The sequence below is a fragment of the Netta rufina genome, assembly GCF_964035555.1.
Source record: "Netta rufina genome assembly, chromosome: 5".
Lineage (NCBI taxonomy): Eukaryota > Metazoa > Chordata > Aves > Anseriformes > Anatidae > Netta > Netta rufina.
This window is the reverse complement of record NC_140128.1, coordinates 10,271,705-10,415,883: the sequence shown is the minus strand read 5'-3', so window position 1 is coordinate 10,415,883 and position 144,179 is coordinate 10,271,705. Positions and strand designations below refer to the sequence as shown.

Below are 144,179 nucleotides of genomic sequence, written 5' to 3'. Positions count from 1 at the left end.
CAGTTACTCTTTGGGTTTTCTGTGGTCAGTGTCACTGGTGTTTGAGTCTCTCCTCTAAAACAGGTGAAAATCCTGTAAAGAATCACACTATCTGTCCCGGCTTCACACTTCCACTGGCCACCCAATGTTGGCTACTGTTAGAGATACTGCACTAGATGGATCTGGCAATGGCTGCTGTTACGGTTTTTATGTCTTTCTGAAGTTTTAGCAGATCATAACTACCTCACATTGTCACAGGCCCCCTTAAGTTGCACCTTCAGTTGAGCTCAGTGGAAAGGCCAAAGGCTTCTTCCCACCATAAGCAATGCAATTGTTCTTGTTGCTTTAAATGAAAGTTGCATTAGATTTTAACACAGAATCTTGCAGAACAAAGAACCTGAAGTGTTTTGTCCTTTTCCAAGGTTATCTTTTGGATCAGACTGAGTTTTTTCAGAGGACAATGATCTCCTTCTAACTACCCAAAGGGGATGGAAGAAAAGTGGTGCTAGTCATGTGAGCAGGGACTCCTCATGTAACAACAGCCTTCCTGAGAAACCAGCGGAGATGAGCACAAAGCTTTTGTGTCAGCTGAACCATATGACATCATCAGGCAAAAAACTTGCAGGAATATATATATATATACACCCTGTGTAAGAAGAAAGCATACTTAACCAAACCTTATCCCTAGGTCTACACACAGAAATGATACTGCTATCCAAGACAGTTAGGCATATAGATCCAAAGGCAGAACAAAGATGCTAGCTAGCATTTCACTGTAGAACTCTAATTATTCCCTTTTTTTTTTTTTTTGCAAAGTACTTGCAGGTTAACTGTAAAAGTTTGTAGTGAGTAGGGTAAATTCTACCTTCTGTCTGGAAGGATTCCAGCCTCAGATGCTTCCTGATGAGTACATAAAGAAGTTTGTCAATCAGTGAAACTATGACGTGATATTGAAATACCATTTCAGAGTCTTGTGGACAGCACACAGAAAAAATGCTGTTGGTTATTTTATTTAGTGTTTGGTTTTCTTTTGTTATGGAGTAGTTATTTTGTATTTCCTCCCAGTTAGAGGGAAAGGTTCACACAAAGTCGAATCTTTGTCTAAATTACATTATCTACATGTTCTCAGGCTTTTTTTGCTGTTTATGATGTTAATTGCAGATGTCAAGGATTCAAGGCTCTGGCATTCTTCTGTCAGCACACAAGAGACTGGTTTCTGAACTCAGATGAACAGCACAAATCCAAAGGCACACTACTACCTGTCTCCAGAGCAAAACTTTCCCATATAAGAAATCATCAGCCTTTGTTCAGCAGTCTTTGCCAAAATCTCTTAATCTGGCACTCAAAATGATCAGTTGGTGGAAACTACTATAACTCCAGTGGCGTACACAAAATATCAGCTGGGGCTTAGAGTAAATCTTGGCCCTAATGAAGTTAATGGCAGAATTCCCACTGATCACAATGGGACCTGAGACAGAATGCGACAGCTGCATATAAACCAGGGCAGACTGGTAACAGCCTTTCAGCTCATTGTACTTCCTTGGAAACACACAGAGGCTTTCATAAGTCCTTTTGTCCACTCCAGCACCTCAAAGGAGATTTAAAATTACCTCGAGGCTAACGCTGAGCAGTACAGATGCAACTGGTTTTTAGTTCTCTGCTGTGTAAGAAAAATAAAAATGAAATGTTGTCTCAAGACTATCTCAGATGAATATTTCATGAACTTTCCAGACAATTAAAATTCTACAAATTACTAATTGGTCAAACATCTGTACGATTTAAAATGTTTTGCAATGCTGTTTAAAAATAAAGAAAAGCATTCTGTTTATTCAGTTAAACATAAAAGTAATTTTGATTTTAAAACCTAGTAAAGGATTTCTTATAAAAGATTTCACTTCAATTTTGATGTGAGCTAACTGTAACAATGCTTACAAAAGTTGAAGAAACTTCCTTTCCCCAGTAACAGTTCTAGCCAAAAAATCCTAGCTCATTTGTTGAAAATTTGACCTTCAGATGGCATGAGGTTGGCAGGATGGGTCACAAGCTGCTTCTGAATTCCTTCCTAAAGCAAGTGCCTTGTGGTGATCTAAAAACATGTCAAGACAGAAGAGAATTGGGTTTAGTAACCCCAGCTGACAGACTAGTCCTCGTGTCGTGTGGCTACTGTACTGAGGGAGGAGCAGCTCAGGACTCCTGGGACAAAACAGACTGAAAATGGACTTTGCTTCAACTGGGTTTGTTAAATGCTTACTCCTCCATCACGCTTGCATAGCCAGTGTTCAGAATGTCTTCCTTGTCCTTTGACTTCTCTGCTAGCAAACTACTTTAGTACCTCTTTACTGAGCTACACCACTTTGTAGTGTTACCTATTTATACCTACAAAATGCATTTTATCTTCCCCTTTTACTACTGTATCTTTGTCTTTATAGCCTGTATCACAGGTGTTTATCCAGCAAGAAGAACAAGGTCAGGGTCGTCTAGTTCTCTTTAAAGTGGGTAACAAAAAGCTATTCTGTTTTTTCTTGATTTAATTATCTATTTTGTGAGGAAAGCTCTCACACAGGTTCTATTACTGTTATTTCGTGTCAGTTGATTCTTGGGGCCATTGTATTGTCTGCTTCGGATATGCCTCCAGGCTGTTTTGGCCTGCTGAGATCTTTTTTTGACACCCTGAGAACTACTGATGGGTTTTCATACCCCTGCGGCAATGCAACCTGTCTCCTTGGCAGCTAAAAATGATGCTGCACTGGTTGGACTGCTCTCCGGCATGGTTCATGTATTCTTTTCTTGGCACGTAATTTTCAACAGGTGTAATCATGCTCTAAGAGGCCCATGGTAGCAGGCTGTACTACTGTAATTGCTTAAAGGAGCTGCTCTTTTAGAAGAAACGATGCTTGCATTGTCATGCTGGCTGCTGATCATTGCCTGGCACCTCTGCCCTCAAGGCAAGAGTCCAAACAACTTGTGAGAAGGCACTTTGCCATCTCAGCAGATGGACATGAGCATAAGCAGCTTAGGGACTATGTCTGCACATCAAGCATAGGCATTGAAGGCATGATTCCTAGCCAAGAATACTGCAACTGCTGTTTATCTTCTGCTTACCAACCAAGAGTTGTTTATCTTCTGCTTACCAACCAAGAGTTCAGGGAATATGTCATTGCTAATTAAGACCTGGGCTGGCCTCAGTTTCAAAGTATAAAACATGACTGTGCAAAACTCGTGTCTGTCTGGCTTGAGTCAGGCAGCAAGTCCTAACAGGGGACGTGGGAGTTACGGGGGTGAAATCTGCACTGGAACTGACCAAAATGGTCCGTGAAGGAAATGATGCCCCAAAATATTGCCATTTCATCAGATCTGGGAAGAGTAAGGGAAGGGTGAACAGGGATACCACTGTTAATATGGGGGTGAATTTATTTTTGCTCAAAAGTAAAACTTGGCCTACAAAGGCATGTAGTTGAAATGGGTTAAAATTTAGACTCAGTATAAGAAAAAATCCTGATTGTAAATTGCATGAATTTATAGAATAACCTGTGAAAGGAAGATTAGAAGCACTTGTGTTTGGCAGTTATAATATCTGAAAGGAAACGCTTCTTCTAAATAGGAAGACAATGTTGCATTCACTAGGAGAAAACCCAGATGACCTAATGGATATTTTTGTCTCTCAGTTCCGTGAGTCAGATAAGATGCTACCTGAGGTGCAGTGGGACTACAAGTCCTAGAACACTTTTGAAAGACTGAGCTAGAATGAAGTGGTTCAGAGGCCTTGTCCTTGTATGCAGAAGGTAAAAAGCAGTCAGGCAACACATTATCTCGACCACGAAGTGACACGCTTCTGCCAGTTACAGGCAACCACAATATCAGACGACAAGATCAATGACATGCTGAAAATATAATGGAAATGCGTTAAAAGAGGTTTTTGATCTTCCAATGTTATCTGAGTTTCAAGCCAAATATCCAGGAAGTACCGCAAAATCTTGCACCCCCTTTACCATTTTACTATTAAAAGTGGTTAGTTTTCCTAATTACTAAGAAAAAGGAAAGAGGTCAAGTACTTGTTTTTCTGATAAAATGGAAGTTATAAATAGATATAAGGAAAGTAAGTGATTAAAAAACACAAAACTAAAACAAAGTGTTTCGCTGCATGATACTTTAATGAATGCTTGAAACACAGCACCCTAACAGAAAAAGCTGGCCACAGAACTGAAAACTCAAAGATCAAGAAGTCAGGACCTAGACACAGCAGACTCCTGAGATGATAATCTCAGGAAACTGATCCCACACCATGACTAATAGGAATAAGTGTTTTACATTATTTTGTGTATTTTTATTTATGCCAATGAAGCTATTTTCATCAAGACTTTATGCTTTTGTGGCAACTGGGGTGCAAGAAACTCAAATATTCTCCAAATCTACACAAATACGAGTATTCAGACAGCCAAGTTTCTACATATTTTATGCTTCCTATACTGTATGCCAATACTAAGTTGGAAATATGTAGCTTGCTTTCCCAGTGCCCTTCATTTACTGCTGTCCATTAGAGAAAGAAACCTACAAGGGAGCAAAGCTAAAGGAAAAGCACAGCACGCACAAGCAGGCGCAGCATGTTCAAACAACCTTCTCTAATGACATGACATAAATTTCATCACTTCAGACTGTTCTCCAGCTCTATGCAAAAAGACAGACAGTATTCAAATGTCTTCACCAAAATGTCTTTCCACAGTTCTACCATTTCTCAAAAGCAATATATTCCTGACTGCTACTTGCATTATCACTGTATTTGTATCTATATCAATATTGGAATTTGTATTTTTTATTTCTGTGAGAGGGCCTTCATAAATAGGAAGAAAATTTATCAGAAATTCTTTTGGTAGTATCATTAAATGTTGCAAGGCCATCACATCGCCTTGCATCATTTCATGTGATAATGCAGATATGTTGGAATACAAAATAAATTAGAAGAAATATGCAGTTCTACCCTTCGCTGTTTGTTACTGTTCACTTTTTCCTACCATGAATATTTAAAGTCTAACTCAAAATATAGTAAAGTTAGAATTTGCTCAATGAAATAACTTCTTATCACTTGTAAGTCACTTGGTTTTCATTTGAATATCCTGTATGCCAGTTGGATTAGTGCAACGCATCTTCTCATACCACATTGCAGTGCAGCCAGAACCCCTTAAAATACCAACAGAGTCAATTAAATGGATATTCTCTGCTTACATACAAAATGTAGGTCAGCTATCAAGTTGAAGATGATACATTAGCCTTATCCTCTCCACTAGTTGGCAGAATATCCAGTCTGGGGAGAGTTGATTTGGAAGAAACGTAGAGAAAGATTGCTTTCTGTCACATAACACAAGTACAAGGTAGAATTACGGGGTTTTGTAAGGAATTTTCTCGAAGATGAGCACTGAGCAGCATTTGAAAAGTATCAGGGAAAACAAAACCTTGAACAAAGTAACCTGTAGTTGAACAGCAACCAGCTCTAGATGGCACAGACAATGAAAATGTCTATTACCAAAGTAGTACTTCTCTTTTTTTCCTGTTTTGTCTTTATTTATTTATTTATTTATTTATTTATTTTCCCCCTCTTCCATGGCATCAAACACAAGGCTAACAAGGAGAGGAAGCACCTGCAAGTCAGGCATTCTGCAGTCAAACTTGCCCTCACAAGCTTCTGGCTCTCTGAAAAGTCTCCAGATACTTGCCTAAGGTGCCACGGCTGCACAAGCAGTGCACAATGATGGTGAGGTACCTTAAAGAAGCTTAAAATGCATGCATGGTACTAAGGCTAGACACTACTGTTCTGGTTGTTCTCAAGGTAATTCAGTCCTTCTTCTTCTCTCCCGCTTCTTGTTTTCTTGCGAAATGTTCAGTTTTCAAATGTTCTTGAAAATTGTCTACCCTCTCACATATTCACTTACTTCCTCTCTGAGGCTTGCTGCAACTATTCACCTTGTCTTCCATTTCACCAGCCCTTTTCTAGCGTAACCATCCAGACCACCTATTTCTATCCTGCATAAAAATCCTTGTATTTCCAAGCTCCAGCAAAGCAGCTTTTGCATAGCAGCTCTCATCTGAGACTCTCACTGCCTACCTGGAAATCAAGAGAGCTAAACTCCTGCCAAACTTGCACTATGGAGGATTCATATGGCCTCCCATCACTAACCTCAGGCCTCATGTCCCCATTCACAGAGATTCCTTGGAAAATTGCCTTTTTCTTGTGTAAACTGTTTTCTCACTGTCCACCTCCATCACTGTGATGCTCACTTTTTTTTTGTGAGCAGAGATCTGCCAGCAGCACTGGTGCAGCCAGTGCAAGGCCAGGCAGGCTGGAGAGGAGCAGCAGAGGCTGCCTGTCCTCACCCAGCTACTGCCACAAGGAGGGAGCACGCTGGAGCCTTGGGTCCTCTGTGTGCCCTCTTCCTCCAGAATGATTAGCCCCCCGTGGCTACTGTCTGCTTTTCACATGGCTGCCATGAAGAGGAAAGAGGGAAGAAAAATTGAAAGGTAGAGTAAATAATCAGATGGTCTTTCCTTGGGCCTACTTACTGAGGATATATTTCAAAAATTTATTCTGTACTATGGAGGAAGGCAGGGAAGGAGCTGCTTTTTGAAAGCAGCTGTTAGAGGAAACACTAAGCAGAAGGATGTATTTGAAATGCGACCCTGACCTACTCTGCGCTTCACATTTTGCAGGAAAGTGCTTTTATCTACTGCAGATCCACAGATTTTAGCCTTTTCCTGAAAGAAAGGGTCTGTGACCTGTCTTTGAAATAGCTAAGCAGGGACTATTCTTTTTCCCTTTAAAACATAGTTGAAAGGGGAGATGATGAAACAGCACTGAATAAAATATGAGTCCTTGGAGCAGAACTCAAGCTATCCATCTATCACGTAGTGCCCCTGCCCATGGAGCTATGTTCATATTCCTATTATCTTACTGGCCCAGTCAATCTTGAGTCCTTTTCAATAGAGCAATCCAGAGTCACCAGAGTGGCCGGAGAGCACTGCCCATGCATATACCCCATTAACCACAGGCTACAAAACCAGGCAAGAAAATGGGACACATGGGTCTGAACTCCGTAAGACAGGAAAGGAAGGTGAAACTAATTCTTTTGCAATGACAGACTACTACAAATAAGGGAAAGAGTAGGGTGAGATGATCTTTTTAAAGGAAAATGACACCTCCTACTGCATTTTGTCCGATCTTTCCAGTTCACAAGGCATGTAACTAGGTCGGATGCCTTTTGAGACTTAATCACAGGTTGATCTAATTACTGATTCTTGAACGTGAAGCCCATCAAGCCCAAGTTATGAATTCATTGTTACTGCAGGTTGGTATCTGGACAAGGCTGAGTAAGTGTGAACTCTGGCAGAAGAGGGAACAGAAACGTACTGAAGTATAATCAGTTGTAGCTACACTCTGAAAGTCAACGGCAGTCAAAGGGCCAGCATTCAGATCCTGGACATACAGAAGGAAAACCAAAGGAGTTCCTGGCATGTTTAATCTCATTAGAAAAAAAAAAAAAAAAAAAAAAAGGAAGAACTGAAAAAGGGAAAACATATAATAAAAATGACATCAGTAAACCCTTTTAAGTTTATTATCAAGTGTGGTCAAGCAAAGCAAGTACAACGTGAAGTGCCGGTTCACTAGATAATGTTAAGTAAATTCTTGGTTCAAAATTCTACTGGGAACAATAGTCATGAGGCACTGCCACCTACTGCAGATGGTTACGAAGAACCTTAATAGAGGAACAGGCTATGAAACCTTTCATCTTAATAACACCTACCTGCTGTCTTATGGTCTACAAAAAGAGACATAAGAGTTCTCCACAATAAATTTATTTAGTAGAAAAGAAAGAACTGCTACTTGCTACAGACTTCTGGCTGATTTTTCTTTCCACTTGTCTTTGTTGCCATTTCACTCCATTTGTTCTGGAAGTATTTGCTACTGGAGAGCAAAAATATTGTCTTTACTGAAGCAAACCAACAGCTCATGTAGTTTTATGCCCTGTCCTTGGTAGTGGTTGGTATAAGTTACCTCACATAGAACAAGATGGAAGAATTACAAGGAATACAAGAAATTCTAATTGAAAATTCTGATTAGCAGGCTCAATAAAAAGAATTCTGGATTAAGCTCAAGATGAATATGCTCTGAAACATCATGATTTATGATTTAAATTTATAATTTAAATATTGTATCACATTAATACATCAGTTCTTTCTAATTTTAGTTCTAGTAGCTTGGTAATACTGGGACCATTTCATCTCACATATTCCTAAGCAATATTTCACTCCTGTATTGCTTTCTCCTAGTTCAGCAGGCATGAGTTAAACTGGTTGAGAAACAGGCTGCTTCCCACCTGCTACCAACTAGTGTGATCTAATATGTTAATTATCTTAAAAATCTAGCATTGAAGAGTTTTTTAATAATGAGATAGAGAACCATTACCACTAGTTTTTCAAGTTAAACTTTTTTTTTTTTTGGCTCATGGTCTGGTCTAATACTCTGAAGCACGCTGACTTCAGTCTTGGAACAGCAAGCCATTAGCTTTTTGTTTAACAGCTATCTGTCTTTTTTGGTTTAGATTCCCAAAGTCAGATGCAAATCCCTCACACTGCTTCCCTTCCTCTTGACTGCTCTGCTCAGATAAATTTCCCCTCACACCACCTCCACCTCCGTTATGCTCTCTAAAGCAGAAATGAAGCACGGATTTGTAACATAAGCAGTAGGTCTTCGTTCTGGTTAGCCCAACACAGGCAGTAAGGCAAATGGCTTTTGCATTCTGTTCAACATCAATGTTTTTGAGAACTGATTTGTCCCCACACTTACTTCCGTTCTTCTGGAATTGTGAAAAATCAGTAGCCTTGATTAGGTATTTTGTCAAATAGGTTTTGATGAGATGAGTAGCTGTAAGGATATTCGACTAGTTCTGCATCTGTGCTCTCCAGCAGAAACAGCTCATCAGCTTAGCTCATATATTTCAGCAGAAAGAGCAGGATGAAATGTCAGGAGGCTGTGCTGGATTATATGCAAGTGTTCCTGACCTGATTCACTTTAATTTTTATTTTATTTATTTATTTATTTATTTTATCCTTTAAGGCAGTATGCTTCAGTAAACATAATATCTTTCATAACTATTTTGGAAATTGCAAATATCTCTTCTATGAAGCACTGTGAAAATTCACTACATCACAAGCCTTACAAAGAGATGCTGAAATAAAACATCTTTCATTAAAAGTGCATTAGGTGCTAAATGAATCTACAAAACTATACTCACAGACCCATACATTGCCCATATGGGGAAAGAGATATATAAAGTTTGTGGCTGGCAATCTGTTATTGAAATGGAACATTAATGTAATAGAAAGTATCTGCTTGTATCAGCAAGACTACCATCATAAACTTTACAGAGTAATCTCTTGCTGTTAATAGCATTTCACAGGAATCACCGCAGACAGAACAGAAAACATATCCTCTAGAGAAATACACAGCAATATCCAATGGATAGTCCTTTCTCTTAAATGAATTTAATGCAACCTTAGAGAGAAGATTATTTTTAAAAGTTCAACACTCAAATTTGATTCCACATCTCAGATCCTCAAAATATGATGGTAGGGTACCAATCTGATCCAGATTTAAAAACAAAACAAAACACTGAAAGCACAACACTGATATCTAGTATATAAGGAGGAAAAGTTCTCAGGCATGGAGCTTGGTTTCTCCCCCTTGTCTCACTATTATGGAACTTAATTTATACTGGATGTGCAAATTCAACTGAAATCTCCAAGCCAAATCCTTAAACTGGTACAACACAATTACTGTTCAGACGTAAATGACATCAAACTAACAATATGAGCAAACAGGGAGTAAAAATAATCACAGTGTGAAGGGACAATTTGCTTAACTATGTCATTTCACTAGGCAAATAAAGTTCCAGGTTCCATTAATATCGGTGAGAGCAAAGCTCCAAGTGGCATTTAGTAATATGCTTCTTAAAAACATATCATTTTTATTCTCTTGGTTTCTGAAATAATTGAAGATTCTTTGTCTAGATGTTTTGTTTCATCCTCTATCACTGCAACACGTAGCTGGAAAAATATGTGATGTCTAAAGGTCGGGCTTCATTTACACTTCATAAATGAAAGGTGGATAATGGGCTATTCTGCCCACTTCAAGATGGGAATTCTTTTCTATTTTACTGTCTCCAGGTCTGTGGTTCTTCATGCTTAAAAACCACTGTCATTCCTAACAAACATTTTTTTTCCTTTCTCACTAAACATTCTGTTCTGAGCATGTTCTACTCAATGAAAGAGAGGAGATAAACCCTCCGTAAAGCCATTACAATATTTATTTGGGTACTGGAAAATCGGTTTTAAAAAGTTTAATTGCAGTATAAAACGTGAATCTATCAAGCCTACCAGTAGGACAGTATCCCCCTGGAAACTGCAAGAAAATTGGTTGAAGCTCTTTTATTTTTATTTTTATTTTTTTTTGGCACAGAAAATTATTTGTCATTAGTTTGAGATAGATTCTTAGGATTCATATGGGATAAAGGCAAAATTAATTAAAGTCCTTGATAAAATTAGTATTAAAAGTAAAAGTAAAAAAAATTAAAAGTAAAGCAGTTTCACTGGGGAAGCTGAGGAGGGCCATGTGAGACATGGAGCACCCCAAAGGCACTGACAAAGAACTTGCATCTGGGTCTTCCATTCTGCTAGCCTTTCCCCACTCTTTAACTGTTTTGCCATTTCTGCATGCTTATTTATATAAATCTAATTTTTAGGTGTATATTAGATCCAAATGCTGATGACAGAATTTATATACTTTTTTCAGGATTATGAGTTCCCCCAGCTTTCTGGGTATGAAAAATAAGGAACTGCATAGGTGAGTACTGCAACAACAGAAATCTCCTCAAGAATCTACCCCCCGTGACTCAGTTCTGTGCTGCCTGAGAAAGGGCACAGGTCAGGTTATTCTACAGAACAAAACCTCATAATAAAAATGAATTTTTTTTTTTGGCCATATAAATCACTATTGCCTGAGAAAGAAAGCAAATTGTAATCTCTAATTGCAGGTTGTCAGAACCAAGTGTTTTTCACAGTTCAGTATAATTGGAAGCAGTACTGCCAAACTGTACCCTCTTCTAAAAATATGTCTTTACTGTCTCCTTTTTTTGACTTTGAAAACACCGAAAAGCCTTTGTCTTATTAATAGAGCATACTTTTTCAGAAGTACAAAGTACATATTTGTCCAGAGTATTTCTAGATTAAATTTCAGGACACTCATAAATCTGTATTAGAAAATACCCAGGCAAACAGCTAAAGTATGATTGTATGGAATGCTTCAGAGTAATTAGCAGATTAAGCAACACTTTTTTAAAAGGCTAAAATCAAATTTAATCTAATCAAACTCAATTCAACTGAACTTCCAAGAGGAAAGGATAGGTGCGTGGTCCAGCTAACTGTCTTCTTCATTTTTTTAAAGGATTTTCAGAAATACGGATATAACTTAGAGACTCACACTCCAAAGCCACTGAGCTCTTGGAAAAGCCATTTACAGTCAAATTTTAATACGCAGTTTAATGACTTAGGAATGTAAATTGTCTTTTTGAAAGTGAGGTAGGCACTTACATGTTTAACTCTTCTAAAAATATAAGTGACTCAACATAATAATTCCCCTATTCGCATGCATATAAGCAAAGTAAAATAAGCTGTTTATTTTTAAAGAACAGAATTCTTGCAAATGACAACTATTCTTCGATTTTCAAGCAAAATAGAGAGACTATGCATACTTTCAGCAAACTATTTTTATACTGGAGTCTGACATTATTTTAGCTTGTAGTGTGTTAAAGGTATTTTTTTTCTCTCATGTAATTTGGGCAAGATCACTTCCACAGCTGTGGGCAGTTTGTAGCAGACTTTTCAAAGAGCATCAGAAACAATCCAGAAAATCTAAATCCTTGTTATGAAAATGTTTATATTTAGAATCAGGGTGAATAGTTTAAATAGCTATTTCCACAGAAAGGAACTGCCAGAAAATTAACAAGAACACGGGCAATACTTGTGTGTGCACTGCTTGCTAGCTGGGAGATAGAACAGCTAGCAAGATAGAACAGATATGTTAATTTCTTTCTACTGTCCCATTCCTTGATAGTCAGCCAAAATCTTAGCAGCAAAACCCTACTGCCCTTCTGCCAAGTAAAAGGGCTGCAAAGGAAACAGTGCATCCAAACCTGTATTTTCTTCCCTTGCTAAGCTGTATGATAAAAGGCCTGACTCACTGCTTTCTCAGCCTCAATGTAGAACTGCCTCCTGAGGACGTGCCTTTCAGTTTTGCTTTTTCCTTGCATCCAGAAATATTGTCAGTGCCTTAGTTTCTCAAAAAGGTCTTCCATCAGCTAAATATCTCAGAAAACATTCAGCAATCTGCATCAAAAATTTTTGGGCACAATTACTTATTTGAGCAAAGACTTTCCTTTTTCTTCATTTTGGACACAGCTGTGCAGTAGGGGCCAAACTATATTAATTGTCCTTCACCTCTTAATACTGTAACTTTAAAGAGTCATTTCAGAGATCTGGGTGTTTCCATCTCTGTCAAGCCTATAACAAGCTATTATTCTGAATTAATAATAATAATAATAATATTCTGAATTAAATAATAACAATAACAATAATGATAATAATAAAATCCTGCAAAGCACAACAGCGTGGGAGGATCTAGCAGATCATTAAAGATGTAGTTGAGACAATAATACAAATATACCAACTAGTCTGGTTCAGTGAAATCACACTTTATTTTTAGACAGTATTATGTTTCTTCTCTAAAAGAACTGCACTTACCTAATCTGCTGATAACCTTTTCCCATTTCATAGAACGCATACATTGTGATAAACTAATAGCAGTAAACATAGGGGAGTTTGGAGGAGAAAAACATAGGACATACTGTTTTCAAACTCAACAGGAATGCTCAAAGCACTACGTAATTTACCCATGCATAAAAATACACACTACGGGATCCTAAACTTGTAAATAAATGTTATTGAAGAATATTCCTGAGAGAAAATGTGAAAACAACTGGTTGCCAATAGTGTATTTAAATCAATGAGCTGCTGCAGTATTGGAACTTAATGATGCTTGTGCCCTTTCTGACATTACAGTGCTTGTCCTCCTTGCTTTGCCTGATCAGAGCCCGCAAGCTTTGCTGTTGCTGTATTTCAAGCTGCTGATGAAACAGCCTGAAGAAGACTGGAAACACCTCTTTGAAATGCACAGCGGGATCTCTCAAAAAAGAACAAACAAAATTTTGACAAAACTGCAATACCAAAAGCAAGAGAAAAAAATATGAGCATTATGAGCAGAAACATATTTTGATATCTGGGAAATACTAAAACATGATTAAAATGGAGGACAAACTATCATCAAACAAACAATATGGACAAATACGGACAAAAGTCCACGCATAGGTATAATACTCCCCTAACTAAAAGCCGATAGTTTTACTGATGCCCTCGTGTATCTAGCTTCTAAAATGACGGGAGAGCAACTAACCCTGATTCTTTGCCACAGTCTACATTTAGAGATGTAGGAGTCACTTTAAAGTATTTCAGTTACAGAAAATTATTTAGTGAAAGTGCCCAGCAAAATTCTTCTGTCTCAGAAGAAAGGCTGGAGGTTGAGGGAACAGAAACTGATGATTTCAAGCTGATCCTCTCAAACGGTGAGGGTGACGGAGCACTGGGACAGGCTGCCCAGGGAGGTTGCGGAGTCTCCTTCTCTGGAGATATTCCAGGCCCGTCTGGACACCTGCCTGGGCAACCTGCTCTAGGGAACCTGCCTTGGCAGAGGGATTGGGAATGATGATCTCTTGAGGTCCCTTCCAACCCCTACAATTCCGTGGTTCCATGTGGTGATTTTATGGTAAGGAAAAAAATAAATAAATAGGAGGTCTTCCACAGCACTGTGCTACCTGAAAATTAGGACACTTTCTCAGAAGGTTTTGTTGCTATTTTATTACTGGTGACTTTTTGTTGAATACACTGTGCAAAAGATGGAGCAGTGTTCTATAAAGTCTGTCACAAAAAGCATTCCCAGCCAACGCTGGTTCCGTTTCAGGCAAAAAGATTAAGCAGCACCCCACCACTCTCCCTTGCTGCATTCAGAGCTCTCACTACGGAGCTTTCTCGCCAAAAACAGCGCTCTAGACACAAACGTTTTCCCTCTTTCAGCTTCTTTCTGCTGCGGTACACCTGCAGGAGGCTTTGCAGAAGAGACGATACCACACAGCGCTCCCCACACGAGCCGCTGCCCCTCAGCGGCCGCGGCGCCCTCAGAGCCCGGCCAGGCGCGGGCCGGCCCCGCTGAGGCGGCGGCGCCGGGGCCCGGCGCGTGGTGACAGCGGCCCCTGGCGGCTCCCCGGGCTGCGTGGCCCCGGCCGGGCCCCGCTTCGGGAGCCCCGGAGCACCGGAGCCGGTCCCGGTTTGCCCCGTGCCGGCAGCCAGCGGGGCCCAGAAGCCGGGTCCCGGCAGCCGGGCACCTCGCCAAGCGCGCTGCCGGGGCGCACGGCCAAAGGAGCGGTGTGGGAGGCCCGCGCGGTGCCGCCATTTTGTTCCGCTGGGGGCGTGAAGGGATAATAAAGATTAAAAATCCTAAACTTGATCTGACAGAGTAAGCGTGAGGTTTGGGCGCTGGAAATAGTCCCTCATGGGTTTCCTTATGAGGATGGCTGCTACCTAAAACACAGCTCAATGAAATAGAGATTTAAATCGTCGCAAGGCTTGACTTCTGGCAGGACTGCTTTCACTTATAAAAAGAACAGAACAAATTTCCCAAAATGTTTAATGTCAGTACTTGCAGTTCTCCTATAACAGCAGGAGGAAAAAAAAAAATTGTCTAATGCCCAAAAATGACATCTGTGAAAAAAAAATTTGTGCTAAAAAGGATGAAAAGAACATCTAGTACAGTTTATTCTCAGAAATGCCCTTAATAGACTAAATTTACACCATAAAACTGCTTTTCTACCCAGTTTGTATAATAAAGAAATTTATGTTATTGACACTAGCGCTAAACTAGCTGTGTGCAGTATAGTAAATCACAGTCATGCTGTGCTAAACAGATGGACACATTTCTGTACGCGCTGGGGACTGTATCAGTTAGCCATCTGAGAAAGTCTTATCAGCACATTTATCCCTGTCATCTAACCTTCGTTTAAAGGCATCGCTAAAATCAGTAGCCGAGATTTAAAAGGTTCAGAAAGAAAACAGGTCATCAGAACACCGATCTGTTACGCAGCCCATGCCAGGTATCTCTTTCCACAGATTAGAAACTGTTGCTGCAGGCAGCCAGCCACAGCCTGCATTCAAGTAGCAGCCATCTTCCCAGAGCAGCATCTGAAATTTCACTCGAGGAGGCACACAGTAGAGTCAACCAAATTAACATTTTCACCATTATTGACACGACGAGATTTATTACTCCCTGTTCAATTTAAAAAGATTCCCCGGGGAAATTTTTAAGGGGTGCTTGCTTTATTAGTTGTTATTGAGTTGGACCATTTGATGGCTTGTGTGGAATGTCTGAATAACAAAATCCATGCCAGAAAGGGATCAAGAGACCCCTGGTGACTGATATGGAGGACATTGATTTGATTTTAGCATGATGCATTTAGTTTCCATTGTTAAAAGAATATAGCAGATTAATTTATAGAGTGAAGAGTAACCATATGAGCCATATACACAAAGGAGTCTGTCTAGGGCTGCTGCTAGGGCTGCTGCTAAAGCCTCTAGTCTTAGAGTGCACACAGCTCTTGCTCCCCCGGTAAGCAATAAATTTTGGTAAGATTGCTATAGAGATGGATTACTATGGAGAAGAAGCACTAGGGATGAACCCTAAAACTTCTACATTTGATATTCACGGAATCATTCCATTAATATATTATAGTGGATGTGAGGTAGGAAGAAAAATAAAGACAGAAGAGGAAGATTTCTATCTTCTTAGAGCTCATGAATAATTTTCTTCTAGCAAAAATATAAAGAAATCATGAAACATTCTTGTATAATAAGGATACTGAAACAATAGAAGTGCTGAAAATACAGATATGGGATGAATTAGAGTCATACAGTCGTGCAATCTAAGAGGTATTCTTGGCATTAGAATACAAACCACAAGGCTAGCTAACAAAGTAACATTACACCGATAAGACTGGAACTATTTTCTTTTTCTGAGCGATTAGGAGAAAAACAGAGTCTAAGACAGTGGAGAGAGGAAAGACCGTGAGCATAATGAATTCATCCAGACACTAAAGCTCTTATAGGACCAGGTACAAAGACACCACTTTCCTTTAATATGCTGATAAAATGAAATTTTAGAAAAGCGGCAGTGCATCAAGTTTACCTCCTTCAACAACATCATTTGCTAATTGCCATAACCCTAAAGTCCTTCATTTCAGATTTAGCCATTACAGTCATAAGTCATATATATCACTGCTACCAAAATGCCTCTCAATCTCCCAAGAAAGGACTGGTGAATATTCCTGTGACACCAAGAAACAATAGGAAGTAGAGGGACATAATATATGCAAAGATTGTTGATATCAACTCCACTAAAGCTTAAAATAAATGATGAAATTTTTTTAAAAGGACTTAAGACACATCCCTAAAAATGCCTTAGAAAGTATGAGCTGTTTCAATTACAGGTGAAGTTGCTGCTGGATGGTCAGCAGCTATACAGGTTCTCGATGAAGAACTGGATTGAGACCCCTCTACCATGGTTCCAAGCTAACCAGAAATTCCCTAGCCCCATATACTTACTTTCCTCCCTGACTCTGCCTCTGGTGAAGTGATGGTGACCTGGCTGATCATCCCTGCAGCTTAAATTCTGATCGCTGAGGTTGAAAAATTTACTTGTGAACACTTTATTCACTCTGTGATTATTCTGGGGCACATCAGATCTGCATTATCTGATCTTAGGAGTTCATCTGAGGCTTAATATGAATTGATCATTAACCCAACATCTGTGCTGCATACTGGGCTTTGGCAAAAAAGCATGCCAGGCAAACATTCAGATCCTACAAACCAAAGGAAGCCAGAAATCTGTTTCCCTAAGCACACCAAGGTTACTCAGCAGGAATAGTTTTTGTCCCACTGTTTTTCTACCAGACTATACTTTGCTGTGTACAGCTACTGTAATTATACTTAATCCTCTCTGTGTTACATATGCTAATGTAATTTTCTGTACTATGTTTGAATCATCCATAATTCACTCCTGTTTTCTAACAAAGCATAACAAAGCTTTATGCCCGTGGGGCTGGAACATGGAGTGGGTTTTCCAATGTAACAGATGAACACCTGAACAGGTAGATTAGAGTCAGTTTCCTTATCTATGACTGTGTCGCTGACAAGTCTACAAAACAAAACCATTTTAAGAGCAAGAGATTCCACGGGGTAGGATATATTTACAAGCAATAACTCTGACTCACCATTTCTGGCGATCTGGCATTTCTCCATTGTCAGGTTAATAACCTGATCATTGGCCTACACCACTACCTTGTAGTCATTTTCTGTTATTTTGATTAGAACAAGATAAACACTTTAGTTCTATAACAGAAAGAGTCTCAAGAAAAACTTCTTGCTAAAAGCATCACCTTTACATGATTAACTTTCCTGATGAAAATCAATGTTGGACTGTCCCTGCTGAATTTGAATAGATATGTCTGTTGTTTCAGGTCTGAGACCAAAAAAGTCAGTAAGTCATCAAATCTCTAAAGCAGTCAGCAAATATCTAAATGGTCACTGAAACAGACGGAAAATTATCGCAATGTGCTCCCCAAATGAGAGCTCTGCATATCTTCATAACAGAAGTCTGGTGAGTCTGCCTGCAGAAGTACTCTATGAGGTGCTGCAGTGCAATTCCATTCATTACACACTCTCAGATAACTGTGACAGAGAGACAAAGCATGAATACTTCTCAAAGAGCACTTAACAATGAAGCAAAGGAAGAACACACTTCTTCACATTAAACCAAATCAAAATACCATGTTCAAAAACCTAGCCTCAGATGACTAAACACAGCAAATTCAATGATCGTATTATGGCAAATTACAGCCATGGGTACCATGCAGCAAGAAGTATCCTGAAACCAAGGAGCAGCACATAAGATCAGCCTCACTGAAAGAATGATTGATTGCAAGCAAAGGAGAAAGAAATTACACAGAGTAGCTTTTCTGGGGACAGTATTCTTCTCTGCGCTTTTTAAATCCAAGACAAAGCCTCTAGGAATTCAAGATACTAATTTAAAAGAAATGAAAATGATTTCTACCTTGCCATAACAAACCCTTATATAAAAACATTTCCATTCACTCTGTAATGCCTAAAGACCTTCACAATGATATTTGTTTTCTGGTTGATTCTCCTCGTCTAAGAAAGAAAGAGATACATTGCTATCTAAAAATGAATGCTTCTGACAGGCTTGGTTCTCTTTCTCGATTACATTACAACAGTAACAAAAACCCTGAACCATTAACTCTAAAGCAAAATTTATCTAAAAGTGAACCAACTAAGTATTTCAGGATTAGGTCCATAGAATTACACCATCATTAGATTCAAACAGATTAATATTTATTCACTGTGAAAAAGTGTTAACGCTTCCGAAGTGACTATGCTGGGAACAAACTATCGGTATTAGTAACAGTCGATAGTAGTTTGATGCTGAAGCAGTTTATATTTTCAGATGTAAAATACCAAGTACTTGCAGACAAAGAGACAAGGGTGCGTCCTGAGAGCCATAAACCAGTTGCTGCTCCCCAAGGGTAACTGCCGAAAGCCAAGAGATCATTGTGAGGGCACCTAACCCTGAAACGAAAAACCTCTGTTTCAGACAGAAGGGAACCTAGTTTTGCTAGGCAGGAAAAGGGAGAATATGTGGCTGTGCGGGAAAAGAAGACCTCCCGTGGAAGCAGCAGAAATGCTGTACTGTTGCCAGTACCTTCACTTCCTTCTAAGGGAAAACACTGAAAGACTGAGAAGAGGTAAGGATGTTCAGAGCTGGCTGGGAAGAGAATGATAAACAAACCTGAGTGCTGGAGGGAAGACTGATTAAAGCAGGAATTAAAGAAAGAGGGATATCAGAATCAAGTGGAAGGGGAAGAGATCTGGAGGTGGGAAAGAAGAGCTAGGTAGTACCAGAGGGACAAGATGAGAGAAGAGAGGTAGAGAATGAAACGGCACTGTGAAGCTTAGTTACTTGCCAGAGGAATCTTTGTTAAAAGAAAAAAAGAAAAAAAAAAAAAGGAAAAAAAAAAAGCTATGGCTTCACTGATATAAAACACTGTACACATGATACAGCAGTAAATCTGCATGAATTACTATTCAAATTACACATAATTTTCACTCTGTGTAGAAGTGTGAGATGTAACAGGAAAAGAACAAAATAAGAGCTGTGAAGTGTGAAACAAAGTAGAGAGGGGAGGACTTGTTTTCTCAGGTTATATTTTGTATATACAGAGCAAAACATTTTCACTCTGAAAAAATAAGAAAAGCAATTAAAAACAAAACAAAACAACAACAACATAAAGTACTCATTAAAAAGAGTACCTCAGTATTACCCTTGTCCATGTAGGAGCTGTAGAGTTTAATGGAGACTGAATACAGACTATAAACTACATTATACATGTGTGTCTCTCTCTACTTGTTAAATTTCTATTAGGAAGTACTTACACTGTTTGTAAGTGTTCACAAATGAGGTATGAATACTTCTTTTTAAATTGTATTTAGTTTTGATTTTGTAGAAAGAAGAGTATGTACTATACTTCCCACACAATTACAGAAGCCTGAGAAAAATGGGGGTGGGGAAACACATTGTGAAATATATTTTTGTTTATTTATGCTATGGAAAGGGAGTTTTATATTCCTTGAATTTGATGTGGAATTACAAACTGTGTCATAGGTTCGCTAATGTTGTTTTACCTAGGAACTGTTAGACTGAATGTGAAGTAATTCAGGTTTTTGGATAACCTAGATAGGTATGTGCTGGGAGAGATCAATACACGAACTTCAGTAGGAGTAAAGAACTAAGCTATAGTTAGGTTACTCTGGCAGGAGTTAAATACAACACCAGTATGGACCATAATGCCAAGGTAATTGTGAATCCCCTACCTCTTCACAATTCCTGCTGGTTACTTTGCATTTTGAAACAGCAAAATGGGGCTCCAGCCAAGCCATTTGTTTGGATTTGGCTCAGATATGTTTACGCCCCGCTGAACCAACTGATTTCACTGGCAAATTGATAGTAGCTTGAAACATATCACTGGGAATTATTTGTTGCACAAAGCTGAGCGCAGTTGGCCGAGTTCACAATAGGTGTAATAAAGCTAAAGAAAATCTATCACGTTTTTCATACAGCTCACACAGGACCCTATTTCCTGACATACCCCTTAACAGCTAGCTAAGCAACTTCTGAGATGTATAGTATAAAAACAAGAAACAGTGCTCCTGTTGTTAATAATTTTATCAATCAAACTGCAGTTGATAATCAACGGACTGTTTCTATAAAAGTAATGATCAGTAGTGACAAGGGGAACTGTTCTGGAACAGCAGCTGATGATATTGCTTATCCCATCACCGTCTAAGCCCATTTTTTTGTCCAAATTAAAACCAGCAGTGGAATGGTCAGCAATACCAATCCACACAGGGAAAATTTTAAATCTAGTTTCTCATATAGCATATAGTCACGGCGATCACATTCAATGTACCACGTAATCATGGTGGAGAACATGACTGTGTTTCAGTTTCTCATGAGAGAAAAGCAATAGAAAAAGTCACAGCCCACAGTCACAGTCCATGCCCCAGCTCTAAAAACATCAAATGACACCAACAAGAAAAAAAAAACAGGGAATATTTATGGAAGATGTGCAAAATGGGTTTCTCAAAACAGAAAAGAAGGGCATGGAATGATGACAGTATTGAAGACTGCAATAAATTTTGGGAAAGAACTGTGCAAAAGTTGCTGGTCTTTGGAAAAGGAAGCTCGCTTGTATGAATTAGTAAACGTGCCAGAGTAAAGCAATACGAATAATCACTTCTCTACTATCAGATAACACTGCTAAAGAGATTAGTGTTCGTAAGGCTTAATTAAAGCAAGTGCTGTAGCTGATGTTGACCCTGACAACGTATGCAATTGTGCTGAATTAGAGAATATGATCACCAGTCTAGTGACAAAGCATGATCTTGAAAATGAATTCAAAACAAAGGTTACAAGATGTTTGGATAAAAATATTATAACAGAATAACAAGAGATTTTAAACATGAATCCTGGAGTATGCATACAGAAAAATAATAATAGACTCTTATTCCATTAGCATTTCTTTAGGGCTATGGTATGGAGATACTAAATCATAAGTGGACAGACAGATTTTCTTAAAATTATTTTTAAATAGCACATATGCTCATAAGTGCAAGAAAAAAAATGCTTTGCCTGTTTCAGTTTTCATTTGAGTATGACAAGAAGAATGTGAGGAGGATATCAATTTTACAAACAGAAATGGAGGGATGAAGCTTAATAACATCATTACCTTGTGAAAGTACAAAGGAAATGAAGAAAAAAGCTGCTGCAGACCAAGGAAAAGTTAGCTAATACGCATAGAGCTTCATTGGATAATGATTGATAAGAGCAGTGATTACTGACAGTTTTTAAAATTGTCATTCTATTTTAATTCTTGAGATGTCAGACTCAGAAAAATTAAATCACATCAGAAACCACAGACTTATTACTAAAAGGCTGATTTTTATGAAACACAAGAATTTTAACAGATTAACTGAAGTCCACTCTATTAACTCAAGGCAGACAAGTTTTAGCAGAATGCCATGCAAAAATGGACCGAGAACAGTTGTATTTACAGTTACTGCACAAGGTTTTGATTCTAGTACCCAAGATCACTGAAAATTAAAGAGTAAATGACCTTGGCATTCATATTAGTATTATTATTCAAAACTTTTATCAAAACATGCAGAAGTGCTCTGAACTGAAAAATGAAGTAGCATCATTGACTTACTTAATGTAGGAGTGGATCAGGACAAGCCAGTGCTACCTCTCCTATTTAAAGTCACATTCATTTCTCTAATGCACGTTCTAATGCTCTAATTCTCTAATGAGGCAAGGCATGCGGCTTTCCACTATGGTATTTTCTTGCCTCTTTTCACATTTGAAGTATGAAACACAAGACCTTTTAAAATGAGGAGAAAAAGAAATGATAAATGAAATTCTTCCATATGTACTAAGTACTTGGAACGATTATCCAAGAGGACAGACTTAGAAGTCACAACTAGTTTGTCTTCTGATAAACAATACAATTCACAAGAACTGTGTTACAGACAATAGCAGTAATCTCAAGAAAACAGATTTGACTTTTATTAGAGATGACAGAGCTCTTCTTATGAATTCAACACTTTAATAGGAAAGTAGAATTAACATTCTAAGAGACAGCTATAGAAAAAGTGTTCAAATATCAGATTCGCTGTACCGAAATTACTGAACTCTGCACCGGCCTATTTGTGTTACACTTCAGTATTCCCACTTGAAGCCAGAGCTAAACAGCATTAAAATATTTTATGGTTGGCCCTCATAGGCCTATTAGAAGCCAGAGGAAACACAGTAGCATCTTGCATTTTGAGAGCTTTCCTCCATTCCCCCGAAATTTAAAATACATTGTCTTCCCAGACAATGAAAGTTTCAATTTGATATCTTTCTTATTTATTGCTTTGACTTTTTTTTTTTTTCACTTTTCATCAGTCTCTGCTACCTCCTGCTTAGAATGTGTACATAAATTTTTAATTATATTGATTTCATCTTACTATTTCTACTTCAAAGTAATGATTTTTAGATACATCTTCTCTACTTCACTGTGTCACTTTTCTTTTTGCCTGATCCTTCCTGTTACGTTTGAGGTGGCTGGGAGTACCCGTGTGTTGCGCCACTCCTGCTGCTCCTGGATGCTTATCATGTTCATGGAGTGCGTGTAACTCATCTACATGCTCAGCCTGTGCTGTGACTAGGATGGACAGGACAACTGGGGCAGCTCTGCCAACTTTGCACAAGGGTTCCCCTGGGTGGGGAGATAAGTATTACATTTTTCAGATAGGATCTGGTGTAGAAATCAACTAGGGCTAGAGACTGGGGAAAGGCTGGAAACATTTTACTGTGTATCTCACATAGTTGCACAGAAAAACTGTGAAAATGAGTACAAAAGAAAACTGAAAGGTTACAACAAACAAGAACTAGCAGCTCACTGCACAATTTTATTAGGGTGGAAATCTTCAGCCAAGTGACTAGAACTAAACTGTGGAGCATATCCAAGGAGATGGGCTGAAAAGAGAAGATGTAGTTTGATCCTTTGATGTAAGAGATTGTTCAAGTTGTTTTTAGGGTGTAAATCTACCAAATATGCAGAATTTAAATATAATTTAAAACAGCAAAAGTGAAACATTTTTTTAAAGCTTACACTGGAGCCTCTAATGTTCTTCACAAAGAATTTTGTAAACAGCAGAGAAGAACACATTCATTCAATACTGTCCATAGGATTAGACAATCACTTGTAGCATTATTTCTATTATTCTCAGCAGCCTGACAGCTAATAAGTTGTGCTTGAATATCCTGCCTTATTAATAAGCATATAGAAGGACTTATATTTTCCTAGGTTTTTTTTTTTTTTTTTTTTTTTTATGTAGCTGATAATCTCTTTATACATTTCTGTAAATTTGCAATAAAATAGGTAACTAAGAACAGTTAAAAGTGGGCACATACGAGAGATGTACAAGTCATTAGAAGGTATGTTGAAAATTTTGTGTGAGACTACATTTTATCTCATACAAAACTGCAATGTTTTGCTCTCTTAATTTTATGGTACCTTTATAATTCAGTTCTGCTTTACTGTCTAAGCTGATTAATGCACACTGAATTGAACTAAAGTTTCCAATATTTTTGCTAGAGCTACTTAGCTCCCTGCAACATTTCAATGCTTTGGTTTTCATACATCAGCCTCCTCATTTACTCCATCCACAACCCTCCGTGTTTAAAAAAATATATACATATACATAATTTCACCTAATTTTATCCATTTATCACCAAAGGGTAATCAACTGATGCAGAGAAAACTAAAAGGATAAAGAAACAAAAACAAACCGAGGTGTCAGCATACCTAGTTTCACAGGAGAAAACACTATAACACTATTACCACAAGAGGGCACTAAACCCTGAGAAACTATCTAGAATAGCGAGAGAGAAAATGGATGATTTCTCTAGAAAGCACGTAGGAATTTACTAAAATGTCCTTAAATTAACATTGTCATTTAAGTGCCAGAACTGATCAAGTAGCCTTATCCCAACTCTACTGCATTCAATAATCCTTTCTACAAACGCACCTATCAGTGCACAACCGATCAGAATGAAATACTGATCTCCGCTCATCTATTTAGGAGCAGTTTAGTAAAATCAATGGAAGTATATCCTCAGAGACGCAACAAGAGCGAAGAATCACACCTCACACATACTTAATGAATAGATTTTTTGCATATTAGGGTATCCTTATAAAGTCTCTAGCAGCATGAAAGAGATGGATTCTCTCTACTCCCCGGTACCTAACAATGTAATTTTTTCCTTGTGGTCTTTTTTGTGGTTTCTTTGTGTTATTTCAAGAAGGCTTTGATAGCAGCTGTAAACCGGGGAATCCAGTTATTGGAATGCAACTGCAAAATGACAGAACTACATGTGCTTGTGTGTGAAATGGGATACGGGCTTCTGTTAAAACACCAAAATACAGCTTTCTGTTAAGATTACCTTGGTCTCTTGCAGCTCTTTCAAAACATCTGTTACTCATGCAAAGGACACAGAACTGTTGTTCCTGTTTCATGCTTTCCTCCTCCCGGAGCAGTCAGCACCCTGCAGAGATGTGGCTGGGCTTAGCTGGGACCACACCCATGTAGTTTCCTTGCCCTAGGGTAGAGAACAAACCAGGCAGTTGATTTTAGCTCTGCTATTGTAAGTTTGCAGTAAATCAGCTCAAGGAAAAAGTAGATTGCAGTCTGCAGAGATATCTGTTTGTTTAAGTATTATAGGTGTTATCCTTACCTGCGCCACTTAATACAAACAGCTGACTAACTGAAAAGTGTGAAGTTAGAGAAAATGCAGTGAGTAACTAAGTACATTTGCATACTATGTTAAACTTTCTTTGAGAACTGCTTACGTTCTGCCACCTAATACCGGAACTGTTTATAGCAGCCTCTTATCATTACCATTTCCTGATGATTTTTAGGGTTGCAAGGCAGCATGCAAATAAAATTAGCTGTCTTCGTATACAAATTCAAATGCCTGTTCCATCGGCAAGCGTTGCTGTATTTCCTAGGTGCCTGACCCTGGAGTTTTCAGACAGCTGTGTTTAGCCTGAAGAACTGCATATGGTGCAAGGAGAGTCAGATATCAAACAGCCTCTGAGTAAAATGCAGGAAAAGTTTAGGGAACCCAGACTGAATCTCCAAACAGCAAAAATCTCCCTCAGGCTTTCTCTGAGATCAGGGGCTACTACATTCCTTTCTTTACTGTGGCAACTGTAAAAGAAGGGTGTGAGGTACTTCCCTCATCATCTCTAACACAGCCTACAGGTTGGTGGTGTGGCACTGCATTAGGAGAGGTCAAAATCCCCTTCAGTCACAGTAACTGGTCTGTGAGCTCCAGCATTCCAGGCAAGTGTTGAAGCTTTAACTGATGTTATTGCCTGAGAAAGAGATACCGTGCTTCCTTTCTGGCAGCATTAAAAAAAAAAAAAAAAAAAAAAAAAAAAAAAGCCAAGAAAGTTACAAGACTAAGTGGTAACCGGGTAACCGAATTGTCATGTTGGGTTTGAGTATCTAACTTCCATCTGAGTTCAACTTTATCTTTCTAAACCTCTTTGATATCTAGTTCTACTGGTCTCTAGAGGATTACTTTCTTTCCAAATCACACTATTATTTATATTCTAAAGGGCTAATTTAAAGACAGGGAAAGAAACTGGTTGGCTCTTGTAAAGCCTCAAAGACATTTAATTGCTTGAAGAAGTGGAGGGAGGTGGTAACATCGGTTTCTGGGATGCATTCTGTGTGAACTGAAACCTTACAGCAAAGCAATCCGCCATGGGTTGCAGACTGAAGAGACTGGGAAGGAGATAGGATGTTTTACCTTTTCTTACTGTATCTGTTTCAAACTTGGGTTTTCTTACTCTTATCTGTTTCAGACTTATGCTCACAGTCTGATGTGGGAACTTACTAAAACTGAATATATACAAAACTTTCCTAAACAGAAGGAGTATGCACAATACACATTTTCAGTGGCAGAAAGTTACTGCACCTTCTGAGACTGTGACAGGGATATATATGTGGCAATCACCAACAATATGAAGTTTGACAAGAGCAAGTACTAGATTCTGTACCTGGAATGGGGCAGCCGTGGATATATGTACAGACTGGAGGATGAGAAGCTGGAGAGCAGCCCCGCAGAAAGGGATCCGGGGGTTCTGGTAGATGGCAAGCTGAATCTAAGTCACCAGTGTGCCAAAAGGGCTGACTATATCCTGAGGGACATCAGGCACAGCATGGCCAGCTGGTTGAGGGAAATGACGGTCCTTCTCTGCTCACTGCTGGTGCAGCCTCATCTTGAGTACTGTGTGCACTTTTGGGCACCACAGTATAAAAAGAATATAAAACTATTGGAGAGTGTTCAAAGGAGGGCTACAAAGATGGTGAAGGGTCTAGAAAGTATGATGTATGAGGAGCAGGTTGGTTTGTTCAGCCTAGAAAAGAGGAGACTGAGAGGAAGCCTAGACTAGGCCTACAGGTCTAGGTCTCTGCAAAGGGAAGGCCTGCTTGGTCTTCATAAAGAGAGCAGAGGGGCAGGAGCTGATCTCTTCTTTCTGGTAACCAGTGGTAAGAACTGAGGGAATGGCATGAAGCTGTGAAAGGGGACGTTCAGGTTAGATATTAGGAAAAGTTCTTCACTGGGAGGGTGGTCAGGCACTGGAACAGGCTCCCTGGCGAAGTAGTCACTGCAGAAAGCCTGTTGGGAGTTCAAAAAGTGTTTGGACAACGCTCTCAGACATATGGTTTGATTTTGGGGTTGTCCTGTGAGAAACCAGAAGTTGGACTTGATGATCCTCGTGGGTCCCTTCCAACTCGGGATATACAGTCTTTCTATGATTAACAGATATAGAATCCTGAAAGCACATGGCATCTTAACATTATAGATCCCCAAGTGGTAAAAACAAACAAACAAAATTGTTTATATTATATTCCTTCATGGTGGGTAAATAATAGAGAACATTTTTTTTTTTTCAAAGCATCTAACTGCTATACATAAAAGCTTTATTTTCAACATGATTTAGGACCATATGTTTCAAAGATGCTTCGGTGCCAAAACATTTAGTCCTCTAACATGACTTTTAAAAGCTAGGATCTCAGAATGAAAATTGTGCTTTTGAACAGATTACGGGGTACTTATCTAAGACAATGATGGAAGCAGGGATATCTTTGAAATCTGGCCCTCCAATCCTCCCAATGTTCTGCACTTAAATAAGTTAGAAAATATGATGGCTCCTAAACCAGTTTCATGCTTTTGAAAAAGCCTTTATAAGGGGTAAGAAAAAAAAAAAAAAGGGCTACAGACTATCTGCTCTCCTTTAGTGCACATAGTTAAAGATTACATTTTGCTGCTGAACATCCCAGACGTAATCACTACTAGCAATTTCTGGCAATACACACTAACTACACCTCAAGTCTACTATTTTTATTTTTTGTTTTATATATACACAGTATTAGAAACAGTGTTTGAACCCCAGACCACCAAAAGCAGAAATACGATGGCATTCCTGGTCGTTTTGATATTTAAGGAATAAAATAGTTCTGAAACTGAAAATAAAATAGTTCTGTGTGGTGCCCCATTTCTGTCTCTGTGTTAGCAGTACCTGTTGCTTGCAATGAGTCACAGAACTGAAAACCCACAAGGAAAAAAAAAAAAAAAAGATCAGCTTAACAGGTTAACCTGACTCACTGCCTTACGAACGGCAGTGAAAATGTAAGGTAAGAGTGAAAAAGGCCTGTGCCTTTTGTAGGAAGTTTGGTCCTAGATCACTTTGGCATACTCTGAAGCCCCTGAGTAAAACAATGGCTGCTTAAACTCAGAATATCCAAGAAAGCTAAATGCTTTCATGTATTGCATGTACCTCCTGTATGCCTGCCACGGACACAAGGCCTTTTGTACCTCCTGGGAGAGCAGATTTCTGTCCTGTCTCTGACATAAACCGCTGTGTAATTTACATAAATTCAGTGCTTCAAGAAACCATGTACCCGACCAATTACAGAGATCTGCAAAATCATCTCTGGAGTACTTACATAGCTTTAGATATGGTCAGCTTCACATGCACATGCTGGGTGGAGCTGGGAAGAGAAAGCATACAATTAGAAGGCAAAACCTAGCCATGGCCACTGAAATTGTTGCTGTTTCTGGCTCTTGTTAAATGGTGGAACTCTAATTGCATCTTCTACAGGCATAAAAGCATTTATCCTATATTTAAAGTTCTGATAAAATTAAGGGCTTAGAAAACACAGCTTTTAAACTGAACATTCTGGCCTAGTGAATTGTATGCTGTTACAAGTTGTTTAAATGCTTCTCACTTAGCAGGCCATTTCTGTAGGCTTTGTTCCCAGTACCCTGCATCTTGAGATTAAAAAACCAACTAAACGTTTCAGACTTTGGAAAGCAACCAGATATGTTTTTAGGTCTTGCCCCTGACTAAAAATATACTTCTTGAAGCAGTAGCGCCATACAATAAAATAAAGGCCTAGTACCAGACGTAGACTGGAGTGCAGGCCCAGCACCTTAACTGAGGGACTTGCTTTACTTGATTAACTTCAGGATTGAGAAATTCTCCATGAAACTGATGTTGCACGCTAGTTGCTCAAGTAACAAAACCTGGTATGTTTGTTGCATACAATTGTTACATTGTCAGTACACGCCAAATAAACAAAAAGGTTAATCGGTAAAAAGGCCTCAAGATCTGCCTTGAGGGAGTGCAAATTAATAAAAACTATGCGAAAACAGTGTACTGGACAAACAGTGGAGGACAAACTACTGAAGGAAGGAGAAGACGGGGCTGTTAGGGACATAAAAACGAAAGCAGCCCCAGGGCAGCGCGCAGCAGCCGCCATCGGAGCCTTCTCTGAGGGCGTGGGGAGAGGCCTGGTTCCGAGCCCCTGAGGGAGGCCAAAGCAGGCTGGGACAGACCAAGGGACCCGGACCAAGCTGGCGTTGCTTTTATCTCTTGATCCAACACCCAGAAGGAAAGGCTTGAGTTTCGTCTGCCACTTTCCATGCCCCATTTTCCCTTCCTCAGGCTTTGTTCTTATTTCTGTCAGTTTCTCACCCACGACTTTGAAGACCCAAGGGCAGCTAGCCAAAACAATGCTTTTACTAACATTGCTGTGAATCTGCAGTCAGGACAGCCGACAGGGATAGCCTTTAGAGCCTGATCCCGCAGAGGCAGGACGAGGAGAGCCAGCCCATCTATCCCCAAGGAGGAAAAAAGAGAATCCCCTGAAGTGAACGCTACTCTATCGCACTTCCTTCAACTTCCCTCATAAAAGATCCGTTGTGATAAAAGACCCAGAAACAAAGACAGCCCCATCGCTGTATCTAAACCAGCAGGTCACTGTCTCTTCAACCGTGAGGGGAGGGCGCTGGGCTGGTGACACCCTCAGCTACCACCCCCCCCGTTCCCCGTCAGGGAGCCCCCGCCACGGAGCCCCGGCTTCCCCGGGCGGCGGCCGCCCCCCCCGCCCCGCCCCGCGGGCAGTGCGCATGCATGGCCGCCCGCCCGCCCCCTGACTCACCCCGTTCCCCACCACCCCGCTGCGCTCCGGGAGGCGGCCAAGCGGCCGGGTGCGGGCGAGCAGGGGCCGGGAGGAGCGCGGGGATAGGCGAGGCGCCATGAACCGCCTGGGCAGGAAGGCGAGCGAGACCCTCATCGAGATGGCCCCGTCTGCTGACGGTAGGTGCCCGCCGGGCTGGGCAGGGCTGGGTCGGGCCGGGCGGGACGCAGCCGCCTGCCCCGTTCCGCTGCTGCCGGGCGCTGAGGGGCCCCCCGGCTGGGGCTGGGAGCTGGCGGTGCGGTAATGCAGGAACAGCCCGAAAACCCACACGCCCCGAATAAACCCCGCGACCCTTTGGCCTAGGAGAAGTCGGTGGGAGCCGTGCTGTGGCAGCAGCCGCGGAGGTGCGGCCCCCTGCAGGGGGGAACCACCGCCTTGGGATCCGTGCCGGGCTTGGCAGCTGCCTCCTCTCCTTCTTGTGCGTTTGTTTTAGGAAAAAATAAAACGTAATGCCGTTTTAAACAGCTTAAGCAACAGTGTACGCTCGCAGGTTTCAAAATACTTGACTGATCTGTTTCAGACAGCTGGCAGCAATGGATAAGTGTGAAACTCGCCCAGTTGCGGTGGCAGCAGCGGTGATGCCCCAGCTGTGCCAGCCCAGCCCAGACTTGGCCTTCCTCGAGGAAGGCTCCCGAGCTGGCAGTCTGGCTGCAGAGCTGGAGCAGGCGGGGTATGGCAGCCTCCCGGCCTGCCAGCTGTTATCCCAGCACTGCACCAAGGCCAGAGTCACGGCCCAGGAGTGCTCGACCTGGGCTGCGGTGCTGACCGGGGGCTGCTCGGCTGGCAGAGCTTGGGATGGAAAAAGAGTTACAGGATGTGTGGTAACCGTGTAGGGAGTGATGTTGGAAGTCTGGTATGTAAACTGAATGCTGTAGTGCTCATTTTTCCCATGAGCATCCTTTGGGGCTTTTTTTAGTTTCTGTTTAGTCATAAACACTGAACGTAAGGGGTTTCAGGGAACAAGGATGACTTATTAGCTTATACTGTACAGTAGCACATAACCGTGCATCCAGAATCATGTCCCAGTTTAATTCGCTTTTTAATGAAACATTTTCCTAAAACAGAAAAAAGAATTTCATACGGGCTAAGAGAGTAGACTTCTACAAGTTTGTTAATTGGTTGTGCAAATAAAAATCTGGTTTAGAATAAATGAGGTCTTCTTTCAGTTATGGCCTACAAAAGCTAACAACATGTATATATCACCACTGGGACATCTCAAAGATCTAAACATACGCTTTGTGCTCTGAAGGAGAAAGTGGTCTCTTACAGAGGCTTCAAGCCATAGCTGCCTGATGTCCACTCACACACAGTAGGGTCTGTGTACATAAATAGGAACAAGGCAGAAGAAAAAAAAGTGCTGTGTCTTTTCCTTAAAGACACATTAATATCTGTAATGCACATGTGCATTTAGTTCTGGTTTACTACAGCATTTCATTAAACTTGAATGCTGAAAAACAAGTCAGGGGAATGAAAAGCTACTTACCAACAGCAGTAAGTTGAGCATGCAATCTGTGTCTGGAGTTCACATGCCAAATCCTCTACCTTGAAGGAAGTTTTCTGGCTTCCTGTTGAATTACACCAGTATGAGGTAATAACTTCTACTTTCAAGTGCGTGATTTTGCTTTTTGTTGAAGCTGTGTGGAACCTACCTAAATATATAAAAACAAACAAAAAAAGTAAATAAGCAAATTGAACTTGGAACAATCACATACAAGTATCAAAGACCAGTCTGTTCTTAGGAATATTTCCTTGTCTATGCTGTTGTTCAGCATTGTTTTTTCTGCATGAGATGCTCATGCTCCTGCATTTGTGTTGGGGAATACACCCCAAGACCACAGATGTTCTGGAAGACCGCATTTGGCTCGGTGCTGTGTTTTGAGCTGTACTGCCTTCACTTGTGTGGTTCTACAAGAACATGGAACCTGTGTGGGGAGGCCAAACCAGGCTTGTCCTCTGCGAGGCAGAAGGATCATTCATGTCTCCCTTCAGTAGCAGGGGCATGGACTGAAGCCATTGCTCATATTTCTAAGATTTACCTGACTGTTCTAAATTGTAATGTGCTCTAAATTGTAATGCCCGCTGAGGTGGTTGGTCATCTTGCCTGTGTTCCCTCTGAGAAAGGTACCGAAACACCAGGAGAAGCTGATGGCATGACTTCGAAAAAGTGCTTGTGACAGTGTTGACTTCTAGTAATGCATTGCTATTTGGGATCAAGTGTTACTATTGTTTAAGAGCACGTTGCTTATTTAATTGAAATTATGATTTATACTAGTAATTTAAAATCAAAACATAGGCTTATGTTCAAAACTACATCTGTCTTTAATTACTGAGGAAATGTGTGTAATAATTTCCACTCCATTTGTAGAAACAAAGATGGGTTATCATGCTCCCACGGGACTAAAATGGAAGATGTATTAATACAAAAAACTGTTTGAAAATGTATTTGCAGATAATGAAATAAAAGCTCCAAGAAATTTGGGCATAATTCAGAATGTAACAGGCAGGTGAGGCAATACTCCATTAGCCCCACCAACCAATGTGTAGCTCCTAAATGGAATTTCTTTCCTGCCTGGGATGTGTCCCTGCAGTGGCACAGTTTAAGTATGTATTGGATATCCAAAAGGTAAACTTCGTTTTAGAAGAAAACTACAGTTTGTGGTAGGCAAGTTTGCTTTTTGGAACAGATCCCCATAGTTTGCACAATATTGCCTTATACCTGAGTGCACGCAAAAAGATAGTTTGCTGTGTTGCTTTTAATTAAAAGCTGAAAACTTTAACCACTGTAGAGGAGTTGGGTTGAAAAGGAATTTTACCCAGAGATTGTCAACTGGAAAAACAAAAAAAAAACAAGTTAGAATGATTTTCTCTTGGACTGGTGAATGAGACCTAAACACTTTTCTTTTAGTTCATGACCCTGCGTATGAGAGTGAAATCACTTCTGTCAACTTTTTCTGACTGGCAAAGTGGAGTAGCTCCAAAGGGAGCATTAAGTGCTCTCGCCTGCCTTCCTAACCCACTGGCAATTATGTGGGATGTTCAGGCCGCTTTTCTGAGAGCTGGGGAATACAGCTGAACTCTGTCAGCTAGAGGAGAAAACTGAGCTGGTTCTGCCATCTCAGGCCAATGCTTTTTAGCCTTTATATAAAGCAGGGTCACTGCTTCACCTTTGCAGGACTCATTGAAAAGGAGGTTTCCAATGCATAGGATTTTGCTTTGTGTCTGTCTTTTTTTAATAATAAAAAATAGGCTTTAGATTTGACTAAAATTCAAAATTATGAAAGTACATCTACAGCTGGAGACTTAGTCTCTGCTGCTGGTCCATGAAATTTTATGACCTAAGTATGATCTAAGTATGATATTGCATGCTGGAAAGTTTTTGTAGGTAGTTCTTTTCAAGTTATTAAACAAAATTCAAAGTTAGTTTGCTTTTCCAACTTCTATTGTACAGATAAATGTAATCTGCCTGGCATTACCAGCACCTGTACGAACAGAGAGCTTAGTTGAAATGCAAGGTTTTGTTGTTTGTGCTTGAGAGAAGTCTGTACTCCGGAGAAATGAGATAACTGACCTAAATTGGGCAAACACCTCAACAGCTAAGTACAAGTCATTAATAATTACTGAGACTCAAGGAAGAAACTAAGATAAGATGTAAGAGTTCTGCTGAAAATGGACACTTAAAATTAGGCTCAGAAAGCTGTTGGCAGATATATCATCAAAATAAATTGTTCTGGCTTACTGTCTGTATATTAATTAGTGAGTTGTGCATGTATGCACATGGAGGAGACGTACAGGTCACCTAATACAAACATATTCCAAAAGTATTGGAAACATGATCTGGCACACAACACCTCTTGGCACCTTTTCATGTTACGTGGCAAGGTAGTAATGCAGTGAACTTTCCTGTGTGTTGTTTTATTGTTATCTGGAGGTGGAACTGAAGAGCAATATGATTGCAGGGGTTGTGCTTTGCTATCTAGCAGTACCTCTGTACTAGCAGTAGTTATGTTTGGGGGTAGTTTTTCCACGGGTGCACGTGTATAAATGCACCAAGGGGAAGAATGATCTTTGTGTCATATTGCTAGGGGTGCTTCTTGCCATTACAGTTCTGTAAAGAGTTTTGAGGTGTTAGCAATCTGCAGAAAGATGAATAACATGTCAGGAGTTGTTTTTGAGGACTAATACTTCTTGGAGGGGTGGGGTTGACTCCAGTCTGGGACGTGGCTACTTGGATTATACTGTAGACACAGACATTTTTCAATGATGAACCTCCTGTATGGACCTATGGCTGTTAACACGTGCTCCTTGCTTTAGCCAGATGCGTGCCAAGAAGAGGTGTGCTAGCAGACAAGTTGCTGCTGTAGGCCTGGAATAAGGCAGGTATTTGGAATCAGAGCTGAGAACTGGGTGCCCTGTGCAGCTGTGCTGAGCAGCGTGGTAATCTGTAATTACCTGTGCTAACGTAACCTAATACCATTCTGAATTCACCAATCTGGGCAGGGCGAGGGATGCAACATAAATATCTGCTTAAGGGTATTTCTCCAGAACGGCTGAGAAAATAGCTTAATTCTGTACCTAAGTTAACTCAGCATTGTGGTAATCCAGTAGAGGATTGGGAATCTATTTATATGTAGTTTGAATACATCTGAGGGTGAGCTGGGATTACTCTTTGCATCAGGAGGGAACTGTGGAGGACGGTTCTGACTGTATCAGAAGATCCAGGTGAAACAAACAGGATGATGACCAGGAGAGCTAATGAAGTTCCAAATGCATTTTTTGGGGAAGTGAGAGTATCTTAAGGTGAAGTGCAGTTTTCTAACTGGAAATCCCACGTGACCTTACTTAGCCAGCTCCCAAGGGTAAATATGAAATCTGAGGCCTTTGGCAAGGCAGCAGAATGCCAGCAAGCCATGTGGGTAGGGCTCACGATGCAGACCTTTAATTTTCTGCACTAACCCTGTATTAGAAAAGGCCCTGGGGTTTGTTATTCCAAAGGCTTTTCTTAATTATCAGGTAGGAAATCAGAGAGCCTATATTTGCCCAATTTACAGTGTGCTAGAAATATACCATGTGGAGAAGTAATGTCAAACAGATGTGGTTTTGAGGCCGCTGGCAAGTTAGTTGTCTTGGCTTACTTGGGTCCTGTTCATTAGCTGGTGCTTACATCAGAAAGTGCCAGCTAAGTGCCGGCAGCCCTGGTCTATTGCCCTGCTCATTTTGTTGGTTGGTGGGAAATGGGATGGGGGAGCTGCCCAGTGAAATGAGACACTGAAATGAGGTGTCCAGGTCACAAGCAGCTGAGGAATCCTGCCAGCGGACAGCAAGGCCTGGTTTGCCGTGGAGTGCTTTTTACTTGCTTAGTAAATACTGACTGAGTAAATACAAGTCATACATGTTCCTCACTTCTGCGAATCCAATCCCCACTTTGGTTTCCCACTATTGCCCCATTTTGAGCTCCCTGTTGACGTGTTGCTTTTCTCTTACAGTCTCTACAGAAGATTTCTCGTGCAAAGATGGGAACGTAATGCCCATCCATAGAGCAAGCAGTGTGTTGAGCCCCCTGCTGCTTCTAGTGCATGGCAAATGCTGGAAGAAATCAGAGATCGTGTTGCTTCTCTATTAAATCAATGATTTCAGTGAAAGTCGGAGCAGTGCATTAATGAATAATGCTGTGAGATTTTAAAGGGGCCTCTGGGAACAGTAGGAAAGCAAGTCTGTACATAGCACCTTTTGAAGTGCTTGCCACTCTTGGGCTGTGATGAAAAGCAATAGCGCAGTTCCCCTCTCTTCCTCTTCTCTGGAGCGAGAGGGGCACGCACCTGCCATTTCCATGTATGCGCACAGCAGTTGCTCAAGCTGTTTGTCCGCTTCTGCAGTCAATGAAAAATGGCCCTCGACATATAAATAGTCCAAGTGCAAACAGGCACGGCTGTAGTCCCTCTCACGTTGCCAGGACTTCTGCAGGCTGGCATTTTTCTACCTTGCATTGCTAAGGTTTAATTGCCATCCTATTCACCATCACTTCTATGCACCTAAATGCAACCCAATGTAAAAACACCTCACTTTATCCAACTATCGCTCGTCTGGGCTTTCTCTTTCAATTACATTTGAACCCATTAATCACTTGGCATGTGCTGTTCTGCAAAATGATGGGTCCCAAAAGGTATAAATGCTACCTTGGGTGCTCAGAGCACATTTGATGAACTTACACAGACAGTACTTGCAATACAGTAGTGGTTATTGCCCTAACCACATGAAAGTGTCATTCAAGTTCTGTGTTACAACACTATGCTTGTGGTTTTTTGCTAAAACTGATTTACACAACTTGTAGTTTTTTAACCCAGTCCCTTCTAAGCAAAAGGGAAGGTTTTATGGTCTTTATAAAAGGAAGGCAGCTAGGAGTAAACCTGATGTTCTGATTTAAAATACACATTTACTGTACTAGAGGTTAGAGGTAAGGACTGCATTTTTTCCAAATTGTTATTGTTAGCATAGATTTTTCTTCCATATATTCATCTGCTTAAAATGCTGCTGTTTTTTATTTTACTACCGATGTGTTGATAAATACCCGTTCTGTGCAATCACTCATTAATAATAAAACAAATGTTGTAAATTAATATGGCCATGAAGCAGGTAATAATTGAACACATTTTTTTCTTCAAAGGGGATCATGAAGTTCTTTTAATACGTTCCTAGTAAATGATCGTGTGTTTATGGAAAATCGAACGTGTTCATTGTTAAGGAATAGTTTTAAATTTGAAGGAGCAGCCTTGAGTGGGCATAAAGTACTTGAAGCATAACCTTGAGATTGAATCTTTGGCTCAGGATTGCAGTTGTTAATCTTCGGATGATGCCAGGTGAAGTAACAGTGTTTATTTAACTTGCTCAGGAGCCAGCAGACTAGGTGGGACCTCATTTCCCCCAGGCAACGCAGTCATCGAGCTGGGGAGTCTAGTTGGGTCGTGCCGTGATTCCCCTCCAGCGCATGATCCCAGGCGAGCAGGGTGCAGCGAGTCTTGCTTCACTGCACAGCTGGGCTGTGTCGTGTCAATAGGGTGGATTTGGTCAATATACGCATAAATTTAGTTAATAAGTTATTTTAAAGCCATGCTTTTCTGAGATATAGAATTTCTGAGAGATAGACTTAGAATAATCATTATAAAGCTTATGTGGAATAGATGATGTTATTTCAGAGCAGTATTCTTCAGTATGCATTTTTGTTAGTGATTCATTGCTGAATCAGACTCCCTGAGAGCAGAAATCAGTCAGAGTACGTCCTAGTTGACCATTACAGCACTAATCCCACGGCGATCTTGTGGGAGCACAGGACATGGTGCCATAAATAAGGTATTGATTTAGCAATATGTAATCATGTTTTTAAATTGATTCCTCTTGTCCCATCAGGCAGGCAGACATATTGAATAATGGCAGGGCTTTATTAAGATGGTATCTTCAGGATATCCAGAAATAAAGTTTTCTTTCACTATTTGGGAAGGGTAAATAACTGTTTATTTTCCTTGGGGTCACATTAATTTTTAGTTTTATAAAATCGATATTAGCAGTATAATCAAAGAGAACTTCCCACATCCTATCATACTCTCGCAGAAGGTTAGGTCAGTTGAGCATGCAGTCTTTCATCCATTCGTCTGATCGTAGACTTGCAGTCATACTCGAACAGATTGCTTGCTTCCCTAATTTGTGGATACAGTGGTGCCTTTGAGAAACCGTAAGCATGTCCAGACCATTAAGGCTTTTTTGTCCTTCATCATAGAATGAACAGACATGTTTTGAAGGACAGCTTTTTGATTCCTAAATAATAATCATATTAAACTACTTCGTTTAACCGATAGGTTCAAATGCAGAATTAAATGGCTTTAATTATTTTCCCTAAAGTGCTGGGTTTGCTGTGTAGAGAAAAGGAAGTGATTCAGGCGCTGTGGACAAACTCGGACTATTCCAGAATGACTCACCCGTTCATTACACCCCGAGCCATTTTTTCATGCTTGTGGAAATAATAAGATTGCATTAGTAAAAGTACTTTTCTGTGTGTGTGGAGCAGACTACAGTTATCCTAACAGGCCAAATCAGTCATGGTTGGATTCTGCAGTCTATTCTTCAGTCTCCAGTTCAGAATGTTGATTTCTGTGAACTGTTTTGGATTACTGTTGATTATCCAGGTCTGTAATTGACGTAGACGTGGTCTGTAATTGTTCAGGGTGGCATACTGAAAGTTTATAAGTAGATTCCCTTGTGGTCGGGTATAGTTCAGGATAGCATATGTTAATAATACTGCGAAATTACAGGCATAGGAAGCTCACTCATTTCCAGCCATGTCCAACTCCCAGGATGCATATGTTTAAGGAATTAGAAATAGCTGTGCACGGAATTGTAGGGCTGTTGGAGACCAAAAATAACATAGGGAAGGCAGCATTTCCTTCAGATACGACGTGCACGCCCATGAAAGGCCAGTAGTCTGAGTGAACATTGAAACTATTTTAATAGATCTTGATAATCATCGCGTGGTTCTCTGATAAATTTTGAACAAAAAAAAAAAAATATGTGGGCCCTGACCACAATTCGTACGAATGAATTTTGAAGGGCTGTGTATTTAGCAGATGTCATTCCTCTTGGTGTGCTGATGGCTTTCGATCTTTTTACATAAAGTAGAGCATGGAGTGTCGAAGAACAAGGCAGTTCCCTTAAAGATGCTGGTTTTATTGGGGTTTTATCAGTATGTATCTTTATACTTCACCTTTAGATAGGAGGATGCAATTTTTTGATTGTGTTTTAAAGGCCTTTTCTTGGCTAGGGGAAGCTATTAATGCCCTCCCTGCTGACGATATGGGGAATTGACATCCTTGCTTGTGTTGCCCAATGAAGGGCCTGGACAAAAGGGCAGATGCAGAGGTTTCAAGAGGAGCCTGCTGTGTGCTTTCTGCCTAGGTCACAGGCCTTCTTCACTGCTTGGTTGGTTATTGGGCCCTTACTGTAAAGGGTGGAGGAGATATATTAAATGGATTCATGTTAGAAGTGGATTGTTCTTAAAAAGGCTTTTGGTTCTTACTGAAGTGTTTTTTCCTTTTAAAGATGACATTGCGGTTCTCACCAAGTTCAAGCTGTTGCAGTCAGAAGGTATTGTACTAGCCAGCATCCCGCCTTCCTTCCTTTTGTTTGTGCCCTCTGTTGCTTTTTTTTGTTTTTAAAATTCCAAGAACCTCTTGGAAATCAGACTTCAGTTTGAGTCGCTGATGTCATGCACAGGCCATTTTAATTTTTTTTTTTGCAGTGGGATTTACAAGTTGGTTTTTACTTATCCTCTTGGCTAGGCGCTAGCCTGGCATCTGCGTTCGTAGTGCTTGTTGCAGTTCTGGGTTGCGGCTCCCTTACACCTTCCTACATGACATGGACATGCATTTTCTTGTACTGCTGTCTAGGAACCTGCTTATATGTTGTTCAAGGAGCAAACATTTAAGTATGTTGTATTTCTTGGCTTATATTTTGCATTCTCTTTCTGCCTTCTTGTGTGCTGCACCTGCATTAATTCAGTTTTATTCCCCTGGATTAGAGCTACCAAGAGGATTTCTTCTCACACCTTTATTAGCTATGCTACTAGAAGAGCATTTCCCAGGAAAGCTCATAATCGTGCTTGTTCCCATGGTTCAATTTTCACAGCTACAGAAATCATAATCCAGAAAATACAACTGCCAAAGCTGTTGTAGGCTGCAGAGTCAGTTCAAGCCCTCTCAGCATCCCTGGCAAATTGAACGCCACTGCTCTGGGGATGAGGTGCCAGGCTCCTGCTGCCACGGAAAGTTGGGTGCTAAAACCCTTGGGCTGTCTGCCTCCGGGCCCTGGGCTTGCTACCTTCAGCCAAAGCTGCAGCAGCCAACCTGCTTTCCTGTGTGATGGGCAAAGCAGCCATCAGAGTGCCGTGGTGGTGCTGCTTTTCTCTTGTTTCAGCAGTTCTAGGCAGCTGCCAAGTTTGCATATGCTTACAGCCAGTCCTGTATCAAGGTAGAGCCTCTCTCCAGGGATATCCTTGCAGAAACAGTTTCTCAAGCAGCCTGTTCTGGATATTTTGATACTGGCTGTCTTTTGAGTAAAGACTTTGGTATTCTTATTATGATATTCTCCCATTTTGTGCCTTGTGTTTCTCTTGTGTTGAATGTTTGTGCTGTTCGGGAGGTAACCTGAATTCAGTTCTGTGCTGAAGCTGTTTCTCAATGCCTCTTCTGCGTTTGGTGTTTCATCTTGGAGCATAGTCCCTTTAGCATTTATGATAAATTTGAGTAGGAAAAATGAGCCTAAATTAGTTAGTTCCACATGCTTAATGTTGGTCTCCACACTTCTGTCAGCATATACAAACACCTTTCTCCATTTGTCTAAATAAGATTTATATTTTCAAACTACAAGATACCTACAAACACAGATTGTGCAGGCATGTTTTCTATTAATGAAATAGCATGCAACAGCTGTAGGTTTAGTATAACTGAGATATTTCTGCTGTTATGTATCATTATACGCCATTGCCCAGTTTCTCATTGCATCAGATGTACGTGACCATTATTTCTAAGCAAGCTTCGATACAGCTTGAGAGCATTTTTTTCCCTTTATCTCTGTAGTTTATTAAAAACTTTTGAAGAACTGATTTTTATTCTGCATAGATGTGACTTTTGACAGGAAGTATTTGCAGCCTCTTCTTTTGTTGTTTTTAAATTTAAAAAAAAAAAAAAAAAAATGGGCTCCTGTTATTTGTAGGAGTAAAGTAACTGTAGTTGTCTGAAAGTGCTCTGGTCTAAGCTGTGGCATTCTGTCCAGTCCAAGCTATGCCCATTGATGGTTCCTTGCTCTTTGATGGAGAGAGGAGCATGATAAATCCTTTTCCGGAAGAAAGAGGCACCTTTATTAGATTCCTGCTGTAGGCTGTGATGAGCTGTTTACAAAACCACTTATCCTTTTCCATTGGCGGGGGAGTTATTTAAATGACTGCTCTGTCTGACCAGCAAAAAGATGGTTGTGTACAGAATCTGCTTAGAGCAGGAGCTGAGCTTATGGGCTCGGAATTGCTCTCCAGAGGAGACTGTTGACAGAGGAGGTTCAGAGCCACAAACCCAGCCAACCTCTCAATATGATTTAGGTATTTAAAGATGCTCAGTGTAATTTCCTTTATCATGTTAACATTAAGTAGTAGTCTCCTTGGCAGACTGACTTTTCTGTGGGAAAGGCAGGGCTCAATGCTGCTGTGAAAATTAAGGAACTTTTTTAAGAAGGTTTGGTAACTTAAGTTGATGTTCTTGATTCTATCATCATTATCTCCATTACGTGAACATCTTTAATCATGAGCTTTACCATCATACCATTAATCCCTTAGAAGCAAAAAACAGTTTCTAGCAAACAACCCCAGAGATAACAGAACTTTGAGAAACAAAGCAGCAAAGCTCCAAGTGTTGGATCCTCATTAGACAGTAACTCATAGGACATTTGAGGCGAGAAAGAATTTTATCCTCTCAAATACGCGATTCAGCTGGATTTCGCTTGTCACAGTTAGAACTGTTTGTGTGACTGTGAGGTTACAGCCAGTTGGTACAGGCTGAGTGTCTTGTGTCTCAGGGTGTTCTTTTTCCCTTCAAAAATCATTTGTGAAGGTTTTATGTAGCTGAATATCATTTTCCAACTGTTGCTTTTGCTTGTTCATAGCTCCGTGCCTTCAAGTTTCTCTTCACTTTGAAATACAAGGGTATTTTAACAGGCATGTACTTATGTGGATGTTTCTTTGAATATTTTTTAGGGGAAGAAAGCAATGGACCTTTATGTGAAACACTTTCAACTGCAGGATCAGAGGTCCCAAGCAGCACAGAGGTAAGGTACAGTACAGGTAGCATTAACACTCTGCTGGTAAAAAGAGAGAGGAATAGTACTGTGAAAGATGAAATTAGTTGTGGAAAATAATACTGCTGTTAGATTCTCTCATATGTACATTTTTATCTGTGTACATGTTTTTTTTTTTTTTTTTTTTTTCTTTCTCCAGTGTTTTGAAGGAGCAAAAGCAAACAAGTAATGCTGCTACTCACTGAGTCTTGTAAGAGACTGCAACACAATACGACTAGCAGTAGTGGAACAGTCTGGGGCTTAACAGTGCTCCCAGTGTCAATCTTGAAAGAAGAATCACAAATTGCAGTGTTTTGGTAATTGGAAGAACATAATACCCTTCCACAACACCAACGCTTGGTTTTATACTATGTGCTATGCTTCTAGGAAATCAAGGCACTCTTACACTCCTGTGCTCTAGGTACTTCTTAAATAATGCAGCTGTTTATGAGACAGCCAGTTAGAAAGGTTATAAGAATACCTCTTCCTTGCAAGATATGCAACCCAAAAGTTGGGCAATCCAAAAAGCATCAGCTGCTTGTTTTTCACAGTACCTCATTGCTTAATACATAAAGTATGCAGCATCTTACATACAGGTGTACGGATACTCTTCAGTTAAGAAATGGATCTAAAAAGAATAGTGAAAATACACGATCTTGAAATTAGTGTTTTAATTTCTGTTGTCTGATTTCTTCTTTATTATTGTATGTTTAAGGAACATATGAAGACTTTTAGTTAAGAATAGAAATAGCTGCTCTGTTGAAATGTGGTGTCTTATGTTTGCTAAAAGCATCCCCCAGAAATTATACTGTTGAATCAAGTGTTGACAAAACATAGTTCTGTTGAACAGCGAAAGCATAAAACATTTCCTCATATGCTTTTAAGAGGCAAATTTAGAGACAATCCTGTCAAGACAAAACTCCAAGTTCTTACATTACACAGATGTTTAGGTCTGCTAGCGCATGCAGCCCGATCATCCAGATGCTTTTATAAATCTACCAAGTTCCATCTTAAAGGACTGTTAGAGTGTTCAGCCTGGTACCTCTCCATCTATTGTTTGTGATGGACATCTTTTTCTCCTGGAGAAGTTTTGAGCAGACAATATCAATTACTTTACTGAACCCAGGCTGACACTATCTCAGGTTACAGTGTATGAATCATCTTACTATGATAGGCAGCAGTTTGGGGCTGATTCTGGGTTCGTGTTGAGTGTCACTGTTTAGGTGAAGATGACGTATTTCACCAGGGCCTGAAAGAATTCACTTCATGACTTAGGATGTGGGAAAAGACAGGAAACATGGGAGGAAGGGTGTGAGAAGCATTATGTGTAGGGGCATGGGATTTGAACCTTTATGAAAGGTGGAACATTCATGATTCATAGGAAAGGAGACTCTGGTCTTCAGGGTTTTCTTGTTCAGGAGGTAGTCTCCTTATGAAAAATGGGTCTGGTTATTGACTCAGAATCCCCTGTTGGTAAAATCATGATGCGTTTCTCTCTTTTTTTAGTTCCTTACACAATTACTTTTTCTTAATTTGTTCTTAAGTATCACAGAGAAGTGTCCTAGCATCTCAGCAGTTGACTTGAATTTTCTTCCACACTCCCCTTCTAAGAGGAGACAGCATACTTGGCTTTAGGTAGTTTGTTTCTTCAGGTCAGTTGGCCATCTGAAGCTTGCTTACATTTAAGTTAGCGCTTTCTCTGTGTTTCACATCATCCTACCCCACGTCCCTTAACACGGTCTCATTTACCAAACTTTTGCTTTCTATGCACTGATGTGGCATAAAGTTACACAGTTGCTTTTAATCTTCTTGCCCAGTTTCATGCTCTTATCTGCCATGACAGGCTTAGTTCCTGATGATTTATGTCCTACATATCCAGGTGAAGTCTATCCTTAAAGTGTTTCCATGAATTGATTCCAACAGTAAGATAGCCTTGTTGTTTTTTTTTTGTTTTTTTTTTTTCTTATAATGCTAATCCTTTATCTTGATATGTCATCTCAACTTCACTTTTCTTCTCTACAGACTGGAAGAATTTCCTTTCCATCAGTTTGTTAATAGCCTGTCTTTGTCATCCTTAATGCATTTCAGTAGGAGTTGAGTAGGGTCATCAATCCTGGCCTGTGAGAAAACCCATGCTGTCTCCTCTTTCCACAAGGACCCCTTAAAGCTCAGGTGGATGTGCTCTGTTTTTGTTTCGGCCAATAGTGCATTTCTCTATTTTATAAATTTGCTCTGGTGATAGATGAGTAAATGTCTTGTTACTTAACCATGGACTTCAATTTATATTCCTTTCAACTGGGAAGTATTAACACTTGAAGTCTTAAAATCACTGGAATTAAATCCTTTTAAAACGGAAACGGAATTGATTCATAAAAAGACTAATGGAGAAGATTTACCTGACATTACATTCTGGTCACAGCTAGAGTATGCTTGCATTGTCTTTTCTTTTGGAAGAGCAAAAATGTAACTTGAAATAACAGTATACTTCTGCTCAGCAGTTGGAAGAAAAAGCTAAGACCTTGATGTTGGTTTAGCAGTGGAGAGGGCAAAAAGATACCTAGCTTCAAATATGGGAAAGAGAAAACGTTCATAGTTCAGTGGCATATTTTTGTCTGTTGCAGTTTGTACAGTAAAGTAATCTGTACATAAGGAATTATGCAAGTAAAATTTAAAAAGGGGAAAAACAGTCTGTTGTGAAACCTGCCAACGCATATAGAAAAGTCAGATGAAGTTTAGGACTCAAAAAGCAGTCATATCTCCAGTCAGCAATGCTTTTGGTCCTTCCTCATACATTGGCACTTGTGCTTTAATCTGCTTTCCTAATTTTACTGCATGGTTGTGTTTTTTTTTCTTCATCTGCTTCTCGAGTCTCTTTTTTTCTCCTCTGCTCAATCTCCCACGAGGCCAAAAGAAGCAGGAGCTCTTAAAGTTCAACAGTCTTCCATATTAGAAGCTTCACAGCATGAATCATTTCTAGATGCTTGGTCATGATGGGAGGCAAGGAGATTTCAGCAGACTGCAGAGGGGGGAAAAAGGGACGTGATAGGGATGTTTTCATGTAGGCACTGCAAAGGAGACTGCTTCCAATTATGTCATTGTGAAATCAGTAACTCAGACAACCACTCCTGTTAGGGATAGATGACTGTCCTAATTGAATCTCTAAGTAGAATTTACTGAATTAGTCTTTATAGAGTTCCTGTTCAAGACATAAATGTCTCTTATAGTCCTTTCAGGCAAATTGGAAAATGAATGAAATCAAAACTGAGAATCTGTTTTTCCTCTGTACTTTATGAAGAGAGAGAGTATACTATGGGACAATTCTGTTTAATAGCATGTTTTGTGGGAGATTGAATCACAAGATAGTTTGTAGTTTATTGACATCTGTAAGAGGCGTTCACTGAAGATGATTTGTCTGCTGTTCCAACTCCTTAGTGTAAAGTGACTTTAAATATGTGCAGTGTATGCACGTGGACCTTGAGTTTCTCACCCTCACAGTTGGTTGCACTACTTTGCATGAAGCTGTAGGGCTGTGCCCCAGTCTGGCTGTAAGAAGTTAAAGTCCTTTGTTCACAGCTATATATTAAGTTTTCACCTTTTCTGTTAATTTCACACCAAACAAAATGCTCACTAAAAATTCTGTTACTCAGTATTTTCTATATTGTAAGTTGATCATGAGAAGACCTGAGAACAAGCAGCTGTTATTCAAACCAGATAGTTAGCAGAAGTAAATTGGCATAACTCCATCAAATGTATTAAAGGAATGTATTTTACCAAGATTAGTGGTATGACTCATGGATTATTTTTTTTTTTTTTCTTGAGAGCAGCAGGTGCTACTGTACCTTCTCTAGTCGATTCAAAATGAGTTGATTTTTTTTCTGGAGAAATCCCACCATCTAAGTACATTTCTGTCATTCTTGTTCAGTTTTCAATGCAGACCAGTGGATTTTTGAGTAGAGAGAGAAAAAAGAAGCACTATTATTAATATTGTGGAAACAGATCAAATTGGTTTCCAAGTCTAGTTGGACGTATGAAAAGGCTTCTTTCAAGTGTAACTACAAAACATATTCAGAGGAATATCTGAGAGAGAATATGCTAAAGCCTTCTGAGAGAGGATTGCGAAGTACGAAGGACCAGCTGAACACTGCTACCACTAGTGCCAAAGTGTTTTACTTATTGGCTTTCATCTGAACAAAGTTGGACTATGAGAGTTTCTGAAAGCACTGCTTAGCTCTCGTTCTGAGGGCTATATTTTATCAAGGTAGAAGCCCTGTTGTACAGTACATAAATTTTGGCATTTAACAGAAGAATGGTCTCTCTACACCAACTTGAATGCGTAAGAAAAGGTATGCTGACTGGCAGCAGTTTTGAAACACTTAACCCCCATGACTCCAGTTAATTCATTTCAGACAATTGTACTGACAGCGAGATGAGTTCCCTGGTTTAACAGAAAAGCAGTTGACAAAATGCACAGGAACATAAAGAGGGTTTTTAGCTAGACTCTTCCAGCTCTGTTGGCACTTCAGTTTACCAAGACTTATCCTTGAGTAAAGCAGCATGGGCAGCTTAGGGCCAGTGGGTGGCTAAAGCCTGCGCCTGCATCTGATCACACACAAGCTGGGAAGCTGTGAGCGGAGGGTGTGCAGGAAGGAGAAGTGAAAGAAAAGCAGAGGATGGGTGCTAGCTTGGACAGGGGCAGGTCGGGAGTCTCAGGGAGTCTCTCACTTTCACAACACAGTCCTTCTTTCCCTTTGCACCATTTACACCGGTCTGTTGTGATTTTTTTTTTCAGAAGCAAATCAAAAGACCAGTGTGAGAACTTACTAACAGAATTAGACACTACAAACCATTATTCTTTCCAGTAGTGAAGCCTGATCTCAAAATCCCTTGCTCGAGCATTTATATAGCGGTGGGCCAGGAGCGCAGATAGCTCATGGCCATCTCTTTGTAGGATAATTGCTTTGTCAAGTCCTCTGTGGTGCTGGCAGTCCCATCATCCAACCCACGTGTGGAGCGTGGCCAGGGGACGTGGCAGCACCCTGCAGGCCCCCAGGCAGGGAAAAAAGGAGCACATGGGTCTGGTACAGTGCAAGTTGGGGGGGCCTCGCCTGGCTGTGTATCAAAAGGAAGCTGAAGTCCTCCCAAGGATCACTAGGGATAACCAGAACGGTTACTGATAGATGTTTGCCTTATCTACACTATGAGATTCATTATTTGTCTACTTGAATCCATTTTTGTTCAGTGTGTGCATGGTGTACAGTTTGTGTTGAAAGAATAAGTAGGCATCATATTTGTTCTGAATGCAATTGCAGAAGTCTGTTGTGTACATTTGGTCTGATGTTCAAATAAGTATTGCTAGAAGTTGTTATTTATCAGTTTGTGAACTGCAGTGTGTGCCAAATTGTTTATGGACTTGAATTTTTATGATGGACATGAGGAATACTGTATAGCTTTTATTAAAAGTAATTCTTAATGTTTTAAAATCAATACTGGCCATGTAAAAGTCAATGGCAGTAGGCTAGAGGCCCAGTTGATCTGAGGAAGTAGAGATCTGCTTAAACTTTGAACAACTGGACTGAAAATCCAGCAGTCACACAGAACAGCTTTGCAGCAACCCAAAGCTACACAGTTTTTCCTGAAATAGCCTTTTATTTTAAAGCATCCTTTGCATCATTGCTAACAACGTTATGTTTTTCCCGTGATGCCACTGGCAGCAGGGTCTAAGCAGCACTGAGACTACTTTACTCATCCCTGATCGTCAAGTGGTAAGCAGTAAGAAACATTCATGCTTCCTTGCATGAATTTGTGTGGCGTCCTCTATTACCATATGCCAAGAAGTCCCTCACTAAAAAATTTTCCAGTTTCCAGGAAGCCATCCTTTGAAAAACAATTGCTTTCCTAGCATGTGAAAATGAATGGGGCTTTTGAGCCTATTCCTAGGCAAAGGCTCCATGAGCGCATAATGTGATGGCTTAATTGAGAAATTCAAGGTAATTAAAAGGGTTCAAATGGTGAATAAGAAACAAAATTGAAAAGTTAATTATTGGTGGAGAAAACTGGAAAGTTTGCTTTTTTTACTATTGTTTTGGGTTTATGGGATATAGGGTGTTCTGACTATGGTGTGACTAACAATGGGAGATCCCTTTTTATGATGGTAATCTGCAGGGCTTTCAGTCAGCATGATACTTGAATGTGTTTTAACCAACACTGGCATCATTTGAAATGTTGAATATTTTTCTTATTGTAGTAAAAATAATAAGGAAAGGCCCATAATATCCTTTTATTGAAATTCTCAGAGATGATAATTGTAGAGATTAACAAATATGTTGGAAAACTTGAAATCTCCGCTATTTTATGGAGAAAAAAATTAACTCATTTAACATAATGGAGAAGTACATGCTGAGATGTATTCAGATTGCTTGCTTACATTGGGTTCTGGTGTCTTACATTAACACATGCTCTCTTGGCATACTTTTTATTTTTCTTTGTTCTATTCTTGTTTCATTTGTTCTTTTGTGCAGAAAGGCTTTTACTGCATATTCAGATTTCAGTGTAAACATCTCAAGTGTCTTAAACTGCTTTGAAATGCATGTTTTTGAGCCTTCAGGTTTTATTGTAGCTCAAAATTGAGAGACAAATGTGCCAAAGGTGCAAAAATAGCTCCCCGAAGTAGGCGGGGCTTTTTTGGCTTCTTTTAGTGGCAAAGGTTATGGTTTTGAATGAAGCTGTGTAGCCTGCACCAAGCATAACTGGAAATGGTATTGAGCATGTTGTTAAGGCACTCCTTGGAAGTGGTGAGTGCTGCAGCTACCTGGATTTCTCCAAAGAAGAAGATGGAAGAGAACTTCATGCCGAGTGCCTCTCTGGTCTGACAGCAGCTGAGTTCACTGTGCACAAACTGCAGAGGAATTTGCTTTTTTTTTTTGATTTTCGCTAGAGTGCCTGTGTATTTGCATATGTCATGTAAATGCATTTACAGGAGCTTTTTTGCTCTTCAAAATGGACTTCTATCGAACAGGTATGTTTTGAACAGCAGGACGTTACTCAGGATGTTTCTCCTGGAGCTGTCAGCATGTTTGCTGCCATGAAAAGGGCTGTGGTACATGAATATTCAGCTTGCAGTAGGAATGAGCGTGTTAATTTTGTTTTTAAGCCACAGATTGTTGCTTGCCCTTCCAGGTCTAGAGCTTTTTATTGTATTTTGGTTCACATTTCATTCCCTTATGTTTTTGTGATTTTTTTTTTTCAGTATTCTGAAATTTTTTCCTTCAGTGGGTTGTTAATTTATGAATTGCCTAATTGCTATATAATGTAGTCATACTGGTTTGTTACGATGTCTGCAATAAAAACTGATTGTGTGCATGATTATCTGAGGTTAAATATACATTTACTTTGTAAACTGAAGCTTGTAAGCAAGCAAAATATTGCTTGTTTTGGTTTTCCTTGTAATCTCAGGAAGCTTTCTTCTCTGATAAAGTACAGTTATACAACTGCTAGCTGTGCTGATGGGGATATTATTGACATAATTGCTTAGAATGCCCATTACTCATAGCCAGAGATAGTTCATTGTGCTGCGTGTCTTGGATTAGTGCTGGTTATCACTTTGTTACTGAAATGACTGCTCTAAATGATCTTTCAACTCTGAGATACAAAAAGCAGAAGGTGATGAAAGAAGCTGACCCCTGAACCTCCAGCCCCAATGCTGCAGGGTTGGACCTTTATGAAATAGGAAACAGGAGGTTGTTTGGGAAGTGCATTTCTCAGTGTACATGTAGGCCCCAAAGAAAGCTGCAGTTTTCTGACAGGTTAATCTCAACAGCATCGCTCTAAGCAGAGTTCCTCCATCTTTGAAGTACAGACAACAAGAGGGCTGGGATATTTAGTACTGGGGCGTATTTGGAGGAAACTCCATAAAAGCAGAGAGTAAGCCTAGCAGTGTGTAAGGACATACATTTCTTATGTGGATGACCAGAAATAGAAATCCTTCCGAATCCTGTGTAAATAGTGGGATGAAATCATTCATGCCTGGTATAAAGGCACCTGAAAATACATTTGCTTTTCCAGCTACTATAAAAACATGAGAGTATTGAAGGAAAGATGACTGTATTAACCAAGGTCAGGTACCTGTGTGTTTGGGTAGGTGAGTAAGGCTAAGGAAATACTTACTACAGTCTCTCACTCAGTTTCAATCCCAAGTTGTTTCTCTGAAGCACTTTCTGTTAAGGTTTCAGTGGCTGACGCTGCATCCAGCAGCTTGCTTCCCCCTCTGCTGTTAGTGGTGGCTGCCTTGTTTGCTTTGGACCTGCAGAAGACTATTTGAACCACCTGCGGGAGGGAGGTGGCCAAGGCTTATTCGTGAAGTATTTGGACAGTATTTAATATGTGCAGAAGTTTTAATGGATTTAAGTTCAGAGCATGACCACCTGCTGGCATTTATACACTCTACCCAAATCCATTTGGGCAGAAGTCAGTGTGATATTTTTGTCTTGAGCTGTGCTTTCTTTGTTTCCCTGCTGACGTTTTAATCTTTCCGGCAACCTCTCCTGTCTGAGTCAGGAGTTCCTGCTGCGGGGCTGCAGTTTGCCTAATGCCAGGACCGCAGTCCGGTTACGTGGGTGGTTGGTTGGTTAAACATGGTCCAACGCACCAACCGCGGACAGATGTCTAGATGGAAGTTAACAATTCTGGGAACAACTATTAATATTAATGTAATTCCATGTGTATCCAGTTAATTTGTACTTAGGTAGTTATGTGAAAAGAAAAATAAGCTCTTCGTGCTAGACTGTTACAGTGTTCAATTAGTTGATCTCTCCAGATGCTCTGGAGACACTTAGCTCTTACAGAGGTTATTAGACTATTAAAATTGAAAAGTTCCTACAGGAAAATGAGTAGTTCTTGTAAATCTGCTTTATTAATCTGGTTTTATTCATCTTCTGGAAGTACTGGTAAATGCTGGACACTGTCAGTAATGATTTCTAGAGTCAATGACTTAGGTTGGAAGGGAGCTCTGGAGGTCTCCTTGGCCAACCTCCCACTCAAGGCAAGGACTTGAAATTTGGATCGGGTTGCTCAGCTGGGGCCTTGCTTGGTCATGGTGTGCTATCGCTGAGGATGGAGATGACGCAGTCTCTTTGGGCAACCTGTTGTACTTGTTCCTGCTCAGCCACTCCCTCAAATCCAGTGGGAATTTTCCTTGTTGCAACTTGCGGCTGTTGCCTCTTGTGTTTTTCACCATATGCCTCTGAGAGGAGACTAGCTTCATTTTTTTTTTTCTGCAATTCCTCATTGGGTATTATTCAATTATTCAGAAGCTTCTGCTTGCTATCTGTATTGCGCTGAGAACCATTCATTTTGCTACTGGTATTACAGAAGATGCACATCACAGACTATCAGCTATGATGAGGTATAACTTAATAACTGGAGGTTGTCCAAGATGACTTAGTTTGAACACAGCTCTGAAAAGAGCTGCTCAGAGGTAAGATGTAGTCATTCATAATGTTTTATGATTCACAAATACAACCAATGCATATTATCAGCATTTCAGGTACTTCAGCCCTATAAGTGCACATTTATGCCCAGCATAGCACGAACATATAAGACTGATCTTTTTTTCCTTGTGAAATCCAAATGTAGCAAAATGGAAAGGAATAATTTATGGGCTTAATAGGTAGGCTTGTCATTATCCATGATAAATAATTCTGTGTAAAGAAGGAGAGAACTGCTTAGTTGCTGTTCTCAAAGCAGATCCAAGGCTGACTACTGCACCTTCTGAAATGGCTAATGACCGAGCTGGGCTCTGATACATCTTGGAAAATAAGCAACATTTGAAGGCACTAAAGATAAAATATAACTCCAGTTTTGTGGAATGACCTAATTATAACTATGCTCCCCAAAGAATTTGAGACATTTATTTGGCAGGAGCTTTTTTGAAGCATATTATTTTTATTGATTTTATTTTAGCATATATGGCTTTGTTGTTTGCTAAGACAAAGTCTGTGTGAGCATCCCTCTGCCTTTATACATTGGTGGTTGAGGTAGCCTGATTATTATGATGATTCCCTTATACATCACTAGAATGTAGTTTAGGGTTCAGTAATATTGAATAATGGAAGTACTGGTAATACTGTTTAGGTTTCAGTGTGGCTTTATGCACTAATCAGGTTAATCTAAACAGCTGCAAGTTATAGTCACTTATTTTTTACAGACAAAAGTGTAAGCACACAACAGAAAATGCTGTTCTTTTATTGGATTCCGTGATTTTTGTGAGCATCTTAGTCTTGCATCATTGTGTGCTGCATTTGGAAGCAAAAGCATTTTCAGAGGTAGCTGTCCTGATTTCAGTTCTTAGGAAGTAGCCTGTCTTAATTGGTCTGCTGTAAATATTTCTCAAGGGGAAGAAAAAAAAAAAAGAGAAACAAACAAAAAACAACAGAAGAATTGCTAAAGAGAGAAAGCAGAGGATTGTGGCGTTTTCAAGAAATAATTTATTTTAGCTGTCTGTGTTACTCTGACTTGCAGTGAAGAGCTTTGTAGCTCCCAAAAGACTGGTATAGCGTCAGAAATACGTGAATTCTCCAGCATGCATTTTTGCTCCCAAATGCATCGTTGTAATAGCAACATGTGTGCTCCATTCATTAGCCAGAGCTTTTACCTTTGCATTACATTCAAAGAAACTTTCTTACTGGTCTTTTAAAATATGCTTAAATGTCCAAATAATGGCAATTAGGATTTTCAGAATTACTACTTTGAAGCACTTGAGTTTGTTTTCGAAATGAATGCCAGCACAGTTCTCCCTTTAATAAAAATAAATAAATAAATAAATAAATCCATGGCCATCCTGTTTGTGGGTGGTTGTGCTTTTTCTAGTACCTGGAGGCTTCTTCTGGCTTGCTCAAGGCCACAGCCTTCTAGCTAACTTGAGGCAGGGGGTACCGCTGGAAGCAGCTCCAGTTGGGGTCTTAGAGAGGAGTGATGTGCTTACTAACTACTTGTTGGTTATTCCAGCAGAGTGGAAGGAGATATAATCTGTTCCTGAAGCGACGTCTCAGGGTAAAACAGTGATGAATGATACTGCAAGTGGCTTGGATGGCTGCAGTAATAACATGCTTCACTGTGTGATGTCTTCTGTTAACTGGGAGTTCACAGTCGCAAATATTTTGTGCTTTTTCAGAGAACTTTTTCACATGCATCTTGATATGATTTAAGAAGGAGCAGACAGAGATATATTTCCCTGAATTACTCTTTTTGGCTCCTACTCAAATAAAATGAAAACCCAATTTGGTCCTTTATTACTAAATGTCGATTTGCTGATGGATGTGGTCTAACAACAAAAAAACAAAGCTTCTTTAGCATGAAGTCAAATTTAGTCCAGGATACTAGCTTCTAGAGCTTTGCTATATGAACCTCTAGAGAGAGACAATAGTCTTTATTTGCTTAATATTAATTGTTGTAGCTTACTCATCAGAAAAGATCATCTTATTAAACCAATATTCTGGCATGCTGATAAGAATGAAAACATGAAGTTTAATTGATCTGTTAGAATATTAATTTTCCTGTTGCATTGATGCATTTTATTATCTTATTTTTTCCTCAGTTTTGAAATGTAACCCCTGTATTGTTTGTGTGCTAGTTTTGTATGTGATCCTTGCTGGGACATATTTCTCTGTGGCGGTTGACTTTTTGAATTGTGTTATGTAGAAGAAAATGCATGGAGCTTACTTTTTGCCACCTGCTTCAAGTTGATGAACTGTGCCCTAGGACACCCTGAACTAGGTTGCTTTGGTCTAGAGTGGTGTTCCTACTAACAGCAGAAGCAATTACTTGTCGTGATCATTTGTGACACTTCCTAAAAACTGTGAAAGAATAAACGATAGCAGCTCACTGGCTACACTAACATATACAATATTTATCCTTCAAACCAGTCATATACGTGCGGTATTTGTGGATACAGGCAGTTAATTTGGAAATGATTTTAGCTGCGTATAGGCCTTGTTAAAACTTGACCGAGTGTACCTTGAGCTATGAAGAAACGGAAAAATGGAGGCAATTTGAGAAAACTACTTTGTCCTCTGTTATTTTAGAGCAACAGCAATACTTGATTTTTAATTATATACCTATATCTTCCACAGATTGATAAAAGACATCAAAGCAAAGATTCAATTTTCTTCAGGGATGGAGTCAGGAGAATTGATTTTGTTCTCTCCTATGTGGATGATCTTAATAAAGAATGGGAAAAAAAGCTGGTAAGTTTGCTTTTCTGAGATGTTCCTGATTCTTATCTATCCTAACCTGAGTATCAAATTGCAAAGTTTTTCACATTAGTACACTCAGCTGGAATTGAACTTTGTAAAAACATTTTACAGAGGCCGAAAAAGCTGTTCTGTGTATAGAAATTTGTGCAAGTTACTGTTGAGCATTGAGACTCAACTTTACTAGATTTTTGGAGGCCTTATTTCCTGAATTGATCACTCACCATTGATTAAGGCTGCTCAGTATATCAAACAATCAGCTTAATGCCAAGTAACGCAAATGATTTTGCTTTCTTCATTTAACAGTCTAATAAAAACTGAGGCTTTGGTGGATCTGTAAACAATGTTAAATGAAGGGAAGTTTCTTCTTAATAAAGCATTATCCAAACGAGAAGTAATGATAACATTGTTTATATATTTTATACAAATGGGCTGTGTTTTGATTATTCACCCTTGCCTTCAGTTAACAGAAAACTAGGTCCATGTAAGTATCCGTGTAATTTTCCTTTTAAGAACTGAAAAAATTTTTTTGTTACTCTGCGTAAAACAAGTGCAGGATCTCCTCTTTGAGCTTTTGCCTGTGTTTGGTTTGTCTCTACATATATCCTCATTGTTTTAGTAAAATATTTGAAATGTCTTTGACAAGAGACCTCCTGTGGAACAAAGCACAGCATAACCACCTCCTAAGTAACAAGCAAGTTTGGGCTCCCCTCTGAAGTTCCAATTAGTGATCATCCTTGAACTTGTCAGCAAGACCCAGTTGCCTGAATGGTAACAATTGGGTGGACGGAATCAATAAATGACGTGTTGGTTCCTTGCTCTCACTGACATTTGAGCAATACTTGAATTCAAGCTATTTAAAAATCCAGTACTACAAGATGTGGTCAGGACAAATAATAAACTTACATACAGCATAACATTTTTTTTAAAAAAAAAAAAAAAGGCAGGGTTTTTAATGAGTTTGTTTCCTTGTTATTTGCTGCGGGTTTTCTGAGCCAGAAAGGGTTATGTTTGCACACTACTCTCTAATAGATGTTTCCAAAGTTTGTTCTAGAAAAGAAAGGGGGAGGGAAGCAAACCACAACCAAAAAGCCATTCTCACGTAATCGCATTATTCTGAAAGATAGGGCTTTCTGAAGAAAATAAATTATAGTAAAGCTTAGGACAGAATCAGAAGCAAAACTGAAGGTCTGTGAAGTAAAGAATGTTTTTCATCTATATCTTGTCATATTAAAGTGTTTCATAATTAAAAATGATAATTTCCTTTGAACAAAACGTGCAAGATTGGGCTGGTAATAAATAAATAAATAAATGCTTACTGCTTCCTTTATGGAGGTAATACTGCTTTCGTTCAAGACTTAGGCTGCCTGTACTTGTATGCAAATATGATCTAGTGTAGAACACAGCCCCTGCCTCTTACTCTTGTTACCGTGAAAAATCAAGAATCTCTGTCATCAGCTGTTTGATGCCTTTCCCTGCTTGGGCATCTCTGTCTGCCACCTTCGGTTACTGGTGTTGGGAAACTTGCTTGGGAGAACAGTGTTACATTATAGCTGTGGCATCCTAGGTTTATACAAAGGCGTGCTTTTTTTAAACTCACCCTGCTGCTTTATCAGGCTTTGTCGGGCTGTAATCCTAGCTAATTTATTTTTCTACCATAAAACAAAATGCATTTTAAAAAGAAGGGAGAGGAGGCCAGTCAGTGTAGAGAGGAAAAAGATATCCATGCAAAATATGTGAAAGCAATTCTTAAAATAAACATTTTCCATTAGTCATACTCCAATAAAACGTGGGAAGAAATGGAGGCTATTTAGGTAATATTTCAAGTTGGAAGGAAAATGGAATCATAGCCAGACGAGAGACCATGTACCTGGGTGTCATTATTTACTGAAGGATTGATGTGGAGGGGGGAAAACCAAGAGAATGTTGTGGTTCCTCTTGGACATAAAAATGCTTTTAGTTATGAAGAAGCATCTGTCTTCGAGGAGAGTAGTACACCTACATGAAGTTTTGTGAGATTTCATTCTGTATACGTCTCTTACCAGCAGGAGTTGACAGCACCATGAAAGAAGGCCTTGGTTTTGTGGCTCTGCAGGTTAGCTCTGTGCTCCCAGACTGGGCAGGTGTGGAGACGTCGGTGTTACGGCGTATCAGTTCTCATGTAGTTCTTGAGAATCTGCAGAGAAAGTGAAATTTACCCTATTTTTATGCTCAGCATAGGCCTTGATACAATGAATATGCCAGTAACTTAATATAGACTTAAAATACTAATACTAATACAGACTTAAAATACTTAAAATAGTAACTTAAAATAGACATGTCAGCTCAGAAGTACTGTGCTGTTGTATTTGTTGGAACAAAATCCAAATATTGACGCAGTGCAGCCTTTGGAATTTGCTTGATACTGGACTTGTGGTTGTACGGTTGTTGCTGGAAAGAAACGTGCTTTTCTTCTACTGTAGTACAATGATACAGCAAAATCTAAGAGCTTAGAATAGAAATGTTTACAGGAAGAGAATAACAGTTGTGACAAAGGGTTTTGTTTCCTTGTCTCGAGGAAACAGCTTTATTCTGCATTTCTAAGAGAGGAATGAAAAACTTCTTTGTGTGCTTCCCCGTGGCTCTGATACAGATGTAAGAGGCGGTCTGTTCATCTTCTCCCTTAGCTTCATGCAGAACAAATGCATTAACTTATTTGATGTTCCCCAGAACCTCTCCAGCTTAAACTCTGTTTTGAATTTGCCTTCTGTAAGCTACAGGAATAAATCCTAAACGCAAGGTCTCTGTAAACAAAAATGAAGATTACATTTTTGTGAGACAGAAGTTGTATTTTCCTTAAAACCTCTAGGAGACAGCAGTATTGTATTTTATCTGTATATGAAATATATGAGAATACGGAAAAATTAATAATTTTTTAAAAACATGTTTAAGAAACTATTCAGGTAGGGCTAGGCGTGATCTTTATTGCCTATACGCGCATTTCTTCACACACACACACACACACACAAAAAAAAAAAAAAAAAAAAGCACTGAGACTTTGGGATCTCTGGGCAGAATAATTGTTGCTTTCTGTTTTTACTGGAAGCCAACTCCACCTGTCCCTGTGGGACATAGAGACACAAAGAGACATTATCTAGACCTCTCCAGCTTTTCAGTGTCTCTGGGAGAAAGCAGGAGCTGCTCTGACACCAGAGAGCCAGCAGCTGCAGCAGGCTCAGGTGCAGGTTGCTCCCCGTGCAGCCCGTTCGGGTGCCAGCTGGCAGAAGCCCGGTGGAACTGGGTGCAGAATTCACGGGTGCTTTGCAGCGTGTGGCTGTTCCTACAGGTGGTAGTTGTTTCCCAGTGCCCTACGTGAGGCTGTGGTCAGAAGGCCGAGCATCCTGACATGCTTTTGTAAGGCTGGCATTGCCTGCCTGAAGGGAGGGGAAAAGTAAGGAGGGAGGCAGGGGTTTGACTAAGCAATGTGTTGAATACTTTAAAAGGGTTATTTTTCTGTTTAGTGATTTATTTATTTTTTTTACTTGCAATAGCGGCATTGTTACCAAGGAACAGATCTGGAACAGTTGTCTACATATCTTGAGTAGCTAATTATCCAGTGATGCATCTGCACTGGGCATATTAGTGCTGGTGGACTTCGGATCTTGCTTTGTTAATCTTATCAGGAGGGTTCATTCTGCTGAAGCATGCATTAAGGCAAAGTCATCCTGTAGCAGCCTGGGGGTTAGCCACAGCGTGCTGGGAGAGGTGAAGGCTGTATCCCCCACTATCCTTTGTGGGCCACAGTGGTCTCAGAAAATGTGGTTTCTGCCTTTTGCAGATGCTTCTGGGAGGTTTAAGAACTGTATTTAAACAAAATGTGGGGAGGGGAATGAGCCCACTATCAGTGGCCTAATCATGGGATTATCTTCCATCAACCCCCTGTGACAGCAGGGCAGGGTCTGTAGTGGAATCCCAAGAATGTGTCCCGAGTGTGGCTTTTTAGGGTTGAGGGAGTGAGCTTACGATTGTTTTGTGTATATATTAAAAACACAAAGTGGCACAGGGCCAAGAGTACATTTTGTCCAATGTAAGCCTTTCATAGCAATATGAAGAAATACAGCATTTGACAGGAAAGGGGAGTAATGTTTTAGTTTTGTTTGTTTTTCTAGCAGATTGATTTGCTTTTAAAGATGGCTGTTTCAAGTGGCTGCAAAGTACAGTATATTCATGTCTTTCAGAGAAGGTGGCTTATGAGAAGAGAGCAAGGTGGTAAAAAACGTAATTTCTTTTGGAGCAGTTCAGTTTATCATCCTAAATAAATAGTAAGAAGAATTCAGTAATCAGGGCCGTACCCTTTGGCTCTGTCTATTGCTGGGCTGCACAGATCAAGGAGGAGCTGACTGGTGAGCATCTGGTAGCACAGAACCCCTGGGCTTGGATCTCCTCCAACATATACCAGGGCAAGAATGCATGGCAGTGTGCTTTGTTTGGAGAAAATGTAAGCCAGGACAGCACATAGCTTTGGATACGAGGCTTGAATGTCAGCTTTTATATACCACTTCTGAATGTAATTATAAATCACTTGCTAGTTGTATTGTTTTCTCTTAGATCAGCAGGTCAGCAAACATGTTCTTTGGTGTTAATACAGGTACACATAGGCAGGTTTGTGGGATAGATTAATTAAAAGAAATACACGGAATTGTGTTTGCCTCAGTACGCCTCAGGATTCACCATGATTCCAGAGTTCATCTAGGTTAGTGTCTAATTTAATAACTAATGATATTTGGCAAAATCGGACGTTAGAGGTTAAAATGCAATGCCAGTAACACAGTAGATACAGCAACACATTTTAGCATAGATCTGAGGGCCATTAAACCTGTTCTTCAGTCTGTATTCATTAATCTGAATAGTTCATGCAAACTCTGATGTAACTAGGTCAGCTTGCTTCTCACAGAAACACAGCAACATAAAACGGCCTGAAGACTTTGGTTTTTTTCCTTCTCGGTGTGTGTTGTATAAGGCTATGGTAGAGAACGTGTCACACATCACTGCAGGTTTTAGCTAGAAATCAATTGGTTGTCTAGCTAGTGCTTTCTAATGAGGCTACAGCTCAATATTTAGTATGACTTGTGGTTGTTCTGGCAGTTCTTCAGCAAATGTTATGTAATTAAAAGGAAATTAATTCAGTCTCCCAATAGGAGCAAAAGTTCTGCAGAGAAGGAGGCGAAAGAGATCTTGCCTAAAGACACTGCCTAGGGATTACTTGGCAAAGAAGCAGAGTTGAAGCAGGATACCTCGGCATCAGACTCACAGAGGTCATGCACCTATCATGCACTGCCACAGGCAGGTTTCCTTATCTCTGCTTCAAGTCCATGCTGATTTTATACAGACTAAGCACATGTGGGCTTACACATGGTGATTTTGTACTCCTATCTAGTTTTACAGCTAAATAGTTGATGAGGCATACTGCTTGAATGGTCTGTGATGGGTACCTGAACATTCGCACCGGATAGGGTCATTAAACTGGTGACGAGATGTCACTGTAAGCAATAACAGAGCAGTCTTCTCAAACGCTTCCAGGATTTTTCTTTTTATCCAGTTTTTCCCATTCTCATAGAAGTACTGCTGAATTGTCATAATAACCCTCCTAACAACTCAGAAATGCTCAGTGCTCCAGAGTTGAATTGTCAGCTTTCCCGGGTGGCACAGCTTACGAGCCTATTCCTAACTAACACGTAAGTTTGGTGTAGTGGGTCAGCACAATTCCCCTTGTGCTGCTGAGAGTCTACTGGTGTGCTGCAGCTGGCTTGTGTCTGCTGGGCTTTTGTGTCTGCTGGTTGCTTTTACAGAGGTTGTGTAGAGTAAAGGGGTCTTTATCAGGATCCCTGGAAGGAGCTGAAGCCCGCAGTCACTGATCAGTTAGTTACTGACTTCATGGGTGAGTAATGTGCGTTTATTTCTCTGCAGGAAAGAAGAAAAGAATTTGAGAGCAATCTGCAGAAGGCTGGTTTAGAACTAGAAACAGAAGACAAGAAGGTAACAAATAAAAAGGCATCTCAAGAAAAATTTGTACTAAAGAAACCTGTAAATGACTAAACATAAAGCACTTTGCCTTAGAAAAATGATGAGATTCTAGCAGATTTCATGGAGCATGACTAGCTTAAGTGAAAAAAGTACATGTGTCTATTGGAGTTATTTTTCCAGGCAGGCTCTCAAGTATTGTCTAAAGAAAGGTATTTTGTTTCAGGAAGAACTAAATGCTTTCGGTTTTATAACAAAAAGAAAGCAGTTTGAAAATAGCTGTGAATTCGCTTAAACCACGTAAATAGGAAGTATGTTCATAGCTAGGTTTAATCTCAGCTAATAACTTGGAATTCGGTGACTAGATTAACACATGCTCACTGGCTGTTGTAATTACACTGAGGATGCACCCTGGTTTAACAACACCAGGATGGTTGATTAGTGTCATTGTTTACTTTGTCAGTGGAGAACTGAGGGTGCTGACAGTCAGCACCTTTTTTTTTCCTTCCAGAGACTGAGTGGAGCAAAATAACTTCTTGATGAAATTTAGGCTCTGTAACATCCACAGATGGAGATTCATTGAGCAATATGTTAAAATATGATTGCTGTTATCTCCTCTGTGTGTGTGTGACATGCTAAGCAATGCTACAAGGACATGCGCTGTGGGGTGAGGCCTGCAATAAGATTATTCCTTATCGTAGGTGTAAGGCTGTACCAGATACTGCAGCTCTTGATGGGATGTTGTTGCAAGTAGTCTTGTGTGATCTACTCTGCTCTATGAAAACTGCCCCCTCCAGGAAACAGAGCAGCTTTAAAATCTACCACGGTGGCCTGAAGGACAGCTGGATTGCCAAGTGGCCAGCCCTGCACAGCAAACCCTTGCATTTTGAATGCACTCAGAATGTAATGAGTGTGTTCAAGCCTCAGAGTACAAGATAAATGTAGTCTGAAAAGCCTTTGTGAGCATTTAGGAGTGCACAGATTATTTGTGTCTTCAGTCAACCACCCAGATAGGCTATTCAGTGTTTAAAAAAAGAAAGTCCTAAAAAAGAAAATCTTTTTTTTGAAAGCTTAGAAAAATATTTAAAAGGAAATAAATTGTGTATAACAAGTGTTCTGATAAATCTTTCAATAAAGCACAGTGTAGTCTGATGTCAGATTTAACTCTTCCGGGGCAGGAATCTGAAGATGGCAAGATTTATTTTGTCAAGATCCATGCCCCATGGGAGGTTCTGATCACATACGCAGAAGTGCTGAACATTAAAGTTCCCATCAAGGAAAATGATATTCCCTCGATGGTGGAGAACCCCTTGGACTGTATGCTTACACCATTCAGGCTTCCTGAGAAGGTGATGCACCCTGAGCCGGATTATTTCACTGCACCGTTCAGCAAGGAGAAGCAGGAGCTGTACCTCATTAACGATGAGAGCACTTTCTTCTCACCATCCATGAGAAACAGAATAGTACGTACATGAATTTGTCTACTTCCATTTACAAGTTGATTTGCACTGACCGTAGGAATATACATGCAAGGAAGGAGTATATAAAGTGTTATCTCTGTGGGTAAATACGAGGAAGCCACAATATCTGCTCATTTTTCTTAGAATGCTGAAATAATATTTGTGAGAGTGGATCTTCTAGACTTTACGGGGCAGGTTTGCCCTTCGCAGTCTCACAGGGTCAGGCCTTGTGAAGAAATACTTCTTCCTTTGTATATTCTTGCAGATTATACACAGTGCACAGCCACTGTAGGGTTTTGTTAAGTAGCCTTAAAGCAGGAAAGGATTGAATTTCATGTGTTTAAATCTCAGGTTAATTATATTCTTACACGTTGTCCATATGGAACAGAAGAAGGAAAGAAAAAGTTTGGAATTAAAAGACTGCTAAATAATGGCACATATTCAGCTGCATATCCTCTTCATGATGTAAGTATTTTAGCTTTCAGCTCCCTCGAGCATTTCCCAATGTTTTAATCTTTTACCTACTGTGACATTGCCGTTTCCAGCAGAAATGAAAATGTACTCAAACCCTTCAGTTTGTCCTGGTAATTGATTCTGTTTTACAATTCACAAGAAATATCTGCCAGCCTCACCGTTTGGCTTTTATGTGCTGAAATGTTTCTACCTACAGATGAGTTTCTGGGGTGTAACTGAAAGTCAGTCACATAATTTGTAGCAAACTTAATGCACAGGAATATACTATAATGTTTATGATACAGATTATGCAGTAAAATGTTAGGAAGATCCCTTTTTAAAAAAGAAAAAAAGGATAAATGGACATTCTGTAGGTTTACAGGGGATAAGTTCAGCTGATGAGAGTCTAGGCTGTACTGCTGCTGGAAAGTACGTCATAGTGTTGGGAGTACCAAAAAGCAGGTAATAAAGAGTAGTTGTACAATTACCTTTTCTATACTCATACAATCAACCTTAAATTGTTAAACAAACTTCCCAAATCATGAGATAGCCTTACAAATCATTGACAAATTATTTAATACTTTAAAATAGTTTGAGAACGCAAAATTTGTGTTACTTATACTTCTTGATTTCTACTTAAAAACCAATTTGCATGCTTTTCTTGGTGATTAAGAAGCATTCAGAAAAAAAGGAAAAATAACTGAACAAACTGAACTGCCAAATGTTTCTAAACAGCTGAGTTCTACGGCATAAAATTAAAAGAGCTATGAGAAACTGTGGTAATTTTATGCCATTTAATTTCTAGGAAACTGACCAAGATCCTATGTTTCCTTGGTATTTGGCGGGTAGATACATGATAGTGATGACCACTACTGAAGTCAATTAGTGTCAGAATTTCATTTTGCTCCTCCTTGCATTCCAACTTCAAAAAACACAGCACTGAGTGCATTATAGTGCAGTGTCTAGAGGCTGGAACCAGCTTTGATTTATATCCCCCTAGGTTACAGCCCTCCGTGAAATGCTACTGCCAGTGGAATTTATATTGAAAGCCTGATTCTGAACTACAGAAAACAGGATTTAAATTTACATCGTTTTTTAGTGAAGCAGGAGTTAAACAGTGGTTTTCTATTTCAGAGAAACTTGAACTTCTGCAGCTCCATATGCTACACCAGTGTAAAGGAATGAACCATTTATTGCAGTAATCTACTGGAGCAAACGAGTCCACAGTGCCAGTGTTGTACTAGCACAACATTGGTGTAAGAAAACATGAAGTGGCTACATAGTACAGGTCAACTTCATGTCGAAAATGCATATTATCTTAAAACATTACATATATGAAGAGGTTGCTATTTCAAGTACTGAAGCGATGTGTGATTGAGTGAATATTAGATTATCTTAACTGGCACAAAATTAAGAGGTGTACATCGTTATTAATGCTCGCTTCTTTCAATTTAGTGTTTGAATCTGTCGATGAGCTGTTTTGCCTTTCCTCTGATTTGCTCACAGTGTCAGTACTGGAAAAAGGCAAGTGATCCAAACTGTGACAATGAGAGGTACACACTGTATATGGAGTGGGCCCGTTTCTTACGGTTCTACAAAGAGCAGCCTTTGGATCTCATCAGGTAAAATATCATATGGGTTTTATCATATTTATTTGGTGTTCACTGTAATACAAGCTCATACTGATTTGTAGATGTTTCCAGCTGGGAAATTCTTACCACTTGTAAGATGAAGATCTGATGAGAATTGGACACATAATTGGGTTGTAGGACTTTGGAGGACGCAGCATATTTTTTTTTACTAGCAAATGGGAATGTGCTGTGCTGCATATTAAGCCTCATACAACCTAGCCAGCACTCCTGATAGATACCTTATAGATAGTTAGATGTAGATGAAGACATATAAAGAATATCTTGAATTTCATCATAAATATCTGCCACAATTTTTTAAAATGGGTTTGAAATTTGGAAATTTCAACATAGTTCTGAAAACATATAGATAAAATCAGTTTCTGAAGCTTGACTCTTAATTCAGCATTAAACCACAATTGAAACTAACCTTACCCAACATTTCTTGAATTCAACTCACATTTATATAACAACTGCATTGCTTTATTCATGGGTTACAGTTAGCACTTCCATTACACAACCAGTTTTGTCTCTGTGATAAATTACTCTTTAATTCTAACCATGTGATCAGTATAAAAAAAAAAAAAAGTAAATCTTGCTTGCTTTATCCTATGGAAAGGATTTAAAGATAGTTTCCTGCTGGAGTGGGGTTTCAAAGGAGACCATGTTTTGTTCTTTCAACCTATATGACTTGCAACAGCTGGCTTTCAGTATAATATTTATGAGCGTATGTCCATGGATTTTCTTATTTTACCTGAGAATTTTGCCAACTGTTTCATATTGATTCTGGATAGTTTGTTCTACTGCAGTTTTAAACTGTGTTTTGTATCCCCTACTCAGTTGTGATGGTTGTGGTTTTGTTTCTTTGTTGTATTCAGGAAATACTACGGTGAGAAGATAGGAATCTATTTTGCCTGGCTCGGATTTTACACTGAGATGCTATTCCTTGCAGCAGTTGTCGGCGTAATCTGCTTTCTTTATGGCTTGTTTACAATGGATGAAAATATGAGCAGGTAAGCTTAATGTTGAAATCTCCTAGCCTTATAATGGTAAAAGTTAAGCAGTATGAAAACATCGTTCATGTAGAAAAATAACAAATTTTTATACTCAAAGCAGACAAATTTATTCTTCGGCTATCTGTATTGACCTAAACAGTGGTGGACGGCCTGTGTAGAACTGGTAACTATTAACTAGCAAGACTTGGCTTGCAGGTGAAAAGCAAAATTTTATTGCAGTTTGGCAACAACTTCTTATATAGGATTCCATGCAACACATAAGATCTACAGAATACCACTGACGTATCTCAATTTTTTTTTCCAAGTGTTAATTGTTGCCTTATGCTTTTATATTTGAATCTATCTTGCAGAGTAGTATATTGGCCTTTCTACGTAGGTTATCGTTTTTACTGACTACCAAAAGCATGAGTGTGGTACAGATCAGCAGTATTCTACTGTCAGAGATGGCTCAATGATCTCAGAAGCCAGAGTTTGCTTGTTTTAAAATAAATATTGTATTTGTTTCTTCAAGGATCCCAAGATTTACTACATTCAGGGATGTGGTGTGATATTTCATAGCTTACTGTTTTTTATAAGGATTTGAGAAAATGTTGAGTTTTAAGTGTAAAAGATAGTTTTATAAATTAAAATTCAGCAACAGGCATTTAACCTACATTTCTACACAGAATATCACTGCACCCATTCTATTGTATCATGCCATTTTGAGACTTACGTGTCTCAAGCATAACTTATGTTCAGAATTGACCTGCGAATACTGCTATACATGTTCAAGTATACACAGGATCGTAAAATTCACTCAGTGTAGTCGTTAAATTGAAATAACAAGTCACACTAAAGATATCCAAGTTGAGTTAACACCTCTCCTTTTAGAAAAGGTGTTACGAGCACATTACTAATTTGATGGAAAATAACGTGGCTTGTATGTCACCTGAAAGCAGTGCAAGTGCTGTACAGCTCCTTACACACCTGATTTTTTTTTCAGTAACAAATCAGAAAGCCCATACCAAGCGAAGAGCTTGTTCTTTTTCTTGCAGCAGCTGCTTCTATATGGCTTGCCCTGACTGACTACAAGTTAACACCACTGATAATGACAAGGCTTAGCATATTCTCTGTGAAGCTGCAAATACTGAGCTTTGAACAAATCCAACTTGGACGTTTTTCTTTTTTGGGGAATGACTTGTACATAACAGCTCTTAAGATGCTACAAAAACAGACACTGTGCAACTTTTTTGTCCTCAGCAAAGAAATCTGTGACCCAGCAATTGGAGGAGAAATCATTATGTGTCCTCTTTGTGACCGAGAGTGTGAGTACTGGAGACTAAACACCACCTGTGAGTCCTCAGAGGTCTGTATTGGGTTCTTCAGCCACTTCTCTTTTTTGATCATTTTTGATCAGCATTGTTTTTGTTACTGAACTGTTCCTATGTGTTCTGTTGCAGTATTCCCATTTGTTTGACAACGTGGCGACTCTATTTTTTGCAATTTTCATGGGCATATGGGGTGAGTACATTTGCTAACAAGTTTTAAGTTAAGTAATAAATAGATCTTGGCCAAACTGCTTGGGGACACTGGAGGTGTGAAGAAGAGAGGGTGAATGGCTTCGTTTTAACATTCTGCCTCACATGCAAAAGTGAAAAAAAAAAAAAAAAAAAAAAAAAAAGACAAATACATCTATGTGTGTATATATATAAATATGCACATACACACACAAATAGATGAATATGAAATATACTTAAATCTTCAGTTGGGATACAGTGCTTCCAGTAACGCACACAGACATTTGCGCGAATGGAAGGTCAGTTCTTGTATGTTATCAAAGGATGGAACTACAAACCTTTTTCAAAGATATCTCAAAACAATTTTGAATAAGCTGATTTTGTATGGCTGTTTTCCTCAGCTTTTCTTGGTTTTAAGCATGGATTACTCATTCAGGAAGTACCATCAAAAGACTTTAGAACTGCACAAGATAAGGTTTCCTGTGATTGTATGAACCATAAAGTCTCTCCAGCTCAAATAAGAGCCGTCAGATTACCAAAGGTTTATATTTTGAAGTAGTTTATAAAAGGCCTTTTGAGCATCATATAATAGTATAAATTTTGTAGTTGTTTATATACGAAATCAGTTCTCTCTGATATTTAAAAACAAACTTAAGCTAAACTAATTCTTGACCATGAAAAGCATAAGACATTCCCTGTCTCTATAATGATCACAATATCAAACAATCATCAAAAAGCAAAACAAATCCTTCAAATGTACAGCTTGAAAACAATTCTGCTGATTTGTAGTAATTGTTCATGTGTTATACATCTATGTGCAAGCAGTTAGTTGAATTATCACAGTTCCTCTGTTGTGTATTACTATTTGCATATGAGAATTAAAACTACTTGAACATGGTTGTCATAACCATGGAAATAGCCTTTTTCTGTCTTGGCACCTTCCTTTTCATCCATTTCTGGAATTAAATTAATTAACATAATTAATCTGTGTTATGGTCTTAGCTTTGAAATGCAATAGTCATTAAAAATAGATGGGTCACATCGTGAGAGCAAATAATAGACTGCAGAATAGGAGTCAATGTAGAACCAGGTTTAACTTGGTTCATAAAATTGTTTGCTTTTCTATTAAAACTATACTTTAACACTTCCAAATTGCAGTTACTCTTTTCTTGGAGTTTTGGAAGAGGCGGCAAGCTAGACTGAAATATGAGTGGGATTTGGTTGATTTTGAAGAGGAACAGCAACAACTCCAGCTGAGGCCAGAGTACGAGGCAAAATGCACCCAAAAGAAGAAGAATCCTGTGACTCAGGTAATGTAGCTTACTGGTAGTGTACATTGCCTGAGTGGACACGAATGCAAATTCAGTTATGTACCAAAAGATAATTTTGATAGTGCTTGAGTTCTGTATCTAATTGCTAGGTAAAAATTTGTGTGATATATAAGCAGCCCTACTTCCCTACTGGAGTAGGGCAGGCCCTCAGCTATTAGATCTCCACACAACATTTGTCATGGCAATCAGCATGGCTTACATTTGTAGAACATGATCCCAGCTACACCCTCTACAGCCTCACTGAACGCACTGAATACCAAAGCAGCATTTGGTAACACACTGTTTTCTCACTGAAGGCATTTGCTTGGTGACTACTGAGCTTTGCACATTTGGACTAGGGTGAGAGAAAAGTGTGTTAGCTTCTGAAAGCAGCATAGCCTTGTTATTGTCAGTGAGTCCTGCAGCTAACAGCCCTGTGTTTCAGGGCACAGCACCATCGTAGTGTAGCTGCACTGCTTTCCTGTCTGAGGTTACCAGTAACTGCGGGTTCTCAGTACATCAGCCTCTTGCATGTGACAGGCACGTCCCGTTAGACCGTGGTTGTCTTCCTGCAGATGTCTTTGTTGTCTAGGTTTTTGACAGAGAGTAAATTAGAACTTTTTTTTTTTTTTGCTTCTGGGGTGTGTTTATAATCTTCATTAATTATTCTCTAATGATTTTAATTTCCACAGGAAATAGATATATTAAATCGGGAATACAGAGGTGGAGTTTACATCTTTCACCGTCTGTATGGTGTTCTTCACACTTCAAGATATCAGGCTGAAATCTTCGCACATTTAAAAGCAGCCTTTCTCACTCCTTTGCAAGAGCAGTCTTATTAATCTAAAGATATGCAAGCGTGGCTAGTTGTGTTTTTTTTCTTTTGGCACACAAACACGTTATTTGGCAAACACTAGAGAAATGAAAGTTGCTGAAGACTTTTGTCTGAAATCTAATAGAGATATAATTAACCGCATTATTGAACTCTTCTTAATTTACATTTAATTTAGGTAAGGAGATATTTGACAAATTTAGGGATTGGTTGCATTCCAATACAACATCTACCACCTTAATTTGAAGTATTTTGAAATCAACCTTGCTTTTCCTTGAGCTGTCTATAAATAATTTGCTTTCACTAGTCATGAGTATAATAAGGTGACCCAGTCTTCAGAAAAGAAACAGAATCTTAGCCAGAGCATTGTTCTATAAGCAGTAGGCCTGTCTTTCAAGGCTGTCTACTTAATTATTAGGAGATACGAGAAGTAAAATTAGCATATACAAGTTTTTTTTCCTGTCTCTCCTTCCCCTTCTGCACATGCAGTATTAATGCTGGTGTTCTTATACTAGCAACTTGTACGCTGTAGTCACACAGAGATCTTAGAGGAGAAGCACTATGATTTTGAGCGCATCTCTGCCAAGGTGTCGTTTTCTGCAAACTCAGGAAAATACCTTCAGGCAAACCCTAATTTTTGATGAGCTAGTTCAGCTAATTGCAAACAGATAACTACCTGCTAGTTTGCAGATACTACTTGCTAGTTTGCCTCCCTGTGTATGCTTAGGTAGAAAACCTCCACTTTCTTACATAACTGCACAGTAACAAAAACCAACTGAACCACAGTGGTTCAGCTGTAGTGGAAGGAAAGAGCAGAGGGAATCACAGAGGCAGTTCAGGGCCCTCGTGCTCTGAGATAACGTACTGCAGCGGTTGTGTGAGTACAAGAAAGTGATAGACTGTCTCGTGAGCAGTGGTTACATGTGGCAGGGTCCAAAACCTGTAGTCTGATGAGGTGAATTGGCCGCAGCCGATGGCACCCCAAGATGGCATGGGTTAGGTGCATTTGTGTAACTGTCTTGAGGGAAGAGACCATTCTCTCTCTAAATTCATGCAGATCTTGCAGATGGCTTATTTGGAATTGATTTAGGAAAGAAATAGAAATTGGACCTTGATATATTTTTCTTATCGAAGACTGAGATAGTGCACTGTTCTGTTCTTTATAACTATGCATTAACAGCTGCCATAAAAATTCAGTGACTGCATAATCCTCTATTTTATGACATACACATTTATTACCTTGGTAGATTTTCAGAAGCTTTTGTGCAGCAGGGTTTAGCAATGATCTTTTATCAGTGCCCAGTTACAGCAGATCATACAGCTTAGCCACACCTTAGCATAATTCCGTTTCATTAGATAATAGGTAATACTGAACAATAATTGAAAAAAAATTAATTCTGCAGACTGGGTAAGATGATATGGATACAGGTCACTGAGTTTCTTGCGTTCCAAGGCTAGCTTTGCTTCTACCAGAAAACTATTTCTAAATTACTCCTGGCCATGATTCAAGGTTCAAGGTGCACAGAAATAGAAATTTGCCATCTTCAGGATGGAATTAATATCTCGTTTGCTATTAAAATTGCATTGGTATCATCCTTACGGTGATGATGCCATCCTGAACTATTTAACTAGATCATAACTAGAATCTGCCTTTGCTGATTACAGTTGAATCTCTATTTAAATAAATAACATTCCATTCAAAATTCCTCAGTCATTGCATATTATTGCCTGTATTGTGTTCCAAAGCAGAAAACTGTTCAAGTAGCCTAGAATGCAAGATATTTGTTCCCTAGTATAGAACATAAATATTTATTAATGCATAATAGGTATAAGACATTATGAGCCTATTTAAAGTCACCTGATAGCTATGTTCATAACTTCTCTTCAGCTGTTTTTATGGTTCTATTGATATAACCTCAAACTTTTGCCATAATAAAAAAAAAATAAATGTAATAATCAGAGGCTAAAGTATTTATTGATAAATGTGCTTAATAAGTATACTCTAGGCAGATATAGGCAGTATATTTTACTTTCTCATGAGAGTACAGCAAATTACACCTGTAACAGTCACATCTGTATCAACCTGATAATTAGCTAAAGAATATTGCCATCAAAAAGCAACAGTAGAACGATTGATATTGTGCTGGCCTGTAGCAATCCAAGTTCCTTCCTCCAAGAGGAAAAGAAGTATGCTACAGTACCCTGGCCCAAAGATTTATCAAATTCAGATTACTTGCCGCTAATTTTTTTCTATTGGCATGGATTTTGAAATAATCATTTCTTAACATGTGATCTGGTATTTTAGGAATTAGAATTGGTTGCGAAAGAGAGAACTTTTCACGAACATGGCAAACTGTTCTTGTGCTATGTGGGAATACTCTTTTGGGTAAGACCTAGCTGCCTGATGCTGCAGCAACGACTGGCAACTAATGAATGCAGCCATTTCTTCAATACAAAAATAAGTATATTGAAGGAGTGGAAGAAAATACTTTCTGGCTGTGTGGAAAAGCATGGTACATCCACTTAGATGATCATTAAGAAACCCTGACACAAATGATTTGTTAAAAACCAGTCCAGTTTTGAACTCAGTGCTGTATGGCAGCTGACCTAGCATTACAGTTCTGCCCTCTTCATGCAATGAAGCAGTTGGTCTTTTTCCTTCAGCTACTGACTGATTTTTGCAAAGGTTTAACCATTCTTTCCAGGTACTGTCTTGACTTCTAGCATTGTTACAGCCACTTTCGTCCTGATCTTTTTGGAATTTTTTTTGTTCAGCACATTCAAAATGATGTCATACCTGCCCTTGTAGAGAGAGGGGTTGTGAGTTGTTTTCCTTGGATGTGGTCACTTTCCCACAGCTATTGAGAGCTCTGTGTGCTGCTTGATGTTGGAATAAGTTTATGGATTTGTGAACTATGCTGTGCTTGCTTGACTGTTTCAGGAGATGGAGCCTTACTTGCCTCTAACTAGCCAGGCTGTGCGGTTCTGCATCTCAGGAACTACAGTGTTGTTCTGGGTGAGCATCTTCTTTAAATTATCCCATTAACACTTACCACAGTTACTGATCATCACTAATTATGGCATTAACACATGCACTAATGTGTTAGCTTCCCTTGGATTATTGTCCTGCTGATTTCCCATGGTCATGCAAAATGCAGTTCACTTCAGTGGACAAAGATAAGAAACCTTGAAAATCTGTCATTAACTAGTAAATTGATGTGATGTTTTATCATAGGGCTTACTTGTTCTCTGGCTTATATGCCATTACCAAGCAACAGTGGAAAAAATGTGCAGTAAAGGTGAAAAAAATACATTATTCACTACAATGAAGTTACAACATATTTCTTTATAGAAATAACTGTAGAGTGAATTTCAGGGTGGACAATACAATCTAACCTGTCTTTTCCATCTCCATTTTTGAGTTTGTATCCTTCTGCACAATTTTTTTGAATGTCTGCTTTACTTCTGTTAACAAAAGAATTATCGTAGCCTTAATGTGTGTAATATAACCAAGTGTTTTACCTGTGGTGTATTTAGCTTTCCAGTGCTGCTAAACTCATACTCTTAAGAATAAAATCTAGAGTATAAAGCATGTTGATGGACTTAATTCAAAAGATGCATGAGTTATAGCTGTACTGAGGTGTGTGTCTGACATCTCCGTCCTTTCCTTAGGTGTCTCTGATCATAGCTAGCATGATAGCTGTGATTGTGTATCGTCTTGCAGTGTATGCTGCCTTTGCCAGCCTCATGGAAAACGCTCAAACTCTGCAGCCCATCAGTGGATTACTGACCCCTCAGCTGGCAACTTCGGTCACAGCCTCTTGCCTGAACTTTGTCATCATCATGATACTGAATTTCATATATGAGAGAATAGCTATCTGGATTACTGATATGGGTAAGCAGTGTAAATGAAGACAGAACTCTGAAGGAGTGGCTAGACGTTGGAGCTATCTAGAAGAGAATTGCTTTGGTTGGAAGGGACCTGCAAAGACCATCGTGTCCAACTGTGTATGGGTTCTCAGTAATTTTGGACATGAATTTGTGGTTAGCAACAATGACTCAGTTGTATCCATGGCCATGCTAAACATTTTCCTTGCATTTGAATAGTTACCATAAACTTCTTTATCGTATTACAATGTTTGCATATATTAAAACTAGTCAGGCAGAGGTGATCACAGTTCAGAATATAATTAAAAATTCATTGTGCATTACATTAGAGTCACTAAACAGAGTTAAAAATGTCCTGACTTCCCAGTATTTCAATGAGAAATCCTGAGGATGTATTCTTAAGAAGAGATTGCAGCTTTTCAACAGACATTGTTTCTAGACAAAAGATGAAATAATCATGTTTGTTACTTTGGGGGAAGAAAGGAGAGTAGAAGAATGGGGGATAGGGCAGTGTAGATATTTCACTTTTTTTCTTTTTTTTAATACACCTCTTAGGTATGGGTTTACAAATTTGGAATTAGATTCATGGCAGAGATGAAGTAGGTTGAGAAGCAGTTGGGCCGAGGATGTGTCATTGTGGATACAGCCATTGGCAACATTATTTTCAGAAGACTTGCTCCAGAGCTGGAGAAGCCTACTGGAAGGCAGATGCAGAAAGATCTCTTAGTTTTGTGGCAGGTTTTGTTCGACTGCTGCTTGCTTGGTGGATATGTCCTTCCCTAGGGACTTTACTACATATTTTTTTGTTTGCCCTGAACAATTTATACATCCAAGGCCTTTTAGGTGCTTCACAAGAAGAAGCCATGCTCACAGAATATTCAGCAGGAATGGGGCATGTAGGGAGCTGAAAATTATTGGATATTTGCGGTATGTACCGCTGTCATAAAAACAGTTGGGTGATCTCTTCTAATGACATTTTACAAGTGGAATTAAGAATTGGAAAGTGTGTGTTGCAGAAACTTACTGGGATGTTGTATTGGCTTCATTTTGATTAATTCTGGCCCATCTCATTTCAGATGTGTATTGCTTACCTCACTTGGCCTAATTAGACCAAGGAAAAACAGAACAAGTAATAAGTAAAATTGCCCCTAGCAAAAATAACAAATTTTTAGTAGTTTTTTTTTTTTTTTTTTTTTTTTTTTTTATCTTGAAAGGCACGATTTATGAGCATGAAGGCTGTTATGTTGTTTTCCTGCTTCGAAGCGTGGAGGATTGATTTCCCAACTGTCAGCCCTGTCAGCAGTTAGCCGATGCAGAGGGAAAGTCATTTATTTACTTCTGTGGAACTGCTGCCCTCCTATGGCAGCTTTAGGAGCCTGCAGTTAAGGTTTAGAGAAGTGGCAGAGGATAGGAATATGAAATGTTGACTACCTCCGTCAGGAATGTCTGTTCTAGCTCCCTTAACTCGTAAATTCTTGAAAAAAAGACTAGGCCAGATAATGCTTCTGGACAAACATGTACAACCTATCTCTTCTGTTCCGGACATTGAGTATCTGATGTAAGCATTTGAACAACCCACTGACAAGGAAAACATTTTCATGAGCTGCATCCTAGGAAGACCTCCTTACCTTTCTGAGTACTGCATCCTCTACAGTGCCCTGCTTTTAGGATCCTAGTAAATACTGCCTGTTCTTCAGTCATGCAAACTTACGCCAAACTTGAAAACATTACTCAGATGTGAAATAACTGTACCATATGGCAGGTGAGGTCAACGTGTCTGCCAGATCCTGACCAATTCATAGGAATTTCAATTTTTGTGGTTTATTTTCTTCCCCTTTCTTCCAGCTTAAACTGGTTGCATGTTACCATTTTACAAATACTGTATTTAGGGCTCTCTGATACCTTAAAAATATAAATATGATGGAAAATGTGATTATGGAAGCAGCCAAATTTCAAGCCAAGTCTTAATGATGTTAACTGCTGCCAAGATGGCAGAATCATTTAGGTTTGAAAAGACGTTCAAGAACACAAAGTCCAACCATCAGCCTGACCTACTGAGTCCCATCAACTAAACCACATCCTCACTTATTGCCACCTCCACACATCTCTTAAATACCTCTAAGGAAAGGGACTCTACCGCTTTCCTGGGCAGCCTGTATCCTCACCCCCACTATGAGCTTCGTAATTTGGAGGCCTGATGTCAATTTAAGTTGCATACATACTACACATTGAAGAAGCAGTACTGTAACATACTCTTCTGCCACAATGCAAAAATATTCCTTATCTTGTGCATTGCCAACATTAGAATTATCATACTCTAGGAGCCCCTGCTAGTTGATGTTTGAGATGCAGCATCCCCAAATAGTTCATCTCAGAAACAGGCACAAGTGATAGCAGATAGTATCAAGAAGCCAATAAACATTTCAAGAAGGAATTCCACCTGCCTGCCTACTCAGAACATTGCATTGTCATTAAGGGTAGGGTGTCTGAGGACAGATGCTTCATCTGCTGAACTACGTTTGGAGGGCTGTTTTTGTTTTACGTTTCTTCTGGGATGTAAAGGCACTGTGGGTGATAAGTATTTATGAAACTTTACCCTTTTAAGGGCATAAAGGAAAATAAAGTTACTGTTTTCTGGTTTCACAGAGATTCCCAGAACTCATATGGAGTATGAAAACAGGCTCACTATGAAAATGTTCCTGTTCCAGTTTGTCAACTACTATTCATCCTGCTTCTATGTGGCATTCTTCAAAGGGAAGTTTGTTGGTTACCCAGGTGCATACACATACATGTTCAATCGCTGGCGAAATGAAGAGGTAGGAGTTCTTGATCATGACATTTTAGCATGCACTTTATCAAGCATGTTGAGCATTTAATGTCCTCTAACAGCCTTGGTGAAAAGGTTATTTTAACTGGCAGTCCAGGTGAAAATTAAGCATTGCCTTAATAATCTTTAAGAACTTCTCTCCTTTCATTCACTTATAGAGCAGTAAGATGTATTTTATCTGGCTAATGTCAGTTATTCATGTCCATTAATCCTCCAATCTGTCTCTATCAGTGTGATCCTGCAGGCTGCTTGATTGAATTGACGACACAACTCACCATAGTCATGGCTGGCAAGCAGATCTGGGGAAATATCCAAGAGGCCATTGTACCGTAAGTTCTCTTACACTGAGTACACTGAGATACATGTGTTGTGGACAGAGGAAATTATTGGAAACTAGCGTTGGCTAGTGAGCATTTCCATATGACAAATTTATGAAAAATAGTCTATGCAAATTAACTGCATAGGAAGTAGACTGTTTTATAAAGGCTTTTGCCTCTTTTTTGAAAGCTATGTTTGTAAAAATGTATTGCAACAAGGAGTTTGTTTAAAAAAAAGGGATCCTTGATCTACTTGTCACATTATTAATTTATTCTGCATGTGCAGTTGGATTTGTAACTGGTGGGGACGACGGAAAGCCAGAAATAATCCAGAAAATTTGTATAGTCGCTGGGAGCAGGACCACGATCTGCAGACATTTGGAGCCTTGGGCCTATTCTATGAATATCTAGAAATGGGTAAGTGTAAAAATACACATTTGGAATGAGGACAAGGCACTTTGTATTGACACTTAGAAGAAAAGTTGTTGAAGGTTGATGGCACCATTTTCGTATGGTAAACAGTAAGGGATTACTAGCTGGAAATGATAAAATAGGCCAGCCTAATTTGGAGAAGGAAAAAAAAAAGCTGTCTCTCTATCTTCAAATGCAGATAGAATTTCATAGAAACACTGTGAACACTGTTTCACTCATTCAAATGGTGAACATTATTCTTAGTACAGCCAGCTGTCTCAGTCTGTATCCCGTTCTTGTTCCCAAGCACATTATCAGCTGATGTCAGTGGAAATTCAAAGCATGGGATGAATGCCAAATATGCTGTGGGGTCTAATGCTGCGGATGTGAGATCTATCAACCAGATCAGAGAGAATCCATTTAGTTTTAGTTTGCGCTATGCTGTGATACTGTCCAGTAGGCCAGCAGAGGGAGCACAAGTAACAGAAAGCTTTTTTCAGGGGTAATGCAAACAGGATCAGCATCTGAAATTAGTTTACAAACCCTGAGAAATTAGAAAAAGAAATTCAGAAAACTAAATCTAAAGGATACGTTTTATATATATATATAAATATATATATATATACACACACACGCATACATACATACTTGTCTATTAGAAGGAAAAAATTGGTTCAAAGGGGGTCCCTTGTAATTTTAAGTATTCTAGATTGACAACAATACTAGTGAAGCTATATTATTGTCATTTTGTACACTTGGTGATGTTTCATGAAGGACTGTGATCTCATGAAATTCATACTCAAAGAACAATCAATTTCATTAGTCATGCCTGTTAATTGATTTCTTTCATTTTGGTAACGACTAAAGTGATCATTTATGTATTTTATTTACAATTCTTAAACCAAGTTAAGACTCTCCAGTGGAAAATTGGCGTTAATATTTTGTCGAAAGCATTAACAATAGGTGGAGGTAAGGTTGTGATAAAAATAGAAGTATTTCCTTATTCTTATTTAAAAGTCTAACTGATGGGAAACCCTTTAGGCTTTTACTTAATCTGCACAAACTGCAGGAAAAGAAAAAAAAATTTTTTTTTTTTTTTTTAACTCCTCTCATGATTCAGAAATTTGATGTGTGAGTATGTTCCCCTTCCCCTACAGCTAGTTGCCATTCATGAGAATAGAACTGCAGCACCATGAAAGCATTAGTGTCCAGCACTGCTGGCAGCACCATTTTTCAGGACCCGAATCTCCCTTCCCTTTTGGTGCTGCAGCCTTAAGAGACCAGGCCTGGGACTGGGGCAGTTTGTCACTTCCCTTTGGGCAGGGCTAGAGGAAACTTGTTGTGCAGCCTGACAGAAGTTGGCCATTTGTCTGTAAGGGCCAAGTTGAATGTTTCGGTATCATCCCAAAGGTGCTCTACTAGGTGCAGGTGTTAGTGATTGTCTTTTCTGCCTTGCAGTCATTCAGTTTGGATTCATTACGCTCTTTGTGGCATCCTTTCCTCTGGCTCCGCTTCTTGCTCTGATGAATAATATCTTGGAGATTCGAGTAGACTCCTGGAAATTAACCACTCAGTACAGAAGACCTGTGGCTGCAAAAGCACATAGCATAGGAGTTTGGCAAGAAATCCTGAATGGAATGGCCATCTTGTCTGTTGTCACTAATGTAAGTAAGCTAACTGCACTAAGTCAGCTTTGACTTTTTTTTATGGCAGATTTAAAAATCGCTTAATACTTTTTCTCCTTCATCAGCAGTATTCATTTTATCACATGCTACCCTATGGAGATGGGATACAACTGTGTGGGTGGTTTGGTTTGTCTGTGTGTTGATGACGTGCATCCGTGTTTCATTGGACCATAATCTTTCATTCACATGAATTTTTTTTCAGCATTTTGTAATGGTATAATCCAGTCTGAATCTTAGTCTGATGAAGCACGCTGATCATCCAGAGGGGACTATGAGGGACAAGAGAGGTGGATTGGGTCTGTTTACCAGATGACATTTCTCTCTCATCATTGTAAGGCCTGTTCTGTGGGAATGCTGCTAGTTCAGCTGTTTTTGGATGCCCCTATAGGGGTGGTGGTTTAGGGTACTTCTTATACATTGGAAATAAAATGGTATTTCAGTATTTCATCTTGAATGTAATGTGAAGCAGACCGCTGGGCAAAAGAGTTGCTTCTTTATAATGTAGTGTATTCAGCTGTATCAGATCTGCAGATGTCTTAGGCAACAAAACCACCTGCAGCTATTGCTATTCAGAATGGCTCAGGTTGGAAGGGACCTTAAAGATCTCCAACACTCAAGTAGTAAGGTAGCATTTCAAGTATCTCATGCTTCCAAGCAAAATGTGCCAGAAGTCATTGTTAACTCTTTCAATACAGCTGGAGAAAATGGCTCCCTTTTTTTCATAGAATAACTTGGCTGATCCACTCACTGAATTCAAGTTTGTCTATTACTTGGAGGAATTCTAACCTGCATCTCTTTTTTCACTAAGGAGTGTGGTAAATGCTGACAGAAGATGATTCAGTTGAGGGCTGATAAAGTATGGGAATCTGTCCTGCATTTCATAAAGCAGTTGATAAATTAGTAAACGAGAGGAAAGGGAAGAGTGACTTTGAAGTCAGAATACTCTTCTAGAGAAAAAGATATTTGGGATTTGGTGCTTGTTAGTGTCACCCTTGCTCAGTAGATCCTGGTTTACGCCACAGACGGTACCAAAAAGTCTTTATGAATCTGCTCACAATTTTTGTGTAGAACTTGCTTAATTTCTTGTCCAAATTATTTTTCAGGCTTTTATTGTTGCATTCACATCAGACATGATTCCTCGTTTAGTTTACTACTACGCTTATTCTGAAAGTGACGACTCACCGATGTCCGGATACATAAACAATAGTTTGTCAGTGTTTCTAATCTCTGATTTTCCTGAGAGAAACAAGCCTAAAACGAACCCAGAACATTTTGTCATATGCAGGTTGGTGGTGTTACAATGATAAATATTTTGTGCCTTTATTTAGAATATAGAAAAAAAAAGTTACTGCAGATCTAATTAGCTTACTAGAAAGTAAATCATGTCTTCTCATCTTTCTGAAGTGTAAGACATAGCATTTAAGCTATTGAAAAGGCAGTGTTTGAGATGGTAAGAGATCATGCCCGTAATTAAAAAGAAAAATTTTTTAAGAGACTCTTATGGCTAATGTGGTTTGCCTTTTTTTTTTTTTTTTTTTCTGGTTAATTAAGCTATTGGTGTTTTTTTTGTTATTTTTCTGAGTGATGGAGGAGATTGATGTCCCTAAGGTTGCAACACCAAACTGAATTTTCAAGGTATTTAGGCTGCAATGCCTTAGTGGCCAAGGAAGCATCATTATGGGGCAGTTCAGACTCCAAAGCTGAAAATAAGATGCGGTCTTTGAAGTCAATTTTTGCCATACTAAATATCTCTGGAATTGCGGTCCATCCTACTTTCATTTATAAAAATAAAAATGAAAAGAGAAAACACTACCTTCTTACCATAAGAATTATCAGAAGCTTCTGGAAGAATTGGGGAAGAATTTCAGAGAAGTCTGTGGTAAAAGAGAAGCATTTCAATTTGATTTGGTGAAGGAAAAAAAAATCAAGTTGTTGCTACAGCTTTATGATGCTTCAGTTTTAAAGACGTGGGAGTTTTTATCCTACTTATACATGTGAGGAGTGTTAAAACACAAATTCCAGACAGTGCTTCCTTTAAGCCCTGCGTTATTTCAGTATGTAATCTGTCAACATCTGTTGGATTTATTTAATATTTGTCAATTATTGTGTGATAAATCTCATTATTCCTGCATTATTTGATTATTGCTTGAAAAAAAAGAGAAAGCTGTGTATAAAAATTTCACACATACTCATCTATATTCTGTTGCTGCGAGTGGGGATGTTTAAGCAAACGTAAGAGGCAAATGGAGAGGCAACCTTTTTCTGCAGAAGGAAGCAGACCATTTAAAACAAGATGAAAAGGTTCCTGAAGAGACAGCTGTATTTGGCTGTAAGTGTCACTGAGCTTGTAGTCTGTCTCAGACTGAATGACATTTCACCTTTGCATGTCTTTCTATTCAACAGGTACAGAGACTATCGATATCCTCCAGATCACGAGAAGAAATACTTACACACTATGCAGTTTTGGCACATTCTTGCTGCAAAACTGGCTTTTATAATTATTATGGAGGTATGTTACCTATGTTACTCCTTTCTGAAATTAATACCTTTATACATTTGCTAGGTAGCTACTAATGTTACAGAAAACAGAATTGCTGAGAGTACAAAAGAGTTTCTTCCTTAAGTAATCCCAAATACCCTTCCTAAATGAATAGTCTAAGTAGGGCTTTTGACATCAGTAAGTCAACCTCAGAGTAAGAGCAGTAAAAACAGCTGATAAGGACACTATTGGATTTGATCCGTATTGTAAATCCTAAAAGCATTTTGTGGTGATTTATGTAGGATAAAAAACAGCTAAAGAAGCACACATGGGTATTAGAAAGTGATGCTAGGAATTCAGAACCTGACACTTTGCTGTTGGCTGTGCTAATTCATAAATGGTTTGGAAGTAAACTTTGTGTGTAACAGGAAATGTTTTAATCTTTGTACATATCTCATATACACAATATCATTTTTTGCAGCATGTTGTATTCATCGTCAAATTCTTTGTAGCATGGATGATTCCTGATGTCCCTGCAGATGTGAAAGCCAAAATAAAACGTGAAAAGTATTTAACACAGAAAATCCTACATGAGTATGAGCTTGAAAAACTGAAGGAGAGACTGTGTCAAGGTGATAAACGAGCCACAGAAAAAGAGTTCATTGCTACAGAAGGGAGAATGGAGTTATCCAGAGCAATGTAATTGAAAATACAACTGTTTGGGATTTAGCTCATTTTAGCTTCTTTATCTGTGATTTGCTCAGTATGCATCAACTTGAAAGCTATAGGACAGGTTCAACCCTTTGCTTTCAGCCCAAAGATTTTAGACTTTTAAAGAAAAGTTGTACTGAGCATCCTAGGTTTAGTAAATCTATTTAACTGTAAGACTTGGGCACTGCTCTCAATTTACCTATCACTTCAAATAGTCATGTAATCCTAGAACCTAGATTCCCAGTACAGGGAGTGTTATGCTAAAAGGGCTCACAGGATATCATACAGTCACCACCACCAAGCCCTTCCCGTACTGTTAAATGCAAACTTCGAGGCTGTATCCCAGCTGAACAAAAAGGATGTATCATAGAAGATTCCTGCTGTGGAAAATGCTGAGAAGGATGACTTCATGACATGATCATTTAAAATCAGACAGCTGATAAGTCCTGATAAAAGGTTTGGGTTGGGGTTTGGGGCTTTTTTGTATCAACTTGGTCTTACAAAACATTTGTTCCTGGCTTTGAACTTCTGTATGCTTTTTAGAAGGATTTTTTTGTTGTTGTTGTTGTTTTTAAGATATACTGGCTTAATTCCACTTGGTATTATTTTAGGGCACAGAATTCAGTTAATATCTATTACTGAAGGAAAAAAAAACGCCATAGTTATATTCATTAAGATAACATCTGCCAAAGAGTTCGCTCTTTAAATGCAGATTTTGTGGAACCCTCTATTTAAAGTGTTTTCTAAAAGATGTATGCAATTTGGAGAAATGCTTATTTCTCCATCTCAAAAACTGCCATTGGAAGAATATGCTCGGCATAAGTGTTGGCCAAAACTGCTCCTTTGTTTACGTTCTTCCCATTTTTGTGAATGTTAACAAAAGGTGTGGTTTTAAAACCATACGTCTGTGCTTGATCCATGCCATAGAGTATGATTTCAGAGTGCAGTGGACTGGGGGCTGGACTGCCGCACTAACTGATCTATCTACAAGACTGTTCAGAGGTTAGGATTCATATTCAAAAGATTTTAAGAATACCATGTACTTTGTTTACATTGTTCCTGTCCTTATACATAGGAGTCTTTCTTTAATCTTCAGGAAGGAATTGTTTTCTGTTTTGTCATGGGATTTTTCTACAAGGTTATTAAGGTTATAAATAGATAAATACTTGTGCAAAGTAGCTACAATCTGTATATGAATGTGCCCTTGGTTTATACATTTAAGCAGTTATGCATTTTGATGATTTCGCTGTATATTTAAAACATATCAACACCTCCACGCTTAGTGCCTTGTTTATTTGCATTTGGCAAAATGTGAAAATGATCACTATGTGGAAATGTGCATTTCCTAAGTGTGCTTGCAGGCATCATGATACTGTGAACCTGCACATGTAACTATAGAGTTAGCCAAACAATGCCTGCCTTGGCACACTTCTGTGTGTTAGTGCCACGCAGGCCATTCACAGGAAACAGTTCATACCTAGACTGCTTAGATAAACTAGCACCAGACTGTTGAGTTCTCTCATGCTGAAATACACTAGCTAGAGAGATTAAAGATGTTAATATTTGCACTTTGAAAGTTATACTTCATTGCAAGTATACGAGAAAAAAAAAAATCAGATATATCATATTTGTATTTGATATCAGCCAAATTATGTACTGTTTACTAGATCCACAACCTACGGTTCCTATATTTCATTTTAGCAGTGTCTTGAAATATTTTGGCTAGTAATCTTAATATTGTAAGAGTTTTAAATTAGTGTCTTCAGTGGAACTGTTAATAACTAGCAAAAGTTCTAACATTGAAGTGCCTACCTCGAACAAACATCACATGGTTTGGCTGCCAGTCAAGGAGTTGAAGCAGTTGTACATTTCTTTACTTTTCTGTAAGTTATTCAGCTTTGTTCTGTAAGTTTGCTTGATAAATCACACATATTGGCAATTCATGTTTATGATGAACTGACCATGTTCTTAAATATTCATATACATTTGAAGAAATGGATATACTGCAGGAATGCATGTTTAAATAAGCTATCTCTGCTGCTTAATGTGTAAGCCAAAGAAGAATATCATTCACCATAATTACGTATGTGACACGAGGATTTATATAATGTTAGCACTTTCCTGCTTCTTACATCTATACAGTTAACTAAATTGCTTAATTTAGACTTTTTTTTTTACCGTTAGCAATGCAAACAATTGTTTCAAATAGGAGATGCAAAATGACAGTTCTATGCAAAATGTACAGATCTGATTGAAGCTGAAAGCAGATCTGAAACAACTGGCATTAGATGCACTATTTCTGCATATGGAACATGAGTTTCTTCAGATCCTGTAATAGTGTCCTCATGTACTACACTTGAAAAGTTGTCAGCAAAATAGCTGCATTGTGAATGATTCTTGCTATCTAAAAGCAAGACGGAGGAAAACAGGGAAGCAATGTAGTTTGGGATACATGCAACAGAGAGATGCAGAAGTCCCATGTGAAGACCTTGAATTTGATTTCATGTTTGGGCCCCCACTCTTCGCTTCTTTCAAATTCGTTTTTTGATATCACTTCCTATTTGATGCTATTGAAACACGTTCTGGGTATTTTGTATCATGCAATAAGAAGTAAAAAAAAAAAAAAAAAAAGGTATCTACTTATTTAAAATATATGTATCTAAAAATATATAATGACATTTCGTAACATAATTTGTTGGTGTAACAGAAACTGTTAAAGAGAAAATGTGTTGTCATATTAAGAGCTAATGTCAGAAAATCTAACACCTATTTCTGTCATCACTTGCCTTTACTTGTCATTAAGCAGTATTTTGACAAAAGATTATTAGCATGATTAGGATTATAATGGTCCGTGTACACATATTTCCTGAAGTGTTCTTGAAAAGTGACAAAATAAGAAAAAACGGTCTGGGCAGTTTTGGGATGCGCTTGTTCTTACTGTTAGAATATTTGGTTTTGATGTGTTTAAAATATGTATCTAAAAGTGTCCTTTAACCAAAGCAAAGCTACTTCTGTGTTGGAACTACTGTAGTTAAAGCTACAGTAGATTGCTTCATTAGAGTTAGCTAGAACATAAAATTGGCCTTTCAAGTGTAATACAATCAGGGATTTTTTTCTTCCAGTTCAAATTTAGTATTTTTACATTAGATTGTGTGGTATGATCTAAGCAAATGACTGCAAAATGAGTGCTACTACAAAACACTGTACTGTTTATTTCTAGAAGATTTTGTTATGTTTTTACTTTTTTATGTAAGACTATCAGTTTGAGACAATGGAAAGAGTGAAAATATATGGACTTCAGTACTGTTCTGTGTGTACTGCTTGTTTTAACTTGTACCATCATGTAATCGGAGTGGCATTTCTGTCAAAGTATGTTGCCGATATATGATACACTAATGTTGGGATAATTTTTTAAACATTGCATTCAGCTAACTTATATATGTACATTTAATAAGATTTAAACCTTGCAAATAAAGCTGTGTTTATTTTTAATATGCTGTCAACTTGTGGGTGTTTTTGTTTTGTTTTGTTTTGTTTTTTAAATCAAGAATTCAGCAAATTAAATGCCCTGAGAGCCTTCTGGAGAAAAGTATTTGTAAAGATTTGTTCAACTCATTGCAGGATACTTGGATGCTGCGTACAGGTTTCCTGCAGTGGTCTGAGTTTAAAAAAAAAAAAAAAAAAAAAGGTAAGAAAGCCTACATCTGGTTATCATCTTCCAACTGTACATTCTGTTAAGAAACTAATACCAAGGGAAATGTGTTCTAAGTTCTGCATATATTGTAAGCAGTGCACATCAGCTGAGATAGCATGCATGTATGATAGCTACCTCATGAGTCATTGTAGCTTCCCAAATTCTTTGTTAGAAGGCCACAATTCAGTGAACAAGATTGAGTACTTGCATCTTTCTTAAGGTATGGTACAAACAGCATGGTAACCTACATTCATTTTTCATCCAGGCTGCTTTTTCCTTTATTTTTTGGATACAGTTTTTATTTTTCTGGTATCAGGACATGAGGTGACCTCTCAAGCTCTCAGTCATGCACACATTTTTCACGCACAGCGTGAGTGGTTCACACGTGTGCTTAGTTAGCTTGGAGGATGTATACTGGAGAATTAGAATAGAGCTCAAGATCTTTTCAAGTGATTGGTCTTAATGTTCATAAATAACTCTACATGTTTTAAAACTTTAATTGTGGCACTGTTGTGGGACTTGGGGTTAAATCACAATGAATCACTTGCCATCACTAGTTAACACTGGAACTTGTTAACCCCATTATCAAAACTGGCAACACCACCCTCCAGGCATAGTTGCTTTCTTTTGAACTTTAAAATAATAATTTAAGATAATCACATGAAAGAAATGCATGAAATGAACAATTTCATATGCACTAAAAAAAAAAAAGGCAAGGTGTAATTACGTATTATGCTATTGCCATTGTTTGTTACTGAGGTGGGATACGTTACTTAATTAGGTATCAATAGGAATAATTAAGACAGATAGGAAAAGAAAACAGTGAATAGAAATAAAAAGACCAATGGAGGTGCTGTTGCTCTGCGGGACATAGGGGATATTCGTGCATTATAGAAATGTTAAAAGCTTTCAGGCAAATTCAAGATTTGCTCTTGGAGATGGGCTCTTTGCCCACACTGAAACCTGTGGCAAATGGGTAAGGACATTTAATTGGGACTATGATTTCATCCAGAAACAATTACATTTTATAAGAATGGCATGAAAATTTGTCAGATACCCACAAATCCTGTAACATACCTGTTTGTCTCTATGATCAAAAATTGTAGTTACCCTTATGAAGTCTTAACTTCATTTCTCTTGTACTAACAGCAGTGTTTGGTGGTTGGCGGCATTTAATTTGCTCAGTATTGTCAGCTACACATATTAAAGGGTATTTCTAAAAATAAGTCCCTATTTATGCTATGCAAAAAATGGTAGAGAGTACTGAAATGGAAGAAATGTTTTGAACACAGGCATTTGTCTATTTTGTACGCTGCATATTTCTGCTCTTGTAGGACTATATAAGTAACCCCCTTCACCAGTAGATTATTAGAAAAACAAACAGAAAGCCTGGGAAGAAATAGTATCCCAGAATTTGAAATCTGCACATTTCATGTCTGTTTCAAATGCATGGCCTTTGCAGCACTTAAAATATCTTGTCTAACATGCCTCAGATTGTTCAAAAATTAAAAAAAAAAAAAAAAAAAAAAAAAAACCTACATTTCTGAAAATAATCTCTTAGATGTGACAGTGAAAATACCTTCAGGTCAGCATAACTCTACCACTGGCAATTCCTGCAAGCTGAAGTCCCAGATGTAACTAAAGCACAAGTTAAAGAGGCTACTAAATGAAGCTGGGGGAGGGGGTGGGGGTCCCAAACCTCTGGTATGGCAAAGAGATAGGATTAAGAGGGCTAATGCAGCCTGAACAAAGGAGTAACGCATCAAAATGCTTCCTTCCCTACTTCCCTATACAGAGTGGAAGCAGTAAAGGAGAAAAAATGATCGTTACTGTATCAATGATTCAAATATTCTGGAAATAACTTCGTAATGTAACGTCATTCAGTCACAGATAACGTTTCTTGTCTGTCCTTCTGCCTACTCAGGGTCGTCACAATTCTGCAGCAGTCTTTAAAGGCATCCTTAAAAAGGAAGAACTAAATTAAATCTTGTTCTGGTTTTAAATAATCACTTGTCCCTACCCAACACTTACATCATTCAGATGCAGCTCAGGAAGTTTTTTTTTTTGTGTGTGTGTGTTTTTTTTTTTTTTTTTTTTTTTTTTTACATAAGCATGTGTACTGAGAAATCTGCTGGGAGCTGAGTAGGATGTGAAATTCAGCAGCCATATCAATTTTTGGAAGGCACATATGCACATTCCCCTGCAGCAACCAGTGACTATGCTTTCTCAGTCAGAAATGAGTCAACCTAAAACATTTAGTAAGTGTATGACTCTTCCTTAATTCCTCAGCAATGCTGTTAACTAGTCAGAAACACGTTTGTGTTCGAACTGCTGCCTGACTGAGCTTTCTCATTTGATGGTCCAAAGGCCCACAGCTATTACTTAGCAATCCTGTGCATTAACTGAACGGTTGCTGCCAGAAATGAATAGAAACCTCAGTAATTCTGTGGTCAAATGTTGCGTATCTATCTAGCCTAAGTAGAAATAGAGAGATTTAAACTCAGGTGGCTTTTTAATATATTATGTAATTTAATCTGAATCGTTGTAGGCTGTAATGAAGGTATTAAACTAAAAGCACGGTGCTCTTGTTTAAATGGTAATGTTTGCCTGCATGATGGCTCTTTTCAGGACGATCATTGTTCTCTTGGTATCAGGCTCTGATATAAATGTGTGTAGCCCAAAGGCTATGGCTGTAAAAGACCATGAAGTTACTTGAAATATCAACTTCTCTGAATGACACCTTTAGCCAGCCAGGTTTAAATCGCTGTGTTTAAAGGCCAAACAACAAAAGGTGGGACAGTCAAGTTATAAAGCTGGTTTGCTATAGGAGCAGAGCAGCTAAAGAATTAATTAGGTCTACAAGTCCAATGATTACAAAACAAGCTGCAAATACATACAAGACCTGTTTCTACTTACATGCTATTGTAAGAATGGGTGAAGTCTATGAGAGCTACCACAGTATATGTTTTTTCCAGCCATCTGTATTAAGCTGTTTACACCCTAATGCCTACACGGCCCATGCTCCATAGGTGAGCTGTGAGCCCTCACTTTCCACAACATGGGCACTCTACCCCCACACCATAAACAAAACCCTGCCTTCTGGTGCTGTTCACATGGGTGCACATCTGAAGCAGCCTCAGTGAAACACCACTGTGGGTCACTCAGCTGGCTGTAACACTGAAGCATCGCTCCTCACTAGAGCTTTCCTTCTCCCGGAGCTCATTTACACAGCCTCAATGTGATGCATGGACAGACAATAGGAAGAGGGAGGGAAAAAAAAGTACAAGAACAAGAACAATATTGTCTTGCTGTGATTTTCAAATGTCCCTGCTCTGTTCCAGGTGTTCCTTCCAGCCTCCCACCATAACTGTCTGTAGGCATTGCAGCAGGAGCACTGCTTGCTAGAACAAAGCAGTGCAAGAAGCAGCTGGTGTTCCCAGTGGCCTGCCATTTTACAGCCAGACAGAGAGGGAATTTAGCAAAGTGTTTTCAACCTGAATGATGTGGGACAGCAGAACTACTTCTCTAGTCAAGAGACGTTACGTAAACGAGCCTTTTAAACACTGCCACAGTGTTCTTTCAATGCCAGAGTGTATTTGAAATGCTTGATGTGGCTAGGAATCTGCATCATACCATCTCCAGCAATGAAAACCAACAGTGGAAAAGTTCTGTATCAGATTGCCCCTGGCCACATGCATCCCTCATGCTGATGGCTTTTACTAATTTGTCTCAAATAGTTCTTGCAGCAGTGTAACAGGAAGCCTATGTTCAAGAAGCATGGGCTGCATGCTAGGTGGCTCTTTTAATGTTTCCAGAGGAGGAATAGAAGTACTCCGAAGAGAACATTTTAGTATGAAAAACTGAAGGCTGGATTCTTTGCCTTGCTAGAGTCTCATCACAACAGATGTTCTTGCTCTTGAGTTCTCTCGAATAAACACTTCTGTTGACATTATCCTGTTAGCAGAGTGACAGCAAACAATCATGGTAAGGTTGAGCCTCTTTTCTGGTTGTGGTCCCTATATTATTTATTCTTCAGCTAAAATCCTGAGTCCATCTGTACTGATGAAAATTTTGCTACCATTTTCCAATATGGCCAAGAATTCAAAATTTCACTGTGAAATCCAGATTTAAAAAAGGAGCTGGAGTAGGTGGGCCAAGAGATTTACATAAATGCAGCTCGCTGTGTATATAATGGCAACTGTTATTTTTGTGACCACCAGCAGTACCAGCATTTCCATGCTGCAAGGTGTCTAGACTTTGTGCTGCTGTAAGCAAGCTACAAGTGAGTGTATTACAATCAGGAAGGATTCCCTGCTTTCCCCTTTCACATAGCATTGCTTCTGTATCATGACAGCTTTTTTGGCTTCCTCAGAAGTGGCAGTACTAGCAGACACCGAATCCTAGGTGCCAGGTCACACTTCAATTCATCTGCTAACAGTCTTCCTTGCATGGGCTTCTGGCTCCCAAATAGAAATGCAATTCATGTGCCTCCAGAGCATCCTCCCAAGATGCTTCAGAGTGTGAGGTGCGCGTGTCAGGATCCCAAACTGCATGAACATTTTAAGAAATATCCCTTGTGTCTTGGCCAAGAACTCAAAGCACCCTTTGTTAATGATGTTTCCTGCCACTTCAATCCACTGGCGTGTGCAGGTTCAGACTAAAGGAACAATGACAGATGATCCTGCGGGGTGTGTCTGGGGTGTTCTCCTGGGAAAAAGCAAACCTTCCAGCACTCTCCTTTTTTTTCTTTTTTTTTCTTTTCTTTCATTTTTAATGGAACAGTCTGTTACACCACCATAAAGGGATTTTTCACAAAGATTTATAAATAGAAAAATCTCCTGCTCTGAGAGAGGGAACAACGAGATCCTGTGTGTTTCATGGTACAGCACTAAGCTGCTCAATGCTTTTTCATTACATTGTTGTTGGGCACTCGTCAAAATAGCAAATTATTCTGTGGCTACAACGAGCCTGTCATGATGACTCATGTTTTAATTAGAGGATGCCATAATGTGCCAAGCTGCCATGTATCAATGAACAACATTCAGCTTCTTCATCAAATGAGCATACTCTCCCTGGTAAAATAATACCGTTAATGGGGTCACTACTCTGACTGGAGTTCAAGGAGGTGACACACATGGAGGAAATCAGCACAGGAAGAAACTTGCTTTGTACTTTTTCTGTAAATTCCAAGTGCTAAAGTTATCTGCTGAACTTTACAGGGAACTGATTTTAGCAAGGAACTATGAAGTCCCTATTAACAACCTTATTTTCAAATAGGGGAGGGTGAATAAATGGAGGTGTAATGGCTCAGCAACTGGAGAAGACAGAAAAACTGAGTCAAGAAACAGGCTTGAAGCCAGACCACGTAAAGAAACATGGACACTTGTTAATACTCAGATGTGTATAAGCCTTTAAATGTAAGTACTAGTCTGTCAGCAAGTCTCCCCTGCCTAGGAGAGCGGAGCCAATTTTATTAGCAGTTAAGACAGGAACTGAAATGGGGCATCCAAGAGGTTGATTCTGAGGGGGAGGGAAAAGTGGGCTTCCTTCTACTTTTGCAGCTGGAAGAAATTAAATGCAAAGAAAGCATTTGGAGCATTTGCTTCACTTCCAGTGCAAGGGTAAACTCTGCTTCAGACGTCCATCCAGCGTAACCCCACACCTCCCTGTGCAAAGAGCAGCCCCCCTTCTCCTGGATACACCACCGCTCACCAGTGATTTACTCATGCATCCCTTGTTTCCAGGGACCTGACTCATTCCTGGGCACAAAGACAGCCACAGGAGTAAGCACTTTTGTGAAAGAGCTTAGTGTGTATGATGAGGATGGGGCAAATGCTGAGCTAGGTACTCTCAGTTTCATTTGTGGAAGGAACAATTATAACTTCCTAGAAGGTTATCGTGGTGAGTTTCTTAACTCCAAAATAAATGCCAGTTATTTGTGCACAAATGCACAAAATTCTCAGTCATTCAGAAGCTTTATAATTAAGCCTGTATCCTGGAAAAGGGTTGACATTATTTAGCACAGGAAAAGCAAATGCTACAGGATCAATGTCTTCAAAGAAAACATTCTGTGTTACTTTTTTAGAGTGCTGAAGTGGTCCCAGTGTTTCTCTGGCAGGACCAATCCAAAGGCAAGGCCAATCCAAAGAAGTAGACAAGAGTTTTTCTGTTGATTTTAATGCCTTTGATCAGACCATCGTGATTTGCCAGTGAAATGTCAAACACCTAACAGAAATGAAGACAGGCCTACCAGAAGTCTGTTCTCAAAACTAGCAATACAGATACAACCAGCCATGGCATGCTCATGCTAGCTGCAATGCAGAGAGCAGACTTCTGTCAGGTGAAGTGGAATCAGCGTGCTTTATGTCTCTGCATTTGGACAGAAAAAGAGACAGATTTTGTTGAAATGCAGATGCCACCTTGGATACTGTTCACAGGACTTGTCTCCATGGGGTTTGCCTCTCCATATGGACAATGGCTAGCCGTGCCGATCAGTGCACCAGTTGCTCAGACATCTCCAAACAGCAGAAGTATTTGCTCCATCTATGCAGTTTCCAGCTTCTCCTCTCTCACACTCCTCCTTTCCTGCGCAGTTTCTGGCTGCCTACTGCTCTTTGCTACTGTTAACTGCATGTTAACTGCAGCAGCATCAGTATGCTGACAAATGGAGCCCTCCTTTCCTTTTCTTAAGAGGAAAAAACTCACCAGGCTTAGGTTCTCCTCTCTGATCATTTTTGTCTTTATTTCCTTATTTCCTTTAACACTTGTGCAGAAAGACTTGCTTCCTTTTGAGAGCACGTTGGCATCCACTGAGGGGGTGGATGTTTTCCGAGGATGGCAGTGCACAGCCTAAATGCTTGCATCAATCCTTTCTTCTGCTTCTTAGCTGGGGGGGCATTTTGGAGAACAGCTTGCCATCAGAGCGGCCTCCTCTTTTTGGAAAAGCACAATTCAGAAAAGCCAGATACTAAGGACGTATGTATATTCATTACATCTCCATCCTCCTGCAGCATTAGCTGAAGAGATGAAAACTTTTGTGCCATTGAAATCAACGGCAAAACCTGATTGCCTTTCGAGATGGGATTACACCATAAACTGACACCAACGCTTATATTCTAAAGTCTATTGATTCAGGCAATCCCAAGGATCACATAAAATGACTGCAGGTGATAAAACTGTCCATCTCCAACCCTGAATATTCTTTAATGTTGAATACTGTGAAGTAGGCAATGAACAGAGCTAGCAGAAAAACTAAGCCCTTGAAAAATCCCATGCTTTCACAGTTTTCTTTTGAAGACTCTCAACTGATTTCTTCATCAAGATGTATTCATTTGTTTCTGTTGCTTCTTTCAAACATCACATGTACTATTAAAAATGACAGTGAAATGAATTAGAACATTTTGAACCCCCATTTTTGACAACTGAAATGATTCCTTTGGCTTTCTTTCCAGATTTTTTACCCTATTTTTCTAAGATAGAATATTTCCAAAAAAAAAAATCTATGTTGACAGTTTTTAAACTAAAAAAAGCTTTAAATCATATAAGATTTTCTTTATGCATGATTAAGTGTGCCTTGGGGAATATTTAAAAAAAAATAATAACAGAAGTTTTCACTATTTTAATATCATCAAAGGCAACAAGTTTTCTGCTTCTTGAGATTCTCAATCTTCCGTCTTGTTCTGCAAGACTGAGTTGCCAGTTCCAACACTCAGGTCACGCATGCTCAGCTTACTCAGTCCTCCCTCTTGATGCACAGGGAACAAAGAATTTCTGAACCTGATTCCTCTTGGAGTAGTGAATCACAGGAAAACTGCTGAAGTTAAACTTTGTTTAAGTATTTGTTACAAGTATCAGAATAGGCCTAAATGTTTAGCAACATGATCAAAAGTTCATAATTATTTCAATTTTGAATGTGATCTTTTTCTATTTATGTCCCTCTGGTCTTTGGCAAAATAAAGAGGTCTAAATTAATAAAAAGCTTGGAGAAGAATTTCCTACTACAGGGAAATGGGAACTAGATGGGAAAATGAGGCATAGAGCATTTTGGAAAAAGAGGAAATGTATGTGACACAGACACCCGCTTTGCCCCCCACAACAGGCCTAGTCATAGTATGTTTTCAGGCTGATAACCTGCCTGTGGTGTGGGAAAGCAATTCCAGAACTTGTGTCATTGTAGAGATTTCCTGCAAAAATGCTAGAACTTGTGAGAAAGTCCTACTGTATTTAAGATCATGTTCCTTGAAAGTAAGTTTTAGTAGAGAAACCTGTGCTCTTTTTTACACAGTCTGACCTTTTCTGTACCCCACATGGGCTCTAGAGAGAATCCTGCTCTCTCTTTCCCTCACTAGTCATATTTTCCCATTTCCTTCAGGCTGTATAACTGGTCACCCAACCTTTTAGTGAAGCCAGATTAATGAGGATCATTTTGAAGTCTATTAAAAGTGCTGCAGAGTATAGGGCAGCTTTTGAAAGACAAGTAATCGATTTATGAAGCCTTTTGGAAAACACTAGTCAAGGTACAAGACACGAGTGAAGGAAAGATGCCCGTGTAGACTGGGACAGCAATGTGCTGCATGAAGTCCTTAGGTGTAATGTTAACCAGATGCAAAAGTACCTCTCAGTGATTTATGATGTGCACTGATGATGAAGCACGCACCATTCAGAGGGTGATTAATATGCTTGTCATAAATGGAAAGAAGGTGGCAGCTTGCCAAGAAAACTTGTCTGTGCGAGCAGACCAGCTCAATTGGCCGAGAGTGACGCAGTAATGTGAGACTGATTCAACTCACGGATTCAGTGGAGATTTTTATTAAAGATAAGCACCTCCAGGGAAAGGTGTTTCCATGAGCCATGGGGCCTCGCAGCACATGGAAATGTGGAAGAGAAAAAGATGTGACTGACAGAATGGATTTTTAGAGACTACTCCTTTCCCAGCCATTCAGTTTGGGGATCCATAGTTATTCTAGATCTTTGATTATTACATTATTATTTATAATAGAAAGTCTAAAAACCATGAACCCTGTCATTCCGTAGGCCACAAAAGGTAGACACTGTAATGATTCTGATGCATTCAGCCCTTCAGAAAACACTGAAAAAGAAAGGAATACATACCAAGATATAGGTGTGAATGAATTGGCAGTCCCAGACCAACTTTGAATGGATGTATACATCACTCCAAAATAAATAAATGCATAAAACAAAACAAAAACAAACTAAAATTAAACCACCAGCATTCTACACAAAGGAAATCATTAACTACTCTACCTGCTACTCCTGATTCCAGTTTGGGAAGCTGAATCTGCAATAGAGAAGCTGAAGACTGAAGGTACACAAAACCTGGTCAAATCTAGTCCTAAAGGTGACTTTTTGCATTGGACCTGCAGATGGTGGGGAAGTGGGGTGGGAGAAGCATTGTCCTGAGCATAGTACTGCTGACTGTCCAGTTCCTTTCATTGGCAAATACAGAAAGACAGACATAATAGATAGAGCCTCCAGTTCTGTACAGCTTACACCTTCCTTACCAAAAGAGTTAGAAGTCTATCATGATAAAGGGAAAAAATTAATCTGTGTAGAAAACACATGCCATGATTCAGATCAGTGCAAGTGAATTTAGATTTTTATTTATTTATTTGTTTGTTTGTTTGTTTCTTTTTTTTTTTTTTTTTTTTTTTCTGGAAATAACCCTGGTTATTTTATTGGAGTTTTTATATAAAGCAAGACCTACAGTTTGGAACTGAAGGAAAATATTAAGTGAGAGAGAACATGAAAACAAACAGCTAAATTTAACAAGTTATGTGTTGCAGAAATTAATTACCTAGCTGCAACCCCCAGGGTGTGATCTCAGGACATCTGGCAAACAGCAATAGAACTGTGCTCATATTCTTTCATATTTATACACAACTCAGTCTTGATCTTTGCTTGGCTGTAGCGTAATGCACATTTTTCATTAGTAAAGCAGGCTTAGTGTCTAAGAAATATGCATTCCTCTGCAGGGCTTTTAGAACAACCAAATGGTGAGAGGACTTTTGAGGAACTAGCATCACTTCTGCAAGGAGACTGTAGAGGATGTGAAACTGTCTGGGGGGCTTAGCTAAAGATAGCCTGCTGGTAAAATGCAACATGCACTTTAAAGAATGCAGAAAGCCTAATCCTGAATTCCCTTTTTGATACTCCACAGAGACATGCCTCTTGCTGACTTATGGAGGGGTATAGCCCAAGCAGAGACTTTGATATTTGTCTTTTCTCCTTTAAATTGTTATTTTCTAATGTACTGAGAAGTATCTGTAGCACTAAAACAAAATAGCTAGCACTGTCTCATAAGATCTTTCTATCCACACTCCAGTATTGGCTTTGACAAACAGAGTGGGATCAATTACTAATACACCATAGCATACAGAGGCAGCATTAAGGTAAAACTGATCACTTCTACAGCTGTGAAAAAATAGGGCATTTAAAAACTGCTCATTGGATGGTGGAAGCAGACAGAAAGTCTTTATCACAGGAGTAGCCAGGAAGTTCCTCAGCTACAGAACATGAGTTGTAAAAATCAAATGTGATGCAGCAAAAGTCTATGGTGATGGACCCATATGTGTCTGCTGCTGAGGTGTGGACTGCTGGGCTGAAAACCAAATGGCAGAGAAGTGTGTTATGGCTTTCAGAATTAAAATGCCAATTTAAGAGACGGATAAGCAAATCTTGGGCCTGCAAAGGGCAGAAGGTTTATATATATGTAAAGAAAGATGTAAAATAAGGGTCCAGAAGAACAACGCTCATTTCAACTTACACCTGTAGAGCCTCAACCTGCCAGAGCTATGCCACTGTAATATAGCTGTCAAAGCTAGAATCACCCCATGGCATTATGCAGCACACTTGGAGCTGCAGCTTCCTCCAGTGGCATCAAGTAGTTAATCCATCAGACGTGTGATGACTTATTTATAACAAACAATAAGAAAAAAAAAGACATGAAATATTTACACTGAAATGACAGATTATAAAATGAAATGAAATGAAATGAAATGAAATGAAATGCATATGAAGTCTAAACTTGAAGGTGTTCCCTCTGACATTTAGAAAAGGGATCTGAATTGAGAAGTTGATATTTTAGTTACATTTAGAGATCACAGATGTTTTGAAATGGATTGGTAGAGTGCTTTGGCATAAAGCTAGCTATGTGATACCCTGATCTTCCCCGCATCCCGTGGAACACAGTGTAATCACCATTGAGCTCATTAGCAGTGCCCTAAAATAAAGCACAGGTTTTCCTGTCATCTTGAATTATGTACTGCTCTAATGTTTTGGAGGGAGGAGAAACATCTTAGATACTAAACACAGCAACAGGAATAGCCTCTCTGTGCTCACATTACCTCAACAGTTTTTACAATCTTTGGTTTTCCTTTTTATCTTGTGGTAAGAAGAAGGACACTTAGACTTTTATGCTTTCAGATGCATAGGCATATTGTCCTAAGAAGGTATCTAGTATTTATCTTTTAAAATATTTATTGTATAAAACAGGTGAGACCTTTGTGATTTATACAAAGCAAAGGATCTGTTTCTCAAAAGTATTATCAAGGACACCTTCCACTCTTACTGGGACCTGAGATCAACAAAAGCAACAACATCAAGAGCGGGTTGTTTCAGTTTAGCTTTCTAATGAAATGAGGCTTGCACAATTCACTATGTCAGTTTCCCTTTGTCAACATTTTGAACCTACTTCAGTCAAATAGGCCAGAAACACTGAAGCCTCAGAGTTAAGAGTTTCCTACAAGTTCCAGAAAAATATTTTACCCAAAGCATTTTTGTATAGGAGAATAAATGAAACACAATAAGGGAGAGGAAAGGGCATGCCGGTGACATTACAGGAACTAAGGATGCTGACAGGAAAGCATTAGGGAACATGCAGGGGAGGACTGGAGTTCACATATGTCCTGAATAGGTCCTGCTGTGAGGAGGAAGTAGGAGAAAGCTAGGATTGCTGAAGACAGGTAAATGGAACCTCAGAAAATTGGACATATTCACTCTGATGTTCATATTTGATTTTATATTCTAAATAAAATTATGAGAGTCCTTTGATGAAAATACTAGTTACTTGAGGATATGCTGGCATTGCTATCTTGGATTAGTGTGATTTAATGCAGATGTGAATATAAGATATAAGAACCCCATCAGATTCCTTAATTTACCTATTTTGGATCCAGATTAGAGATGACTATATGGGGCTGATTCCACAGGAACTAAAGAGATGAAATATGATCACATTCAGTCTTGAACTCACGTGATGGTTGTCAGCTTGTCACGAAATGAAACAAGAAGGAAATACAGGACAAATGGAAGTTGTTCTCTGTGAAAAACCTGGTTCCTGAGAAGGCAAGAGAATCACTGGTACCTTTCCACAAGACTCCACTGACCCCAAATATAAACTAAAAACATATGCTTCCTCCTTATTATTATTATTGCTACAGTTATGCACTGTTTCAATATCCTTTTACATAGAAGAGCGATGACATAGCAGCTGAAAATACACAAGTGCCCTTAGATCACTGGAACTTGTTCTGGCACAGCCTAGTGGTGATGATGAAATGTGTTGCCTGTCTGTATCACCAGCAAATTATGCTTTGTGGATGTAGTTTACTAATTACAGTTTTACATATGAGTTTCTCCATGGAGAAATATCTTTACATGTAATAGAAATTCCATACATTTTTCTCATGCAGCATTTTATATACATTGATTTAATTAAGTCTATGGATAAATCACTATTTGTCCCAAAGAAGGATTGTTCACCATCCTTCACATGCAAGAAATTGAGGCATGGAAAAACTGACTGGCAAATTCAGGCAGTGAGATCAGTCCCAGACCCAGCACTATAGTCCATGAGTCAGCCCACAAACTCAGATGTCAGTTCCCCGTTATACTAAACACAACTCTTTTACAAATATCTCTAAGAGCTGTTTCATTTATTTATTTATTTAATTAATTTTGTCTGTTCTTCCACCAGGAATAGTTTCCTGATCAAATGATGTATGTGAAGTTCCTTTTGGTATCTTTTTTAAATGGTTAGCCTATTGAATGACTGTCTATAATAGATTTGAGCCCTGTTCACATTTGTGTACCTTGTGATCTGAATCAACAGCAATTCCTCCCCAAAAGTTCTCTTAATACGTTTTAAAATAATGCTAAGAGACATGTCAACAGAAAAGAGAGGACTACTGCAGCCTTAGAAAAGATGGTTCTGATTTTCTAGTTCTAGCAATAAAAGGCCCCATAATCCATTCTTCAGTTTGTACATTTGCCCCAAGGTTTTAAAATAGCGAAAACAGACCTGACTATAACTCTGTGTAAAAGCCTTGCCTATGCTGTTAAACAGTCCAATGGTGGACAAGACGGAACAATAAAATAATGATAGATTAATGATATAAAAGATCGTTAAGCATCATATTAATAAAAGATAGGATAATATGCTTCAATGCTTGGCTTGGTTTCATTGTGGGTAATTGCATCCCACTCACCAAGTGTTGCATAGCTTTCCTGAGTACTGAGAGAATTGTTACTCCGTTTCACCCCCCGAGGTAGGTGCCTTTCTGTCTGCGTAACATGACAGATGGCTTGATGTCCTTAGGGATCCTTTGCATTTAACTCATGGAGCAGTACAGGAATTCAAAGGAACAGATGTTCCTATAATGTCTGGTAAAAAGATAAGCATCTACATCTACTTTTAAGATTAATTATATCCTACACTGTCAAATTTCTCCACAGACGTATGAAAAATAAATAAATAAATAAACGTTAAAAAATAATACCAATACCATTGCTTTGGCAATTTAAAGGGGATTTACTATCGGATGAAAGCTTACTAGATTTTTTATTTCAAATCTAGTTGTTATATTAAAAAACAAATGAGGTTTTAAACAGGAATAGGAGAAGAGAGGAAATAAATAAATCTTGATGTAAAGTAACCGAAAATTTTCCTACCATGGAATAGTTATACATGAGAACTTAATATCACCCAGTGCTTTAGAGGTTTTTACCACTAGAGGGCTGAAGCAAAAGCCTCAATATGACAATGAAAGCTGCTCTTGCTACACAAGAGCCGAACACACCCTGGATTATGTGAAATGTAGGTATTGCCATTAGAGTTAACACTAATATTTTATATGCTTAAAACAATGAATATCTTGACTGAATATTTATTTTCAATGAATAGTTTATGTAAAAATTGTTTATGAGGAAAAGAAAAAAAAAAAAAAAAAAAAAAAAAAAAAGAAACCACCACAAACAACAAATGAAGAAGCTGTTCCTTGTGGCCTGACAAGCAAGATCATTATTTTGGCACTGCTTTGGGCTTTTGTAGTTCCATGGTCCCAAAGAAAGTAAGAAATTTATTTGAAGGTGACATCAAATTCCATCAGATTCAATGGATAACTGTCATAAGCAGAAGCAGGAGTTAAATCATGACTTTTGAGGCATATTTATGCTACCTCAGTCCCAAGCGACTTAACATTACAGACATACATTTAACAGCATAACTAAGATTTCTCAATCATAATTTATTTCCAAAGTCAAGACTATATCAATAAGAACAGTACTGTGTTGCCTTTTAGTTGATAGGGAAAACAAAATCTCTTAGCTTGAATGTGTGTAATCATAAGAGTTTAAAGTGATAAGCATATGATTATTTTTAAAAAATGGATCACAAAATACATATACATTTGGAACCTCTGTGTGTCTGACACCTAGGAAAGAGAAAATGCATACCATAGTGTATCAGCAGCAAAGGTAAGGTCAAAAATGGAATTGAAAATTGCATTTTTAAATTACCAGAATGTATAACTGATGAAAATTTTAGCTTTGGGTGTAGTTTGCTTCAGCAAAACTAAATCTTAGGGAAGAGAGATGTATATTGGTGTGTAGATTTTGTAGTCTTCTAAATGGATTATGCTATATTTAGAACCTATTCAGAGGGTTATTATAGGAAAAAAATGAGATTAGATATGGGGTAATATAAAAAACTGAGCAAACAACCACAGTTATAATTTTTCATCTCTTTTTGCTTAATTTGTTGAAATAACCCAGTCAGAAACTTGTATAAAGGGACTATTTCTAGAAACAAAGGGGCAGGTAACGACTCAGTCCTTTGGCCCTCAGACAAGCAAAAGAAAAAGAAAATCTTATCAAATAGAATTTTATCTAATTACAAGACTTCACGATTAAACAATCAGCTTTCTGCCCCATGTGAAAAACTAAAGGCATCTGCAGCATTCTGCTGGATCTACTTTATATTATATTTGTTATATTTATTACATCATACCTTATTATATTGTATCGTATCGTATCGTATCGTATCGTATCATATTATATTATATTATATTATATTATATTATATTATATTATATTATATTATATTAATTACATTACATTACATTATATGAATATCCCACAGACAGTCTTAGTGCTTTCTTAGGAAAGTGTGTTTTTTTTACTGGGTGGCTTTTGACTGAATTTCTTTGCTTCTGGGCAATTGGTGACCATTTAGCAGTGGCAGCCAGACTAGAATTTTCTGCATGATGAATCTTCTTCCATTTTACCTGCCCCTGATGCCAGTGGAAAGAACTCACAATGATTTCAATTGAGTTTGATTTCGGCCTTTTGTGAGAGGATTGTGTATGTGACAGGTATTCATTATAGAAATAATTATTGCTAACAATATTGATAACATGTATTGTTATGCATTGTTTCATCTAGAAATAGCTTATTCTGCCAAAATTAAATAACTAATAAATAATGATTAAAAAGTTGACATCTGCACATCTTCTACAACACTACTGACATTCACTTTCTACTTTTCTCATTAGTCCTGATCTGAAACCAGAACAGCTGACTTGGATCAGGATGTGACTCAGTAATATCTGGATATAGTATGTAATAGTCATAAAATTCCTGCTTCAAATGGCTACAGCAGCAGCCTATTCACAACAGCATTTTACTATCCCAAGGTTATTTGCTATTCTGCATGTTTCATACAAGTAAAGACTCATTCTCCTCCACTAAGTGTCTATAAACAGGAATGTTTTATCCGGCCTTTAAACCCATTTGGATTTGGTATGACAGATTATTTCTCTTTTCCAGATCAGTCATAATTTACCTATTAAATGTTATTATTTTAATAATAATTACTGCTGCTACATTGAGCCATGGCACCAATGTCAGAGCTGAGCTTTCTAAAGGAGAGCCAGAGCTCTTTCTTGTATGTAGCGTGTAAAGAAATGAAACACCCTTGCTCTGCAGACTTTACGATCTCAAATTCCAGCCGAAAAAAAAGTGCTCAGTAGTTTTCTGAAAGGCTTGCTTTATGGAATCCAAACCCGTCTCACCCCTACTAATGTACACAGGTTTCCTTTGAGCATCTGCAATGGCACACTGGAGCCACAAAACACTGGGAAGACTTGCTTATGTAACTGTCTAGGTTTGCATGTACTGGGAAAAAAAAATCCTTTCAGCAGTGCAATGGTAATAACGATTCCATACAGAAAACTATGCTGAAAACCACATTCAGTAACTACCATGATGTAGAAAACAGCGCTATGTTATGATGCTAATTAGCAGCTTTTCAATTACATATATTTTTAAGATATTTGCTACTGTATTATTTTGTGGTTCTTTTACAACTCTGAAATGCTGAAATTCTACAGAGATTAGTCATTATGGAAATTTCAGTATTAAAATAATTGGCCTTTTATGTATAAACGTGCTTCGCTGCTGTAAAATTTCATTAACCCTCCACCAGAGGGCAACATTAGAAAAAAATATTTATATAAATCCAAAGAGCAGTTGCTTTTAGGATACTGCAGCTACAACACGCATTTTCCTCGGGGAGTCTTACTTTAAATATGTTGTTTACAATTTGTCAAATTTAGGCAAGTGAAGGAGCTTAATAATTTTAGGAAAAAAAAAATGTTTAGAACACAAGTTACACTTTTTTTTTTTTTTTTTTGTAATTTACAAATGTACCGAAACCTTAAGATTAGTATGAAATATAACGTATATGAGTTAGAAAGAAATAATCTGCTTTGCTTCTACAATCTAGTGTAAAATGATTAAAATCAGCAAATTACTGTTAGATTCTGGAAAGAAAACTGTGTTGTCAGAATATGCCACACTCACACCAGTGCTGAAAATACCACATATCAAGTCTAGATGTTGTACTGGCCTATTCCAACGCAGAAATGCAGAGGATACAAAAGATATGAAAATAGTACGTGCTTAAGAGAAAGTGGTCACTATGGAATGCCTAATGTGATATAAAATAAGCTGCTCAAGCGAATATGGATATAGAGATAAATACACCCTCCAAATGGACGTTACCCATTTATAGCAAGAGCAATACTACTTGCAGCTAACGCCCTGCTCCCCAGAAGCGCTATGGACTGCACGAAGGCCATGTCCTTCACACGCTCGATTGAACAGCGATACTCGCCCTGTCTCACCCCAAGTCCCGGGGCGAAGGGGGGGTCCCCATGAGGCCCGTCCGGGGCCCCCCGTGCTCGGGGGGCGGGCGGAGGCGGGGGCGCGGAGTGGGCGCGGTGCTGTCCGCGGTGCTGAAGGGGCGCGGCGCTGTCCGCGGTGCTGCCGGGCGCTGTCTGCGGTGCTGAAGGCGCTGTCCGTGGTGCTGAAGGAAGGGGCACAGCGCCCTGGGGGTGCATCTCGGCCGCGCCGCCTCGGGGCGCGACCCGCGGGTGGGCGGTGGGGCGGGAGCAGCGCACAGGCCGGCGCTCCGCGCCCTCCGGCGGCTGTAGCCAAGGGGGAATTTCGGGCTGCCTGCCTGCCTACCGCGGCCAACAGCACCCCTCCCCCTCTGGCTTTACAGCCGGGGAAAACGCCAGCGCCAAACGGAGATTTCTTGGAAACGCTCCCGCGAGGGGGGCTCCGTCCCCCCCCAGCCGGGCATGGCACGCCGCGAGCCCGCCACCTCTGAAGCCCGCGGGGCCGAGGAGACTTTCTGACCGTGCCTCGCAACTCCGCGCTGCCGGGAGAGCCAGGAGCTCCCTGCGGCGCTCTCAGCCTCCCGCTCGCTGCCGCACACACGCGCGCTCCCTCGCCCTCGCCCTCTCCCCCCCCGGCTCCGCACGCCGTCTCTCCCTCTCCCTCTCTCTCTCACACACGCGCGCACGCTTTCTCTCCCTCTCCCTTTACCCGGAGGTGCACTGATAGCCATTTCATGAGGGGGGGAAAGTTACGAGATTAAACCAATATGAACCATCGTTGCTCGTAGCGGTGCCCTATCCAGAGCAGAGCAGAATCCAGCGAGCACCCCTGCAGGAATGGAGTCGGTAAAACAAAGGATTTTGACCCCTGGCAAGGAGGGATTGAAGAATTTTGCTGGAAAATCGCTTGGTCAACTCTACAGGTAAGACTGAGATCTATTATAGGAGCTTATTTGCTAGAAATAATCGGAAGCTTTTCTTAACCGTCAGCTGCTGAAGGAGGACGAAGAGGTATGCTTTGGGGAGGTTAGTGGCGGAGGGGCTGGGAGCTGTTTAGATAGCGCTGATATAATCTGGATCCTGGAAACTAGTGCTGAAGCTTCTCAATATGGCACCCTCGTAACTTGTCTATCTGATTCGTAGATGGTGTCAGTAAATATGTAGCCAAGAATTACCCCATCTTTCTCGCACAAAAACAGGACCCTATTTCAAATCATAATCAGCAGACAGCAGCTCCCCGTATTTTTGTTTTGTGTTAATTTTGCAATGTAGTCGCAGGATCTCTATCGCTGCCCTTACGAATCATTAAAAAATAATAATAATAATCTTTCCGAGTTTCGATTAGTCTTGTCCCTTGTGTAATTTGTCGTCAGAGGAAGATAAACACGGAGATGTATAAATAATTGATACCCGAACGATTTTTTTTTCTTCTGAAGCTGAAACATATAGATGGATGTGTTTAATTATTTATCCATCTGCATTGAGAAGCATCCACTTGTCTTACAAGTAATGCACAACTGCAATTGCTAAACTCATAAGCATCACTGTGTTTCTGTGTGTACACGTTTCTACCATCTTTAAGGTCTGTATACACAGATAAACAGACACAAATCCGCGCATCCCTAAAAGGGGTATGTACTAAAGTTGACACATCGTACCCCATCCAATCTAGTGACTTCAGTGACCTCCAGGACGTTTGAGAATAGCCTGTGAAAACCCAATATATTTTCGATCGCCACCTGTGCCAGAAATTACCCCGAAGTTTTCTCAAATTACAGATTAAAGCTAACTGCGGATTTATCTGCCTATTGTAGGTCACGTAAAAGTCTTTTTTCCATACCTATGCGGCAGTATTGGGCACAAGCACAAGGCTGGCCCACAGCATGAGTCACAACTTCTGCTGCCATTTTCAGGGAAGGGAAAATATCAGCAAAGTGATAAGACAAAATTAAAATTTTCATTTTAGCAGGAAAGGTACAATTTTGAAAAGCCGAAAGAACAACTAAACCCAAAAACAACACAGTGAAAACCCTACATGTCATCATCCTATTTAAACCATCTTCAGTAATCAAAAAAAAACCAAAAAGGAATAACAGGTAATCAGAGAAGCTGATTAAAAATATCATTAAGGAAACAAACTTTTTTTCCCCCCTAAAAGACTGTACAAAATATAAATGAAACAAACGAACATGAGTACTGTTTTTATATCGTACAGTGAATAATGGAAAAAGGATTTGTATTTTGCAGCAAAATTCCGTTTGAACTACCCCGTTAATAAACAAATACACCATTTGCTATTTTTTTTTTCAAGGCACAGGACTGAACTATTTTTTTTTCCTATTCTGAAAATTAAAATAGCTTTCACGTCCCTTACACCTTAGCGTCTTGCCGCAGATAAGTCCATTCGGTGAGAAGACATTTCTACATCATTCCTTATTCACACAAACGAATTTTTTAACTTAAAAGCACTGTGCTGCATTTTATTTACAACTTTAAGACAGTAAAAATAAGATGCGGTCTTAAAGCATGGAAATAATTCTCCCAGCAAAGAGAAAATCGTCAGGATTTCAAATGAGTAGCTATTAGCGAAAATCTCTGCATTTGCTCCAAAACACAGAGAACCTTTTGAGCCTGATTCTGCTAATTCTTGCTGCCCCATTAGCCGGATAAGTTAACCTCAAAAAGAAGCTCCTCTGAGGAGAACCTCTGAGGTGAGAAAACACTTCTTAAAGCGGGGTTAGGGCAGTGCCAGGGGAGTGCCGAGTGTCGGGAAATGATCACGTACTCGCTCCTCAAGAGGATGGAGCTGGGATGGAAGTGGTTAGTGTTTCTGTCCTTTAAACATCTCAGTGACTGCAAAAGAAGACTAAGAGATTCAGCACGGGGTACCTGCTTGATAAACCCGATCTTTCGTATTATCCACACAATGTTTTTAAAGCTTTTCCACCAAAGAAGAGGCGCAATGTTCTAAGTTACCTTTCGTGAATGACAGGGTTGGTGGTTTATTTAATTTTATTATTATTATTATTATTTTTTCTCTCGGTATTTTTCTGTTGATCGGAAATGGCTGCAAACAACCGGTTCCCTTCAGATTCCTGCACATTGATTTCTCGGAGATAGGATTCCGTGTAAAAACAAGGAAGTGGGAGCGATGAGGTCGAGGTTAGAGCTGAGCGGGAAAGGTGAAACCTGCCCAGCGATCACACACCCGCAACGTGTCGCTGAGCAGATGCGATCTTTTGCAAAGACTTCTCCGGAGATGTCAGTTCTCCAAAGACAGTCATGTTTTCTTTCACTGCATGTGACAGCCATTTTGCAAATCTAAAATAAGTAGCAATATCGCCCTCCCCTACCCCTTCTGTTACTATTTCTTTTGTTCCGAGACCAGAAACAAAACGCACACCAAGCCCGTTTCCCTTGGTGTTTCTAGTACAGCAACGAGAGAATAAAAGCTTCTCCAGAAGACTGCTTTAGTTTCCAGCCTATGCCTCTTGGGCTACCCAACATGGCGCCTCTGCAGTGGTTACAGATGATGTCTTCTTAATGCGCCCTACATATTTAAGCAGAAGTCTTTAATGATAGATGAGCGATTCTCAGCTAGAGCTCCTCCCTGGGTTTCTGCGGCGGGGCGGCGGGGGGAGCTGGGGATGACTAATCGTGACTCCCACAGGTCACAGCTGAAGAACGGCTGAAGGTGAACGGAAAACAAGGAGTAAACACTCAAATCGAACCAAAGCCAGCCAAAGGGGCGGGGGGAGCGGTGAACTTAAGCCTCCGGCTGCCCGAGGTAGCCGTGCATTCAGGCAGGGCGGCAGGGCTGGAGCCGGGGCTTGACTTTCCCTTCTTGTGTCGGGCAGAGTCCTAGAGAAGAGGCAGAAGCCCGGGGACACCATCGAGCTGACGGAAGATGGGAAACCCATGGAAGTGCCCGAGAAGAAAGCCCCGCTCTGCGACTGTACCTGCTTCGGGCTGCCCCGGAGGTACATCATTGCCATCATGAGTGGACTGGGATTCTGCATTTCCTTCGGGATCCGATGTAACTTGGGAGTGGCCATCGTGGACATGGTCAATAACAGCACCATACACCGAGGAGGAAAAATTATTAAAGAGGTGGGAACCCTTCCCTCGTAACTCCTCTGGCCTCTCGGTACAATTCCCAGCCCCAGGTCAGGCACTCGAGCGCAGCCGAGCCGGGCTCCGCCGCTCTCGGGGCGCTTCCCCCGCCTCGGGCCCGGCCCCGCGGCGCTCCCCGGCCCCCCCGCGGCTCTGCCCCGGCCCCGCCGCCGCCCTTCGCATCCCGCTGCTGCAGGGGAAGTGCTTTTTACCGACTGTTCCTATTTTTCCCTTTCAGTTCCCAGCCCAAAGCCCTTTTGCGGTACAATTTACGGGCGGATTTTTTTTCCCCTTGTCGCACACAACCACGAAAAGCACAGCTATCTCGTAAAATAACTATAGGGGAGGGGGAAGGAGGACAGCGAACAACCGACCGCAAGCAGATGTAAGGGAGCCGGGGGGGTTGTGCAGGAATGTTTGAAAACACTGGGATGAAAGGATTTGCGTGAAAAAGGCGTCAAATGCCGAGGCTCTCTTTGAAGCGGCTCGGAGGAAGGGGGGCAGAAGGAGGCGCTGGGAGCTTGGGGTCAGGAGGAAGCGCAGGGAATTTGGGGGCAAGAGGAATGTTTGCGGTGGGGAGAGGGTCGCATCCCGGGCCGAAGCTGCCGCGGGTGCGCGCGTTATCCCGGCCCGATGACAGCCTCCCTCTGCTGTTTCTCTCCTTCTCTCCCCGTCCCTTGCGCTGGAAGAAAGCGAAGTTCAATTGGGATCCCGAAACAGTCGGCATGATCCACGGCTCTTTTTTCTGGGGATACATAATCACCCAAATCCCCGGCGGGTATATCTCGTCCCGACTGGCAGCGAACAGGTAACAGCCGGCCCCGTCCCGATGGCAGGCGCTGTACAGGAGCAGGGAGGCCGGGGGCGGGGGGCGGACTGGCGGGGTGCTCTGCTCGGGCATGGGGCGCCCGCCTCTGAGCTACCTGCCGGAGCGGGCCGGGGGGGAGCGCGGAGCTGCTTCTCCCGGTAAAGAAGTTGGCAGGGGAGGTTGTGGAGACGCCAGTCAAAGACCCGCATTCAGAGGCAAGCCCGGAGGTTCGTTATTGCTTCAAAGCTTGAGAGATTTTTTTTTTTCCATTACCAAATGAAAGAATTTTATGATTTTTTTTTTCCTATGAAAAGGAAAAGCATCGGCAGGAATTTTCCATTAACGCAAATGAATTTCGAATGGTCAAAAAACATGTTTCAATGAGACCTACACAATGAAAGGAAAGTGCAGATGGTGCGGGGACTTAAGGACTCGTTTCTATGGTGTCTGGCAATTTTTCAAGCACCCAGGGTGCGATTCTACCTGTTAATTAGATCCGCTGAGTATTGAAGACTCATGAGGCTTTCACATCCACACTTAATGCCATAGGCTCCACGTTCGGAGAAACAGCAAAGGTCCTAGTGCCACTCTTCAAAACAATTACAAACTAAGTGCAAATGGATACTAAAATCAGCAATATAAACCTTTAACTCTTCTCAGGAGTGTGCAACATCAAAGGTAGGATAGATTGCCTGGGGAGAAAGCTGGCTTGTATTTGCTGGCGAAAGAGGGGAGCTATGGCAAAAGACTCTCAAACGTAAATACCTTTTAGACAGATGCCTACATGAACAATGATGAGCATTTACTAATGGGCAGATCCTCCAGAACTTGGAAAACACTAACACAACCAGAACACAACATTTATTAAACTGGCGCGATCACTGTCTGTCAGTTTACGAGTGCCAGCTTTTTGACAATGGTTCGCAAAAGTAAGAGGTAATTGCAAAAAAAAAAAAAAAAAAAAAAAACACCAATTAACAGCTCGCTAGAGGGCTCCTCCTCTGAGCGTTTTTGCATCTTTGCACAGTCTGTAACTCTTGAAGATTAACAGGAGTTTTGCTTAAAACTGCAGGATTTTACTCAGAGAAACAAAAGTCTGTCCTCATTTGCCCTAGCTATGTCCTTAATTTACATCAGTCCAGATGTAAAGTGATGTTAACTACAACGATTTGCAAGACAAAGGCTTGGACATCCCCAGGAAAACTTGGTAGTATAAACACATGACCTGGCACAGGTGAATCAAACTTTTCTCTTCTTCATGAACATTTACATTTACACCAGTGAATGCAGACCAGTTCCAGTTGTTAACCTGGATGTGCTTTAACTCAGCAACTTTCATAGATGAATGGTTCATTATTAGCACCGTGGAAGCCTAAGAGACACTTCCCACACAAGGCAAATGACCATGTAAACCACAGATTTAAGTATGGAACTACCTGTGACATGCCAGCCAGTAACCGCAAATAGTCAAACATGGATAGTGGCTGTGATTTGTATCTAGTCTGTAGATAAAAAAATGGCATAGAATGAAGAGATGGGTTGTGGTTCAAATAAGCACTGAGGAGGCCAAACCCCAAGTTAGTTCCTGAATGCCACAAACAGATTTTGACATCTACATGTTCAACTTGAAATGAACAGAATGACTGGAGGGTTAACTGGCACCTAAAATGTGGTGGAAAGCTTGGTGTCCATACCTTCCATACCTTTCCCAAGAAAGTCTGCATCAGAACAAGTCATAGAAGTGGGTATATAGGCTTAGAGGCCCACAGTACCATTAGAATATGAGCTACTGTAAAAGCCTCTGTTGGTTTACACGTGCTACAGCCTCAGCTGGTCCCTTCATGCTGTGGTGGACGACAGCCAAGTAACATTTTTTTTTTGTTTGTTTTGTTTTAATCCTCACTGAATATCTTTGTGCCATCAGTGCTTTCCTTTACATTCAGAGCAAGTCTGAATTCATATGGAAAAACTAACTTCAGGTGTCCTTCACATTAAAAAAAATATAAAAGAATGGCCTCTAGACTAGCATAACCAGATTCAAGACAATCCATGAGAAACAGCCTTGAGCTGAAGAAAAATGGAAACTTTCAACAGGGAGAATGATTCATTCCCTGGGAGTGAAGGAGATAATGATTACATTGGAAAGATAGCATGAACGAAAGAAAAACTGCCTCCCAACTGCCAAATGTCATGGAAGGAAATTGGGAAGAGGGTCAAGGTCTGTTTTGTGAGCTTAATTTGCTGTTGACAGGGAGTTGCAGAGTGTACAGGACAGAGTTTGCTTGACATAAAGATTCAGTCTAGCAACCAATTATAGAGATGGGGTTGACATAGCTTGAATGTGTCACTAAGGTATAACACGTGGAAGAAATGACTCTCCTGTGGTATCAAGTAAACCTTTCTACACACAATGCATTAGTTCCAAGCTGGGCAGGATCCCTTTAACTTGATCCTGTCCCTGTTTAAAAATGCTTGTTGCCATTAAAGAATTAGCAAGTCTGCGTTGCTGGGAACTCTCTAACATTTTTTTTTCCCCAATAACAGCCTGTCATTGGGTAGCATTTTACTGACATCCTTTGATAATTGTACAACTCAAGGCTTCTGCTGCATAGTTATTCTGCTCTGCCTTGACCCATTGATCTTGTCACACACAGCTCTCCATTGCTTCTGGCATATCAGATTTAGTGATTTACAGATTTACAAGTAGTAAATGGACTTTCTCAGGAATTTGCACTAGCTAGTTTGGGTCTCACTTTTTCTCATTTTTTTATAACTGATAATTTTGTTATAGTCTTTTCAGCCCAACTCTAAGAAAAATGCTTTATTTAAAAGAGATATGTTTATACTGCTATAGTACCAACAAGATCAAACAAAAATGCCTTTCAAAATAGCAGAGAACATTCAGAAATACCTGTCCTGTACACTTACCTCTCAGGTGATCAGGACAAGTTGGGTTAGTGCATTGCAGAGTTTGGTGCTCCTGAACACTTCCAACCTCTGTTGACTTCTATAGCAATAGGGGACATTCGGCACATTGCAAAACAACATAATTTTTCAAAAGATATGGGTTGGGCCTTAGGTGCACCCTCATTTGCAATCAGTGAAGCTTTGAACTTGCCTCCTTTGAGACGTGTGTGAAAATAGCAAAGATTTTCCTGTTGCTACAAGGCTGGAGACCTCTCCTCCCAGAGGAGGACCTGTCTCTGGAAGGTGCTGGTACAAAATCACTACACAGGCAACCACACTAGGCTGGAGGAACAAAGGAAGTCCAACGTGAAGTCCCATGGGTAGGGTTTATCACAGCTATACCTTTTCTCTGGGTTAAGTTCTCAATGAACAATTAACTTTGTCATCAATAAAACATTATACAATGAGCAGAATACTGAGGCATGTTCTAGTAGTTTAGAGAAGGCATTTTGTCACATGGATATCCAAGTTTGCAACTAATCTAGGTTATTTCTCATACCTGAACTTATGTAGAGCTTTATACTATAAGCAATGCCCTTCTCTCCTGTGCAGGGAGCAGAGATGTTTCTCTATCTTTATCAGGAGTAAAGTAGCCATGATTCAGAGGTGTTGAGACCATAGGGGCAAGAACATATGAGCAGATTCCAGATACAATTCCAACATTATATACGTGTTTATTGGGTACACCCCACTCTGGTTAGTAATAGCAGAGATTTCTCACAGAAGAGTGAATAAAAAGTGAAACTTTTTTATTTTTTTTTTGAAATTGCTGGGGATTCAACGCACTGTTTTTCACTAAAGTTACAATGGATTTTCACTACTGTGAGTGCGATTTTCATGAAGAGGGAACTGAGTTGCTTTTGCGTTGTTTATAAGTATTTTTCTTTGAAAAAATCAAGAAAACATGAAAACTCAAGTGTGATGTACTAATATCATGTATCCAGACTATTTAATCAGCTGAGCTATTACTCATAATGGCAGTTAATGCCATTTAAGAGCACAAAGAACATCTCATTTGAATGCTTTTAAACTACAGGTTTGAATGTCAGCATTAGAGTGGCTCCCACCAGAGGGGCTATCATTATACAATTACCATGAGATGTGAGCACAAACAGTAAGGAATGCCGACAGTCTTCTAACCCAACCGAGTCTTAATTTCTATTTAGGTCATGAAAAGAACTTTAGCTGGAGCTGATTGGACATCACCTTATCTTGACAAATTCAGAATAAATATACAACCAAAAAACTAACAACAATCATTCTCATATACTGAAATTACATTAAAAAAAGAAAAAGAAATTTGTGGTTTGGTGATTCTTCAACTATCTTTCCAAATTTGATTTAAGTGGAATGTGAAGGCCAAGATATTTAAATGTTTTGAAACAATTCAAGGAATGCAATATTCTGATATGAAATTCAGAAATGACATTTTAAAATTACATTATTTTGTAGTCTTTTAATGATTATGTTGTAAGCAGGTTTGGATGTTTTGACACTTTGAAATCACTGTCAGCATACAGTCTGGACACTGGTGCAGGTTTTCTTGCCTTTGAGCTCCTCCAGGAGGATCTATACTGCTTAATGAAGCAAGCAACTTAGGAAGCACTTAAAACCTCGAGTGTATTTTCTCATTCCCAAAATACGCTTTTCTCTGCCTGTATACTGTATACAGATTACCCAGATTACTTGGGCTGTTTGCCTAAGCCACTATGTGGTGTGATAGAGCCCCTTTTCTTTGAGTTTTGCACAAACAAGTGGGTAATTTTGCACAACCAAGTGGTGTAATTGGAAAAGTGATTTATTTCATGCTGGTAGACTATAAAGATTATGTGCTAGTGTTTATGAACACTTCAAGGATTTAGCCACTATTATGATAGTGCTGAGTAGTCCTTAAGCAAGGTCTATGGAGATGTTGACATTTCTTCAGCCATTTCAGGCGTATGTATAAATTTGTGGGTGCAAAATGGACCAGACAACCAGAAGATATACTTAAGATCACTTAGTAAGCTGGGTTCTCTTCAAAATAATACACATGAGGCTTAAGTGCAAGTAACATCAAGGAGTGGCAAACCACCCTGGGAAGCTGTAACACTGAGTGGTTTCCTAAGCCATTCTGTTCCAGAAACCTGTCATGAGTTTCCAACAAGATGCTCTAGTAGGGGAGCCAATATAATCCTGGGATATGTATATTTCTGTATTTAGAGCAGTCAGTGTATTTAGGTCAACGGAAATGACAATGGATTGTTGCAGGTAATTTGAGTACATGTATATTAGGATTAAAAATCACAGATGGGATATGGAAGGGTCACAAAATTACATGAAAAATAGAATATAATGTCATATAGTGAAAAAAAATAGAAAGAACAATGTATTCAGTGTATCAATATATCTAAAACAATACTTGCAGGTAATTTGTTTCTAAAATACATAATTAACGGCTCTGGAAAAAAAATCCTAGGTATTAATGTTTTTTTTAGAAAGATATAGAAAGTAGAAAGATATAACTAGAATCAGTAAGTAAAAGCTAGATTAAAAAACAAAAACAAAAACAAACAAACAAAAAAACCCACAAAGCATAAATGTTAGTAATAACAGCTAGCACTGGGAAATTATATGCTGAAGTCTTCTCCTTTGGGTGTTAGATTCCTATTTTGAAAATTGTATTTTAGCTACTACAAATAAATGCTTTCAGTACAGAGATAATTAGGTGAAATATAAGAGATAATTAAACAAAATATAAGGTCTAATGTCACAAAGGATGTCAGGCTAGATGAATATTTTCTTGGGCTTAGCATTATTCATTTGTTCTGTCATTAACCTGGAAAAACAATAATTTTATTTACATTAATATTTCCTATTCCACATTTGTGCAATGAAAAGCTGCAACTGTCTGAATAAACCTCCTGCTGTGCTGTCACATGCATATGGAAAGGTACCAAGCTAGGCTGTTTTTCACCACCTCATCTCAGGGTACTTTAAATACAGTTATATTTTAACTTCTGACTCATCCTTTTTAAATTCTTTAAAAAACACACTGGAGAAGTGTAATAAATCCATTGTCCTATCAGAAGCAGTACCAAAATGCCATGGCAGGATTTCCTCACTGATCACAGTTAGGATGTTAACAGGTTAAATACTTACCATAAATCATCAAAGATTCTCTGAAATTAATGGGTCACTGTTAGTGGGTCATACAGGCTGGGGAATTCATTTCCAAGAAAATATATTTAAAATACAAATGCAGTTTTGACTGTACATGCCAAACACTGTTTTAAAAGCAGATCTGTAATAGTCACAGACTCTTTTTTTGTAAAACAAAGCTGGCTATTTTAGCTCATCTGTGTATCCTTAAGCGTTAGAACTCTCACACATAAAGACCTCCAGAAAGCAGAATAGAATGACAACTTAAAAAAATGTGTAAGTCACATTGTAATTCTATGATAATGACTTATATTTCTCATTATCTATTAAACCACAAATCCTTGCACTATTCACATTAAGGATCATCCTTACAGAATTACTCTGAGTTTCTCTGCCACCTAATTATCTCTCATCTCTGTTAACTCTTCATCATTGTCACATTCTAACCTGATTGAAAATATATAAATCAACCTTTCACTTCAAATTCTTTTTTGTTTTTAAAGTGCCATTCATCTTGTTATTAAGGGCTAAATCCTTGTACCCAGCAAGTAATCCTATAGGATTATTTCCATGAATAACCTGAATGATATTTCAGACAACTGTATGTCAGAGCATTTCATCTCAGAGACCCAAAGATTTTCACAGAAAGTGTGTTGTTTGTGTGTCACTGAAATTATAATACCTTTCTCCTTAATTCAGTCAGTCTTAATGACAGCGAGCATGAAATACATAAGCTAAGTATTGGTTTAGAAATAGAAGTACAAAGATTTCCTGGAACTTAACGTCTTTACATTTTCCTGTAGGTAGAGGTATTGTGTGAGGTTTATTTCTTTTGCGAACTATATATAGCTCACAGCACAACCAGGGAATGATTAGACAAGAGCCAGTTTCTGAACCTCTGAAGACAGAAGCTGACCTCGCACTGTATGAGAGAACCCCTGCTGTTGTACTTGCCAGTTCCACCTTTCACATCCAGTTCAAACCCTGCAGATTAAACTGGGCTATGAACCCAGGCACTGCCATTGGGTTCGTCTGTTTCCAGGCAAAGGAGCCAATACTGCACAAAAAAAGCAAGACGATTTTGTCACCTTGCTGCATTGCAGGGTGTTGTAAGCACCAGTCATTGCAAGGAGGGGACTGGGGAGACATCTATGGGCGGCTGGTCCTGCTGTTCCCTCTGCCATATGGCTCGGGGTCCTTCCATTTTTCTGTCATGAATGATGAAGCTGTTTTCACAATTTAATGATGCAACAAGGGATTTGGATAGGGGTTTTGGTTGATAAAAGGGGGCCTCAGATGTGTGACAAAAATTAATAATGTATCCAAGCCCTTATTATACTAGATTAGATGGCGGGAGGTCGGCTTTTACATATTAATGCTTCATGAAGGGCTTATAATAGGATTTAGTATGAAGGGCACATATACACATCCCCCTCCTCCCTTGTACACATATGAATGAAAATAACCTGTTTTATCACATTTCTAAAAAGACAAATAAAGCTGCTATACTATGGCTTCTGGCCACAGACTATTATGACAGAGGATTAGTTTTATGCAATTCTCTCATAAAGCACGTTCAGCCTAAGACTGGCACTTGGGAATAAGTGTACCTCTCTAATGTCAAAGGTATCTTATTCTATCTGTTTTGCTGGGCAGCTGAGTTCATTAACCACTCCGATATTCATGGCATAGCCCCAGCTTTGTTAGCCCTGTGCCATTTTACGCAAACTGAGGGCCCGATTCAGAAGAAAGAAAAAAAAACCCACAACACTACATTCTGTCTATCATTCATGAAGCCATAAGCTGTCAGGGTGAGCATTTCAAATGAATGTGTCTACTGTATGAGGGTCAGCAGAGTCAACAGAAAATTAGTCTATACTATAGAAAAGTCAGAGTGATGATATAATGTCACAGAATAGCTAAATATCATCTCCTTGTAGGGGGTTCAATTCCTCCTAGTCCGTTTCAAATAAGAAAACAGAAATAGGAAATATCCCAAGAAGGATAATCAGCATGATTACAAAGTGAAAAGACAGTAAGAGTAAAATAAACATTATCAGGATTATTTAGCTTACAAAAGACATGAATGAGTGACATGACAGGGACATAGTTAATAAACATGAGTATAAGTAATGTAAATATTCCAAATGAGTGGCTACTTACAGTTTGCAGTCAAGAAGGCAACTACTGAAGCAGCGGGAAACAGCTGGAAAAATGCAAACAATTGTCACAATATAATACAGAGGAAAAATGATCTTTTCAGAAGTCAGTAAGAGCACTGCTCACATTAGCATAAATTGAAAGAAAGTAAACCACCATTAAGGATGTTAAATATGGAGGTTCCAAGCAAACCTCAAGCAGTAACATTATAGGTGAAAATATTATGTTCCCTGGTGCTGTGAAGCACCTGTGTTACACAAGGTGGATTTTTGGAACTGTTGGGATATAGGATGGCAGTGATCGTAGATGATCGTATTCTCAAGATACTAAATCCAGGAGTAATTTGGGGACAAACCATAACAATTTCAGAATTTGACTCTGCTTGTTCAGATACAGCTAACAAGAGAAGGGTTACATCTGAAATTGGGACTTATTTTTGTATCCCCTCCTCCATTAATCTAAATCCTTTGATCTCATGTTTCTGATGAAATCTGAAAATTTGCCATCTGTAGAAAAGTTGCCACACAGTTTAGATACAATTACAGCAGATGAATTCAGAGCAAGCTTATAAAGAAAGCCTATTTATTGAGATAATATCATCCAGATATGTCAATACTGTCAAAAAACTTTGCTCCCAGTTTTCTCCCAGGTCTTGAGCCTCCAGAATCCTTACTGCATGTATGATACCTCAAAACCAGGGTCCTGTTCACTGGGGAATATCTAATCCCCTCTGAAACAAAATCCATGTACGTTTCTGGCAGAGTTAACTCCAGACACTTATTACAACAGACATCCTTAATCACCTCTACCTGCTTTGGTACTCCACCCCAATACACTACATACACTGGATTTCACTCTACAAAATGCTGTTTAGGCTGTCTGCATAAAAATGTTAACATCACCATCACTTTGTTCTGAAGGAATCCACATTTAACCTGAGCAGTAGGGATGCAGATATCCATAACATGTAGTCTGTATGTCACAAAACACTCCACAAAGCAGTACAGATAAAGCCTCTGAGTCCAGCACATAGCAATTATCATCCCAGCCAGATCCACAAAATATTTTAAAGCTGATTTATTTTATAGGTGTATTATATATCTCTAAATCAACAGAGACAGTTATGAATCACAGCCTAAGACCTGGAACTCGGTTAGGTAATTTGAATGAGATGGTCTTGATTTGAAACACGATCTAGCAGATTACATATTTAAAGAGCAAGCCAACCCAAAGCTAATGAGCTAGAAGGAATGAGTCTGAGTTTTGTCCAGACATCTATGGATATAATGAGCTGTAAAATGAAACCACAGGTCTGAGAGATTCCCCAGAAGAATTCAAACAGGAGAGAGAGAGGGTTAGTAGGGTGATCAAATGAATGAAGAATAAGGAAGATGAGATGGAGAGGGCCCAGCTTGCCTAGTGATGCAAAAGAAAGAAGACAGGATTTCTGCTGGGGTAAAATGCAAATATTAAAACTGCTAAAATAGACAGCATGAGTGCAATATATCTATTGGATGTAGGAAGTCACAAGCTGGAAAGGCTTCCAAAATAAGTAGGGCAAATGCTAATTACTTCTGAGATGGAACGAGGTCTGCTTATGAAAGGGTGATGTAATGTACTTGCTGGTAAAAGCAATGATCAGAATTTAATGACCCAGGAGTCTTTTACATTCAGCATCAACTGCTGTGATGCTGTCATCTAACAAGCCCAAAGTTCTTCAAAAAACACACACTGTATCAAAAATAAGTCTGTGAATGGAAGGCATAGCCTGAGAACTGTTTGGGGCTTGGTTTGACCTGTATAAGTCAGTGGCATTAATGGGGCTCAGAGAAGGCAGAAGGTGAAAGGGACCTTATTACTGGTACACTTTGACTTCTGCGTGGCATTTCGCTCTGGTGCTTGGACCAGTCCTAGTAAAGTCTATTCTACTAAAAGGCTTGGGAATATTTTGGTATTTATTTGTCTTCAAACCTGGCAGATCAAAGTATTAGAAGACCCTAGTACAGGTGGAGAGACACTTTGTAGGAAGGGAAGTGTTAATCAGCAGGTAAAATCCTTAAATTTCTATATATTCAGTCACTGTACAGCTGAAAGAAAAAAAATGAAGTTAAAAAAAATGGTCACAATTTGGCATTGCTAGCAACATCTGCAGAAGAAAGGATTCAATCCTTCTGCATGCCTACAGGCATTCAAGGTAGCTTCTGTCCTGTTTCTGCTTAGACATTATGCTTTACTCAAAAAAAATTAAGCATTTAATCCAGCATTCAGCTTTGCAGTTCTTCTCAGACAAGAAATTCTTTGGGTTGTAGAAAAAAAAAAAAGCATAATTGATTCTATGTTGTGTTGCTGATCTTCTGCAGGAGAAGGTATGTCAAAGATAAATGATAGTCAGTGGAGTCAGAACAGAAGATAACAAATTTTAGCAATCTTCAGCTGATAGAATAATCCACAAAGTCACTCTGCATGACACTGGCCAAAGCTGCTCCTGCTTTGGGACTTTCCCAAACAATCATGGTTCAAGAAAGAACATCTAAGGCTAGCAAAGATCTAGTTTATTTTTACATATGTTTCATAAAATAAGTCTTTGCTCTTTAATATACTTTATGCATTTTCTGTAAGGAAGAGAAATGTCAATAACATGCCAGCTGTTTCTCCTGCTTGACAACTTGAATCCAAATATTTTTTTTAATTTATTTTATTCTATTTTATTTTGTTTTTTGAATTTTCATCTTCAAACTAGGTCGGGAAAGCGTTGCAAGGAAAATTCATGTTTTCACTCCTTTTTAATTTGTACCCTTACTTAACAAAAGAAACACATGTAAGACTAGAAAAAATGTTTTACGTTTGTTTATGGCAAAATATTCCCTGTTCATTTTGTATGAAGATCTTCCTATAAGCAAGACTTGTGCTCAGTTACAATTAGCTTAGATGATGTAGGGCTGTGAGAAAAAATGTGGAAAAGCATTTGCATCAGTGAAGAGTCACTAAATATTTGTGTTCAAACTAGCTTGTGCACAAGGATAGTACCATCCTGTGAATACCTGTGCAGAAAACCATTCACAAGGTGGCAAAAGCAATCGATTGAATAGTTAAAAAAAGTTTAGACAGTTCATTAAAAGAGAGAAGATGGTATTTTATATAAAATGTACAATGCAAATACATTAGCAAATGAAAATAAAGGCATTATAATGTGATCAGTATTACTATAAAACTGTCAAGTACGGAGGTTGGATGTCCCAGAAATTACTATGGGCTACATTTTCCATAGGTTCCTGTTTATTGTCAGAGTAATAATCCCAGTAGTATTACGATTTAATTTGCTCTAATAGTGTGGAATGCTGTGCTTTTTCCTCATGATTCCCGTGGAAATTATGACAAAACAAAATTATGAAGCTTTCTTATTCCACAGATAGGTCTTCAATGAAATGACAATAGGAAGCTTTTTGGAGGTGAAAAATATTCAGTTACAGTCCTGAATGAATTTCCTGCTGAAGTAACTTAAAACTTGTTTAGGTTATCATGAAAAGCGATGTGAAACCTTTTATGCCTTCATAGCTCTCAATGTAATTCCATTAAAATATACATTCCAAGTTGTTTTGTAGTTGTCAGTGAACATTTACTGTTTTTAAGTTATTTTTGGATTTTAATGAAGTGGCATTCATAGTTCATTAATACGGTATATACATGTATTTAAGCATCTTAAACCTCAAACATTTTCTCTTTGAAATAAATAGCTAAAATTGCCATTTTCAACATACACGTTACTTTTTTAAGGACAGACTTCAGTTAAGGTAATTCACATGCTTCTGATTTGACATATAACTTAATTTCTGTAATAGTTTCTTTTTAATAAAAATGGACCGCAATTATCTGTAAAGAGGCACATAATTGTAGACATTGTCAATGATATTAAAGAATGACATCAATAAAAATGTGCTGGATTCTGACAACTGGAGAATTGAGTCCTACCATGCACATATGAAAGGAGGTTTAGCTTTATGCAGTCATTTTAGTAATTTTCATTCCCAGTCCTTGGGGTAAGGGGATGCTTCCAACCAGGACTCCTTATTTTCAGATATCATATGTGCAACCCAATATGTCACCCATCTGGCATTCAGCATTTGGCACGCATCTGTATTCCCACTGTTCTCAGTTCACTTTTGAGCTGGCACTTTTTCCAACAAAGTAACAAAATCTATAATGCAACTCCAAGCAGAATGCTCATGTAATACGAATTGCCTGGAAAAGGTGGATGAGAATGGTGGGGATGCATAGATATGTAGAAATTAGAAATCCAGAGATGAAAATAAATACATTTCTTTTCTCTTTAGTTGGTCCCAAAAGATAAAAATGAGCCAACTAGCTTGAAACCCCAAAAGATTAATTCTTCCTGCAACTTCATTCCATTCTAAGCATTTTTCCTGACATGTCAGAGTCATTTCCTTCCTCTGTTCCCATCCCAAAAGTCTCTTAGTCAAATATGATTTTGCTATTATTACTACTTGTATTACAGGAGGACTAAGGCACAGCTCATGACCTTCATATAATGCCAATGTCAGTAAAGCACTGAGGATCAATGTTAGATTCTGTCTTCTGGGACTGAGTCTACTGAGTCTAGAAATAGAAATAGATAAGCAAAGCATAATTCTTTGTTTCAGGGCTTTTGGTTTAGGATTTACCTTTTTTTTTTTTTTTTTTTCCCTCCTCGACAAGCTACTACTGTTGTTACTCATTTATCTTCTTATGTATATGGTTATTTTCTATATGGGTACAGTTGTTGCTGTTTTGGGGTCAGAAAGGAATTTTCCCCCACATCTACGGACTGCTGAAGGTATATCGTAGCACTTAAATTCCCTCCTAATGCCAAGACCGAGAATGATGGCATTGTCATTAGCCTCTCCTGTTCTGTCTCTGTGGCATACTGTACTTTTCCCAGAGTCTACCTTCAGTCTGCTAAAGCTCTTCAATGTGTACCATGGAATTAAGATATGTTTTGTGGGGTTTGGAATGCACCCACTATGAAATAAATGTTCAGTTAATGTTGTAGCCAAATTGGGCAAATAAGAACTGAAACTCAAGAGTACAATGGATCATAAAATCAGTAACTTAACACATGTAACAAAATGCTAAGCAGTAAAAAAATACAACATAGTTTGGGGGGACTGATATGTAGGTCAGTAAAATACCCCAGAAATGCACTGTATTTAGATCTAAATCATAAATGTAGTTAGCTAAGGTATTTCGAACAATAGAACAGGAAGTTTGTACAAAAAACAGAACTATACCACAATAATTCATTAGTAAAAAGACTCTAGTGATAGTGGGGATGAACTAAATATAACAACATAAAAGAGCATGAAAGAGAAATACAGTGACATTTATGGATGCGTGTTGAGAAATGCAAAGCAAATGTAAGAAGCTGTATTTGCTCCTGACTGAGAGTTATAGAGGAAACTGGGTCACTACAATAGACATACACTAAAATCATGGTACTTCATTTAATTTGGATTCAAAAAAAAAAAAAAAAAAAAAAAAAGGAACAGAAAGGACATTTCTGACAAGAATAATAATTTAACTTTGTAATGTATTCTATTCTTAACTCCATAGATACTTGGAAAAAAAATGAGTTTGTTTTTGAGAAAGCTGCTTTGATAAAGCATAGCCCTGAGAGAACTCTGACTTACAAGTGACGTTGTGGAATTGTTTTATCATATGGTCCTCAGCATAACTGAACCTTCACTAGTAGCTGTGTGTCTGAATACAGACAAGATTTTCGTTTTGAAGACGCATGTTTTGAATCATTCTCTAAAATGCATTTTACTTTCTTTTCTAGAAAGAACAAATTTAAAAAAACAGCTTCTCTTTAGCGAACATGAGAACAAGGCAATTCTGGGAAATACAGCCTTCAATTGTGGCAAACAGAAGCTGATTTCAGAGGCAGAATTTAAAAATTAGACTAAATTTCCTTGATGAAATAGCTATATACCACAATTATTTTGTAGATCTCATCCCTATAAAGAGATGGTAAATTCCTAATATTTCTGCAGGACCTGAAGAAGAACTGTGATTTAGAAAGTGTTTTGCTGATTCACACTAGCTAAGAATCTGTTCCCGCAAGTCTACACACTGATTCACAAACTTCAAAATATATCGCAGCATTAGGAACCTTGTTAAACATCTATTCAGAAAAGAAATAGAAATAGCTACAAACCAAGCAGTGCTTTCTTCTTGCTCACACAGAAATGATATTCTCAGCGAATCTTTAAAACAGTTACAGTCCATTTTTCTTCAGAAATTGGTAACAGGAACATCTTACTTTTAAAAAGAATTCATAAAAATCACAAGCAAAGCTCCCTTGAGTTCCACACTGTTCTCATTAATAAATATAGAAAAAAAGCAAATGAAAACCAAGACACCATTATATTTTATGTGAACGTATCGGGGATATTAAAATGTAAGGAAATGAACTGCACTCACTTTTGATGTGATTCACAAAGCTACGGAGAGAAACTTACACATATAGAAATTAGGAGTAAAGACCAAATTCAGGCCAAGACAGTTCACTCAATGAGACACAAACACACGCACCAGTCAGTCCCAGTGAATGTACTGAACATGCTGCCAAGTGAAGGCAGAATTGTGCTGCACAGTGAGCCAGATGTTCTCTGAGACAAGATGGGGACACCAGGAACACAGTGAAGAGACCAGGGTTAGAGCTATTTAACAAAGCCTCCTTTAAGTGCCAGAAGTGTTTTTTTTTGTTTGTTTGTTTGTTTGTTTGTTTGTTTGTTTTAGCTGCCATTTAATATTTGTCAGACTTTAGCAGTGGAATACGTTCAATTTGCTATTTAAAGTATTTTTATCAGGATGTAACTCTAAGCAGACGATTTGAAAAATAGATGTATTCAGGAAGAAATTTCCTCTTGAAATTTATCACAGCTTCTTCCTTCCTTAGCCTAAGGTCTGTTTCTCACTAACTTATGGCACCGTACCAATTTCTAAAGAACACATGCTAAGGTTAAAGGTTTCTGTCAAATCAGTTCCACATCAGATACCATGATGTCATATGTTAAGATATCTCCAGGATTTATCTGAGCATTACATAATTTTGTATAAAGAAAGAGGCCAATCAATGCCACTGGGTACATCACTTTGCATAGTTGAATGAACAGAAAAAAAAGAATAGTACTGGAGAAAAGGCTTGCTACCACAAGGGGTTCATATTCATTAAATTAAATTAAAATTTAGTCAAAACTATAATAATAGTTTTGAATATGAATTATTATTTCACACATGTATTTAGACCTTATAATGTACTTGATTTAAAGCAATTGCTAGGATGTTGTTGGAGGCAAAATTATTAATATTCACTGAGCAGCCACTAAAAAAATAAACAACAGAAAGAATGATCTCTGCTTTGGGCATGTGCTTGACTTGACACACATTGACTTGCTTTTGTAGCTAAGAAAATGCTGGCTCTGTTTGAAATTCTTCCTTCTGCTTTGGCATATATAAATGTGGATTCTCTTCTGCTTTAAAAGTAGAGAATCTATGTTGCCACTTTCTTATATTAAAGCATTCATACAAATTTCTCTTTTTCCCAGCCACCTGGTTTAGCAAAACTTTTGGAGATTTAATTTCTAATTTCTCTAGATGTTGGAGGATAGAATCAGAGTTGGTTGAAATAAAGGTGAAAATTAAGAAAAGGAAAGAGTGGGGATATATAAAGTGAATAAGATATAGACATGTGATCGTACAAAATGTATTTCCCTAGGAAACAATGCTAAATAGATGTATATGTCCATGTGGGTCTTATCACACAGGTTATTACCCTAGATGAAAGCAGACACTAACCCAGTCCAGCAGTTAGTATATCCCCTACATAAATATCATACACTGAAATTTATTGATATGGGTATATGAACATATGTGGAATATGTGCACTGGAACAATACTGAAGTTGCTTCCTCTACTTGTTTCCACTCTTGCAGAGTGTTTGGTGCTGCTATACTGCTGACATCCTCCCTCAACATGCTAATACCATCTGCAGCCAGGGTGCATTACGGGTGTGTCATCTTTGTTAGGATCTTGCAGGGCCTTGTAGAGGTATGGAAAAATCGTAACATAACCAGTAAAAGTGATGCATGTTTATTAGCTTTTAAGCAGAAACTGTCACTTTTTTTTGATAAAAAATAAAAATTGTTTTTAATTTACTCCTGATTTTTAGTGTAATGGGTTACACTGTAAGAATTATAGATTTTCTTTCACCTATGAAATTATGTAGTGAAGTTTTCCCTTGCTGAGAAGTGAGTAATATAAACATTTAATAGTGCAGTTCTACTGAAATCCTGTCTAACGCAGGGCTTACATTGGTGTTATTCTCAACAGTTATTTGCTGTCCAGTATCACAGACTAAATCTATAATAATGAATTAAGCTTCTCTCACAGCTTCCCTGGCCATGCGAATGAATGAGAGGTTTACAGTGACTGAGGAGATAAAAATACTGAGTCTGCCTTCTAGATGTGTTTTTTTCAGTTTTTAGACATGTGATCACTGCTCCTTTCTTCCCAAGCACCGTGCACTTCTGTTGCGTGACCTGAATTTATTTCATGCACTTTATTATTTACAAAGGCTCAAAAAGAAGGCGTAGAAAGTTAGGTAACTGGCAATTAAGTTATTGAAATATACATGTGTAAACATAGATCCACTCCTGAAGAGTGCTTTGCATGGACACAGGTGTGCATGACCACAAAGAGGAGAGGAATAGAAGCAAGTGGTTAATTACAAAATAAAATAGCTCTTTCATCACTCATTTCTGTGATACTGTTTTAAGGGATGGGAAATATAAAACATCTCAAGCAGTGCTCTCTGAAGAAGGTTTACAATAAATCATGGCAATCTTAAAATTACATCATATTATTCGGGGGGGAAGTTAATAAAGTTAACAAAAAAAAACGTGAAATGAACATTAAATTGGTTATAAAACCTCTTTGAATACAAAACAATGTATTTTACAAGCTTTTTGTGTATTCAGAGGGATAATCACAACATTTGCAAGAAGCTATTCATTTTTTGTACTTTTTGCAAAGGAAATAAAACATCAAATTAAGAGAAAAATGGCTATATATAACTATGCATACATCATAACAATTCTTATACTTGAATTTTGTGAAAAAGTACAGCACATTTCATATTAGATTTTCTAAAATTTCAGCACTGCAAGAGAGACCCAACCTAAAATGTAACTGGTTTAAAATCAAACCAACTGAGATCATCCAGTTCTTTGTTTAAGTGCTCAAAAAGGTTCATTAAAGACTAAGATATAAGATTATATTTTATTTATAGATTTATTTATTTATAGATTATATAAGATTATATTTTTAAGCTCTTATTGATCTTATTTTATATTTTTAGAGTAATGGAAAAGGAAACTGTATTTCCTAAATTATATTTGAACTGCTAGAAGGTCATCAAAAAATGTTAGAAGGCCACCAAAACTGTGGGTTGCAGAAATGAGCCCAGCAGTAGAAAGATCCTGAAGGATCCATGTTTTCATCCCTCCTTTGACTCTGATACTTGTGCATTAAGATTCTTTCTTTTTAATTCTTCACTGTTCTCTCCTGGAAGGAGGAAGGCAGAGCAAAAGGGAATAATCATGTTTTGTATCTGCTCTGTAAAGCTTCTGAAATGATTGGGAGTGATGAAAAAAACTCAGTCAAACTTTACCAGACTGATTTACCAGAAATTGAAGTTTTTCTATGGCTGTGCTCAGACTTTGCTATAAAAATGTAAAGTGTTCTCAGCTTCCTGTTTGTAGCAGTGTTAAAACAGAAATTCATGCACAATGACCTGACCAACTGCTCAGCATTAGCTGACCTGTGGCACACTCGTTCCCCAGGGAGTCACCTACCCTGCCTGCCACGGCATCTGGAGCAAGTGGGCCCCCCCATTAGAGAGAAGTAGGTTAGCAACCACTTCCTTTTGTGGTAAGTAAATTTCCATTTAGGTCTTTCATTCCTTTGTAATATAAAACCATTTTGAGATTGAATTTTTCTCCTTTTTTTCAACTACACACACCTTGTTTTGCAGGTTCCTATGCAGGAGCTGTTATTGCAATGCCTTTAGCTGGGATCCTAGTGCAATATACGGGGTGGTCTTCGGTGTTCTATGTGTATGGTATGCACTTCTGCTCATCTCACTCCAATATCGCATCACCTTACTCTACACCATCTAAACATGTAAAAGCTACAGTTAAGAATGTCCCCCCACCAAAAACAAACAAACAAACAAACAAACAAACAGTTTCCATACAGTCTTGAGAAATAGAAAATAAAAGATCAGAATTTAAAGGAAATGAATATTATTAAACAAGAATGGTGAAACCTTCATCACTTCTAGTGCAAGCAGTGCAACCTGCTATCTGAATCCATAGAATCCCATTCTCAGAGGTAACATCTCTCTTTCATTTTACAACTGTAAGTTAAGAGTATCTCTCCTGAATAAAATGTCTTGATTTTTATCTGAATAGCTACATAACTCTATTCACACTAGTTGTGTGAATACACTGCTGGAAGAAAAATGTCCCAAAGGCCCAAAGGCAAATTTTACACATTTTGTAATGTAAAATTGATGTGAATCAAGGGGAACCCTTTCAGAAACTTAATAAACTACTCAAGAATCCTGTTGTTATGTTGAAAACAGCACCACAATCTTGTGTTTTGCAGGTAAAAAAATTAGTGCAGTAATCAAACAACAATGGCTTAAAGCAGAATGGACCATTTACAACTTGGTAAAATGAAATGGGAGCTGTTTCATTGCACTGCATTGTAGAAATTGATGTTGAATATCAGTGACCCTTCACTTAGAGTGAAGGCACTCTGTAAATGGAACCAAGACTTCATGGTGGTACAGCTCTGCATGTATTCTGCACAAATATTGTTTGCAGGATCTGGCTGTCAGTAACAACATTTGCCATTTAAATTGATTACAATTATCTACGTGTTTTTTTTTTTTTTTTCTTTTTTTTCTTGTTTGCTCCTTTACTGTGCATTTCTTTTTAAAGTTTTTATTTCCATTCCAAAGGGAGCTTTGGTATAGTCTGGTATATGTTCTGGCTTTTGGTTTCATATGAGAGCCCTGCAAAGCATCCTACAATCACAGATGAAGAAAGAAGATACATAGAAGAAAGCATTGGAGAGAGTGCCAACCTCCTAGGTGCAATGGAAGTAAGAATATTACTCATACAATTATTTCCTATGAGATAGGAACAATGAAAATAACAAGCAAAAAAAAAAAAAAATCCAATGCGCTACTTCTTTAAGACAGAAAACCACATTTTGAACAATTTAACTTTTTTTTTTCGGGTGGCGACAGGGGGAGATCTGAAATATGCTGATGGGTGGATATTGCTTCCTTGTGAGGAGAATACAGGTTTCAGAGGATCGCTCATAGAATTTATGCCTGGTCTTTCTCTCTTCCTACTCCAAAATATACAAAAGAGCTAGAGGTAAATCTAGAACTACATCTGTAATTGCAGATTTATTGAGACTTTTATACTACCCTGAGTTCAAATAGTTCATTTCCTTCCTATTTATCCCTTCTGAAGTGTTTTCATCTTCCTAAAAGTAAACTAGAAGAATAGCAGTACTTGGTGTTTACCGAGGTCCTCAGAACACCACAAACAGCAAACCTTTTCTACTGTACGTTTCATTTGCAAGAAAGACTGCAAGCTGCATTAGAGCATGCTAGTATAGAGCCATAAGCATATCCCCCATTACAGTGCTGGAAGCATGCTATCAAGCTGCAGGAATATACCTCCATCCTCTTAGTCAAAACCTTTGATCCAGATTGAATAGGGAACTGGAAATATTACAGTCTTTTCTTTTTCTTGATAGCTGACATTTTTAAGTGTTCTTGAGGTAGTTTCTGGCTTGATAGTTAATAGGGTTCAACAGTGGTCCCATTCGTACACCCATAAATGCTTTTGAAAATCTTATGTGAAACAAGTTATTCCAGTGAATGTTGGTGTAATTTTAGCAGGCCTTGGATATTTCTGTTTATTTTTTATTCTTGCTTTTAATTAAACATTTCTGGAAGTGATTAGTTTGTGTCATTAGTTGCTTCTAAAATACATAAACTGAAATTCTTTCTCAGCTTTCAACTGAGTGCAATTTGATAGGCATACAAAGTGTGGCACATATTTATCTACCGGGCCAGACTTCTTTGAATAAAAACCAGTATTCAAGCAGTTTTCAGACACTCGTCAGGGTTTGGATCCTGCACTTGTATCAACACAGATGGGCAGAACCCTGGGCTCACAGAGAGGTGCTGGGACTCAGCAGGATTGTAGTTCTGCCCATCTGTCATCTTTTTTCATTACCCAATTCATTTAAACATATAATAAAACAAAGCAAAAATACATTGACCAAACAGCTTCTGAGACCTGGTAAAAAAAATAAAAAAAATCAGAATTCTGGGATTAAGATCTAGATGCTAAAATACATGCTTAAAATAAATGTGGATGAAATTCTGTACTGACAGTGTAAAACTGACTGCTGACTGCTGCAGCAACATTCTCTTTTAGAGACATAATTTTGAACTTCATATCTACATGTTACATGACTGATCTAACAGCACTTGTACATTCGTTTTGTGATATAGCTAAGTATCACTGAATTTCTCCACTTGTGTATTTCATAGTATTTTTTCCTCACTTATGTTTTTATATTAATTATGTGGATGCATGTAATTTAAGACAATTAAAGTCACTAGAATTCAATGAGTACATAAAGTCATGTGTATATGAACTTGTTGGAGTATAGGTAAAAATAACAAAGAGGAAAAGGGAGGATAGATATTTGGTAATGATCAAAATGCTGACTGGATCCCCTTTTTATATTTCAGAAATACAAAACTCCTTGGAGAAAATTTTTTACATCTATGCCAGTCTATGCAATAATTGTTGCAAACTTCTGTAGGAGCTGGACTTTTTACTTGCTGCTTATTAGTCAGCCTGCTTACTTTGAGGAAGTGTTTGGATTTGAAATAAGCAAGGTATGTAAGAATAATGTAAAAAAAAAAAATTTATCGTAGCTAAGCAAATATCTGAGCAATATTTGTACTATTTATTGGGAAATGGAAAGGTAAGTGTTCTGCATCTTTACCACAGGCTTATAGGTCTCAAAAATGATCGCTCCAAGTTACTGTTCCCCTTACCAGCAGCTATGAGTGAATAACAGCAATGGCAAAGTACTGGATAGCGGAAGGTGAAGGCAGGATGGTGTTATTTAGAACCAACCCCCCCCCCCCTTGGGTCCTTACCCTTGCAATAAGCCCTTCAGTTGGGTTCTTGCAGCCAGATCAGGCAAGGTGTTCAAAGGTATAGAAAGACCCGGTGCACTTCTGTCTCTGACACTCCAGGGTTTGCAAGAAAGCTGTACAGAAATCTGTCCAAGTGCTTATGGTCTTCCAAGTGCACTTTGCAAAGCAGGGCCACTTAGTTTTAGGAAGGACAATGCACTCTATCACTGTTCAATGTCTCCCTTTAATGTGGTGAGAGCCACACCTGTGGTTTTTTTGTTTGTTTGTTTTTGTTTTTAATTAAGAGAAATAGATGATGCCAAATATGAGACCTAAATATGGTGCAATGTTCCCCATAATTCATATGCATTTTCAATCAGCCCCTTCCTATGAATATGGACACACGCAAGCAAGCCTCAGAGGATACAGTAAGCTTTCTGCAAATGCTGATTTCCCTCTTCTGAAAGAGATGGTGGCTTGTGCTTTTGAGACACCCATATTCTTTTCATAGTCTTCTAGGAGGTATTGAGCCATGCTAAATTGTGATATGAGTGACAATTATAGCATTCTAGTAGCTACCAAAATGTTGCAGCAATACGGGGTATTGTCAAAATTATGTAATGCCATCCTGCATTTAAAGATGGGCTACAGATACAAAATTAATTTCTGGAAATCCAGCTCTCAGAGCTAAGTGTATGAGCCCATTCTAGCATGTTAAAACACACAAACAAAAACAAAAATCAATCAATCAAACAAAACCCAACACCTTTAAAATGAGGCTCAAATTTGGTAATATCCCATCTTCAAAAACCAGAGTTGGACTGAACAGGTGTGCTGATTTAAGACCATTTTCTATATATAGCATAGCACCTGAGCATCAAAACCAAAGTGTAAATGATTCATAATTCCATTATGATGAGCAGTAAAATTTCAATTTCAGTATATTAATATTAATATTTCAGTCCAAAATTGTTACGTTCTTATGTTTAATGATAAACATAACTTGATCTGCTATGCATGCAGTAAGAATGGTCACATGCTATAGAATCAATCTGGTCATTTTGTTCCACAAGATTTTTCTTAGAGTGTATTCAAAGAAATATGGAGCTTTGTAAACAACAGCAGCAAAGCCAATTTTCATCCTTCCATCTGCTGTGGACATGGATGCTGATAAATGAACAGTTATCATTTGCTCGGGAACACCCCACAACAGCTAATTGCAATGCCATAGTTGCCTTGTAGTTATTATTTGGTTTACTGGGGGAAACACCTATTAAGATGAAGCTAGCTACCACCAGACAGCTGCCACGTATGTAAACTGCACTGAGATACACTATGTCACCACTTCAGTGGGAAAGCAAAGACCAGTTGTACTCTCTGCGTTCTCGTGAAGTCTGTCTGCTCTGCACACTGACGTAACTCAAGTCAGCCATCGGGCCTGACTGACACACTGTTCAGAAAGGAAATACGCAAAAGCCCTGGGTGTAAGCACATTTCCAGATATAGGCAGTAATCAGAATTCACCAGCAGAACAAAATGTCACGCCTCCAGAAGCAAACCATCTGCAAGGCGGTTCTGTTGACAGGAGATAGCAGGTGGCAGCTCGAGCTAGGCACTGCTTGGAAGGAATGGTCCTCAAATATATTCTTACAGCTTGGGACAGTCATCGCAGAATTGCTGTGTCTTAATTTGCTAATAAGCATAGCATTTTGTATATTGCCAATGGATATTTAGTGTATTATCATTTGCTATATACAGAATTTCTCAGACATGTCCTGTGCTCGTGTGGAATTTGCAGCTTATGGGCTGCTCAGAAATCAAAGGCAAACGGGCACTGCATGTGTGAGGGTGATCTACAGGGAATCTTTTGCAGACCTCACAGGTCTGGACGTGTTAGATTTGCTGGGCAATTGCTGTGCCAAACCCATCACCAACAGAAATGTAGCAATTCAGCGAGACACATTTGGTCATAAATTTCCTGAAAAGGGAGGGCAGACAAGCTATAAGTTAGGGAAAAAATAAATAAAGCTATTAGTTTAAATCTAAACTATGAAAACAATCTATAACAATATAATCTATAATGAAGTGTCATGGCACCAAAGATTCTTAAAAAGTCTGACTGCCTTTTGGAAAATACAGAGGCAACGTAAAATCAACAGTTTTATTCACTTCATAAACCAAGTCAAGATTCTTAGTTTGAACACATTGTCTGAAATTGAAGAGAAAAAATTAGCTAATTGCTGAATGCTTCTGAAAATGAAAAATTGGTATTTTCTTGCAGTTTTTACTCTGCTATTTCCTATTATTATTTTAGGTGGGTATCTTATCAGCTGTGCCGCATTTAGTGATGACAATTATTGTTCCCATTGGGGGACAAATTGCAGACTTTTTAAGAAGCAAACAGATTCTTTCAACCACTACTGTGAGAAAGATAATGAACTGCGGAGGTAAGCTTTCCTATTTGATTAGAAAAGTTTCTTGTCCAGATGTAATATCTATACAGTAGACTGTATACAGTAAACAAACTGCATGGTTTTATGTACATATGACATAATCCTTTGTATAGTTTTTGTGTGTTATAGACGTGGTTACTAAATAAAAACAAACACATTTGTTCCTCTGTTTAATTTCAAAACAGATTTTTGATACTTAAAAAAGCATTTTGACTGTTAAAGGGGTAGATGAGCTCTTTTGGGGTAATTTGCTTACAAGCAGCTTCTTAAAGTGTCTTAGCTCCTCATTTGGACACCCTCTGACAATGAGCTGGGATCACCCATCTGACTTCTCAGAGGTTAACCTTACAAGAGCTGAATTGTGCCTCTGATGAGAACTTAAACATTCATAAGCAGGTTGAGTGCTCCCATTAGTGCCAACCCAATTATGGTATTTGATTTGAGCTTAAAACTGGCAGGAAGCAATGATAAGCAAACAAACAATAAAATATGGATTACCTGACATAGCAAGAACATGTGTCTTTTAGGGAGGAAAGAAATGCCTGATTATATTGCACTCTGGGGTAACGTTTTGCCTCTGTCTTCCTTTGAAATATTGTGATATCCTAAAGTCTGCAATATTTGAGGAGGAATTAAATCTGATGCCTGGTTTTCTTTACAATTTCTCAAGGTTTTGGTATGGAAGCAACTCTTCTTCTTGTGGTGGGATACTCTCACAGTAAAGGAGTGGCTATTTCATTCTTAGTACTTGCTGTAGGCTTTAGTGGATTCGCCATATCTGGTAAGATTATACTACTGTCATTAATTAATTAGATTATTTTAAGATATAAAACACCTCATTTGTTTTTTATTCACTGACAATAGTTGAAAACAAACCTCAGAATTCCAAATATTACTTATGAACATTACAAAGAAAAGACCAATATCACACCTTTTAGATTGGTTATTTTTGTTCAAATACTCAATCTTTTTCATATTCAGGGCAGCAAATTGAACTTCCTTTTCAGTGAGGTGCTAATGTACACCATCGGTTTTTCTTAAAACTAAATGTGTACCACAAATGGATTCTTACTGTATGCTGATACCTAAATATATGTCTTTGTTTAGATATAGACCTTTACCCTTTTTTCACTGTCTATTATTTAATGTTTTGTTAGTACTGTAGTTTTTTTACTATATTGGGGCCTAATTATTCACAAGTTTTTTTCTGATATTAAAATCAGTTACTCCCATTTCCTGCTGCTGTCTTACCCTTTTGCCTTTGCCTTTCCCAAATGCAAGTGAGCTGGCCTTCCTTTGTTTTCCCGCTGTGATCTTAGTATCCTCTCCCATGCTGGTTCCTTATGTCTAAAGCAGACTCTCTTTTCTTTTGTGCCAAACATCTAAACTCTCCTTAACCAAATCTGTCCCTAGTACCACATACCAGATCTGCAAGGTATCATGACTTTTTCATAGAACTTGATAAGTATGGTATTTTCTAACAGCTATCCATGTCTAAATGCCTGCCTTTTCTCTTTTATTTATGTTTTGATATCCAAAGATCTGGCTTCTGCTTTCACTTATTTAAGTGCTTATTTGAGGGATAATCAGTTTGGACACTTCATATAGAAGCAGATGTTTTTCCTAAGATAATTTGAATAGTTACTGCATAAATCTGAAGGGAATTAAGCTGTTGGAAATGCAAGGAAACAAATATTATAAGGATAATTAATAAATCATTTATAGATAGTCCCTTTTTTTCTCCTCTCATCTTACCACTCAAGAACAGAAGGGAACTAACTCCCTTCTGCTAGTTTGTGTGAAAGAAAAATGTGGCAACAGGAAATGAAAGTGGCACAAGCTAGAAGAAGAAATAACGTGTTATTTACACCACGAAAAGGTCATGAACAACAGTGTGACAATATGAACCTTATCCCTGTCTAAATACATTCTGGGTTCTCTAAACAATCACTACTGGGATATTTTTAAAACCTCCAGTTTGGGGAACGAAATACATTTAGTATCCTTCTGTAACATTTTTTTTTTTTTTCAAAGACAAAAAAAAATAGATGTTTAAGCATTGTAAAGCTTCTAGAGAAAAATAAATGCAATTAAACAGCTGAAATATGTCATATTACAATTTTCACGTGATAGCATTACTTTTCAGAACCAAAGTATTACTCTGGTTATGGTATGAATGTTTGCTGACTTTTGCTTTGCAGGATTCAATGTCAACCATTTAGACATTGCCCCAAGGTATGCCAGCATATTAATGGGGATTTCTAATGGAGTCGGGACCTTGTCTGGAATGGTATGCCCTATAATTGTTGGAGCAATGACAAAGAACAAGGTAAGTGGCAATACAGTTTTCAAATCTTCCAGTTCAATACTGTTAGCTTCAATAAAAAGACCTTTCCATAATACAACTTGCCAGAATATCTGAATTGCAGTCTGGGACCTCTAGGGGATAGCATCCCGCAACTTGCAAATTTGAAACATGCTGCACTCACTATATGCTCACAAGGTCAGTGCTTTTGTAGGCTGATGAATAGTGATTTTCGGGGTGAGACAGATGTAAGTAATTGGAAACTGGACACTTACATGTTTTAGTTTTGCTGACAATCACAACCTCAATCCCTAATTTAAGTCTCTTAGCTCAGAAGAGTTGGGTAAGCATAGGTCTGATTTAGCAACTTTCTTCTTTACAGACACGTGAAGAGTGGCAGTATGTCTTCCTCATTGCTGCTTTAGTTCATTACGGAGGTGTTATATTCTATGGCATATTTGCTTCAGGAGAGAAACAACCCTGGGCAGACCCCGAACAGACAAGTGAAGAGAAATGTGGCTTTATTCATGAAGATGAACTAGCTGAAGAGACAGGGGACATTACTCAGAATTATGTAAATTATGGTACCACCAAGTCCTATGGTGCTACAACCCAGGTCAACGGTGGCTGGCCTAATGGTTGGGAGAAAAAAGAGGAATTTGTACAACAGGAAGTACAAGACTCATACAACTACAAGGAAGGAGATTATTCATAACAACCCTAAATACTGGGTATATTTTGTAGTGTTTGTGATTAAATTCATTGTGATTGTTTGCACACAGAACTAAAATGTGGTATAAACATGTAAACACATATCAAACAGGAAGGTCTTACTGTAAAAAAAAAAATCCATTAAAGTGCAATCTGTATGAGTTGTGACATGTCATCACTTTCATTAGGTTATATTTGTTCGATAAACATTAGAGTTTTAAGGGTTTACTGGTCAAAACTATAGGGGCAATTAGATACTTACAGTATACAAGAGCTAAAACTCATAACTAAGGATTAAAGCACAACTAAGCAACCAAGTTGGCACATCTAATGCTCTTTTTAGAAAGCCAAAATTACTTGATCATTAAAAATGCACTTATATATTTGTTACACTGTATTGAAAGAGATTGTGTTAAATACACGTTTACTAAGTGCAATGTAGGAATTGTGTGTTTAGTCTAAGACAAGAGCTTTCTTAAAGGAGAAAGGCTGAGTCCTAGGCATTTACAGGGGCTTGATCCAGTTCCTTTAAGTGTAATTGTATCAAGCCTAACAGAACAAATAGGGCATATTGTATGTTTATCGTGATTACATGCTGCAGGCTACTCTGTGATGAATAATGGAATTATTTAGGAGTTTTATACTGAATGTTCGGGCACAAGTTCTTATTTCTATTCTGCACAGATTCTTATGAAATTATAGGCCTTGTCATGTTCTTCCCTGCATTTATCAACTAATAAAAAAAATGCAACATTAAGTCTGAACTTTCATGCAGACTTGTCAAATCCCTTTATCAAAAATAAGCTTTATTATTCTTTTCTTTGCAGTATATTCCAACTTTGTACTGGTGTCTTTAGAGAGAAAAAAATAACACAATATAAAGTAGAAAAAGATATAGTCTTATAGAAAATTCCAAAGAGAAATTTACTATGAGCAAGTAGCCCTATGAAAAAGGATGTATTTGTTTTGCAGAATATTTTGAAGCCAATAGAAGAAACAGAGAATAATTTAACCCTTATTCTTCCCTTAATAGCATTCATATTTTTACACATCGTGCCACAGTTATATACATAGATATAAGTTTATTGAAGATACTGTAATTATAGAAAATGTTGCTATTTTAGAAATCCCTGAAATAAATAAAAAAAATGTATTTGTCTTTCAATTAAACCTAATAATAATGGACACTGAATATAAACTCACAAACCAAAGTGGCAAATAACTAGTGTTGGGTTGAAAGAAGCCAACAAGCATCACGCTTGTCTTTTTAGCATAACTCAACGGTGACTGCAACATTAGTGTACCAAGCAATAAGTGCAATGCATTATGAAGTGCATAATCTTCTAGTCTATATATTAACCTTCATTTAGCTTGTTGTATATATTTGGGGTTGTTGGGATTAAACCAAACCGAACCAAACTGAAGTTAGCAGCACCAGACCACTTCTTAATACTCTAAAATGACAACAACGATCCATTTCTTAATTCAATCAAATGATTATTATTGTATGTAATAATCCATTCTGGATTCTTGGTCTGTTCATTGTATCGTGCTAGTGATTGGAAACCCTGCTACCGCAATATACAACTTGAGGATTGTTTCTTCTCCTTTTTCTTTTTTTTTTTTTTTTTAATGCAAATCATACCTTGACCTTAAGAAAAAAATATTTTGCTTTGTGCCTCAAAGTGATGTAAAATGTGATCATAGCTTTTGCTGTGTTTAATGAAAAAGATGTGGACTGTGTCACTTTTGTTGCTGCAAAAAGTGTTAATAAAATGCTCTATTTATCCTTTTATATAAAAAGGACCGTTGTAGTTCCTTGTGATTTTTTTAGATGTTCTCTAATAATGATGACTAAAATTATATTCACTGCAGAACAAATTCTGCTATCAACACAGAGACACTACCTTACACCTCAGCTAGGCATGATGCTGGATACCCAGCGTCCTGCACTGCCTGCTGTCTCCTCCACCTGCGCACAGATACACAGTGGGAGAGGTACCTGATGCCGGCTCCCATTCCTCCCGCCTAAGGATGGCTGCAGCAGGTGTGAAGGAGAAAGGAGCAGGAGGATCAGTGAGCCAGACAATGCCACACAACTGGGAAAAACAGACCGCTCCATGTTAGCTGGAGGGCTGCTGTGGGTCAGCGCTCTCTGAAGCAAATGGGGGGCTAACACGGACTGCTGATTTGGAGTTTGCTTCCTCTCCTCCCCCTGCAACAAGGCTTCTTAACTGAAACATAACGTTGCTTTCTGTCCACCTTACAGAACTTGGTGAAATTCAACAAATGCTACGTTAAAAATAAATCTTCTAATGACATTTTCACTGTTCAGTAATTCTCCTGCACCCAGCAGAAGAATGTAGAAGCATCGACCTGCACAGAAGGCTGCAAACACCAGCTAGAGCAGAGGTGGGCCGAGTGCTTTGCACTGGTAGGCGAGTTGTCACGAGACGCAGGCCAGGTAATCCCAGTGTTACCGCTAATTGTTCGGATGGACTGCTGTGATGTTGTCGTGGCAACATCCCGAAAGAGTCCAAAGTGGGATAAATAGGGGCTGCAGAAGTACTCTTGTGCTTATTGCACCAAGCGGACAGCTCAGAAAATGAAAACTAATTAACAAAATTAAAATAAATTTGTCTTAATTTTTGGTCTAATCTTACAGGCTCTCTGTTTTTTAGAATTGTCTCAACAGGTTCCTTTCATTAAGAACAGGCAATTTTTCTTCTTATTAGCTTGACACCTTTTAATTACCTCGAGCCAAGGAAAGACTTTAGTCAGGCACTACACCCTGCACTGTTCTGCCATGCACACTTCCATGGGAACTCAACAACTGCTTTACCTAATAGAACTGAGAGGTTGAGGGCAAATTTTGATTGAAATACTCAGTTTTTTTTTTTTTTTTAATATATATATATTAATGAAAGAAAGTGTTTTGCAATCCTTTTTAGCAAGTTTTCATGAAAAATATTTGTGATGTTGATCTACTTGAAGTTTAGCCACTTGGCTCTTCTGTCTTCTGAAAACGCATCCTCTCTCATGGTTTGTTTTCTTCTTCCCTTTATTTTAAATGCTACACCCCTTCTAAGATTCTCCACATTCTCTTCTAGCTCTCTGCTTCTGCTCTGACTCTTTTACTTCCCCTCTGAAGGGAAGACAGAAGGACATGGAGCATGCCAGATTTTAAGGTTTTTACTTCACAGATTTCCACTCATGGAAAAATACAGGAATCAATCATCAGGAACATGACTGTGAAAGAAAGCAGGGAAATGGAGAAACTATTGTATTTCTCACAAAGGATGATTAAGTGAAGACAAGGAGCAACAGTTAGAGATGGGTTAGGGAAAAGGAGAATTGAGTAGACATGGTCCTTTGTCTTAACTCCTGAATTTCTTCTCAGTAAATACACCTATGCTTCTCCTTTACTACTTCCTATTTATAGAGTAGCATTGCTAAAAAATAACTTTAAGCCTCTTCTGATCTGTGCCCTTTCTGCCCAGAGGCTTCTCTTCTGCACTCAGGTTCAAAGACTAGCTCTGCAGATGCACTGCACATGTATGAGGCAGTGTCCCTCTTTTGGAACTCTTTCTAGGTCAAATCACCCATGTTTATCAATCAGACTGTAGGATCAGGGTTCACAGTCACTTTTTTGTCTCATCCTGTCATCTGTTTCTGTTCTGTTTCGCTCTCTGGTACCTTGTACTCATTATGTTGGAAAAAAAAAAAAAAAAAAAAGGGCAAAGTAATCTTTACTCACGTTTCTCACATTTTTATCAGTCAGTTATCTTCTCTAAGTGAAGAATCATAACTTAAAGGAAAGACAGAATCCTGGCTCCATTAAAATCATTAGAAAATCTGAGTTTAGATGGGTTAGAATATCACCTTGAATGTTCACCTTTACGTCCTCAAAACATTTCAGGTAGATATTATCACTTAACTAGTGACAATATTTTAAATATCTGAATCCACGTTGGTCAGATCCCTTCTGTTAACATATACTCTCTCTCGCAGAGATAAAGCTATCATAAAATGCTCTTTGCTTTCAGAAGTGATCATGAAATTCAATGGACCCAATTTCATAAAAACACTTTTCTATGGGGAAAAAGAAAGCCTCAAGGTAAAGGTTGAATAACAGCGACAAAAGAATATCTGCAAATTTGAATGAAGTCCTCTTTCAGCATGAAGCTAGGAATAGGAATGAATGTGGAAGTCAGAATAAATGTCACAGTTCAAAGCTGTACTGTTTGAAAGATAACATCACAGTCTTAGTTGCTGTCTCTGAAAGATAAAATGTTTTGTTCCTTTTACGATAAGCTGTGAAAGAGTTTGAAGGCTAGTCTAAGTCTTAAGCACTTAACAGCAGATGCTTTTGTTCTTATTTTGATTTTGTCTACATTTTTTGCTCGAATAATTTTCATTGCACTGGGAGATTTAAGAGTAAATAATCAAAGGACCTAGAACTAAAATGAGATATTTTAATTTTAGTTGGATATCTATGTATATCCCCTCTGATCTAATTAAAGTGCCTGATTTTGCTATTCTAGCTTTGCTTAACACTTTTTCACGCTATAATCCAAAGCATGGCAAAGAACAAAATGTGTTAGATGGGTACATATGTACAACTACTGAAGCCTATGCAATCAGTTATATTGAGGTCAAGCCCTCTGACAGTATCTTCCATGTTTGAGAACTGATGGTACAAATGGTTGTTGAGAAATGAATCTTTGGTAAGGCTTTTAATATTAGAAACACAGAATCCTCACAATTTTGGCTTTGGATGAAGCTGCATTCTCTCAATTGCTGTGAGACATTAGAGAGCAACACAAAATAAGATTTCGAGCAACCAAACTCTGGCAGGCTTTTGTCTATAAGAAAGTAAGTAGAAGACAAGTATGAAAGAGACACCATGTCTCTATTTTTCAATGAGAAAAACATTAAGAAATGCAGATGTGATATCAGGCATGAAATTTAAAGGTAAATTAGAAATTAAAGGAAATGAAGTGTTCTAGGAACTTGAAGGAAGGCTTATAGAAGAGCTTCCAGAATTCCTAGCTTTTGCTTATGATAATAGAAAGAAGAAAAACCTTAAGTCCTAAATATCTAGGTAAGTCCACACTAACCTTCATCGCAGATATGATCAAAACTTGTCTCAGAAGCTGGTTACCACCATGTCCTGACTCTACCTTATGTTGTCCTAATATTGTTTCTAACACATAGCAGGACCTTGAAGGCACTTAAGAGGCCTTTATTGCCTTCAGCAGCCACTTCTGGGACCCCCACCTGCACCCAGGAGCTCCAGCCTGGACTTCCCTGTCTGTAGTATGTCTCCTCAATAACGGCTGGATCTCCGCTGTGCTCCTGTCTCCAGTCCTGCCTCTGGTTCCCCTCCTGCTGCTGCTGAGAGGGCTCTGTGGAGGGACTCTGGGCCTGACTACTTCCTTGCTGCCTCTGGGACTGTCAGTGGAGCTTATTACTACCATCCCGCTCAGGTCCACTGGGAGTGCATTCCGGTCAGCAAGGGCACAGCCAGCACCTGGCTCACTGCCCTGCTGAGCTCCCTTCCTGCTCCCCCTGCTCCCTGTTGGACTCTTTCTACGCTGAGGAGACCTGCTAAGCCTCGCCTTAGGAAAGTGTGTGTGGTCAATTCACTAATTAAGCACCTTTGCCAGTCCCTGAAGAGGTAGAATTGTGAATTACGACCCCATTATTTTCCTAAAATACACCAAATGTACTGACGTGTCAGACAGGAGATTTAACCTGTTAGATACCACAGCATACTGCCTCAGAAATAGAGGGTCTGGCATTCCTACTTAAAATCTCTCTCATGGATGTACTCTCCCATCATGGGTATACTTGTGGTATTAGGTTCCTTTTCCAGGAGGAGCTGCATTAAATTTGTCAGCAAGTCTTTAGGGGACTGAATCAAGTTATCATCCTTGAACCCACTGCAGGCTTCCTTAGCTGCATGCAGGAAGCTGCTATTATGTATGTGTGATTACTATCCTCAGTCCTTCTGCTAGAGAGGACCAGCATTTACTTGTACCAAACTAACTTTTCAAAACTGGTGTACCTTTACACCACTTCTGGCTGGGCATCGTTGCACAAGAGCATAGGGTCTGTTCACAAATCTATGCAAGCAAATGATGCTCTTGATCTTTGCACTACCAGGGTCAGCAGCTAAAACCGGTGGTTTGCAAAACTGGCGATTGAGGCATTATGAAGAGTAACTGCTACCTTGTACTACTGACAAGGAGTTGATGACAAGGTGTTGTTTGTACCCTGAAGATCAAATGGCAGGTTCTGTGCACAAGGAATAGCGAATGAGATGAGTATTTGACATGGGCAAGCAGTACAGCTATATTTGGCTTAGCAAGATCCCACTTCATAGTAAGCAGTATGAATTCACTCACATCTGCTCTGACTGTGACACTGTGAACTCTCAATTCACATACGTGCAAATTTATTTCCTATAATACTTTTCTTTCAGAAAATACAGAGTACCTATCTCATCAGCAATCTAACAAAATAAATCTGTTAACCTAATCAGCAACAGAAAGAAATTTACTTCAAACAGCAAACATTTTATATGAGAAAGATAGCAGCAATCAAAAAAATAAAATAAAAATGTGATTGTAAAACTTAGGTTAAAATGTAAACTACCTTACAATATTCTTCTAGGTTTATATACACATGCATGTACATATATGTACATATGTGTGTACTATATTAGTACACACAAAGATTTTAGTTCTCTTTTGACTTGATCAAAATCCTAACATATCCTCAGCAAATTCAAGCGCACTGAGTAAGGCTCCGCTCAGCTCTCCTGTAATCTACCATGAATGAGGACATCAGCAACAAGTGGCAAGAAACTGAGTCATACATAAGAAGCTTAGCTGTATTGAAGACTTTCAAGTCTGTTAGTCTGTGTCAGAACTTCAGATCAACAATCTAACCTTTAGGGGTCTGTAAAACTGGATGGTATTAGCAGGAACCACTTTGTGTTGTATTGCTTATCTTGAACCTCCTTGAACACTGAAGCCTCCACCGCTACATTTTCCAGGTCACAAATGTAGAAGAAACATTTATTTACCCCATAACAGGAACATGGTGCTTGGCATTATCTTAAGTTGATATAATTAAAGCTCATAACATTTCTAGAGGTATGAATAGCCTAAAACTATTCCCTAGTTTCAGGGATGTCCTTGAACTAACATACTTTTTCAGAAGTTATATTAGTTCTTTGCTGAAACAGAAATATGAAGAAGAGCTTTCCCTGAAGACTGGAATTTCTTTTACTTTATATAGTAAATAGAATAGAATAGAATAGAATAGAATAGAATAGAATAGAATAGAATAGAATAGAATAGAATAGAATAGAATAGAATAGAATAGAATAGAATAGAATAGAATAGAATAGAATAGAATAGAATAGAATAGAATAGAATAGGAGAGTTTATCTGGAAGGGCCACTATTCCAACTGCCTGAGCACTTCAGGACCAAACAGAAATTCAAGCATATTACTGAGGGCGTTACCCAAATGCCTCCTGAACCCTGACAGGACTGGGGCATCAGCCACCTCTGTAGGAAGCCTGTTCTAGTGTTTGACTCAACATTTCCATGATATGAGGATAAATAGCATACACAGTATAGAAATGTGGTAAGGTCCACACAAACCATGTCTGGTTTAAATTGCTGTTCAGAAAATACAAGTGGGTGGTTGGATATCCAAGGATCAAGAGGAACACAAGAAGTCCTTATATCTTGAAAGATACTTCTTTGTGATACATAGGAGGCACATCTAGAAGAATCCGGATACATGCACGATGGCCCTACTCATTTATTTCCCTCCACCCTTCTGTAGCATCTGGGGTGGCCAGCAAATTAAAGAGAAAGGTCACTATACTGCCAAAACCAGATGGAAATAAAAGCAAAAATGATGTCTGCAAGGAGAAAATGAACCACATAAAAGAGCATTCCAACAATAAAAGATAGCACTGTTAAAACTGGAAGGCTGCCATTTAATTACAGTTTGTCTTGTATAATTAATTTAATGTGTCAACATTGTATAATTGCCATAGATGGGCATGAACTAAATAAATTTATGAGGAGGGCATGATAATTTTCTTCAAGGTAAGCATCAGAACAAACAACAGAACAGCTTTCAGTTTTCACCTGGAAAGTGACAATGTTATTTTCTCTTTTGTGGATGATGTTTTGTGGAATTAAAATGTATCAAACACTGACAAGGTCAAACAAACCTCAACTTTTTCCTCTGCTGTGTTTTCCTATACAGTTATGTCTGACCATAGGATCAATAAAGCACAAAAACAAAGGGAATGCCTTGAAAAAAAAACAAAAACAAAAACAAAAACAAAAAACACCACTACTTTCTAATTCATGTATTTTCATGTCTTAAAGTATCTTTATTAGCTAGAAACTTATTCATATACTGACAGGTTTATTGCAATCATTATTAGCTGTTTACGTTGCTAAATGTAATTACTTCATGTTTTATTTAGAATAAAATCCTCTGGGCCATGAGTGGTTTATTTGTTCTTGTGCATTCATTTGATGTGAGAGGACACAAAAAGTGCTTAGCAGAAAACATACAATCTAAAATAATTGCTGTGAAGTTGGAATACCAGTGATATTCACCAAATCCCATTAATGTTTATCAGCACTTATTTAAGATCTATATTCCCTAACTGACGCCTTGATGTACAGAACTTGAAACTTCAGAGAACTCGGATCTACTGTCTGTCTAAATGGCCAGTTGGGCTTCCTACAAAGGCAGCGGAATTTGAATACATGGACTTCAGCACAAGGAAGAGACACCAGGTTTCCTAAGATGTCCACTCTGCTACCCGCTAAGCACTGATGTTCTGCTCTGGAAGCTCCATCTCCAGACAGGAGGTTATCTCCAGTGGTTGCTCTCACTAGATTTCAGCCTATATGCAACATTTAACAGAATGGAAGAACTGAAACAGAGAAAACTCTACGTGTATTTCCCTCAGAATCCAAGTTTCTGGCATACCTTAGTTCTCTGTCAGAATGAAAGCTTTATCTTCACAGGACTTCACAAGAAAAGCAGAGCAGCTCTAGAATTCTTGGCAATGGCTGCTGTTGAACCAGTGTCAAATATAAGCCTCTCATATCCTAGGCAAATGTTCAAATCCTTCACTCACTGAATTGATCTTATGCAGTCTCCTGATCTCTGCTGTTTGCTTAGTGTGAGTTGGGTAGAGTATCTGAAGCACAGAGAAATGACATCTTTATGACACAGAGTAGAACTTGGAAAGGGAAGGGTCCCGATCACCGTGTACCCATAGCTGCGTGGCAGTGCGTCTGGACAAGGGATGTTCCTGACATTCTGCTTCTAGGATCAGGTAGGCAATACATCTCAAAACACACCTCAATTTCTGTCTCCAGTGACAATGGTGTCACACAAGAAAGACAATCCCATAAAATAATAAATGAAACATGACCTAATGACATTAAGTCATCAGAAAAAACATCTGACTAATAGGTGAACCTGGAGGCACCACTTGGAAATGCTTATTGTATTTATTTATTTATTGTTATTGATTTCTTTAGTCTCATCAATCTATCACTTTCAATTGTGGTATAAAAATGAAGTAATGAATCATATGTAAGTTGATTAATGCCAACATCTTGGTAGTATGACTTAATCATTCTTTGTGGGATTACTCTCTCTTTTCTTGTGCCTTTTTCAAGCAACATTGGCTTTCTTTTTCTGCAATGAAAGCACAAATTCATGAGATTACTTCTGGAAGAATCTCATAAAAATAATTAAAAAGGCAAAGAAAAAAGGGAAAATGAAAGTGTTGGAAACAATGAGACAGAAAGGGGTCTTCCAACTGAATGATGGGAATTTAAAGGTTACCATCAAAACATGCAAACCAAACATCAGAAAAGACAAAATCAATTTGCAAAATTGTATTGCTGATGTTTGAAAGTTAATCTCTTAACAACAGGGTATAGAAATGTGATGTATTCAAACACTGCTAGGAAATTTCAACCACTTCCAAAATAAAATAGTCTAGGTAATTTTAATTAGGAATTAAAGTTTCTCTTAAAAACTTTTTTGATGTGAAAATGTTAGAGATTATATGGACAAAAAATGGTTATGGATTAACTTGAAACCTGACATCCCATTAAGCATGGTTTTGTTTCTGTTGCCTGAATAAACAGCGTAGGACCCTCTGAGACTTTGTGTCATCTGTATGAAATGGTGTTGACATCCCAGGGAAAACTGCTGGAGTCAGTCTTTTCATTTGTTGTGTGTGGCCATTAATTTAATTTGTGATTACTAGCAAAGTACAGGAAGATATATATAGATGAATTATTGATCTGCTTTGGGGCACTAATTAGAACAAGTTTACAGTTCATCTCTGTAGCACTCTTTATCTTGTATGCAATAAAAATAAAAACAAATTTAATTTGTCCTCTGTCTGTTCTTGTGATTAATTGAATGTATGAAAACAAA

The 144,179-nt window shown here is 38.8% G+C and overlaps 2 protein-coding genes across 9 annotated transcripts; both read left to right on the top strand.

The window, feature by feature from the left end:
- Positions 1-29,840: 29,840 nt before the first annotated feature.
- Positions 29,841-84,031, top strand: ANO5 (anoctamin 5). Of its 8 annotated transcripts, none has more exons than XM_084288135.1 (22): positions 29,841-30,035; positions 41,702-41,772; positions 47,496-47,543; positions 52,786-52,827; positions 53,907-54,020; positions 59,973-60,041; positions 61,205-61,489; positions 61,838-61,951; positions 63,395-63,561; positions 64,446-64,580; positions 65,823-65,928; positions 66,023-66,083; positions 67,238-67,389; positions 71,163-71,237; positions 71,894-72,116; positions 74,756-74,925; positions 75,168-75,265; positions 75,540-75,670; positions 77,123-77,328; positions 78,453-78,634; positions 79,753-79,858; positions 80,310-84,031. In XM_084288135.1, exons 1-22 carry the CDS (start codon positions 29,975-29,977, stop codon positions 80,529-80,531), a joined length of 2,838 nt encoding a protein of 945 aa, XP_084144261.1. In that variant the 5' UTR covers positions 29,841-29,974; the 3' UTR covers positions 80,532-84,031. The 8 variants fall into 8 exon arrangements, with proteins under 8 accessions (XP_084144261.1, XP_084144263.1, XP_084144259.1 ...); XM_084288137.1 differs by having other exon boundaries at positions 52,783-52,827; positions 63,446-63,561; XM_084288133.1 differs by having other exon boundaries at positions 52,783-52,827.
- Positions 84,032-102,547: 18,516 nt separating this feature from the next.
- SLC17A6 (solute carrier family 17 member 6) lies at positions 102,548-133,672 on the top strand (the record flags this gene model as incomplete). The annotated part of the gene is made up of 12 exons (XM_084288287.1): positions 102,548-102,633; positions 105,568-105,820; positions 106,513-106,631; positions 122,891-123,005; positions 124,799-124,886; positions 124,990-125,076; positions 125,983-126,125; positions 127,804-127,953; positions 130,514-130,646; positions 131,323-131,433; positions 132,854-132,981; positions 133,340-133,672. 12 exons carry the CDS (start codon positions 102,548-102,550, stop codon positions 133,670-133,672), a joined length of 1,746 nt encoding a protein of 581 aa, XP_084144413.1.
- Between the last annotated feature and the right edge of the window lie 10,507 nt (positions 133,673-144,179).

Excerpts from the sequence above, each read along its gene's own strand:
- ANO5 (XM_084288132.1), top strand. The coding sequence starts at position 29,975 with ATGAACCGCCTGGGCAGGAAGGCGAGCGAGACCCTCATCGAGATGGCC. Across the intron at positions 61,490-61,837 it reads CATCCATGAGAAACAGAATA|GTTAATTATATTCTTACACG; the intron begins GTACGTACATGA and ends TTTAAATCTCAG. Across the intron at positions 65,929-66,022 it reads CCACCTGTGAGTCCTCAGAG|TATTCCCATTTGTTTGACAA; the intron begins GTCTGTATTGGG and ends GTTCTGTTGCAG.